Below are 113,682 nucleotides of genomic sequence, written 5' to 3'. Positions count from 1 at the left end.
GTGACCACAGGGACTTTATAGGAGAGCTAACCATGGAGGACTCTCCCAGCCTCTCTTCAGCCTGAGAAAAGCCACAGAGTGCTTCTTCCTACACCTACCGATCAACTGGAAGAGCAACTTTGGTCTGGGAGACAAGCAGTTGGGGAAGGTACAGGAAGAGACATCACAAAGGTTCTCAATAATTTCTGTGAACACATTGAATTAGAAATACCTGCTCACCACTTAAAACAATACAGCAGCTCTTGAGGGTCTCCCAGAGACAGAAAGGCCTCCAGCATCACCAGGAACACCCAAAGTCTTGTAGCTACACAATGTTGTGCCAATTCTACACTTGCCTTCCTCTCTCTCCTAAGAATTAACCTCGTAGAGTTCCTGTGGGTGTTCAGCCTAAAGCCCTCCCCAAAAGCATGTTTCATCTCCTACATCAGTACACTAACATATGTAAATAGGAGCAGACACATGCAAAGTCAGAGGATACTGATACCTTTTTTGGGTTATTACTGAAAAAGGAAACAGGGAAACCCTATAGAATATGCCTTCTCCATCTTCTTTAAAAAAAAAAAACAACTCAAGTACAAATAATGTTTTAATGTTTTCCTTGAGACAAACTCTTCTGATAAATATTTACGGAGTTAAAAAGAAATTCCCTGCTTTGTGAGTAGCTGGATGTTTAGACAGTTTGATAGCTCTCCAAGGGAAGCATCATGCCAGAACAGAGGCCATGGCACAGTGCAAGAAGTGCCATTCACAGAGCACCAGTTTACAGAGCTTTTTTTTTTTTCGCCCCACAGGGAAAAGCGTGGAGACAGGTTTTGGTTGTTTGGTTTTGTTTTTAAATGAGACAACACAAAGACTAGACGTACAGACCTCAAATCCTTCCACTTGTGGCAGAACAGTTGTTAATACCTCTCAGGCCTTCACCCAGAACGCGAATCTACTGTAGGAGGAATACTACAAGCAATGCCATCCTTTACCTTTTTACAGGATTCACCTTTTCCTACTTACCTGGTGAAACTGTCCACATGTTACTGTTTTGCAGTCCAAATCCCAAGGTCTGCAGGAGAAATCTAGTGCTTTCTCCACTGCTGCAGGTGTCCCAGGCCTTCATGCAAGTTCTCTTCAAGACCCTGACCAACCAAGTATTACACTGGCTAGTGTTGCCAATAAACATAGCAATTTTATTAAGACAGAAATCCCTTTGTGATAATATAAAACAAGGCTTTGCCATCTTCATTTTTACTTGCAGTTCGATCAGTCTCAGCTCCGGTGGCTCCATGGAAACAAGTATGAGCAGCAGCAGCCATTTACTGCTGGCGGTGGTGCCAGGTAACGTTCAGCCACAACCCAAACAGGAAACAAAACAAGTATTTTATTTTGAAGTAGCATTTTATTTTCCATTGGCTTTGTATACTGAGTTTTGGCCTGGTTAACACAAACTGTGCACTGCAGGTAGCTCTAGGGACACAAACATTTGCATGATATGCCTTTGCAATGTCACTGGCTTTACAAAGCACAACTTTACATAATTTTCAAGACACCAGACTAATGAAGTAGTAATTGCACAAGAACATTGCATTATAATGGCCAAAAACAAAACCAACAAAAATACCACATGTGTAAACCTTTCCAGCATTACTCATAAATACAGCATTTACTGTGAAATGTTAGGTCATACCCATACTAGCTAACTTGTGTTAGGGGGGAGCTCTCTGGCCATGGGCTTGCGCTTGCTGTGCTCGTAAACTAAGGTCTGCTCCCAAATCCCCCAGTGCCTTCTATAAAACTTCAACTCGGCCTTTAAGCCAGGCGCTGGTTCTGCTTCAACCAGCACGATCCAGATTTTCTGCGAGCAAATTGTGCTGAAAGAATTTGCCCAAACCAAACCACAGATTATCTTCTGGCCTTGTACAATACGCTCTTGATGTTGTTCTCCAACAATTCCACGTGGTCTCTGCATGCGATTGCCTGATTTAGTACCAGGAATCAGGTTTTCTCTAGGACAACACAGATAACTCCTGTTGAAATTAGGAAGAGGGAGCAGGAAGCTCACTGCTGTTGAAATCGGACAGCAAGAGACAGGTTCTTAGACCACTGAGAAATCCACATTCGAATTTTTAATTTAAAACCTTATGGTTTAAAAACATTACCCTAGAGCTTTAAATTGCTGGATCCTCCATTAGAGCATAGTCCATAAGACAAAACTTACTTTTTTGGACGGCTGTGACCGCACGCACACTGCACATGATCGGTCACAATGCTGAAAGCCCTTCATCACTTGCTGTTTCATGGCCTCTTCAAGCATATTACCTTAAGACTTGCTTGCAAATCAGAGGTTAAATGTGGTCCAGATGAGGTCAGATGATCAATTCATATTGTATTCTTGTAGGAGTTTAAGTTGTTTTCAGGCTTTTTTTCTTTAATTAATTTCTATTTTAAATAAATTAATTGAGCCTGTATATATTATATGTACATTTAAATACCCCTTAGGAGTTTGCTGTGTTAGAACAGGGTTTCAGGTATCATTTCTCTCAGTGGCAAAATAGTCACAAAGAAGGGTGAGCCACCCATTTGATATTATCTGGGAAAGTAAAAAACAGGCTTAATAAGCACTGCCTTGCTGTTAGTCCACCCTCCACAGCTGCCTACGTGACAGCAGCAAAGTGTGCAACATGTCTCCTTGCAGCACTCATCCGCCTGTATATAATGGCTTTTATACACTTTGTAATGTCAGATCCTGACGATTTATGGCTGAATTTTATACACACGCACAGGTATTTGGTCTTCCCATCGCAGCTGGGTTTCTGGCACAGCTTTAATAAGCCATCGAACTACTTATCTTGAAAGCAAGAGAAGGAGGAGGACAAGAGAAGTATGAACTTGTAAACAGGGAAAGCGAAGAGGCCACAATCCTGTCCAACCAAGCCTACAATCCTCCTCAAGAAACTGTTCAAAGCATGAATGCCATTCACTGGAGGACCTCACTACACTGTTTACATTTTGTTTCCACGCACAGAAAGTCTCTCATATATACTTATTCCATTCACAAAAAAGATAATTTCAGGCACTTAAAAGAAAAAGAAGCACAGGAAGTTTTCTTCATTACAAAGTGTTTTTCCATCAGTCAATTACTTATAAGAACTTCTGTTAACACTGGAGTTGAGGCTCTGGAACGAAGTGGATATATTGTTTACCAGTTTTGCCAGTCAATCTTCTCTTACAAAACTTCTCCCTTCCCCCTCCTTTTCTCAGCCAACTCAGGCCCTTGAATTACTCAGGAGTTTCCTTTATCATTAAGATCCCCTTTCCCACAAATCGTCCCTTGAATAATACCATCTTCAATGTACTGCCCTGTGGTGTCCGTGCTCCTGCCAAGCACGGTGGAGGGAATCCGTGACGAGCGTCTCTCCTGGCTCTTATCATCAGACGAGCAGCAAAGCATCTTCTTCATCGTGCTCCACATCTCATCATCTTTGTATGAATAAATTACAGGATTCATGACAGAGTTCATCAGGGCCAGGAGAAGAAACCACCTTTTCACATTCTGAACCCCACAGTAGGTGCAATTTAGACCATCAAGCAGTAAGACGACCAGTCCAGGAGTCCAGCAGACAACAAAGGCACCTGGAAACAAAGGAGAAAGAGAAAAGAAAGGAAAAAAAGATTTCAGACTTCTAGCTTTGTTGTTTTTTAAACATCTTACTAGTTTGTTCATCAAAAAATTGCTCAAAAATTAAGAAAGCCGGAGCGGACAAAATACTAGTGACAGTAGCAAAATGGCGTCTGCTATAGCTTCTCTGCCAGGCCCGGAGCACGAGGCCCTCAGAAGCAGGCAGGGTGTGAGAATCCAGCTGCTGTCAGCATCAGCTCAAACGCAAGTCGGGAAAGGACCTCACAACAGCAATTTGTCCACTCTGGTAAATAAACAGGATCTCTGGAGCACACAGCTAGCACTTTGAACAGAGAAGATGTCCTCTCTTCATGTATCTCGTATGCTGGAGGGGAAGATGCCCAGTGTCTCACTGCTACCGCTTGTAAAGGAGAACAGAGAAAGAAAAAGATGAGTCAGTGAAGATGAAACAAGGCTGTAGCAGTCAGGGCAAAGAAATGCAGCAAAGTGCATGATTAAAAAAAAAAAAAAAGGCAAAAAAGATGAGGAAGTAGGAAAGTAGTGGTGTGGGGAACAAAAAAACAAAGGACTAGCCCTAGAGCCACAGGGTTCTCCTCGTCTCCTCGAATGTGTGCAAAGTTGTCGGGGGGACGACATCGGGGTGTTTGGTCTCAGCCTCAGGCTTGGGAGGTGCCCGGCCCCAGCTGCCCCCCGCGGCACCGCCAGCCTGGGAGCCCACGGGGAAAGCAGCCCAGTGCACGATAATGCTAACTTAGCACAAGCCACAATTGCAGCCTGACGTACTGAAATAGAAAATTACAACTCTGCGCAGCAGTCACATTTCAAACAACGTACTGAGCAAATTCCAATCACTTACAGAGGCATAGCTCCCCTTTTTGGGGCGTGAAAAATAATCAAACACGTAAGGATGGCAGCAGCTACATGCTATAAAGCTCTCCTGGGAGTCTTGGTATCTGTTCAACAGTTTTGGTCACGCTCCTTTTCTCGAGGCCACTGATTTTCCCATGTCCAAGCCGTGCCCAGCCCGGCGGGGGAGCCCGGCTAGCAGCAGGACACCAGCTGGGCAGCACCACAGGCATGCCCTCCGCTGCGAGCACCCGGCCTGGGTTCATGGGCATGCACACTTACCCCCTGCTAAGGAGCTCAGGGGTCATGGTGCCCACCTACACCAGGCCATAACGGTATGCAAAACAAATCAACGTGACAACACCCCACAGACCTTGTTGCAGAACGACCCCTCTTTTATAAAGAGCATCGTAAGGAGTCCAGAAAAAATCCAACTGATGCCTTTACTGCGTTCCAGGAAGAATTACACAGAATGGAAAGGTGAGAGACCACCTCCTTCAGGAAATGCATTTTCTACTCTGCTGTACCAAGATGTATGTGATGCTAAGTACCAATTTCATGGTGTTAGTTTTGAGCTAATGGTCAACATCAGTGACATTCCTCCAATACCCACTGGCACCAGGAGCGGCAAGCTGCGACCACAGCACGTGCTCTCCCCGGCCAGCCTCTGCACTACGCTGCACGCTGGTTTGGCTCCACCACGCTGAGTAAGCAGTCGTGACACCAGCTCCCTCTTACAGGCTGCAAGGGAGAAAACATCCTACTGATTTATGGCCCTGGAGTTCAAGGGCAAATCCCACCCACTGTAACAAGCGCTGGAACCAGACCACCCAGACATGGCTGTGTCTACACGAGTGCCTCAGCAAGTATTTGGACAGGATGCTTTTGCTGGCCACCAAAGGTCACTGGCAAAGTTGTCAACACACCACCTCCATGCAGAAATTAATATGGTAGCGAACCCTCCTCAGAACAAGCACAGAAAGCATTCTGATCACCTGCCTTTTTTTTTTTAATATTATTATTTTTTCATTCTACCAAAACATGCAAGGTCCAACCCTGCTTTCATGGAGGTCAGCAGGACAGGAAATGGACCCCACAGCCACATTTAACAAAATCAGAGAGAAATCCCTCCTGCAAACAAAACCCTGAGCTCACAAGCAGGATTAGTCCACGAACTCTCAAGAGACATTGTGGGAGCCCTATCAAGGTTGCAAAGGGAAAAGTACGGAGGGATAACATCTGCAGGCCTCTCTCTGGCACCCAGAACCTTTCAGTTTCCCCTGCTGGGAGGCTGCACCCACTCCATGGGCAGTGATGAGGAGGGGGCAACGCAGTGGCAGCACTGCAGTTCCTGGGAAGTGCTCTCACAGGGCTGCTCCTTCAACTCCATCCAAAACACATTTTACTGTCACCAAGCAATTCACACCCTACTCACAGCGTGGCACTGATGAAAGCAAGGCATGGCTCAGACTCACAGCCTTTCTAGGATTTTGCTATTTTTACCACAGAACTTTGAGAGGGACCCATGGTTAAACATAAATATAAGCCTTTGTGTCGGCCCTTCGGCAATCTTCTTTGCGGACTTTTTATCCCGTAGGAGCTCCTCTCTTTGAGAAAGTGCCACGCTTTGAAAATAATTTCATTTCTGGGACTCTAAAATTCAGCGAGTGACAAGAAATAAAGCCTGGCTGCAACATGAATCGGGAGAACAGCTCTGAGACTTCACACCGGATTATGGGAGATCAGGAATCACAGAGCCTCAAGGTCAATTTGAGGATTTTCCAGGAGTTTCAAACATGGATTTTCTTGTAGATTACATCATCTCTACTTAAAAATTAATGCTTCCTGCGTACCTGGACGTACTACTGATGCTTTGGTGGCACCATGCCTTAAAAATCCACATCAAAGCTGTCTCTCAGCATGCCGACACTAAGAAGGGGCGGGGAGGGAAACAACAACAGAAAAAATACGATGCGGTAGCTTCCACTTGCCTTTGCCACAGAAGTGCCCGTGTTAAAACAGCAAGTTACCAATTAAACTATAAATTCACTAAAACTGGAAGTCACGTGCCTTAAGGTTGCCATTTCAGCGGGAATCTCCCTGCCAAGTTCAGACGAGCTGCCACACACACACACACCACCCAAACATCACACACCCCGGCACCACCAACTGCCCTGCGTCACAGGGACAGTCGCATGCTTTGCCAGGACTGTGCCACAAGGTCAGCCCAAGAGGATTTTAGCCCCTTTTGCTAGGTTTCCCAGTTCCAAGCAGATAACTTCCTACAGTTGAGCATGCCAAAGGGAAAGCCACTTCCACTGCTCCTATCCTGTGATGGATCATCTGAGGGCCTATGGCAGAAAGAGAGAGCTTACAGGGACATGGTCGAGAAGACGGGGACCTGAATCCCAGGCTCTGGAAGGAGCCATGCAAGCCCAGCAAAGGGTGGTGCAAAAAAGCCATCTGCAGCTGAGATGACCACGCAGCCATGAAGTTAAACAAACCCAGACTCCCCCAGCTCTCATCTGCAGGACCACAGGAGAATACCCAGAGAGGACAGCGATGTGTCGAAAGCAATGTATTGTCTGTGCCTCTTTTCCTGGGGAAGACGGAAGGATGAGCATGCCAACAGCACCCTGCAGCATGCAGCCTCCTCCCATGCAGCAGAATTTTGTCCTGAACCTGCCATGACACCAAGACAGCAAGTTAACAAGCACTCTCATTCTCATCATGCTTCCTCCAGCGACAGCGCTTCCTGTAATTGCTTTTAGTTGAGACCATACCAGCCATTTACTGCAAAGCATCTTCAGATGGTTAGGAAGAAGCCACTAAAAGTAACTGCCTTGAGCTGAAAACCCCATGCCCACTTGCTGCATATAGGTATAGGCCGTTGTATAAGTGGACGTAAGAGCAGTTTGTAAGTATCAGAGTGGTCACTTGGGGGTTCCTTTTGTAATCAAAAAGGCCATAAAACATGGCAATCCAGTTTCTAATGCTTTTTGCATGGTGTGCTTGAATGACTAAGCCAGGAATACACATTGCAAGCTGTTCTAAGAAATAAATTCTCATTCCTATAAACAAATATTTACAAAAAGCCTCACAGAGCCAAAATCTGTAAAATTAATAAGAAGGAACAGGCCAAGAGACAAGTCATCTGACATGGGAGTTTGGGGTACATCTTGCACCCATTGACATATGCACTCATTCGACTTCTATGAAAGCAGGCTCTGTTCTCATTTTGTTTCTGACTGGAAAAGTAAAAATACAAAATTATGACCTCCAAAGCAGCACCCAGACTAAGTTAAACTTGTCTGACCCATGAAGTAATATCATCATATGCTTTGTCTGAATTATAGTTTAATCTGGTGGCTAAAAACCCAGACTCTGCAAGTAAGAGGAAGCTAACGCTGGTCTTTAAATTGACCCAAAGGCCCCTCTCCCCACCAAAAGAAAGAAATAATTTGAAAGGAAGGACATGAAATTTGAAATCTGGTTTCTTTTCTGAATGCCTAAGGAGGAACAGGAACAGATTCATGCTGCCTCAAGAAACAAGTGTAAGTAACTACACCTGGAGGAGGGCTTTGTTCTGGTCCTTGAACTTTATGCTACAGGTGCTCACTACTCCACTAGGAGATGCTCACTGCCCATTCTGCCTGAAAATTCACCACCACAGCTAGTGTTTTCTTCCAGCTATCAACCATCCACTCTGCACCTCTATTTAATAAGCAGCTACATCACAACTAGCTGAAGTGATCTGAGCTGCTCAGATAACCAGAGTGTCTCTAGGGTGAAATCTAGGTCACATCTCATTTTCTGATCTAGAGATCTAAGGCTGTACTGTATCACCATCTGAAAGTACTTTGCACTATGCAATCTTTACAAAACAGAGGCAAATTCTCCCCCTACAAAGCAAATAGCTGCCAGGAAAACGTTACAGATCCACCAGGCATCCTCTCCTTTCCCCAGTGAAGGTGAATTTTCAGTAAATTCAGGAAACGGACAAGAGGAAGAAGTACAGACAAAGCTACCCACATACAGCCACAGGATTCAGGGCCCTGTGCACATATTAAAGAACATTATTTTGAAAGTGTTTTACTAGGTAGCAGTGAACCTTCATAAGCCTTCCTCCACAGCTGTTCTGTAACTCCCTGTCCCCTGCAACAAACGAGGGACAGCTCACATTTTTAAAAAGCTGCCTACAAACAAGCCCTGTGAGCATTTACCAAACAGAGACGCGTCTCTTCCACGTGCCGCCAACTGGCCCTCTGCTTTGCATTTCTATTTCGTGCAACATTGATTTCACTGTTTAAGCTGGACAGAAGGCTAAATAACTTCACCACTTGTAAGTTTAGTGGGTTTTGTTTTTTAATAAACACTGGTTGGCATTGCCAGCCTTGCTCCAGCCTCTTACCTAAGAGAGTCATGACGGTCTTCATGAGCTTCACAGGGGTTCTCCTGCGGCTAATGGATCCACTAGTGTGCGATGATAAGACGTTAGTTTTCCGCTGGACGTACATGTAGATTCTTATGTAAACCACCACCATAATGAAGAAAACAACAAGGTTTAGGACGCTCCAGAACACCAAGTAACTTCTGCTGTAAATAGGTGCCAGGGAAGAGCAGGCGGTAATGTCACAGAGGCAGTTCCAACCCAGGGAAGGAACAGCGCCCATAAAAATAGCAATGGCCCAAATTGATATAATTAAAAAGGTGACTCTCTTCTTTGTGAGATTACTGTGGATCTTCATCCGCATGATTGACATGTGCCGCTCAACAGCTATGACGAGGAGATTCACCAGGGAAGCTGTCAGGCTGGTATCCAGAAGACCCTGACGCAGAAACCAGCGATTTACAGTTAATGTCTTAGACACTGGGCCAGTGTTGAACATCAAGAAGACATAGGCAATTCCAGCAAAAAAGTCTGCAGCTGCTAAATTGGCCAGCAGATAATAAAAGGGAAAATGAAACCTCTTGTTCTTGACCACAGCTGCTATGACCAATGAGTTTGAAATGAAAATGAAGAGACAGAAGAACGTCCCAAAACACAGAACAACAATAAGCGTTGGCCCTGTCCACTCATCTGCTGTGTCAGTGTTTGTCCTGTTATAAAAAAAGTCCATGCGCTTATCATAGTAGCATTCGTTCATCCTGGATTACAGCCCCTGCATCCTAGGAAGAGTGGAAGGGGAAAGAGAAAGAATTAAAGTTAACTATTGGTCCTTGCTCGAATTACCACACTTAACATGTTGGGGTAATTTTTTTTTTCCTTTGGGGGGCAGGGGGGCATGTATTTGGAAACCTCAAGTAAAAATTCATATTGTACAATTTATTAGTGCAGAAGGAGATATTCTGTCCTCTAAAGGACTGCAATTAGTGATGCTTCCATGAATGAGGACTTTTTTGCAAGTCTTACCCGCTTACAAACAGCCAGCAGTCCCCTTGCACTAGCAGTCACGCTGTGCAGGCAACAATGTGGAAGTTAAGAGGTTAAAAGTGGAGGTCAAAAAGAAAACCTGAGCTACAGCCAGGCCTTTCTTACTGTGAAATCCCATGTTTGAGCCACAGCCCCATCATTATTTCCATTTCTCAGTGCATCCAGTCAGGACAGCAAAGCATAAATCATAAATCTTCCATTTTACTGACTAAGCAATAAAAAGCCTATTACTGGAAAAAAAAAAACTTTTTTTGAATTATATATTAATGAATGCAATAACGTATGTATATAAAATGCTAAGGGCATATATGTTCTGAACACATGCCCGTTACTGCTACGGGATTCAAGTAAATGTGCTGAAAAGTGAAAAAAAAACACTGTACATATTTGTCTGTGCTAAAGCCACAGATTATTTTATTGGGCTGTCACCCCAGAGCGCTGTGAGCAGCAAACACACACCAATTATCTTCAAAACCAAAACGCAGCTCTGTACCCAACCACAGGATAAAGAACGGCCCAGCAGGAGCAGCAGCGCAGGGCTGTTTTCTGACATCTGCTCCACACTGCTGTGGACACGGGGCTATTAGACGTGACGGAGGGGCAGCTCTGGCTACCAGATGACAGCGCACTTCGGCTTCTCCAGCGAGGTCAATGTCGGCAATCTCTGACAGCAACTGCTCACGGAGAGCAGGCCCTGTGCAGGGTCTCACAGCCTGGTAGCGGGCGTTTGTGTCTGATCACCACGAGCCCTCACATTCACTGCCAGGACCTGAGTAAGTGTTTTAACCTTGACTTTGCTAACGAATACCATATAATTTTTGCCAAACCCAGGATCCCAGCCATGGCACAAGGCCCTAGGCACGGCAGACACCACACAGAGCAGCAAACCCGTGCCTGACTGAGGACAGGAGGCGGTGTGGGGATGCAGGGCTGCTGGAGGAACAAGGCTGCCAGCTTTGTCAGCTTCCTCACAGGCCTCAGGGCGCTGTGAGTGCCAGAGCGGCGGGCTGAGTGGGGCTGAAAGGATGGAAAGAGCAGATGCAATGGGCACAGGCAGAAAGATGCAAGAAATGGCCTAAGCTTCTCACCTCTGCAGCTAAGACTGATCACAGATAAAGATCAGGTACACTTAGGTAACCACAGGCTAATAATGGACTAGCAATGGTATCTCATCTCTCTGGAGAGTGAGAAGAAAATTAAGCAACCCCCAGCAGGCTGGCTAACAATCCACATTTATGTTAAAGATTCTTTCTGAGCTTTACGGTAAAAGGTTTGTCTTCTGTGATTTAAGTTATGCTACTGTTGTTATTTTCTCACACAGCATTTGTATCATCTGACTTTAGATCAACTCATACTATTCTGTGATTAATATTTGCAGCTAAGTGAAAATTTGTTGAATACTTCATTTTTCTGAACTGGCTTCTTAGCCTTTCCTGGTTTCCACCCTGTATCTAGTAGTCAGCATGAAGGCAGGCCACTTGATGTTGATGTCCATTTTTTTTTTTACCCTCAAGAACCTAGGCAACTGCTTCTTTTATACAAGAATCTCTTATTTAAAGCATCAAATTCAAGTATATAGCCAGAAGTAAGAACAGCTGTTTAAGGATAAGAAGTGGAAGGAAACAAGTAAATCATCCCTTGCACTGAAATATTACAGAGCATCCCTTCATCTAAAAATAAAGAACCCTCAGTAACTCAGAACCACCATCAGGAGTCAACTAGAGCTTGGTACCTACCTCTCCCAGCTCAAAGCAGCACAGTGAAGTTGGGCAGTCAGTAAATTCCCCGTTTTCACTTAGAAAGTATTCAGAAGAACATGATGCAATTAAATCTGTAAGCAACCAGAAGTCCCTAAGCAGCTGCAAACAACAGCTACTCAAGCTGGGAACCCTGCCCAGCCCAGGCAGTTCTGGTCTTACCCACCAAGGCAGTAAAGGACTTGCTGAGCTTGGCAGGAAGCTTTTAAAGAACAACCCAAGTGCCTGCATATAGAAGTAGCATTTTGGGCAAGAGTAGCAGGAGAAAAAGAAAAAAATCTGTGAAAATTACAGGGAAGGTTTTCTGAACATGTATCTTACTGTGTAATCATCTCAAGAGATGAATCTCTTGCTTGCAGTGACAAGAGAGCAAAGAGATCTGCAGACACATCATTACATCTTAATCTGGGCAACAAGCTTAAAGAAATCAATGATATCAACTGTGAACTTACTCTGAATACTTCCGCTTATTGAAATGCCATACTCATTTGAAATAGTACCCCCAAAGAGAATAAAAATCACCTATCAGTAATTCTCCTCCAAAATAACCACAGTACACTCACTGTCACTCAGCAGAGCTCAAACGGCAAATGACTTCGAAAGTGATGTCTTGTGATGCTGAGATAAGGCACGAAGGGAGTAGGAAAGCATTCAGCTAAGGTCTGAAGGTCACAGGGCCAACTCTGGAGATGTCCAGACAGAGGCTGCATCCAAGCAGTAGCTGAACTGGGGCTAGCTTGCATCCCAGTACTGCAGAGCGCAGGGCTGCCTGTACCAGCCTATACACAGAGAGCACTGCTCCTCACTCCAGGGCCCATCCAGAGCGTGGATATCTCACACCTTCATTTTATGTCTGTGTCCTTACAGCAGAACTGGCCCAGCCTCAGGGCAGCTGTATCCTCGATGGCCCTGCACCAATCTGCACCAGGCACAATGAATGTGCGAGAGGAGATCCCATATTTCCTGGCGTGGCACAGGTTAACGCATTGCAGGACTTTATTCTCCAGGTCTTCGCTTCCGCAGTCAAATTGAAGATCTTTTTCCTTACAGCAGGTTTAAACTTAAGAAGAAAAACAAACTTCTTAAGTATTAGATATTTCAGATTTGTTTATTACGTATTTTTAAACAAATATTTGAAAAATCAGGCATAACATAGTCTGCCAAAGTTATAAAATTAATAGAAACTGAAGTAGTAGAAAAATAGCTAGACCTTTTATTGTTGAAGTGGCTCTCACCAGCTTGATACTTCTAGCTTTTATGGGAGAGGACAGCAAACAACCTCTATTCACCACCTCTGTGCCACTCGTGGCTTTATAGAGCTCCACATAGATCTCCAAAAACTCAGTGACAGTAACCATCTTTTCTATGTTATACAGATAGGTTACACTATTTGCTTGTTCCAAGTCAGTCGCGAGTGAAGACATCAAAACTTTGCCAATCCCAGTGCCTTTTTGCCCTTGTCAAAAAGGTTCTTTTCCTCGTGTCAGTCTATTTAGTTAGTTCAGTTCAACTAATTGTGGCTACAAATATCAGGAGCTGATGGACCATTTCTTCCTATTCTTACTCAGAGTGCTAGAGGTATTGAGGGAGAGAAGTCATCTGCTCCAAAATCTCAAAGGATTTGGTTCAGTTAAACTGCTTGCAAATGAGAAAACATGTATTAAAAATGCTTCTCATTCCAGTGCATTTTCAGCCCTCTTATCTTCAAGACAGCTTGCGTATTTGAATTGATTTTACTTTTCTCCATGTGAGCACAACTTGTATCATGTCAAAGAATGGTTTGGGTGGGAAGGGACCCTTAAGGACCACTTAGTTCCAACCCCCCTGCCAGGGGCAGGGACACCCTGAGCCAGAAAATATCCTTCACCATTCTCAAGAATTTGCCTGAGTCTCTACTATTATAGTATGCTAGCTACTTAAACAAAAGGTTACTAAAATAAACCATCACGTGGAAGCTTCAGACAAAAGCTTCAGCTGGTTGCCAGTCAACACACTGTAAGAGTTGTTATCCAATTAGAAAAGGGTTTGCCTCAAGAAAGTTACAAAATCACATATATTTACACAAAAACTGGTATCAGTTATTTAAGTCAATGATTTTGCTGATTCAAACTGTGATTAAAATCACCTTTTAAATCACTTTGACTCAAAATTAGCTCGGCCTGTAGGTCACTCCCAAGGGGAGATTCTCACCATTAATGCAGCCTGCTCTGAAGGGAAAACTCAGATAGCATTTTATTGAGAGATTTTAATGAGAGGGTCATTATAACATTTAGCCTGCAAGCCACAGTGTGATTCACGGCACACACCACTGCCTCACTGCCTTTCCTGTCCATTAAAAGCTGAGTTGTTTCAACGCGTTTGCCACAACCTTATTGCAAAGCTGGCATCAGTTTGGAGGATTCAGGGCGGCTGCTGGCCTGCTGCTGCAGGAAGGCACCAGGGTGGGAGCGTGTGAGCTGCGGGGAGAGGACAGGAGCCCAGCTTCAGCTTCAGGCCGGGGCTGGGTGGGCAGTGAGGGCTGTGCACACCAGGCAGGGCAGCCCGGCCCCAAACCCAGCCCCAGCAGCGGGCAGACCTCTGCCAGGCATCTCGGGCCTGTCACACGGCACCTCTGAGGCACGCAGGGGTTGTACAGCCGACTTGTCACAGGCACCTGTGGTGGAGCAAGGAGGCAAGCTGCTTGAAATCCCCCACTCCAGGTCCTGCACCCGGTCTGTTACTGCAGAGAAACACTCTACGGTAGATCCGGCTGAGGACAAGTTAAAACACAAGTCCCACCGGCAGCAGGTGGCTGTGCAGCAGCACGAGCCCAGGAAGGCCAGGACACTCACAGATGGCCCCATTAGCTGCACTCCTGCCTGCCCCATGGGCCCATGAGGGCACCCCCGGCCCCCTCCTCTGTTTTGGACAGCCAGTGCCCCTGCCATCTTGTTTTCCAAGTCACCGAGAAGCTCCTTCTCACCTGGATCCACAGAGGCAGCGATGGCAGCAGAAGGCAGCCAGCATTCAGCAGCCAGGCTACGTGTACCAGTAGTACCAGTTTACCAGTCCAGAAAGGGAATCGGTTCCTTGTTCCCCTCCACACCCTGAACACATGCATGGCCACGGAGGAAAACAACACAGCCAAATGATTGCGCAGTAACCCAAGAAACCCATTCAGGTTGCCTCAGCTTAAAAAGAAAGAAATACCAATGCTGAAAAGGGTGTGTAACAGAGTCGAAGCCAAAAATGTTAATATGTAACTGTAAGAAGGAATTTGGTGAGGTAAGCTCTTAGGTTTACTTTGAATTGTCTTTAGTAGTTAATTAGTATTATACAAAAGTCAGTTCAGAGAAACAGACAAAAAGGAAGTTTTTCCCTAAATCCACATTCTTAGTCGTCAGTTTCTGATGCATAAAGAACAATGTTATTCCTTAGTCCTCAGATTCTAAACCAAAGACTTTATCTGATACCATTAGAGGATGCAATGGAAGTCAACATTCATTTGGCAGGTTTAACGGAGAAAAATTATCTCAGAAGTAACTGTTTTACATTTGGTTTATTAGGGAAATTCTGTGGGCACTGCCTGTACTTGGAACAGCTGCTACATGGTCTGCTTTTCCAGGCACTAAGAATGTACTTTTTAAAAGCCATTCTTTTTAATTCAGTGTTAAAAGTATAATAAAAAAGGATTATAAATAAAACTATAAGGCTTAATGAGTAAGCTCTTGAATCCAGAGAATTTATTACTACGGAAATCCATTTCTGTCTGTGGTTGGCCATGTTTATTTTTCTTCATAACTTAAGTATCCCCCATTCTAGATAATTGACTGTGAACTCAAATCAAGCATGCACAAGCAGCATTATCTTGTTATCTTGGTCTTCAACTCTTTTTAGAATAAGAACAGAGTGCCACATCCATTTCCACTCCAAGCCAGCTTCATCCACATAACGTTAACTTGATAGAAATGCTCAGGCTTCCACCAGGGTTCCAGCCGCTTCCAGTAACGGTCCATTTTAGTGGCAGCATAGGTTGGAATAAAACAGGCAGGGACCGGGAGGAGGGTAGTCAAGATGATTCTGTAAGCATGTTATATTTCTGAGAAGCATAAATCATATCTCTTTGAATTACTTCTATATTTGTCAACTCCTATGTATTGGTGGTGGAAACATCTAAGGCTTCATTACTTATCAGATTGCCTTGGTACTGTACACAGGATAGGGGGGTACAAAGGGTCTTAAAGCATTAAACCTTCCAAAATTTTAGGAGCCCAAAACTAAATATTTAAATTGCAAGGTCAGGAAGCAGTACCACCAGCCACGGACCCACAGCGCCTTGTACACACAGACTGATAAAAGGCTTAAAAATCGTTATGGGGGCACCCTGTGCAAGTCTGTGACAGCGCTGGCCCCCAGCGAGCCGTGGCAGGCTGGTGCGGGCAGCTTGGCTGTTAAGCACAGGGTCACCTACACCAAGTCCTGAAAAGGCTCAGGCTCCAGCTCCCGGCATCCCTTTAATGCACAGCTACCCCACTGCACCAGAGGTCTTTTTAAAGCTCTGATCCACTACAAGAAGTTGTTCAGGGCAGCTACTAAGTAACTCACTAGTTACCACAAGTTTAGACTTCAGACTTTGGTAATTTAAGACTTTCTGAAATTATGGTTTACTAAATCTATATATGGAGTCCAAACTAAAAACTTCACTGCAAAGCTTTCATTTAGAGCCTCCTTTAAGTGTGGTTCTGGAAGGAGCTGGCAGGTCATCCTATAATGCGGAAACAGACACAGTATTTAAAGTATTTCAAAGCCATTCAAGCAGCCTTTACATTGTGAAACATGCCTAGAAGAAAATACCTGTTCTGCTTATAAACTAAGCTTGTCGTTTCTCCAGAACCCTGCCATCAGCTCATTGATCACCAACAGATGCATTTCTACAGCCCAACACATCGTCAGTCTTTCACGAAACTCGTAAGCTGGAAGTACAGAACCCTTCAGCACATTCACAAGCAAGTGGACTTTCATTTGTAATTTTCAGCACAGTGCTCATTAGGAAAAGCCACCTGCCCACATCTGATTTATTAACAGATTCAGAGCTGTGGTTTGCAAGCATTCACTTCAGTGGAAGTGGTAAGAAATGGTGGGCTCCAAGAAACACTTAGCTAGGCACATGAAAGTGGACTTAATTGCTTTAAAAAAAGAATCCAGGCATGAGAATCTTGAAGACCAACTACCTGAGAAATTGCTTTTGTGGAATATATTCTCTATGCTGTTTTACACTTCAGAGACCTTATTTCATTCCCTGATAGCATAAGGAGTGTGCCGGAGGGGGCTTTGAAGTGGTCATAGCAGGAGATGAGGATACAGCCAGTTCAGCTCGTCCGAAGCTGTACTCTGGCATTCTGCAAAGAGCCAAACGCATCCTTCAGCTTTTCTTGCTGATAAAAGCCACGTCCTTTCTGATCGTGCAAGTTAGCTTCTTTTCTTTCCAGCAAACAGATAAACGTAGCGAATTCAAACGTTTCCCCACATAACTGGATTTGAGTTGTGCTTTCTGCTAAACCTCTTACAAGGCTTTAAGAGCACGGAAGAAACCACAAGCTGTACGTAGGCTGGCGAAGCGAGCTACAGCAGTGCACGTTACCAGCCTGTAACAAAAAGCGCTGGCTTCCAGACCGGCACCGCGGGCGGGAGCACAGACCTCCCTGCACGACACGGAGGTACAAACGCGCTCGTTCTTTTTCCTTGAGGAAAAAACGATCAGAGCATATCGCGCAAAGTCGCATCTCTGCGTTTCTCAGAGCGGCACGCGGATTCGGACCCTACCTTACGAGCAAGGTGCCAAGGGGCCACCCGCACGGCGTGCCGGCTGCCGGCGGCTCGGGGCAGAGGCGCAGACCCAGCGGGAGGCGCACGGACACGACGCCACGCGTGTGCCTGCCGAAAGGAGCCGCGGGCGCTGCCTTCGGCCCCGGCCGCTTCACCGGCGGTAACCCGGGGGGACCGCGGCGCCCCCCGGCTCCTGCCCGGCGGCACGGGGCAGGCGCTCGCAAACGGGGGGAGGGGGCTGCGGCATAAGCGCGAGTTCAACAGAGCTGCAGACGGGGCGGTTCTGACCGAATAAATGAAAAATAAAAAGTTCGTAAATCACGAAGTCGGTCCAGCCTGCGACGGAGCCATCCCGCCGCTGCCCCCCCTACGCCGCCGGTGCCCGCGGGCCCTGCCCCGTGCCCGCAGCCCCGCCGAAACTCACCCACCGGCAGCCTCCGGAGCGCCGCGCCCGCCGCCCGCCGCCCCGAGCCGGCCCGCCCGCTGCCCGCCGCCCGCCCCGCGCCGCCTTAACCCGTACGGCGCTGCCCGCACGGCCCGGCCCGGCCCGGCCCGGCCCCCCCTTCTGGAGGGGCCCTTCTGAGGCGCGGACAGCGAGGGGCGGCCGGGGGCGGCCTGCCAAGAAGCCGGCTGAGGGGCGCCGAGCCCCAAGAGCCCGCTGTGGGGGCGCTGAGACAGGCCCTGGCCGCGGGGAGCTAGAAGAAAGCCCATGGAAAGCAACCCAGAGTAGGCCCGGACAGGTGCACAGCTGCCACCCCCTGCCTCACCTGTACCCGTGTTTATGCCTGGTTTAGGAGAACAAGCAAACAGAAGCACCCCGTACCTGTACAGCAATACAGAAAGCGTGAGGCTCAGTCAGCTCCCACGGGCAGGACCTGGCCCACACAGCTTTGCCACGAAGGACAAACCAAGTTCAAGTGTGGAAGGCAAAGACAAAATTTACCTAAGGACTGTGTTCTGCTGGGTCTGTCCAGTGCTGCCTACCTGGACAGGTTACCAAGAACAAGCCTGTGTAGAAGCTGTGCGGAGCTACTTGTGTGGCTGCTCACAGCTGGAGGAGAACTGGCAGAAGAAAATCTCGGCAGAAAGTCTCTGCCCCACTCCACAGAAAACCCAGTCGCAAGTACGACATCAATCCTACTGTTCAAGGCTGGGTGGAGCCTCGCACATTAACTTTACATGCAGAACAGCACACAACGTCTGCTGCAGCCGCTTTTCCCCCATTTTATCCATGAATGGAAGGCCCCAAACTAAGAGCCCTGAGTCTTATCCCACACCATACTCCCTCCCCTGAATGCTCACCTTGAAGACGGCTCAAGAAGTTATCTTCTGCTCCTTCCTGCCCTTTTCCTTTAGCGCAGCCTTCGCGCTGCCTTCCCACCCATTTCTCTCCTGTTGAGTCTTACATGGGATTAGCTTTTTATTCCCAGCGAACAAGACAAGCAAAAGTAAGAGCTTGCTTTCAGGACACTTTGCAAAAGCTTATATTCAGGTCTTGCTTCCATTACAGTGCATCACCTCCTTAACAGCTGGGGAGGGACCATCTATCAATCAGCAACTGCATTCAAGCCCATACTAATGCACAGAAGTAAGGGTCACCGTATGCCAGAGCTCCTGTTAAGTTCAACCTCGGTGGAACAGAAAGCTAATGAGGAGCTCCAGCAACTGGCTCTTATCTTTCTTCCAAGAGAAAAACTAAAAACAAAAAACCACCAAACAGCTGGTGAAGACACAAATTGGTTTCTAAAATACATTAGTGACCTGTTCTAATAAGGCAGGGCTGAAGCAGCGGTCCAGCTAGCAAGCAGCTCATATGATTAAAAAAGACATCAATACAGGACAAGAAAGCTTTGTGATTCCATTATAGAAATTAAATCTGAACAGCAGTAAGAACAATAAGCATTTTCTATATTCCTGCAGTTGATAATACGTACCCTCATTCCCCTAGGATTCCCTCACAAACAACTATTTACCTGGGCCGTGGCTCCAGCAGGCCACGCTCAATGCCCAACCAAGTCAGTGAGAAGCAGCCCGAGTGAGAGCACTGGGGCTCCTGCGCTGCAGCTCAGGCACTAGACATGGCTGGTAGAGACCCAGCACTGGCCGAGACCCAGCACAGCTATAAGCTTGGAGACAGGCAACGTCCATCCCCAACAAGGCTTTATAAACACAAAAAATGCTTCTTGTTTTTCTCTCAGTACTGATGCACAGAAGCAGGATAACATGACCAAAGCAATAGGTACCACTACCAAGCACTACCAAAGGTATCAGAGAAATGTTACTGAACTTTTCACGCCTTTGCTCAAGGGTAGCAAGTCAGGCTTTTCTATCTATGAATTACTTTAGGTAAACAAGTAGTGCTGTTAACAAGAGCAGGAGCTTTGGACAACACTGTTAGCAAGCCTTTACCTTTTTAAAAGGTTGAACTTTTTTTTCTCCTGACCCCCAGGCAATACTGGAGCATGAATTTGCCAGGTTCTAGTTTTTAACCATAATTTTTCTACGTTATAGTTATCTGTTACCAGCAATTCCTGGTCCTCTCTGAAACTCTTCCTGCCAGATTGTAGTGGGAAGTATATGCAGTATTGTGAGGATGAGTCTTCTGTAAGAACAGCTGTCAGTAAGTCAGGATCTTGTACAAGTTTTACCAGCATCATTTCCTTTTTACCCCAAACTAAGCTGCCACCCACCTTACACATACAAGGACAGGATTTTTTTCCTCTCTTACAGGCAATTTGAAAAGTCTTTTCATCATCCCTTACATTATGCTTGCCACAGAAGTTTCTAACTGTGCAAAAAAAGTGTTTACCTATAGGTGAAGCAGTAAGTTTAATTTGGTCACAATATATGCATCAAATACTGTAAGCATAATAGAGAAGACTCACAACCAAAAAAGGATAACAAATTGCTTTTGTTTTTAGTAAAGCTATTAAACAGAAAAATGATCTAAAAATGGTTTATGTTAAAACTGATATACAAGAAGGAGAACAGCAATTCTTTTGCACTTTTTTGCAGCTCTGTAGTTTTACAGAAATTTATTCCAAGGAAATGAATTGTGCCAAGTAGAAGTTAGTTTCAATGCTAAATGCATCACTTGAAGTGAAATGAAAGCCTCCTCCCTTGCCAATAGTTGTAATACTCTACTTTTTATTTATTTTTGTGCGCATGTGTTTTTGTTTTTACTGTGGAATTATTTTTAAGTGTCATCCATGTATGTCTTACTAAGAAGAACTGCTGGTTCAGCACCACTTTTCTTCCTCCTGGAGGTGATTAGCAAACAGAGCTCTCATAGACACTTCTCAAGGATCAGCCTTCTTTAATGTGACAAAACTTGGGGCAAGAATGTAGAGTTCTTCACAGGTCTCCTCCAGACCAGCTGGGCTCTTTTCCTGATCAGCCAGCTGAGGTCACATTAGCAGCTTTTCTTCCCCAACACCTTAATTAGGTCCAATTAGTCTGTTCACAACGAGGCAGGTCCAGATAGTGGGTTTCGTTGCAATTTGGAGAATTATTATTCTCCATACAACTATGCTTTCTTTGCATACATTAGTGGTGAATTTCAATGCAGAATCGTCAATTAATGAGTATTAAGTTGTCATCACTTTGTCGCCTGCAAAAGAAAAGTTGACAATTTTTCATTCAGTAAGGAATAGGAAGCAATACAAAACTATGATGAATTTTGATCATTCTGCCCTGTGCTCTCCCATTTCAGGATACAGCTCTCAACACCTGCACTGAGACAATCAAGCAGAAATTGTTTTAGTAAAAAAGCCCTATAGATTTGCACTCCAGCTACCAAGCTTCTGTCCTCACCACACTCTGCAGCATATTACAGTAAAATATATTTATTATGCTCAAGCAGACAAGAATCTCTTAGCTTGCATGATAACTCAGATGTGAAACCTGAAGCTGTACCTGGCTGGCTTTCTCATGAACTAGTCAACTTTCAAGTGCCCACAGCAACTGCTGGGATACCTGCCCATCATCATCTCACTTGCTCCTTTTTGGCTAAGAGGTTTCTTTCTGCCAGAGTACATCAAAAGTATAAGGTTGCATTTCACAAAAGCCTCAGTATATAAGAAGGATTCGTTACGCCAGTTGGGACTGAAAAAGAATTCACATTCAGCACTATTCCTTCTCCCATAGCCTTGGCTTCCTTGCCCTGTGCCCACAATCATTCTGTGCACAAGCACAAATACTCCTAGACTGTCTAGTGACAGCGACAAGAAGTCTCCTACCTTTTCAGTCACGCACTCAGAGGTGTATTAGGTTTCCTCAGAAACAGAATTCTATTCTTAGAATTCCAAACCAGATCAGCACCAAATGAGATCTCGATACCTCACCAAGACCAGCTTAAGAAGGACCACAGCTTAGATCTCCAAAGGTTTGAATTTAGCGGCAACCAGACATTTAGAAATGTTTCTGGTATTGTGACAGATTACATTGGACTGGTTTGCCTCACAGATACAACATAGCTGTGGAATTAAGTACAGGTCCCTTGCTGAATCACATCCTCTTGCTGTCTACTACTTCCCACAGCCTAGTGGAAAAACTATTTAGAAACAGAAGACTTAAACCCTAAGCTGAGGAGACGTAATTTTCTCTTGACTTCTTGGCAGCTCCACATTATACTTTGCCATCCTTCTGTCAACTTCCACCAGTTTCTGCATGGTAGCTTTTACATGAGTAAAACACTTAAGGTGTGTTTAAACTTAGAAAAGCTCCCCTTCACCACAAGCAGACTAAAGATCTAACACCCAGTAAAACACGGGAGGGATAATAGAGCCCAAGTACTCCATGGGCAGAACTCTGGGTGCTCCAACATTTGCGAAGCTCCACTTTGTAGTGAGAAGCTAACTGGTGTACTTCTGAGAATAACTCTCATCAGAAACACCCTACTAACCTTCTACAGCAACAGATGGATGGCATGGAAGCCTGTTCTTTTCTGTAACAAACATTGCCACAATCTTTTAGAAATTCATGTAGATCTGTTACTGGAAACCCACTTTGCTGGTATTTCTGAAAAATAAAGCATGTTATTACAACACATCAGAAATTACCGGGCATTAAGTGTTTTCAAGTCTCCTCTAGAGTACAAAAGAGAAAAAATGATTTAATGATTTGTTTCATTCATTCAGTATTTCTATAAGAAAAAAAAAATACAATCCCATCCCAGAAACACTATATATGTAGTGGGATCAGAGCAAACTAAAAGTGACAAAATTCACATTGTCCAGTTTCTTTTACATCTAGTTCACTGACTGCAAGAACAAGCAAGCAGTCTTGAATCATGCTTGCATTGATCCTCCCTTGTTCCAGCTAGCTGCTGTGCTCACTGCGATTGCCCTGGGTTCATTTTCATTAGCAACAGCAATTCTGGATTCCAGAGGCCCCAGCGTGGACATTCAGCATTGCCATGCAGAGGAAATGCTCTCCAAAACACCAGTTCAGCATACAAGATTCTAATATTCTAATCAGTCATCATAATTAGCGCCAGATATTCTGGTGTTGAGTGATGAACAAGGATAAATACAGAACTAGTTAGAAGTGCAATGGAAGACTAATGCTTTACCTTTATGGTGTCGTAGGAGTCAGTGATGAGTGCAATAAAAAGGCTGAGGATCATGTATATGAACAGACTAATGAAGGAATACAGATACAACCGACTGAACAGCCACACCAGCGTGCTTTTCTGCTGGATTTGAGCAAATGTTGCAAACATATCATCACCGTTGACCAAAGAAAACAGACACTCGGCCACCGTGTTCAGATCTTCAAACTAGAAAATGAGTACAAATACTATTAGAATTTCAATCACTCATCCAGATTAAAGGGAAGGTGAAAAATGAAACAAGACACAAGTATTTCCTCCCTTTAGAGCTTTACTCTTAGCAGAAAAAAAGCCAACCGAAGCACTACCATCCTTCGTTTCTTTTCTGAACATTTAAACTGAAACATACCTATCAGTAGTAGCTATGCTTATATTTCTACACAGTTCTGAGCATTTTGCATTGGCTCTTTTGCCCGTTGAGCATCACAGGTCTATTTTGTGATAATAAATCTCCTTACATTTCTGTTGTCAGTAAGTGACCACCGCAGAAAATTTAAGTTCTTAAATTTTAAGCTATTCTAAACCTGCAGGAAAATAAAAAATAAATGAAAAACAGCATAGTTATGTTTTCCAACTAAGGTTTTTCAAAGTATTTGAGAATAAGGACCTCTCTCCTCTGTACCTGCCCAGCAGGGAAGGCTCTTCCCTCTCCCAGCGCAGGGAGCAGGCTGCCAGCCCAGCACCGGGCTCTACACGCTCTGCACAGCGCCACATCGCCTTCCAGTGGGGCACAGGGGAAGTGTTCAGCAATAGCAACGGTGACAAAACCCCCCACAGAACTACAGTTGTTTCCCCGATATCGATCTGTAATATTAGCACGAATTAACATGGAAATAGATAAGCACGTTGTTGACTACATTTCCTTCTGCTCAGATCGTTAGTGCGCTTTCTACAAGGACAGCAGGGAAGATTTCAGGGAACAGTATTCATGTCGTGCTTCTTATAAAGAACTTAGCTGCTATTACAATAGAAGATCTCACAGCATATAGCATCCCGGAGAAATGCATTGTCCTCGATTTAAGACATATGCAGACTGAACACCTACACTTCAGAGGAGAGAGTTATGAGTTTGATGAATCCAAACCCTGGGGGTAACAAAAGCTAAAGCAAGCACTGCAGCATGCATCTTTTTTACTGTATATAGGGTGTGTAATCAGAAATCAAGCACAAGAAGTCGTTTGTTATTTATGAATGGATGTTTAAAATCAGGAACCTGCTTCCCCCTCTCTCCCCCCCCCCCCAAACAGTCAGATACAGCATCCATTATGAAAAGAAACCAAAATTTAGAGGTTTTTTTGTGTGCATTTTGCAATGTATAAAGCTTTACTTCTGTACACAGGTTTCTGAGAAGATGAACACACCAGGCAAACATTTTGATATCAAGCTTACACAAACAACACAGAATAAAAGAAACCACAACATACCCAGACAAAGCAAAGTAAACAGAGAAGAAAACCACTCATCCACCCATCTGAGTCAAGATTTAGTGGCTGAAGTTACATGGCATGGAAAAGATTTGGAAAACAAGGTCAGTGGATGTGATACCCAGAAATGCTAAGTGAACTTCATTCCAGTTGCACCGAGATTGCCAGGAGAGGGCGACAGAGAACAGAGCAATGCACCTCTAGCCCCAGCCAAACAATACAGACACTCAGATTACAGGTCAGTACAGTTCAGACAGAGAACGCAAGAACAGAGTTATTTTGTTAGAAGAAGTAGGTGACAAGAAGCGTATGTGGAAGGAGAAACGCTTCCATGTTCTTTTGTGTTGGAGCTTTTAAACAAAAAGAAATACCAGAAACAAGTCCTAAATTCATAACCGGGAGCTTCACGCAGACATTTACACAGTTGACCAGAAAAGGAGTAACACTGCTGACATACCTTTTCATGGTACGGTCCCAATACAATCCAGCCACAGAAAGTATAGCCAAGATAAATCATCCCAGCACAACAACAAAACCTTAGCACTTTGGGCAATGATGCTTGCATAGTTAAAATGAGCACCTACAAAAAAAGCATGGAGGAAAGGAAAAGAGGTCACACATTAAACAAAGACCTGAATAGGAGTGACAGATGTAAATATATAGTTGTTGAATATTTGATTCCAGCCTTACATTGTAGGTTTGAAAATATCCCAGGTATCTGATGACTCCGACCCACACAAATAAAGTTGATGTTCCAAGTAAAATGCTGCAGACATCGTAACTTGTAAGATTCTGAGGGATCCAAAGAGAGCAAGTGGTCAGGTTACTAAGCAAGAAGTATGTCAGCTTGAGAGCTGATCAAGTTTCAGCAGGTCAAACAAACAAAGCAGGACAGTCTGATATCCAAAGGATATTGCTACATCACAAAAGTCAGACCACAGTGTGCTGCACTTATTTAGCAAGATGACCCAAACGCACTAGTGCTGCAAATGAAAGTACATCTACACTGACATTCTTGAGGTTTTTCACAAAGCCTGGAAAAACTAAAGCCCTTACTCTAGTTACTGCATAGTTCTAGGATCAGATTGAATATATCTCCAAGTTCATTTATTTTTTAATGAAAAAGTTAACATATGCCGTTGTTAGGCCAACAAGCTTTCCTTCACTATTTAGTATAATGTGAGCCATCATTTAAACAACAAGTTAGCCTCAGGACCACAGCTCTGTCTGTGCTACAAGCATTAACAGCTTTGAGGAGGTTGCCAGCTGTTTGAAGTGGAACACAATTTTCACTACCAGGGACATTTGTAACCAATTCTACTCGCATTCTGCTTGAGCAGATGGCTAGAACTGGTGACAGTAAGTGTGAGATACTCATTTAGTTCACGATTTCCCACCCTCGCCGTACAACTGGACATTGGCAAGTGCTTCCTCTGAAAGCCACTCTGGGCATTTGCCCTTTGAGCATTAGTACACATGAAGCAGCAGCAGCACACCACCTATTCTGCTTTTCCCAGAATACAAAGTTTTGTGAACATACAAATTGTTGACACACAGCTCTATTGAAATTAAAAAAAAAAAAACATACCACACACCACTTAGAGCTGCCAGCTGGACAAAACACATTGATTTCAGCAAGCCCAGACGAGGAGGTCAAGGACTAGCAGTTGACACTGGTTGTGCCTGTAGTTTGGGCAGGCTGGGACAGCAAGCTGTACTAGCTATTCTTCCAGCCCCTGGAGCCATTCAGGCCCCTGTTTTATCCAAGGCGGATGACTCCTGACTTCCCTGTGCAACATGCACTACCGCTACTTACACGAATAACATAACCCAGGGATTTTAGTTAGGAACCGTCTACCCACAGGTTCTAAACCAGGGATTAGGGGACTTCGCACTGTGGAAATGAGACGTTTAAACAGCTTACAAGGTCTTATTGAATGACACTGGGGAAAGGGGACTGAAAGCAATTATTAGTAAGAATAGCCCAGCACAGCCTTCATTTTAACAGATGATGCATGCATGTCCTTTTTGCTGGATGCAAGAATCCCACCACCAACCATAAGAGCAGTGCTCAGAAAGAAGAGCAAGCCCAAGAGTTTGATGTGATATACAACATAATCCTCAAGGGGGAACAAATGCCCAATATCTCAAGCAGCTGCCTGTGTTACAGTACAGAGGACAACGACATAGGAGAAATAAGAACTAGCAAGAAGCAAACAAGATAACTATTAACTATTGTAGCTCACTTTCATTTGTCGTCAAGTTAAAACACATTACACCTGATTGTAACAAGACTAGTACTTCACCTGAAGCATTGAACTCTCACCTTGGCTTTTATTTCCATTTTTAGGATTGACCCAATGATTGTCATCACATCACTGATAATGACTAGGACATACCATCCATTTATGAACTCCAGGCGATCAGCATGACAGACATGACGCTTGTATTTCTCCAAGAAGAAGTTCACAAATCTCTATTGACAAGCATTTAGATGTTTAGTTACAGGTCACCTTAGATGAAAAATATGTACAGATGCCCCAGTACTGTAGTAATGCTCAAGATTCACATACCCACTTTTTCCCATTGTATGTGCTGGAATAATAGCCTGAAAGTCATTGGCAATAGCAAGAGAAATAAACGGAAAGAAAAACAATTTAGACCGGTGAAAACCAACTTTCCATAGAACAGCTGACTTCCTAACTGATCCCCACTAACCTAGCCATGGCTTGTTATCCCCTTGTCAACTGCCTTCACAAGAGGTTTCTATCCACCCCCCAGCAGGAATGAGACAAGAATAATTGATACCTACAACTCAAACATGGCTGTAAGGCTCACTTCTGACAGAGCCAACAATACCACCTCCTGCACCCCACCTGGCCTATCTGCTCTCACTTGTTCTTTTTGCTCACACACAAATGACAGTGTCCATACTCCTGGCAGCAGTTTGATAACACCTTTGCTGAATTCTGTAAACCACACAAGGGTGAGGACAAGAAGGATATACTGAATAAGATAAACAAGCATCTGTGCTTTCATATCATACATATCCTGCACTTATTTTCCACCTACTATAAGCTTACAAAGTCTGCGCCAATTAATTGTTACAGACTATTACACCTCAGGGCCCAGCTCGTGTCTCTGCATCAGCCTTTGGCCCAGAAGAGCCAAGTCTGCCTACACAAGGCTCTACAAGCAGCTTGAGATGAAGTCAGTCTCAGAGTCTGCAAAGGAAGGTAAGCAAGAGGAATCTGACAGCGGGCTGACCAGGGACAGTAGAGGGAGAAGGAAGAACTGAAAAGATCTGTTCCAGTCTCAGAAAGACCAACAAACCGACAGAATTAAAATATATGCTATGCTTTCTGTTCTCCAGTTATTGTTGGCTTTGAGGGATGTTCATTAAAGTATTAATTTACAATATGACCCGTATCGGATTTCTGCTCTGAAGTCAGTGAAGGAGAATTCATACTTTTAAGGTGTAAGATGTGTTGGCTGTTAGCAGCACAAAGACTCAGAAGTATTATTTTGTTTGTTTGTGAAGGTCTTGATGGTTTTGTTTGTTTTTATTTTGTATAAGATCCTGAACAACATTAAGTCCTGGACACACACCCAAAAAGTGCCCTCCTAGCACCCTCAAGAGATAAAATGAAATGCTTCATATTACAGTAGAATTCAACCAGAAGTAAAACCCCCTTCTGCAAGCAACTGTTCATCACAGACACTTACACATCCTTTCTAGCAATAGAGATATAGCAAGAGAGCAACATCCTCACAAGTGATTTGCCAGCCAATATTTCAAAAACATCCCACTTCACAAAACTAGCAAACATGATAGAGACAAAATAAACACTGAGATTATGAGTACTGTGCTTACTTTTTGTAGCCTCAATGCAAGAACAATGGATCGTGTGCAGAGGATAAGAGATGCTAAGCAACTTAAGATGACAAATCCATCAAAAACTAGAATATACTGACTGTTTTTCTGGAGAACTGTAAAAAGCCAAGGAAAGGAAAGAGTTAGTCTTCACATCTTTTTGAGCACATATTGTTACAAAATGGTCAGATATATTGCATTTAAACTCTTACCCCATGAAGAAAGGAGGTATGAAACTACTCATTTTTGAACAAGTATGTCTTGAGTACAATTGACCAGAGAATTACATGGGTATCAAGAATTATAAGCATGCTTGAGTTTTTCAAAATTAAAACAAAACTGGGAATATTAATACAGGTGTCCCCTTTCTCCACTAAGTTCATCTCTCCATCTACATCTGTGCTCCAACAGTGTTACAACTACACAGGGTAAAAGAAGTGATGTTGATATGAGTCAACATCTGTATTAACTTTAAAACCAAACAACAAAAAAAATCCCACCTTGTTTCTCATTCCCTGACCTGCAATCAAACTTGTTTGACTTTTGCATTGTATTCTTTTCATGCACAGATTTAGAAGCCATCATGTAAACCCAGAACAGATGTTTTATCATCAATTGTCCCTATCACATGTATTTTTTAACTATATGAAATACAGTAAAACACTCTTTACCATTGTAAACAGCACTTCAGGTTTATTGCAAAATTACACATGGTCCCTCAGCTGGTTATTACATGTAAACAAACTACTCAAGAACAGCTAGCTGAAAGACAGCCACCAAGAAATTTTGTAAATAGATGCAAGCCAGAACACTTTGTGGTTATTCAGAACACACTATAAGATATCTCTTTAATATCAGTACCACATGCTATTATCAGAGAAAAGTTGGCTTTGGCCAAAGGCAGGCTATTTAACATCATCATTAATTGAGATCCTGTATAGGACACACAACTATTACTCTGCCATAGTCCTTTACAGCAAGTCGACATACAGAAGTAGTCACATACTGTTCAGTACAGTGACTATTCCTGCGAAGGAGTCTTTAGTACACAATCCTCAACCATTAGATAAAGCCTTCACAATTGAAAAAAAAGGTAGATACCATCCCTTGCTCATGCACATCATGAAATTTATCAGTGGAAAAAACAATTAAAGAAAAAAGACAACTCTAAACTCTTTCAGAAATAGCATGCTTCAACTGCTCATAAAGAAACGCTTTTGAAAGTTGTAAAAAGGATTGAGTTGGGAGTTTACCATTGTTAGTACATGAACTGGAATCGTTTGAGCAATCTCAGATCAGTAGAACAATTAAAATCTCTAAGAGAAACATCCACCCTCCTTCCAGATAGAGCCTACTGCTAACACACACCACTGTATAGAGATGCCCATGTTATCTCAATCTCTTCTGTAAAAGGGGATTATTTCCCAAACACCTGATTACAAAGAGGTAATGAGTTGCATCAGGCAAAGCTTTTTGTTGCAAGGGCAGGGAGTGTGGAGGATGAACAGGATAGGGAAAGTCTTGTTAGACAGACTTACAGAGCAGGTGAAATGACAGGAGGAGATGTGTAACAATGCCATTGTGCAAAAGTGTGTGCTATACTCACCAGAACCAAGTATGTGCCAGTCTTTGCATTCTTGAATATCAGTATCACTATCAAAATAGATTTTGATTTTTCCACTGTGAGCTCTATTATTGAAAGTGATCTGGAAGCACAAGAGTATATCAGAAGCAAGACCAACAAAAATGTATTTATAAAACAAATTTTGGTAACTGTTCTGACATAATATATATCAGTATTTGTTATTCAGGTAAGTTTTAAGAAAGCTGTCACCATAAACAGTGGTGTAGAAATAGTTTGAGAACATGTATCTTATAGCATAAAAGGCAGTATTCCAAGAAGCCAAACTTCAAGTTTAGCCTTCAGTAGACTAGCAATTACTTACCTCCTTCTCAGGCTATGAAGTTAGCAGCTGGAAACAACATTGGCCCATGGAAACAATTCCAGGAACCTTTGGTAAGAAGGGGTAAGGGCCAGGACTCAACTGCTTTTCCCTTCCAGTCTAGATACAAGGATGATGCCTGTGGGCCCTTAAACTCTTGTTATATGTATAGTGTTGGAAGTGCCATACCCCACAGTCACTTACAGTATTTTGAAATGCATAGCAGTCAGGCAATTCACGGGCATGGATTGTTTGTAGGGCAATGCCTTTCAGCTTGAAGGAGATTTCAACCTGTATAAGCCTGAATGTTTTAAAAAGTATATAAATATACACACAAATACATGCATACACAAAGCACAGAAACTGTACAAATCCAAATCCATCATATCCATATGAAAGTGAAAAAAATTGCAAAACCAAATCCCACACTACTTTACCTATAAAATTCAAGATTGAAGAATGAAGAGTTCAACTTCAGTTCAGCATTTTTACTGGCCAGCTCCTGTGGCTTTAAAACGATACATTCTGCAAAGAGAAGACAAAAAGATAAAATGCTAAAAATTTCACATATAAAGCACCATAAAATTCACCTAATTGGGTTCAATCATAAGTCCTAATCAAGCAAATATTCACAGAGTCCCAGCTAGGGGATTATGTAAGCAGCTGTGGAGAAGCTGCAGCCAGGTCTCTGCTCTGAGAGGTGGTAAGGACACCCACCTACAGAAGTTACAGCCTTATCAGCACTCAGAAACCTGCATTTGAACTTTCTGCATGGAATGGAGATGAAAAAACAAACAGGAAAAAAGAAAAAAAATAAAAATAAGACCACAACCAGCTAATGACAGCAGCTGAATAGCTTCCTATAGTCTACACAGTTGTCACTTTTAGGTAGATAAGCAAGAGGGAAAGAGGCAAAAAAAACACATGAGCACCACAGAAAAAAAAGCCATTAGTTTTAAATTTTACTGATTTAGCATTAGAATTTAAATACTCTACAGTTCAAGATACTTTTTAGTGCAACAGTACCATACCTGTTTCAGTAGAAACGTCTATGTTCAGTGTGTCATTGGAAGGAAGCATTGCACCTTTCTTGTACTGCTGTTTACAAATTTTTAAACCTGATCCATCATGTTCATAACCAAGCGTCCCCAAGGATATGTTCTTTAATTGTTTGTACTAGTTTAAAAGCAAAACAGAACTAGAAGTTAACAGAGATTCTCCTCTTTCTGCCAGAGACAGTAACTTGCTGTCTCAGTTACATGCATCAATACAACTTTTGCATAAAGAAAAGAAAACCCCTCAACTTGCAGACTATGTGAAAGTAAAGATTTTGGGGCATCTCATAGGAAGCTAAGCCGGCTGCTGGCCACTAATGAGTAGTGCTTGACATCCTGGTTACACAGTGACTAGTTGCCCCATACCTACTGGGCTGCCGGCAAATGATTACCCGTGTGCTGTTCAGCAAGCCAGCAGACAAGCTTTAATGAGATGCGTGGCAGGGACTTCAGTGCAGTCCTGCTACTAACCACACACACTCCAGGGATATCTTATGTATTTAACTCATGAAGGTGCTAGTTTTCAAACCACTTGAAACTTTAAGATCTTTGGTTTAAAATTCAGCACAATTTTAAAAAAATCCTGGGCTGTATAAGTTAAACTCTTCTATCTTGAGCTCAGATGCTGGTTAAAACAGTTAAAAGCACAATACTAAGCAAGCTTAGGACTTACATGAGCTATTATGGGTTTAGTGTTAAGGCCTGGAAAGACTAGTAAGTGATTTGCAAATTTCTGCTCTTTTTCTACAGCAATCCCTTCCCTAAAGTAGTCATCTCACGAAGATAAGTGTACCCAAATTATTACTGCCTCCATGAAGAGGCTTAGGTTGAAAGTACTTACAGTCCAAGTCACAGTTGTATCTTTGTCTGTAAAACCTACCCCAAGAGCAAAATCAAAGCTGCTCCCTGTAACTACAGGAGAGTGAAGCCACGTATCTGCTGTACAGCTAGCAACCAAGGAGCACACACACAGCTTGGGCAGCATCCAAAAGTAATTTAACCTGTCTGCTTTACACAAGCACAGAGGCAACTCAAAGTACGCCTGTGAAGAAGGCACTTTAGTTTCCACTTACTTTACACACAGTGCAAGTCACCTGGAAAGCGTCACTGTGCTAGCTTCTTCGTATGTGCTTAAAAACAAGGGCTAGAAATGCAAGCCAATAAGGAATGTCAAGTCAAGCATTCTCCACGCATGGATCCACTGAAAAACTCCGTTTCAAGGCTGATCCTATCCTGACCTGCCTCCTACACAGCCCCAGGGCTGGATGCCAGGTATATGCTCTGACCGTGGAGTCTCACCTTGCAGGTGATGCTGGCACCTGGGGCACAGCTCCTGCCGTGCCTCTCGGCTGCCCAGCAGCAGAGCAGCTCAGCGACAAGCCCATGTGCCAGCCCAGCTCAGCACCAGCACCCAGACTACACAATTTTATCCTTCTTGAACAATATGTCTACATTTATACAACATAGACATTTTATGAAGAGACCTTTTCCTGATGCCTGTATCACACATTGGCTCATTCTTGAGGATATAAGCTATTATTTCTCTACTGTCTTCTATCTGGACTTCACCTCAGCATTAGTGCCTACAAAAGAAGGAAAAGAGAGAAAGCAAGCAAGCAAGAAAGAAAAAAAAAAGAACATTTTGGAGCAGAAATAGTAGCAATATTGAGAACTCGGAAGATGGAGAAAACTACCTCAGCACTCATTTTAACAGCCAGACCCTTGACCTTGCGCTGCACAGTAGAAATGTGTTTGATCTGCTGAGGGCTCTGCTGTAGTGTAGAGATGTCTGAGAAGCAGCAAGCCCCAGCACAAGCACACATTTAAAGAGGAGGCATGGCCTCGCACCACAGCATCCCCAGGTGCTGCCAGGCACAGCTGGCAGTGGGCAGCACTGCTCTGACTGCGTCAGAGCTAACGTCCTGAGGTCCGGGAAGGGAGAGGTGGTTCAAAGCCAGTTGCTGTTCCTCACACCTGAACTGTTCCTGAGCCTATCACCATTCCTGAACACAAACAACATGTCCCATTTTACACACACACACACAACCTCTTTCATCTCATGACTTCCGAATGTATTAAATATAAAAATACATACTGAATTTTCATTCTAGATTTATTCACCCTCCTCCCTCAATTATAAAGGGGAGGTTCCTTAAAATGCCATCCCTAGCCAGGGCCAGTGCCCCTACATTCCTGGGAGTACCGTATTCCCCATTTTGAGGCCTCTGGCACTCACTACAAAGCTGCAATTCAGTATAGCTGTAAGCACAAAATTTTTTGAATACCACACATAGGTATACTCAGGCCCATGGCTCTTCAAAGCAAGACCTAAACAAAGGTTCCAGTTCATGCGAGATGACTGATTTTTCAGGTTTTCTGGATTTCAGTACTATCCACTAACCAAATAAAATTTGTCTTAGATTTATCTCCAGGAGACAAAAATGCAGACATCTACACACAAGCTTCAGAACATCCCACCTAAGTGGATTCACTAAAATATCAAAGTTGAAATTCAAATAGAGACAGAAAAATAGAGGCTTAGCAGAGGTCTATTAGCTCTACATTCAGCTTCAACACTCTTCATTATAAACAAATGCACTTACCTGATTAACAACATAAAAAATACTATCGTAAGCATCCTGCTGTGTATATATGCTGCAGCTGTAGTCATCTTCATCAAGACCAGAATAGCCTTTCAGGAATAGGTGTTTAAAAGCGACAGTGTTTTCCTCTTTGAATGAAACCACCAGCTGGTTACTCAAACCGAAGAAGATAAGCTGACAAGAGAAACAGAGTTTTGAGTACTGTTCAAGCAGCAACATTTTGGGAACAGCTTTAAAGGACAATAAATACAAAATAGAAAGGTGCCAATTACTGTGATCCTGCTACAATAGGAGCAGAGTATCTGCCTGTTTACAATGCTAATGAACACCACACCACTACTAAAGTCAAGGTCACCACATGCATGGCAAAAGAAACAGAAAACCAAAGTTTTCTGCAAAACTTACAGTGCAACAACTACACAAAGAGCTAGGTCACTGCTGCCTTTTACACACCCACAACCAGCAGCTCTAACTGAAGCTTGCCAAAAATTTTGTGGAGGGTGCAAGGGGCAGAAGAGCTCACCTAACAGCACAGACTGCTACCCCAAAAATGCCCTGCTTTGCTATGGGACAAATTCCAGCAGGTCCTTGGCACGGCACAAGGCTACAGCAAAGCTATGTGGGACCCCAGGGCAACAAAAAGCATCACCTGGGGCCCCAGGTGCTGCTTAAGGAGGCTATAACAAGCAGCAGCAGAAGACAGCAGAGTCACTTCTCAGGATTTGTGCTGACCACCTGTATGGATGCCCCTAAATGCTGAAATGAAGCGGCAAGAGTTTCTTCATGAACATCATAGCTGGAGCATATCCCAGGCCCCAGATAGCTAACCCTTCATCCCAGGATTCAATTGTTCACTAACGGTAAATGTGAAACTGGCTCATTACTGCATCAAGTTTCCAAGCCCTGCGAGAAACTGGTAGAAGCAGGAGGGAGAAACTGCAAGGGAACCACAGACTTAGAAGTCCCCCAAAGCAAACAGGCAGGCTCCACTAACATTCAGGTGCCTTCACTGAAAACAATGGAAGCTGGAAAGCACACCTATTTTTTCCCCTTCGCTGGCACACTTCATCATTTGTCCGAGGCAGTAATTGCTTAGCTCTGGGCCAGGCTAAAAGGATACATGCAGCAGTACTATTTAGAGAAAGACTTTTTGGTTGCACAGCGAAACTACAGCCAGAACAAAGAAAAAGGAGGTGCCAGCTGTGCCTGTTAGGCACAGTCTTTAGATTAAAGATATTCATGCTTCTAGCCAAGTTTTAAATCAATTACATTTTCAGTTGGCTACAAAATTGTTAACTGTGCTACAAATGAGTCCACAGCACTAGTGGTGCAGTTTTAACTAGTTAGGATCTCTGGAAAAACAAAACCAAACAAAACCAACAACAACAGTCCACAGGGGTCTTCCAGCCACAATACAGAGAAATCAAACAGCAGAATTTCCTCAGGGGACTCCCTAGGGGATTTCTGCACAGAGTTGGAGTAAAACTTATTCCCCACGCTGGGACAGATGCCTCTTCTGCTTTTCACTAAGGCACAGATGTCCAGCTGCTACACCACACCTAAGGAGCTGCAACAGGAGCCTGGTAATAGGCTGACATGAGGCAGAAGCAGCTACAAGAAGGCTTAAACAACTTCCAGGACATTATCTGGGATCTGTGAAATATACAGACACTTACGAGAATCTGTCTACCTGATATTAGCTCCTATTCAAGACTGCCTTGAGCCTTCACAGTTTGTTTTCCTTCTCTTGCTGACTACCTGGCAGGTGTCAGAGCAAGGCCCAAGGTCAGCCTGAAAGAAGCCTTAGGAACTGATCCAGGAAATCTTGTGTCCTTTGAAAGCAAAGCTCACAGAGGGCTATGAAGGGACCTGCCAGTCAGCATTTGCCAGTGGATAGTAAGATAACCAACTGCACCATGACAGCGGTGTGTTTAACAGCCTCCTCTTCTCTGCCCCTACCTGTCCAGCTCTCCGCAGACTGTTTGAAATGCATCACTCGGTGACAGAAGCAAGGGGCACGCCTGATTCCCACAGCCTGGTCATTCCCTGCATCAGCAGACAGACTGCCGAGCATTTTCACACTGAACACGTACATTTGAAGTCACTGACTAGATTCTGAGGACCACCACCTTTGACGTGACCCAGTGAAACAGTGATATATGAGTGCAGCAGGAAGCAGAACATGCAGCAGCACTGTGACACAAGCACTTCTTAAGATGGTGTTGGATTTAGAGGAAGGGATGAGTAATTTCTTTAAAGTGCTATCTTAGAAACAGCAAATGATTTGGTCAAATGCTGCCGCAAAACCTCTAGGAGGCTTTTGTAATTTAATTTGTTATTCTTCCCCTTCAACATACAGCTTTCATAGTATTTTTTTTTTCTTTCTGGACTGAATCAGAAAGTCAAAGCCAATGAAGAATACTCAGAGATGGCAGAGACAAAGACCACAGACCTCCTTCTCCTGCATATCATTGCTTTTCTGGGAGTAAAAACAGAGGAAAGATTACCTGTGTAGTCACCATAAGGATCTTCAAAATCTGCAAAGCCAGTTTCCATGGTATCTGACGTCTTGCTCTGTATTTTTCACATGGGTTCATGAAGTAAAATTTCAAATCCTCTTTTAGAGCCGTCTCTTTTAGGTCTAAATCTGACTGAGCCATCATATTTCTGCCATACAAACAATGTTAATTAGAACCCAACAGAACACTTCAGCAAATTATTCCCTCATTTTGCATTTTCACCTCACATCTCCACATGACATAAAGGGTGTGTAATTTCTTTATAAACAGTAGAATTTAAGAAATATTAACGTATGATCACATAATTAAAATCACTCAACCATAACATAATTAAACAGCTATTTCTCAGGAAACAGTTGTTAAATAGGACCTGTAATGGCAATAACAAGTCTAGTTTTATCCCGCTCTTAAAACTGAAGCTTTGAAGCAAGAAGAGGCCACTGTTAACACTTCACTGAACAACCCACATTCCACCACCAGAAAAAGATGCCTTTAAGACTAAACAACCCAAGCAGGCTTCAGAGCGCACTGCCATCATGAACACACCTCTTTAAGGGCTAAAGTCATAGACGTTTAAATATTTGAGGAAAAAAAGAAATCAAATAGGTTAAAAAAAAAAAAGAACAAGCACAGAGGACTGCTGTTGTAGATGTCTTAAACCACTGGAAGCTTCTCCCTCTCAGCTGAACACGGCATTGAAAGCTTTCCCCTTCTCTCACAGTCTTTCTACCCTTGTTCTCCAGTGCTGCAGTTGTCCGGGTTTCCCTGCCTCAGACAAAGGTCAGAACCAAGCATGTAACCTCTCTCCCCCCTCCAGTTGTCAAGGCAGAGCAAGCACACCTGAAACGGCTACACCAGCTGATTATCAGTCCCGTTAACCATCCACAGAACTGCTCCCACCTTCCGAATTTTAAAAAGGAAATTTTCTCTCAAGGTCAAAACCAAAACGACCAATTCCAAGTTTTCAGACACAGTCTTACTTCTTCTGCCCCCACCTGTCCGAGGAGTACAGGTATTTCTGCCCGAACAGTAGACCATGAGGTGCATTTGGCTTGCTAGAGCAGGCAAACACGAGAAGCGAGAGCTAACCGCAAAGGCAGCGCGGTGCCATTCCTCCATAAGAGGAAGTGAAAATCTATTTTAGCATCAGAATCTCAAAGGTTATCTTTATTACACATTAAATCAATCATTCACAAAGGGGGGGGGGGGGAGGTTGCTTTTGGTTTTGAGACAGGGAAAACACAGGAATGGTTTTAAAAGGAAAACTTGTAAAATACAATTGTACTTGGATTTTTAAGAAAAAACAAATGTGATTAAAGTCAGTCCAGTATAAGATATAAACTTGGAAAAACAAACAACCAAATCTAACAGAAAAATATAATAATAACTGAGTAGTCCCTAAGGAAGGAGATATGTGTGCTTTTCAACCCAGCACTGACACCCCAGGAAAGAGCTTCTCCTGTCCCGGCTGCTCGTGAACAGGCAGAAGCACTTGTGTGGTACGCAATGAACAAGACCTGCACCAGACTAAAACGAATAGGAGCAGGGAAAGGAGGAGGAAACGGAGCAGGTTTAAGCTGGATCTGATTGATATCTAAAGCATAGAAGTATGACGTAAAAAGCACCCCAAGATATAAGCAAAATCCTCCCTTAAACTTCAAGTAAATCATATCTGAAATGGCAGATGTTAAAGCAAACAGCAAGCTTTCCGAGAAAGACTGTTTCCTTAGATATTCGAGTACATACCATGGAAATCACGGTGGTTTTTTCCAAAGTCGCCTCTCAAGCCCCTACAGCTACTCTAGCAGCTACAAGGTGACTAATAACAGTACTTTCACTTCTACACAACCCTCGCTTATCTGCGCTGCGAGGGATCATCTTCACTGATGCCTTCAGCTTCCTTCAGTAACCAGCTGCAGAAACTCTTGGCAGGAAGTTCAGCCACGGAAAGCAGCGCACATTTTGATTTACAAAAGAAGAGGTGAGACTCAAGCCTGCATCGCTGTTGGGTTTCTGCTTCCAGCAACCAACAGGCGGGAGTGCTCTGGGGTGGTATTTAAGGAATAATACCCTCAACAACAGGCGATACACAGCAATTGCTTTCTAAGCCGTTAATATCTAGAATAAATGCAAAGTACCATTCAAATAAATTGCATTAAACTGCAGAGCTGCAACTTCTAACCAAAATATTAGGAAATAAGCGTGAAAAGCGGTGGTTAGAGCACTCTGAGCGGTCAGCGGGGGGCCGCACGTTGTGAGCATCGCCCAGCTCCGAGCCCCCAGCTCGGGGCACGGCGGTGGGGGGGCTGCATCCCGGCACGGTCCCGGCCCCGGGGGCACCGACACGAGCGAGCTGTGCCCAGGGGAGCCGACACCGCAGCGTTACCTGCCCGCTACCTGCCCGCTACCTGCCGCCCCGCGGCGGGGGCCGACCTCCCGCAGCCCAGCTCGGGGGAACACCGGGGGCTGCCACCCCCACCCCAGCCCCGCCGCCTCCCCGCCCCGCTCACCCGCTGGCGGCGGCCCGGCCGCCGGGCAGGTACTTGAGGGAGATCTCCATGGGCGGCCCGCGGCGGGGAGGGAGCCAGCGCCGCCTCCCGAGCGGCCGGGGCTGCGCAGCGCCGTCCCTCCGGGCCCCGGCCCCGCTGGCTTTAAGGGGCGCGGGCGGAGGAGGGCGGACCCGTGCCCCGGGAGCGGTGGGACGGGACGGCACCGGATGGGACCCCAGGCCGAGGCCCAGCGGTGGCAGCCCCCGCGGGTACCGCGGTGCCCCCCCGGCGGAGTCAGGGGCAGAGGGTGGCCCGGCCCAAGGCGGCCCGGCGGCACCTCAGCGCTGGAGAAGCGGCGTTTTGTGCCCCCTGCAAACGGGGAGGGTTGGCGGGGGCTTCACCAGGGCACCCGCGAGCCCCTCACCTGCCTACACGACTTATGCACTTGTTGCTTTTAATTGCTTTAATTTTAAGTTGTGAGCAAAACGGGGGGTTGATTTCCCCCTCTTTGCATGCGTACTGTACTCGTTCCCTCAGGGATATGCGGCGTGGGCAGCGGTGCTCAGAAGGCCCTATTCCCCTCAGTCTGACTTATTCTGTTAATACATAGGAGGTGTGCTAAAAACAAGAAGTTTTCACTGCCGAGCCATATGCAAAACCACAGTACTGAGACAAGCTTCGGTGTCAGCAGTGCTGTGACCCACGTTTAGCACCCTGCTGCTTGTTTTCATGAGGGAATACTGACTGAAAAAACCTCCATAAAGCAACTCTTACCCCTCCACACCTTCATGGACAGTGCTTAGAGCCCCATTTTCTTTCAGAGGGCATTTTTGAGCACAGTAATTTCATCTGGTGCTTAATTTGCTTATTTGCTCTCCCCACCTACACTTTACAGTGCTATCTGTGCCTGCCTGGTGGTTGTATCGGCACGAAGATAGTGATGTCTCCAGGATGCAGCTTTACATGTGTCGCTAGCATTGCTGATGTTGAGGTCACTGATACTGAGGTCAAGACTTTTTTTTTTTTTAACAGAGATCATTGTCTCTACAAGGCTATAGTCAGCACATCATATGTTGACAAGAAATAAGAGTAAAAAGCCTCATCCCATGCAACGGCAGCAGCTGTGAGGCTCCTGGCAGAGCTGCCCTTTGTCTCAGTCGCAGCCAGCAGACCAGAAAGCACAGACCCGCCTGGCTGCTTCTCAGGTGAGCCAAGTGCTCCGGCAGAGAAGGGTCCTGAACACCAGGAACTGAGCAGGTTGTAAATCTGGACAGCAAGCACTTGGATTGGCAGCACGACTACCACAGAGAAAAATAAATGTTTGAGCATCTCTTTCTCTTAGTAAATAAATAAATAGGTATGTAATACAAAGAGCATTTGTTTGTAGCCACAACTGGACAACCTGAGCAGGTGTCAGCCAGTAATCTTTCAAAGTACGGATCTTTCCCTCATATGCTAGCCTGCATCCATAGCCAGAAATGTGTAAGTGTTGCTCTGCTAACTTTCTGAGCAGTATGTCCCTCCTTTTCCTCCCACCCCAGCCTATCCGCTGCTTCACATAGCCATCTCCTAATTTCAGATAACCCTTCCTTTCTGGCTTCACACTGTGGCCTTTCCCATCATTGTCTAAATGCAAGTTGCGTTGTGTCTCGCCTCCCCCAAACCACACAGCTATCAGCAATGCTAGATTAGGAGGAGCACTAACACAGCCTGGTGTTCCAGCAGTGCTCTGTGTTTCAGTTGATTGCCATTTAGCTGCAGCACAAGTACAGGGCCGTACTTAAAGGCTCTAACTGGAATCTTGCTGCAGAAAAAACTTCACCATGAGGTTTACTCCTTAGGCAACAAAAACCACAGAGGTTTACTCTTTAGGCAACAGAAACTACTCCTGAGTAGATTTCTCCTCCTAGGAATTAAAAGAAGCTGTATACAATATCTTGTCCTGCTTTTGTGTCATCCACTATAGTTTTCTATGCCTTATTTTCATGCTGCAGGCTTCTATTAACATGATTTCTCCCTACTTCTATGAAACTTTGTAAGAATTTGATATTTCAAAGCTGTCAAATTCTGCTGAAAGCTGTTGGCAATTTTGCAAATTAACAGAGATGAGGTACTCGGCCTTGCTTCTAAATGAAATTAGACTTCTACTTCCCTTATAAATGTATTGGAAAACAAAGTATTCCACAACTGTTTACAAAATGCATCTGCATTTTGAGCAAGTTATTAATTCAGGGAAAAAAGAATGAACTATTGGGTCAGCTTTGTTTTGAGAACAACACTCATTCAAGGTTTGTACCCAATGCAAGCCTCGGATTTTCTATTAAAATTTAGCTTTCTTAACTTGGTATGAAAAAGCCTTGCTAAGAGGCCAGCCTTCTGCAGTTGAGTGGTTTTAAAATGCAGAATTCCTTGCATAAACTGCTTTACACAATAGCAATGTGCACATTACTATGTTGTGTGTTTTCAAAGATCCATAAGGAGTTTAATGTGTCACCAGAACACGCAGTTACTTAATATTTGCTTTTCAAGGCAAGGATGCCTTTAACTTCCTTAAACAGCTTCAAAAGTCTGCAATCTTAGGTGGCTGTTAGAGGACAAGTATCTCAGTACAAGAATCTTTTAGATACCTTGAATAATCTGTTCTGCCTCCACATGGCATTTGGTTTGCCTTTGCTGAATTTGAACTTCATGTAATACACAAAAGCATTCTTAGTATAAGGTTTAACAGTTGCTTGTTTTTATGACAAACATGCAAAGCTGTTATCAGGATCAAACTGAGACCAGCTGCTCACCATGATCCACAAGAACTAGCCTGACTGCAGGAAATACAATTTTGCACACACTATATATTGCTGCATGCCAGAAGTTACATATTGTTATTAAAAAAAAAAATAAGCAAAAAAGCTCCTATGCTATCCTGGAAAAATATTAAATTTTCACTCTTGAAATGAATAGTAACACACCCAATACTTACTGCAACCACAAGTGTTTATTGTAGCGCATTTACAATATGTAAACATTGAGACAAAATAAGTTTAGTGTCCTTCATATTGGTGCACAGCATACAGAATTTCATTACATATTTGCACACACACCTACTAAATTGTTGCTTACAAATGCAAGTTATCTAAAATATGCTTCCCTTTGTTTTCCTCCTCTGCTCCCAGAGTGAATAGACTATAGAAAATAAGGCATCCATTAAATGGTATCACAATGAGCAAAGTATATCATCCAAGTTGCCAGAATTGAAATTCTGTAAGATCTAATGTTTCAGACAGCCACAGACAGTACCAGGTTATTAGGTTGGTAGGAAACATCAGTTTCTATAGTGTGGTGAGATGACTCTCAGAGTCTGTGTGTTCACCTTAGTTTATACTCCAGGCTTACAGACTAGTGTACCAAGGGAAGTTCTCATCTTAAGAAAATAGATACTTTGAAAGTGCTTCTGTCTGACTTTTCCTTTAAAAACATAAGGTGAGCAGACTGCTAAGCTGAAGACCGCAGCTGACCCTTACTGGAGCTGGATGTAGAAGGTCTACATCTCTCCTCTCCCCTTGCCCCCTGACTTCAGCCGTGTCCTCCCTGAGAAGAGGCTGCCACTTATATCGCATGGCGCTTCTCTTTATACAAGTATTTAGTTTATGCTCAGAGCCGTATTTGAATGGCTTGTGCACCAATTGTGCACTGTAACATCTCCAGAAAAAAGTTCCACCAAATTTCATAGGTTTAGTTTATTTTTACTATGACTGCAGATAAACAAAAATGCTGAGAGCACTAGAGTCTGCCTTAGTTCATTCAGTGAGCGAGAGAGAATGCCTGCAGTACTGAGGGCCAGCTCGGTGTTCAAAGTCGCAGTTGTCCGGCACCATTTTTTGTAGTTGAAAGTTCCTGCCTTCCTAGTCCCTTGTACAATCTAGCCAAGCCTCTGAACAGACAGCTTGTTAATGCCCTTTGCAGTCCAGCACAATTTAACTACGGAAACAAATAGAACAAAGCTAACAAACAAACAAACAAACCTGACCTAGAAGTGAGAGTGCCTAATGAGAAAGTCTGTAAGTTTACCACAAGCTTCTGCCACAGGCTTATGCTGTTTATGGAGAAAAGCATTCAGACTTAAGGTGTAACATTTTCTGCTGACTCCACTATCCAGTTCTTGCAACATGTGCTGCTTCAAAGCCTCCAAGATATGCTCCCACAAACCATCAAATACGTTCACTAGGACCTGTACAGGGGAGGGGAATAAAATGTTGTCAGGTGCAGGCATCAAAATTATAGTTTCATTGTACAAGGAGCCTTAAAATTGCATCGGAACTAGCTAATTAGTTATTTGACATATACTGATGAGAAACTACCATCAACCACAACAAAAACATTTTGAACATGTGAAAGGATTAAGAGGAGCCTCGTGTGTTGTGTAGGACCACATGACTATTTAAGGAACAGAAGCTATATAACCTTTACCACCTGAGATACTTGTTTATTCCTACGGACCATTTGTTTCCAAGTAAAACCAGAAGGCCACAGTACTGAGCTAAAGGAGCAATGTCCGTTTGGAGCAATGACATTTGTCTTCCCAAGATACCGTTACACGTGATGAGCCCTGCTTTCCTGGGAGTGGCTGACACCTGCCTGCCGATAGGAAGTAGTGAAGGAATTCCTGGGTTTGCTTGGCTTGTGTGCAAAGCTTTTGCTTTGTCTAGTAAACTGCCCTTATCTCAACCCATCAGTTCTCACACTTTTACCTTTCTGATTCTCTCCCATATACCAGCTGGGGAGAGTGAGCAAGTGGCTGGGTGGTGCTGAGCTGCCCGCCAGGGTTAAACCACAACACCTCTAGATAAAAAATGGTTTGGAACACTAACATGCATAGCATGAGGAGCACATGTGGATCACGACATTTGCCACGATGATAAATAATTAAAGAATCAGTTTAGGAAACAGGGCTGCAAAACCAGGCACTTCAATGGCCACAGCTCCATTCACATCCAGGGCTCTGCGGACTGCCCAATACTCCTGAAGAACAAGTTGCTTGAGAGCAACCAGTTCTTCATTTTCAAATGCTCTTCTAGAGTCCTCTAAGTCAGTGGGAAAAAGTACCATGTCCCCACCCTGTCCTGCCTCATATTGGGTTTCTTGCCTGATTAAACTGAGAGGTGTGTGCAGAAAAGGAAACATTACCACCAGCACCCTTTACCCAGGAGCAAGATGGCCTGCTCTGCTCCATCCCACACTTTCATCTCAAGTCAGGCAATGGGTCGGAACAAGGGCTCTCAGCTCTGGACAGCCTCACTGCGGGCTCTGTTCTCTCCTGGCTCCAAATTTGCTCCCATCTCCTCTCCTTCATATATACGTGACATTTAACGATATATTGCACCAGAAAAGCCCATATCAAGGAGCTTCAAATTTCTTTGATCTTTTTAGCGAGCTGCAAGTATTTAAGGCTCCTGCACCAAGGGACCCTACAGCAAGCAAGACACAGAGCTGCTGCCAGCCAGGTTAAATATAAACCGCATATCCTGCAGTCTGTACTCCTAAAGAAACAAAACTTTAACTGAAGCATTATGCTCTCCATAGAAGTTAGGCAACCCTTTTCCTAGAGCTGTGATAGTACCTTAAAGTGCATGCTATCTTAAAACCTTTGCAAGCTGATTTTTTCAGTTTCAGAACTGCTAACATTTAAATTAAGACACCTTGCTGCATAAGGTATCATTAAAAAGTGGATAGGAAAACAGGGAATGACTTCAGTAAGTCCCAACTATTGCAGTGGGTACAGGAAGAGTTAATGCTTGCACATGATACATACACACAGTAACTTGGGAACCCTGTATTATCTAACTTTTTGTACTATTTTTCGTATGTTAAGAGATTCTTAATTTAAAATTTTCCTCACCTCTCCTGAGGAAGTTTGGTGGATGCAGACATTTCATTCAAATGTTCCATACAGCATAACAAATGGTTTCTGATTTTTGTGTTTGTTTTTTCCCCTTGCCCCCCAGAAATTAAGTACACTTCATGAACATTATATCAGGGATCTTTTGTGGTGTGCTGCTTTTGCACATACAGTAATGTATAATTTTAAGTTAGGTACTTACCCTTGCAACAACAAAATAGAGACACAGAACTCTCCTCTTCTAACCTGTACCTGCCAGAGTTTGGTAAGTCTTTGCACTGCGATATAAAACACTGAAGTTCTGTCTCTGGAAAGCCATCTTGTTGGTAGTGCTAAAAATCGATATTTAGTTAATACTTTAACAAGGCTAAAACATACAATAGCCTAAAGCAAAACAACAAAAACATACAATGAAACATGCAACAGCTTCCCCAGACAGTGGTCAGATATTCAGATACTGCTCAGGCCTGAAATCTGAGAATGGAATATGAAATTACTGCTTTTTAGTTGATACTTAACTTCCATTGGGACAGGAAATCAGATAGGCTCGTAAGAAAACCAGAGTACAGAAAAATAAAAGTCTCTTGTAATCAACCTATGACAAAATTAGCTATTATATTCATTCTTTAAAATGGCATGCACTGCAAGTCTAAATATCAAGGGAAATGAGAGCCTGCATAACACCAATCTTGCCTTTGTATTCCAAACAAAGAGTAGGAGTTCGTGCTTACCTTGATAGTTTCATACGTATCTGTAATGAGCGCAATGAAAAGACTCAGAACCATGTAGATGAACAGACTGATGAAGGAATAGAGGTAGATCCTACTGAATAACCAAACCAAGTAGCTTTTCTGCTGCATTTTTGCGAAGGTGGCAAACATGTCATCTCCATTTATCAATGAAAAAAGGCATTCAGAAACTGTGTTCAGAGAACGGAACTAGAGAGGAGAGAAAAAGACAAGGACATCCGTTGCCACTTTATTTGGGGCCAAAGCCTGTACATAACATGAAGGAGATATATAACTGTTGACTGGCTCCTCCGATCTCTTTGTATGCCAACAGTATGACAACATGCAGAGCTAACAGTAAAACATTTCAGGAATGAGCAAAGTTTGTCACCTCCTATACCCATGCAGACTCAATTTATTCTCCTGTGAACGCTTTCTAGAGTTGATAAGGCAATTTCCCTTTTAAAAGGGATAAGGATAACATCTCCAAAGCTTTAATCTGACACCAGAGTTCTGCAAGATGAAGATTGTTTCTCAGAACACCAAGCAGGACTCCCAGAACGTGACTGGGAGTCACAGCAACTTCCAATCCTGACTCAGAGCTTTCACAACCAGAGGAAAGTCTGACCGTGTCATGACAGTCAGGCTCCTCGAGCAGAGCAGCATCATGTTGAAGATGCACTATTCTTATATTAGAAAAGCCTTGACATGGAAACTTAGAAGACAACAGTAGTAAACTGTCATTTATTTGGAATCCATTCTATTACTCAAGTTGTCTTTTTCACGTCGAGTATGTTACCTTCACGTGGTACGGTCCCAGTACAATCCATCCACAGAAACAATAGCCCAGATAGATCATAGCAGCACAACAGCAGAACCTCATTACATTGGGTAATGCTGCTCGCAGTGTTAGAATGAGAAGCTGCAGAAGGCAATACAAACAGTAAGAATTCAACCAGGTATTTCTCCCAGTTGTCTTATAGCAACAAACAGAATAAATACCAACAGCACGAAGATCTCAGGAGATCCTTACATTATACTTCTGAAAGAAACCTAGGTAGCGAATGACTCCAAGCCACACAAGCATAGTGGATGTTCCTAGGAGTATGCTACAGACATCGTAACTTGTCAGACTCTAAAGGAAAAAAAACAACAAAAGAAATCAAATATTATAACAACTGACAGGCTCTAAATTGTGACTCTCATTACTACAAAGATCTGATAAGGAGCATTGTTTTCCTTGGAAATCTCTCTCATTAGAAGTTTGTTTGGGGCAATATACATCAGAGAGCAGAAGTGCCACCAAAGAGCAAGGGAACTTTCAAGTGTTACTCATTTCACATGCCTTTACATATGACTGTTTATAAAACAAATTCTGACAATGAGCTAAGTTTGTTTTGCAAGGCCAGCCGCACAGCTGGACTGCAGATGCAGAGACCCCCTCGCCAATGCCCAGCACTCCAATGCCGACTGCACTGGCAGATTCCCTGCACCAGCTTGGGAATCTCTCAGCCACATCCCAACATACAGCGCAGACCTGATTTTAGAACTGCAGAGCAAAAATAGTTCTTCCAGCATGCTGGCAAAGCGTTTTTTAAAAAGATATCATGACTTGTCAGCAGAGTTGAGATAAATAATAAGGAGGATCTTGATATATAGCAAGGACCTGCAAGGCGTAGAAAGTCACAGTGAGAAGAATAATTAGCTTCACATTAATTCTAACCAGAGCTTCATTTATATTTTATTGACACTTGGCTGTTTTTTTTCCACCTATAAATACTGGCTCACTTTCATCCAAGTGAGCTGATACTCTGTTCCCTGAACTGCAGCTCTTCTCTGGAATGCTCACATCTGGAAAGCTTACTTGAATAAGAAGCTTCCACTATTTTCTGTTTTTATTCCTCTAACAGCTGGCTAATCTTGCGTATTTGCATAACTCATTTACAGCTTGATAAAAAGCAAATATGGACTACTTTAATGTAAACTTGATACTTATTCAGCCATTAACTTTCACACAGTAACATGGAAAAAGACCTTGCTATCGTGACCCACAAGGCTTGTAAAAAGAAGTGATATGTACCTGTAGATAAGAGTTTAAGTAAAATACTGCCTTAGAAAAGATATATATATATATATATATATATATGTATTTATACTTATGAGATACAGGAATGCTAAACACAGGATCTTGTTTCAGTCTTGTTCCTGTCTTCGCTTCTCCCCAAGCAGGATAGACCTCTCTTTTTTATCGTAACTAACTTCCTCTTAGCTTCTTTCTACTTCTAAAAACTAAGTTTACATCTCCAAAGGTAAGATAGAGCAATTTGTGCAGGGTGTTTATGACAGTCAAGCTGTCACCAGATGGATTTCAGCACTGTGCTTTTATCGCTACTGTCCAAAGTCTGTTGTGTTGCAATGTTATGCTTCAAAGTCTGCTGCTGATTCAGTGAAGAACAACATTATCTGAATATTAGAGTGTTTCAGGACAGCATATTGCAATTTTTGTTCCCCAATGTTAAAAAAAATATATATCAAATATATATTTTTTTTCTACAGCAAGTTTATTTTAGAAATTGAAGGCCTAAAACCAGGCTGTGACTGTTATGTACATGCTGGAAAGCAGAAGATGGGAAAGCAGCAATGTGATGCTCAAGGAGAGTCCTTACACCAGTTAAGCACTCGTTAAATGGGGAACAGAAAGTTAAATGCTAAACCTAAAACAACAACAACAACAAAGTATAACTGGTCCTAAATGGTGAAGAGAGGAAGTCAACAGCCTTAAGCTTTCAGAGGTGAAATTAACTTTATTCCTTGGAGACAACCAAGAGGAGCAAAGAGAAATAGAATTATAATATCTAGTGATATTTGGAAACAACACACCTCAGTTATAAATGTAGAAGAGAAGACAAAGTTTTAAAAGTCCATACCAGTCAGAACTAATAACCAGCCTAGAGTCCTCAGAGATTTAAACCTAGTTGGGATAGAAATAACAAGCATTGCTTCCACCTAACTATCTTACCTTGGCTTGTATCTCCATCTTGAGGGTTGATCCAACGATAGTTAGGACATCACTAACTATAATCAGGATGTACCACCCATTGACAAATTCCATCTGAGCACTGAAAGATACTTCTTTTTTATAATAATATTGGAAAAAGCTTACGAATTCCTAGGGGAACAGAAAAAGATAATTAGACTTACTCAAGACGTGAATATTTTCCAAAGGAAGAGTTATACCCACCCTTTGGAGTCGAATTCCTTTAACCACCGATCGCGTGCAAAGGATCAATGAGGCGAGGCAAGTCAATATGACAAAAGCATCGAAGATCATCATGTAATGAGTATTCTTTTGTACTGCAGGAACAAAAATGCATGTGTTTATCATCATATGCATTTCATCTTGAATACTGAAGTAAGAATCAAGTTTTGATGTTTGCGTTTATATAATTGAATTACGAAAAATCTTAGCATTTTCCCCACAGAAGCTTGTCTAACATTTTCAAGAGAGACACAAGTATATCTGCACTGCTGATAGCACTTCAGTTAAGAAAGTTGATGCCACATCAAAAATATCATATATCAGAGTGTGAATGCATCTTACAATGCTGCAAAATTGGGGGTGAGGGTTGTCCATTTTACAAGCACTGGAGACACAATATTTGACTAAAAAAATATCTTAGGAATTTTACAAAATATTTACCTTCTCTTCCAGAACAGTATTTGACTGTTAGATGGGTTTTCTGTCCTAGAGCCATGTAGATAATTTGCACTGTTGCTCAGATAGCTAAGACCAACATTGAGCTGGACGTGAGAGCTCCATCTCTTTTATTACTAAAAATCTCATTCTTTATCAATTAAGGTCAAATTTTGCACCAAAACTACAATTAGGCATCTTTTTCCTTTTTATCCTTATCACACAGAAGAAAATAGCTCAAGTTAGTATAAGGATTAGATTTTTAATGCTAAAAGTATTACTGTTTGAAGAAGAAAAAAAAAGCAGCAAATTAATGCTAACGCTTTGAGAATAGGCAGCAAGTCTCCAAAATGGGATGATGAATTTCTAGTTGGCTTCACAAAGATACCTGCAGAACTGCCCAGAAAAAGCCCACCTACTTCTTGTTTATACAAAAGCCACTAACACACGTGCTGGTGCCATTTAAGTTGGTTTTACAGTCTAGTCCAGAGCAGCAGCAGCAGCTTGTTATTATCCATTTGCCATCAGTGCCTTTGTATTTTTCCTTGACTATCAAAAATTAACACAGGGTACTTCCAGAGACAGTTTTGAGAACTGTAACACAGGCAATCTACATAAATGTGAAATATGGATTATTATAGAAGCCTGGTATCGAAACCTTCTTCTACTGCTGCACAGGCAATCTGTTTGAGGTAGTATGCCATCTGGTGTGCATTTATAACATGGCATCTAGCAAAGCCAGTTGATAAAGACTGTTTAGCAGAATATGTAAATATAGAATATACCGCTTGTGCGGTATGTCTTGCCCTCTGTGATGCATTTCAGTAAATTTGCAAAATTAATTCCAGTCTGGATCTTAAAAAGAAAGCAAACAAATAAAACACTCATTTCTTACTATCAGCTGTTCACAAGGGAATTTCCAAATGTAGGCACAGAATAAAAGAAAACAGCCAAATATAAAAATGGACCTCTTTCATTGTATTGCTTACATCAGCAAAAAATTGAAAACCAAGTGGAATTTGGAGTCCTGGAAAGCTTCTGGCATTCAAAGAGATTACTTTCTCTAATCTTAAAAGATCTCAGGCAAAGTTTGGACTGGAGACAGTAGGTGACAACAAAGGGTGTTCCTGTCAGTAACTACCTAAAATAGATATTTAACCATACCATGCATCTCAGTTACACTCAAATACACACCAAAGATCATTTAAACAGCAATCAGAAGTGTTTCTAGCCATTGCACTCTAGCAGCCCTTAGCAACAATGCTTCCTTATCTGGCTGGTGTTAAGTCCTGCAATAAGAGTGAATCAGTTTCAACTTTCCACTGCTATCACATGTCCTTCTGTTGCCCAGTGCTACAGCAATGCTGCAAAGCCCTGCCTTAACCAGTGAGCGGCTTAAGCTCAGTAGCCAAAACAAGAAGGATGGAAAAAGTTTGGTTTAACAGCATCAGTGGTACAAGGTTTCAGAGCTGATAAGAAAAGTAATGATGTGGCTAGGTTCCAAGATTTCAATTCAAGAGTTTAAGAACAACAATTCTTTAGGAAAAAAATCAAGATTTAGAGTGTACCCCCTAGGTAATGTATGTCAATAGTGCATCATCTTTAAATAAAGGAAAAGGTTAACGAACATTATGTTAGCATGATGAAAGTTTAGCACAAAAATTAGATCACATTTATGTCACTTACTTGATCCAGAAACATGCCAGTCTTTACATTCCCTGATCTCTATGTCGTTGTCTAGACTTATTTTAATTCTTCCACTATGTGCTTTATTATCGAACAATATCTGTATTAATAAAAATTAAAAAAGTGCATGTCTTTTTAAAGTTAAACCATAATATATACAGTATATTGTACTGCTAAGATTGCATAATGATTCAGAATAATTCTGCTAGGGCAGAAGTTATGAAACTTGTTTAAGCTTAAAGTAATTTTTGTTTATTCAAATAAACAGTCAAAATGAAAGACATCTAGCTAAGCAAGTATCTGCCACAAATTGCTTGATCAACTAGATACTGAAATATAGGTGAATTTCTTTTAAACTACAGCCCCCTATCTCCACGATAGGAAAAAAAACCACCCACATTCCTAGAAGCACCTCTCTAAATGTGCTTTCCTCATAAGCCAGACGGGTTAGAGTACAAAAAAGCAGTAAACTGAACAAGTGTGTGAGGACTGTTTCAGGAGCACTCAAAGCTTAACCTTCTATAATCACACCTGATGGTGGTTTACAGGGTACCAATACAAGGCAGAGTAATCCAGACACCATTGGGGACCACTGAATGGTACCCAACACACCTCAGAAAACATCTGTGCTGACTGCGTATAGTAAATCAACAAGAGTGGGTTCTCATTTCAACTGAAAGATGCATGGCAGGCTCCCACGTACCGTCAGAGTGAAATCATAACAGTCAGGGAGCTCGTGGTGACGAACAGTCTGGAGGTTGATTGCCTTCAGATTGAACATGAGCTGCACTGCTACTAGCCTGGAATAGAGTCTCACATTAGCTTTTTGCAGGGGAAACACACAAATACACCGATGTGGGAAGTACTTACTCCTCCTCACCTGTGGAAATCCAGAGTGAAATTCAAATTGTGCTTTCCCACTGTTCTGTTGTCTAAAGGCGTCATCGGCTCAATGTACAAGCAGTCTGCAATGGATAAGTACTCACAAAAACATCTCATGGGTTATCACGCCCTTTAGCTGTAATCTGCCTTTCCCACTCCGAAGGCTGTAAAGAGCAGTTGGCTACAGTAGCCAAGATAGCATGCTTAAATGATGAGTTGTTTTGGAGGCTAGGTTACAAATACGTTGGCTTGCTGAACGCTAGCCAAGACATTCATCATGAATTCACTGGGAAGGCTCCTGAAATTAGCCTCAAATACTTGTATTAAAGGGTTATCATGCTAACAGATCCCTTTTTTGTGGCAGCAGTTAAAAAGGACAGTTTTTCTGGAAGTGAAATTAGCTACACAGTACTTTTCTTGTGGGTTTTGGCTGGTACTAAGTTTAGTACACCGCATTTGAATACACAATATAGTGCTGGATGTTAATTAAGAATTAAGCATAAATGTAGGGTCCCTCACCCCAAAGAAACAATACAATAGACTAGATCCATTACCAGTCACAATCTCTGGGTCTATATCAAAGGTGTCATTTCCAGGACAGATGGTTCCTCGCTTGTAGAACTGCTGACATACAGCCAGGGCTGTCTCTTCTGCTCCTCTCTTCTCATAAGCGTGGTTTCCAACAGAAATGTTGGGCAGCTGTAAGTACTAAAGTTCAGAACAGACAAACCAAGTCAGATTGCACCAAAACTATTGGTCTCTTAAAAAAAAAAAAACAAACAAACAACAAAACAAAAACAAACAAACAAACCAACAAAACAAGCAAAAAACACAAGTGTTTGAATCTGTGCCATAACTCATCTTTGTTTTTAAAAGGTCCCACCCAATAAAAAATCTTTGATATTCAACAATTAAAATTTGTTACCTCATCATAAAGTGCCTGTTAACAACAGAGGAAGAGCAGTGTTTGGGTCCTCATCTTTCCATGAGGAGTAGGTTTCCAGGACAATAACTCAAAACACTTTACCACGTGTATGTCACATTTTAATCTGCATTTGATAGATGGGACATAAACCTTCCCCAATATCAAAAATACCCTTAACAAGTCAATATTCGAGTGTTAAGTAACAGGTGCACATGTGCAATCTCAGACATCAGGGAAGGAAGAGGAAGAAAAGGCACATAAGTAAGGAGCATGTATATTGTATACATTGCAGAGACAACCCTTACCTGGTTAATTGCAAAGAATATCTGGTCATAGACATCTGTCTGTGTGTAAACAGCATAGGTGTCATCCGTTCTGTCCATGTACCCTTTCAAGAAGAGATGTTTGAATGCAACAGTATTCTCTTCTTTGAAGGCAACCACCATTTGATTGCTCAATCCAAAAAGCACAAGCTGAAAAGACATTTATATTTCCTGTTCAAAGGCAAATTTGGCTTCTGGAATAGCAGATAAATCCTGTCCTACAAACAGCTACTCCCATCGTGCTGGTACACACAGCACTTACATGCAGGCTACTCCATTTTGCAGCTGGTCAAGTTTGACTTTAAGGAAACAATGGCTTTCAAGAGTGTTCCTTTAATGTGGTTACCAGTGTCTTGGCTAAGGACTCACATTTTCACAAAGAAAAGTATACCAACCCAAATTCAAGCTATCCAGATACTGTTACATTATTTTTTAGTTTAGCCCGACATTAATATAACTTGCCTTGAGGAATATCAGTGTTCCTCGGCTAAATAGGCAAGACAAGACATAACCAGACCCCACTTGGAAGCCTGGACTCCAGCGCAGAAAATGCAAATTGAGGACAACTCAAAAGAAAACAAACATCTCTCCCTCAGGTTTGGGTAAAAGGTGCTTTGACAGTAACTGATGAAAACTGTGCTTGTAACAGGATAACCTTCAAAGCTGTTAAAAAATAATACTGCAACAGTTCATGAAGAGTTAGCATAAAATGCTGCTAGCTATCATCCAGGGTGGGAAAGGTTTCCGAAAAAAAATGTGCTCTATTGTTTGCAGGAGCTCATAATTCTCTTTAGTGACTATTGTTTCATACCTAGTGTTGGGATTATTGTGAAGAAACTCATCAGAGCTAAGTCTGAATCAACAGTCTATAGATTAGCTTTATGGCCATGATGCAAACTGTATATATACTTTTTGATAAGGATAACTCAGTTACAGAGATACTAAGATAGTCTGTGAGCAAACCCGGTATTCAAGGCACAGACGAATACATTGGCTAATCAACAGCACTAAGATTTAATTACCTATTGGCAGATTTTCTCTGCAAAGGCTAGGGTAAATTACCATTAGTTTCTTTCTTATTTAGGTTCTCGAACCATCAAATTTTATTTCTAATTGAAAAATGGGACAGATGACAATCAGAGGATGATGATGTATTTGAAACTAAAGCATGAAGTGGGGAATACAAACATACTTCTAGATATATAGCAAGAGAACTACTATTCCTATAGTTTTACCCATCTTTCAGGTAACTGTGGAAAAAAAAATCTTCTCCATACTTTTATTTTCATAGCACTAACACCACCATGAGTGTAAATCACATGGGCAACTCTGAAGGACAATCACCCAAGGCATTAGAAACGTTAAATCGAAAACTTCCTAACTCTCTACTCACATTGCTCTGAGGCAAACCTTGCAGCTCAGGCAGCAGATGAATTTTTTACAAGAAATCCATGGTGTAAGGCTGGGTGAGAGGAAGAGTGGGGCAGAATTTTTGCTTTTTTGGATACAAGTGGTTGTATACCATATGCAAGGCACAAGCTACGGACACAAAACAGGTATCAATTTCAGTTCCTATCACTATTGTAATGCATGCCACTGTTCCTTCCCCTAGCCACACACACACCGTTAGAGAGAAAACGGTACTGGGGGTAATAGACATGTAAGAATGCCATCTTTCAAAAAAGGAGAGGAAGCGGAAAAGGGGAAAAAGAAGAAAGCCCTTGAAGATGGTTCCTTTCATATCCACTCTCAGTAAAGCTTTTTCAGTCAACAGTTTTAGAGAAAACTCTGCCTCATGAGATCCTGAGACGTAAGCTACATATATGCAACTAAGCTGGTTCTGTAGTCCATCCTCTCCCACTCTCCACACCAGACCAAGAACAGCATTTCTAATCTACACCCTTCATTTGAATTCCCCTGGACTAAGAAGAGTTCCTGCTTCCATACTTACTCACCTGAATAGTAACCATTGCTATTTTGAGTAGCTGAATCCCAAGTTTCCAAGGTTTCCTGCCCCGGGCCCAGAATTTTTCACACGGGTTCATGAAGAAGAACTTTAACTTCCTTCTGAGCTGGTCTTCCACCAGCAGCTCCTGTGATGCTGATGGGTGTTGTTTGTAGCTGCAGAGCCCTTCATCATCGTAAGCACTGCGGCTGCTTACAGCCACTTCAGGATTTTCCATTTCTGAAATGAAAAAGGTGCACAGCAGTTGGAAAACGTGCAAGCACGCATACAGCAGCAGCAGGTCGGTCTGCACCGACAACCTGGATCCCAAGGGCGTTTGTCTTCTGTGAAGGTACCCGCACGTCACACCGAACGGGGGACCCGACCTGTAACGTTGCAGTGTTCTGCAGAGCCCATATTGGCAGCCTCACAGCCAGGAGGTCAGAACGTTTATTTAGTAATGGAATTTCTGCCCCTGTGGAATTATAAAGTCGCTTGTGGAAAACCTCTTCCCCTCTCACTGCCCAGCACCAACACCACACATGCAGGGCGCCCTGACTCATTTCCTTCTGCTCAGCAGAGCACCAAAGCCTCCAGCAGCATTCACCGGAGGCTGATCTGCCCCGCGAGGGCTCCCCCCCCGGCCCCAAGCCTGCCGCTGTCGGACGCGGGCAGCAGGGGACCTCCGGGCGGCGGTGAGCGCCGTCAGGGGCGGAGGGGGCACGGCTTGGGTGAGCGCTGAGACAGGCGGGCAGGGCCCCTCGCAAGCACAGCTCGGGATGTTGCCCTGCACCATCAGCGCGTTTAGACCGTAACCCGTTACCGCATTCACCGCGTCCCAAACGCGTTACAAACGCTACCACCGATACCAACAGGCAGCCAGGGCCGCGTAGCTGAGAGGACGGCTGCTGGCATTAAGAACAGCGCAGGCAGCCTAGGTCACGAATAAGTTTACAGGTGTGCCGGATTAGGCTTATTTTTTTTAATTTGCTTAATGAAAGTTTCCTACGTAACTCAAACAGAAATCACCACCCGGTAAACCCCCCGAGGCACAGCTGCCCCCGCTGTCCCCGAGCCCGGTCACGGCACACACGGGTCCCCCCGGCCCGCCCCGAGAGCCTCCCGGCCGCTCGGCACCCCGGAGGGGCACGCAGGTCGGTACAGCCGGCCCCGAGCACAGCCGGCCCCGCTCCCGTCTCCGTCCCCCCCCCCGCCCAGCGATGCGGCCCGGGGGCTCCCCGTCACCTTGCTGCACGCAGCCGGTCCCAGCGCTGCAGCGCCGTAATGGCGGCGGGCAGCCGGGCGCCCCGGTACGGACGCCCCTCGGCGGCACGGACAGCGGGGACCGGCACGGGAGCGCCTTGTCCGTGGAGCCAGGAGTGCGGAGCGGCCGCCTACTACAGCCCCCATGATGCCCTACTCCCCGCTCTCCCAGCCGGCAGCAAGCCGTTACGCGCACGGCATGCTGGGATGCGTAGTTTTTCTGCCCGGCCGCGCGGAATAACCAATAGCGACTTCCGCCCGCGGGGGCGGAGCGCTGATTGGCCGCCGGGCGCGTCAATCCTGGCCCGCCCCGTTGCCGTGACAACCGCCGGGCGCCAGGGACGCGGCGGGGCCGGGCCGCGCAGGTAGCGGCGGGCGGGGCGGGGCGGGGCCGGGGGGGCTGAGGCGCCCCGTGAGGGGGCGCGGGGCGGCGTGAGACCCCGCTGCCCGCGCGTAGAGGAGGTAAACTAAACCAGGGGCCGAAACGGCAGCTTTGCTCCCCACAACACCTATATAGAAGTCGTGTCCGAATATGTACGAGCGCTAGTTGTAACGCAAGCTTGAGGCGTTTAGTCAATCTCGTGTTAGCGCTGTAGAGCGAAGTAGAGTATCGTGTGCTTCCTGACAGACCCCTCCTGGCAGCCGGCCCAGCACGCGGGCGTTAACGTACCGCACTGGTGTGCTGCGCTGTGGGTGTGTTAATAGAGTATCAGCGTATGTAGGGGCCAGGTTGCATGTGTATTTTGTACATTGTATTTTTGTGCCTTAGAGACTAGGTCAAAAGATGGTATTTTTAATGATTTTTTTTTTTAATGAGTTCCCAAATGTTTACAGACAGATGGGTGGTTTTTAGCTTGACACTCAGACAACCTAAAGAGCCCCCAACAAAACCACAAAAATAGAGCACGTTTTTTTTTAATAATTTCCTCACAGTGCTTTTGTTAAATGGACTCACGTTTTGTCCTTTCCAAACCAGAGCAAATTACAGGCCTAAATTAGTAATGCACACAAGCTTGATCTTAAATCATTCAATTAGGCAAGCAATGAATCACGCTGACCTCAATTCTGACAGCATCTTTTGTGTTACCGATAGCTAATTAACTTTCCCCTTTCGCAGTACCTAGCAACTTTGTGGATTTGTTTTGTAACTGTAAATGTCTCAGCCCATTACCGGACCGGAGAACATTGTGATCTGTTCCTCTTGACTCTGCAGATCTGAGTATGAAATCCGTCTAAAAATAAATGAGGCTACAAAACGTCAAAGGATGTTGTCAAACATTTGCAGCTTTAATTGGGCCTTACCAATTAAAGTGTGACATCGCGTTCCGCTGAAAATTTGCTGAAAAATTAGTCTGAACATATTTAATGAAGAATTTTAATAAAATGCTACTTTAAAAAATAAAATATAGGGTAGTGTATATGACAACTGATTTTCAAGTGTTGTTTTTTTTATTTTTATTTTTTGCACTTTGAAATTTTTCAAATTATGTTAATGTAAATGCTGTTTCCAAGCTCACTTCTCAATCACAGCATCACAGATTTATATAAGCATTAATGGAAAAGTATAATGCATTTTTGCCTGTTTGTGGACAAATATTTGTATTATAGAGTTCTTTCTAAATAAGCAATACAGAAATATCCCCAACAGGGTAGGAGCTAACCACAGATTAAAAAAAAATTCTCTTCAAATTTAAGACTTTATACTGTATGAAATCTTTGGGTTGCAAGATTTCCACCAGCCAAACAACTGATTTTCTTGTGGCTCACAGTCTAAACACTTAACAAGAGGTACCTCAGCACATTGTATGCAAGTTGTTTTTTTCCAAGCACTTTTTTTCCCATGAAGTAAAACACAACATTGAATAGGAGCAACGGTGCCAGTGCCTGGCATGCTGATGCGAGGAATTACCGAGCCCCAGCCCTGCCTGGCAGCATGGTCCGCTGTAGCTCTTGGCCACAGGTTGCCCACGTGCGCACTCTTTTTGGAAGAGCTGGGGAGTGGAAGATTGCTGTTCGTATTTTACAGTTCTCAGCTGGTGCCAGTTTCCCACAGGGAGCACCTAGGGATTAGTAGCATAATTCTTGGTTTTGTCTGTTTGTTTTTTAAACTTTAAAAAAAAAAAGTTTAAAAATGTGCCTATACAGTCTGTAAATGGATATAGGCTGGATCATCTTTCAGAGAAGTTTTTCAAAGTTCTGCCTTTGCTTTCATTGGAGACTGTAAATGTTTCCAAACCACAATCATACGCCCACAGGATGACAAACAGGCAGATGCAATATGTTATTAGGGATATTGTAAAAAGAGATAATTACTTTGTATTTTACTTACTTGTATTTTTCTAACTGCTTTGGATATATCTGCTTTCCAGTTGGTGAGGTTCTGTCACCAAGGATGGGACCATAAGCAGTCCTTATTGATTGCTGTATTCGTTTGCAGCCGTTAACATATTGGATAGATACACGCTCACCCTCCCTGCTTTCACCAACGGTCCCAATATCTCTATAACACAGCTGATTCTTTCAGTTAAAGGAGGAAGAACTTCATTACTTGGAGACAACTTCCAAAAATTTTAACTGTTTTTCTAGGTATAATATTCTTGAAGTAATTCAAAGGAAAAGAGGTTTTTTTTACTTGCAAGTTATTCTACTAAAAATAGCCATGTGATTTATCTCTGCCCTTTCAGTGTTTCCTCCATGCATGTGACTTAGGGTTTAGGTTACTCAGAAGAACTCAAATTTTCCAAACTGGCTTGGTTTCAGAGTATAATCAGGAAACAGTAAAGTAAGACAATGTAGCTGTAATACATATGAGATATAATTTCTCATTATTATATTTTCCATTATATATTATATATATTATAATTCAATATATATTATATATAATTCAATTATAATTCAATTCTATACATATTATATATATATTATATAATTTCAAATAATTTCTAAAACAACTGTCCTCTCTTTCTATCCTGGAGGCCACTGTATCTTTTATTCAGAAGTATCAAGGTTGGTTTCACGTTAGAATAGACACAGAATCCCTCTGTAAAATGTGTCACAGATTTTATTTAAAATATATGAAGAGATGGATAGAAAATACCCCCCCCCTTTCTTTTTGGTAAATGAGAAAATTAGCCTCTCTTAACCATCTGAAGTAGCACGCCCTCTAAGTTAGGTAGCCCCAAGTGTTTCAGAACAGTAAACCAGGCATTGTCCAGTGTAGAGGCACCTTTAAAAGGTTGTAACTGGGAAAATATATTGAATGTTGAACATAACAAATATATTGTCAATGTTTGTAATCCTGTACTTGACAAAAAGACTGTAAGAATGAGGGCAGAAAAAACCTCCTAAGTTTCTCCTTACAGTACATAATTTACTTTTTTTTTTTAAATCTTCCAAAACCATCAGCTACTGCAAGTAGAAAGTTTCAGAATTCTAAGGCATTAATTTGTTGGGTTGTTATTATCATTGCTTTTTTGGCAAAAACAGAAGATTAAATTGCTACAGGTCTTCAGATGGAGTAAGCAAGGAGATTGTATTTGGCATAATCAATGCACAACAGAGAAATGCCCGCAGCTTATCACCTGTGATCTGCAAGATCCAGTCTGATAGAGAAAGGAGCGCAGGGATTTTGAGAGTATTTTTCTATTTTAATTGGAGTAGGATAAAAATGCATAACTGTAATAAGAGTTTAAATCTTGCTGCCATTAAAGTCAATAGCAAAACTTATCCTGAATTCATGTGAAGTTAACATAGGTCCCAAATACAGGCTATACCACCAGGCTATAACCTGTGGCCTCTATCTATATTGCCAGCTTCCAAAGTATTTGAGAACTGTGTTACAAAACAGATAAACACCATGTTTCACAGCCTGGGAGCAAATGACCAACCCAAAATGATAGTAGCACCCAAATACTGTAGGTGCTTTGTATAATATTAAGAAACAATTTCTCTGCCTGTCAGTTTACAGTCCTAAGAAAAAGTGGGGAGATGGAAGTGGGGAGAGGGAGCGGGTTCAAGTTTCTTTCCTGTCACTAGGGGCACTCGGAGCACAAAAACTGGGAGTCCCATTGTCCTTATCCCAGCTGAATACCTCCAGCTGTTCAATAACAATATCAATTTTCAATACTTTTCGTAACAAATTTTGGAGCGTGCTGGTGTAGCTTTACCAGATGCTACATGTACATCTTCCACATGATGGTGCTGGAGCTCTATTTTTTGGTGGTGCTGTCCACTCTGTACAGCGTGGGCAGGCTGTTTCGTTTTCTTCTTTGCAATGGAACGGAGTCTCTTCTACACTGTTGTTCTTATGCTTATTCTAGATACTAGGAAGAAGGGGAGTAAATGAAATAAAAGTAGCTTTCTATGCAGTATAGTCTCCAGCTGTGTGATTGCTGCATGTACTCATGCATACAATTTCTTTCCAAGTTTGCCTTCCACAGATTTACACTGAAAAATGAAATGGAAATGCAAAAGCAGAAAAATAGTTTGTGCAGCTGTGTAGTGATTTTATACTTGAGGACACTGGGACAAATATGTACAGCTATAGAATTTTCACCTATACTTTTCACACTGTGGCTCAGGTTCTTTAGCTTTCTATAAGGGTAATGCCTATTCTAATTTAACATTCTACTGTTTTGGAAAATCAGTTTCCATACTTAATGACCCTGGACAGAAGGAGTATTTCCAACTATCACATATCATATAAAAATACAGTTTATGATTTAAAATTCTGGAGCATACCTTTGACTGTGGCTGAAATTTAAACTGTAATAATAAACTACATAAAGGGCCAAATTTTCACTCATGCACAGTGCATTCCACTGCCTGTTTACTCTTTATTGATGATATGTATTCTTCTCTCGAGAATCTGAAAACATGTCAGAAAATCTCAGATCCAGCAAGACCACCTCGAAAAGTCCAAAATCTTCAGCAAAGAAACAGAAAGGTGACAAAGCTAAGCAATCCTCAAAAGGAAAACGAAAACAGCTTGGTACGTAAGATACTACAGATATGAAGACAGCAGTTATCTGGTTTTGCATAACAGCTACCTTAATTATTTTGGGCCCAGGCATTTAAGTAAACATGAGATAAATTAGAATATACTATTTTCATAAACAACTGAGTGATCTATGATTACAGATAATGTTTTTGTAACCAAAATGTGGAACATAAAGCTACATTGCAATATTGGCACTTTGTCTTAGTAGTTTAGATGTAATAGTTTGTTGTATCATAAAACCAGTATTGAATGGGAAATTAGGAGACTTCATACATTTAAGCGGGGAGATTTACAAGAGCTAACTTAGTCCAAGTACAGAACACCAGGCAGAGAAAGGTGCCCCCACAGCTGGAGTTTAGATGCTCAGGATCATACTCTAAAGGTACAACAACAGACTTTAAAAATATACCAAAGTCTCACAATTTAATTGCAGTGCATTTTATTGCATTTTTCTGAGATGTCATGAGAGACTACACCACTTGTGTCATTTACAGTGCACAGCTAAGGAAGCATAAGGCTAAAAAAAAAGGCCTTGCTAAATACAAATTTGTTGTTGGTAGGGTGGTTTTTTTGGCCATGACAGCCAACTTCCATAAGTTGGTTTTCCCTTTTAATCACCTTTTTGTCCCCATTTGATTAATAGCTATCGTGCTGCAGAGAATATTCTGCTCATCAGTGGTAATCTCCTCCTATCCTACCCCTCCGTGGAGTTTGTAGGTTCTCTCTCAGGAACTGACGAATGCCCAACTCCTGCAGCACCCTGCCACTCAGAGCAAGCCTGACTTCTCCGCTGTTAGGAGGAGTAACATCTGCTCCTACCCGCACACCTGCCAGTTCTGCTACTGTACCATGTTAGCCAGCCTTGTCTGTTTGTCACCTCCTCACATGACATGATTTGCATGATGATTGCCCCACAATTTTAAGATTTTAAGTATTGCCCCAACAAGGAAAAGAAAATTCATGGGTATTTTTTAAGGAAGAAAAATTACTGATAACATCATGTTGTTGTTTTTCAGATAAAAAAGATGAAGTTGATCTTTCTATGGAAAGAATAGGTAAGTGCTATGATGACTGGGCTTTAAAGTAATAGTTTTGGAATATTTTCAACATTTTGAAGCTTCAGTGTTACTAATGCCATGGAATGAAAAGAAAAAAAATATGAATGGGAAAAAATAGAAACTGGGAAGAAGTACGTCTATTACAATAGTGATTACAAACAGTACCACTCTCTGAGTAGCACCAGTGCAGTGAGAAAAGAAGCAGATATGGGTTTGTAGATGATGTTTTTATCTTGGATTGAGAGGAGCTGTGATCAGGGGAAATAAAGAGCATTGCAACAGAATTATGGGATACAAAATGTTTGCATTTAATAATAGGTAGCAATTGTAAGAAAAAAATGAAATTTTAATCATTTTTTAATCTTTGATTTCGTCAAATCATTGTTAAATCTGATTATTTAATATTACGTGGCAAGCTAGGAATATACAAACCTGGTAATTTTTAAAGACTTCGTATATCACTTGCCTTCGTACACAATCCTATACAAACGTAGGTGAAAGTGAAAAGCGCACTCTGACTAGCTTCACCAAAATGGGTAATCTGCAATTAAAGAAAATGGACAAGTGATTCCTCAGATCATGAAAGTGTTACTTTTAAAATGAAAATCATGGTGTTCCTGGAGATTCTTAGTTTTGTCATTGAGAGAATTTTAGCTCCATCTGGTGGCAAATAAGGTTAGATCCATAATACCTAACCTGACAGTAGAGAGAGGAAAAAATGATGCTCTTTAGTCACTGTCTGTGCAGGATTCAAACTGTATCCACGGTATCTCCTTAGTGCAAGATCTGCAAATGTTCTTTACTTCTTGTAGAGTTTTGGCCCTTTGTGAAGTGCTGATAGCACGAAGAGCTATGGTCTTTTCAAAGTACATGAATACAATTTCCTATTAGAACAAAATATGAAGTATATATGCTACATACTTTTTACTGGAAAACACCATTCAATTAAAATGTTCATACTGGTAAGAATTCCAACAGCAGCTCCTTATGAATCTATAATATAGATCTACATATAGTTTCCAAGAATCTATAACACAGGCCCTACAGTATAGAATGCTGTAAGGTACAATTCTATAATACAGAATATTAGTACTTTTGACTAAAAGATGCACATATTTTAAATCTGATGACTGCTTTGTTTTTAACTTGAACCTACAGCAGTTGAGCAGTGAAAAAACACGACTTAGACTATCTGTCCTACTCTGTTCTCTCTCATAATGATGTCCATTGTATTTTGCTTAACTTTAATGCATGCTTGTATTGTTTCTATTGATATTGAAACCTACATCTCTTTGAGAAGATTTTTTTAACTTTAGTCTTTGTGGACAAGACTGCTTGCATCTGATTCAGCATTAAAAAAAAAAAAAGTTGTCATACAAGCTTCCTGAAAAAAAACTTATTTCTACTTAACTTTTTTGATGTATCAAAAATGTAATTGTTCAATTTTACTTTAATTTACTTTGAGCCACGAGAATAATCTTCTGCTAGAAATTCACATAACAGTCACCAAATTATGCTTCTAAATTTTTAATTTCTACTCCTCTAAATTGCACTAGCCACATAACCAACTCTGAAGACTGTGATACATACTAATCCACTGTTCCATTGCCTTTCCTGTCCATTCCATCCTGTGAGCCAGTTGTGTATAGCAGAGATTGAAATTACATTCTTTTTTGTAGGCAACTCTAAGTTTCTATCCTCTTGGCTTATGCCAAGAGCACAGTAAAGGGACAGTCATACCTTCTTAGTCATACTTTCAGATGGAAGGTTTCCCACTGTAAGCAAGAGGGGACCATCTCACCTCCCAGTATTGTTTTTCTGTTTCGTCTTTGTGTTATTTTTTTTCTGCACCCCTTTTTACTAATTTATCAGATATGCTTTAAGAAGTGCAGTTTGCAAAATGAGATTTAATTTATGGCTCCAATATATCAAAATGTAAAGTCTATCTGTTCTGTTGTGGTTTGTACTTCGGTTTCAGTCCATTTCCTTATGAGGTCTCATGTCTTTGGCTAGGGTGACCTGGGAGTCCTGCAGATCAACTTTTGCAGTTTCTTAAAAAGATTATATGTTTTAAATCAACATAGACTATGCACTTTTTCTGAGTCTGGTCCCATTGCCAAAATTGATAAGCAAAAGTAAAATCCAGATCTTGGCCTCGTCAGCTACAGAGAGTAGTATCAGAAAGACAAGAATATGGGCTCCAGAAGATAAACCAGAGCTGACTTGGTCTGGTGTTGCCTATAATGACAACCTTCAGAGATCTTTCCCAATCCTTTGCCTATAATATGTAATTTTTGGAAGCATCCACACAGAAATCCTGGAAATCTCCGAGATATCGAAAAAGAAAGCCATGTAATATTTACTACAATTGTGCTGAAAGTGAATTAATGGACTGTACATGCCTATTGTGTATGCTACAAAATAACCAGTGAATGCCAAATAAATCATACCTGGTATAGCGCAGGGTGTACCAGATGTGCCATACATTTCATTAATTTTCATGGATGACTGTAGCAGAATGGGTGCAGTGGAGGAGCAGCACTGAAAGAGTTTAAAGGATAAATGTCAGATTCATCAAACATTATATATTACGTGATAGGCTTATGCAGATTTAGTTTACCAGATGATAGATATTAAGAAGGATTTATTGTTCTGTCAGTCCTTGTTGGCTTAGGTCAGAGATAGCTTCTCAAAACGTGCTGAGCCAAAACTGGTCAATATCATTTTAGACAAATCAACTCTAATTTAAGGCACACACGAGAATAAAAATACCGCAAGTGCGAGGAATTAAGATAAAATATTTAATATCTCAAAGAAATGTTACAGAGACTGAAAGTATCAGCTCTTATCAAGCCCATTATAGTAGATGATAAACCCACATCAGCAGATAATAAAAATCCCACATATACATGTTGCTAAATCTTTACCATTTTCCAGTTTATCGAAAAATTGAATGTTCAAAATGAACACTTGCTAGCCTTCTCAGATGAAAGCACAGTGGCCTTCATGAAGAATACAGTTGTGTTTTGGTTTTTTTTTTATGGCAGGGCAGTATTGGTAAGAGTCTTTCAGTGAGGAAGGATTCATCTAGCTTGGTCTATATTGGTCTTAACTTTTATCCGTTATGTAAGGCAGAAGATGTAGTTTGTGCAAGACAATGTACATATGGCTGACATAAGTACTGTATATTATCTTCAGATTGTGAGTGTTTGCAAAGTGCAGTCCCCTGGTTACCTAACTGCACCCAGCCTCTCTAAAAATGCTGAAGATAACAATGTCAAGAGTTGGGATAAGAAACTGCTGTCTTGTTCTGAACGGACATGACTGAAACTAACAGAGGTCAACTATATATTCTCCAGCAAAGCTGAAAATAAACTCTTGTACCTGGTTTAAATCTTAGTGACCTCACTTCAGTCTCACCTACTAGTTCAAAAATAGACGCAACGACAGTCGGAACTGAATGAGAGGAAGGCCTAAGTCCAAAATCAGAGAAGCGTCCTTATTTGGGATGGTATTGAAGCTGTATTTAGATTGAACAGCGGCTTAACATGGTGTTGCTCTACAGGGAAGGACTAGAGTATATAATCAAGCGCTCTTGTATCCTTAATGTATATTCATAAAATTCATAACCACCTGTTGATCAAAAAAAAACCCACTCATACTAGGAATAACATATATTCATTACGTAGAAAACATTAGGTACAGTCATTTCCAAGATAAGCAAAATATAATATAATTTGTATTCCACACTTCCAAAAATACCACAAACTAAGCTGAAAGATTCAAAGGCAATCTGCTAGGAAACAGTACAGACCTGAAGTTATTAAGGGATATGTTTACATTTAAAGAACACTCTAAATTTGTTTATTGTGCAATTTTGCTTTCTTTCATAGGCCACCCAGAAATTTTTCCCTTGGTCTTCACTACAAAAACCCAAGAAATTTTTAATTGCCGAGTGGATGAGGATGTCACAGAAGAAAATTGTTTCAAACTTATTAAAAAAGAAGACATAATTCAGGACCTGAAAACAAGAGCTGCTATTTCTGATTTCTATCCTGTCAAAAGAGTTGTTCTAGTATGTAGCTTATTTCATTCTCACTTTAAATTGTATACTCTCAGAACATATATTCTTTTAATAAGTTCTGTCCTTGTTTGACTCTGTAAAAACATTAACACTGTAATACCCACAGGTCATGGACCACTGTCAACTCTAGAAGTTTGTCATGGCCCACCATGCACTTAAAAACAAACAAACAAAAAATAATAATTTTAGATTGAAAATATGCTAAAAGTAAAATAAATGGTACTAGTTTTGATTCTGTGAACAGACAGAGCTGAACAGATTTGGCTTTCTCTGATTCATAGGCTACTTACTGAGAATCATTGAAACAGTTTCTTGTTTAATTCTGCACATGAAATTCTCTGTTAAAATCATAAGATTAACCAAAGATTCTGAGTTTACACAATCTCATTAGTCTTATGTCTTTTTTGGATGCTATTTGTTTTCAGTTTTCCAATATTTGTTTTAATTAAAATAGGAATATCCAGGGGAAGAACTTCTGGTAGTTTTTGATGCAAATTTCCAGTATGGACAGAACTTCTACCTTGTTGCTTCTGAGGAAGCCAAGGAAAACTTTCTGAAGGTAAGGAAATATACCACAGCATTACTCTATCAATAATTCAGAATCTTGTCTGAAATATATACTTCAGGATTGGTATTGTGTTCATAAACATCTGATATGCTTGGTAAGCCAGAATGTTTCTCTGAAGGTTAATCTGATCATGAAAAAGAGATGTATCACTGTTAAAATACATTTTGCAGTGAGAAAGACTTTGTATTTTACTTCAGATGGCTAGTATAACTGAGTGCTGCATTTTTATCATGTGTTAATTTCCTCTGCCAAGATCCAGGTTTACAAGACATACAATTAAGAGATTATAATAATATATTGGATACCTTCAAGTAAGTATTCTATTTATTTTTCACAATACGCATATATAGTCTTCAAATAATACTTTGTTCTGTAGCTCTAAACAACAGCAGATATATAGATTTCCCCTTGTGCTTTGCATCACAGGAGAAGGTTTATGGTCAGATTATATCATTTTTCAACATGAGTTTCTCACCCACCATTAGAAGCAACAATTAATAGAAAAGCAAATTGCAATTCCAGACAGGAAGGCGTAATGTAGAAAATCACTATAAATTCTTTTTATATAACAGTGATTTGCTTTCAAGACAACTCTTGAATATAACATAACACTCTTTAGTATTTAAATATCAAATATGTAACATTTATTGGAAAATTCTCGTGCACAAATGGATAAATGGGACCTAACCCAATTGAATGCAGGGGCACAGCATAGCCAGATTTATTGCACTGAGACAAAAGAATGCGTAAATGAAAACTGAATTCCAGGTTTCTAGTTCATACTTATATTTCAGAAACACATTTTTGAAAAAACATTATTTTTCACTGTTTGATGTCACAGCCTCCAGACACTGCAGAAGAAAAAGAAGAAAAAAGTGAAGAAGAAAAAGAGGGAACTCTGGATGTCCATGCCTATAAGCGTTCTGTCCGCAAACCATGGGTTTCTCTTGGCAGCGAAAAGGAAGTTGAAGAAGAATCTGTTAAAGGCTATGTTACAAAGGTCAGAAATAACAGATGTAACTTAATCAAATATCACAAAAACAAATTTATTTTAATTTCCTTAAAAAGCAAAAGTCAGAAATTGAAGCTTGCAATCCTAGTTTTTGCTTGGGGTCTTTAAAAAAAAAAAAAAACGAACACATAGAACTATCAACTGTTACCAAAAACAAAGTGCTGCAGAAACTATTTTTTATGACTCCTTTCCTTTTAAGGGTCTCATCTAACCTGGTCTTGAACACCTCCAGGGACAGAGGCACTTGTACATAGCTGATTTATATGAACACTTCGGAATTTCACAATGCAGAAATATAAGTAAATTCAGTACAGAAACCATCAATAGAACTCATTCTACTGTTATAAGAATAATGCCATTTTACAAAATGGATCTTCCAAGAACTCTCTCCTTTGCTAACTTCAGAAATGCTTTTTGCAGATTAAGTACATGTTTTCTCAAGCACGCAGGAAGTTTGGCGCACCAATTAGATTTACTGATAGGAATGCTTCACATGTGAAAGACAGTTATGTTGAATGCACTTCCTACCAAGACACAACTTTCAGCATTAAACTGCTTGAAAGAGATGTGGGTGTACAAATGGTTCCAAAAGTAAAAGAAGCTAGTACTCAGACAAAATGGTAAGTGTGAGAAATATTTATCAGCTTGTTTACTAAGCTATGAACCGTTTCTGATCTCACCTAATGTTATGCAGATTAACTCAACTCCTCTGGACACGCTCTGTTACAAATTGATTAAGAGAACAAAATTGGATGCTCTGTCTGTATCTTCTTTCACTCTTTTCCAAAGAGATTCTAGAAAAAACAAATATACTTAGCTTTTAGTTTTACATATTACATGGCTTTTTGCATTTGAAGTTGTTTATATGCATACTCATGTTTATATTTATTTCAATTGGTTAGGACCTATCCAAAAAATGCAGCCACGCAGTATTCTCCTAGACAGTTGTCAAATGAAGAGATGGAAGAGAGTCTGTCATCTGAGAAACTGAAAGAATTTCTCACATCAGTACATTTAAGGTAAAGTTACTGCAGCCATATACTTTAAAGGCTGCATGAAATGATATAGAATCAAAGTGAATGGAGTCAGAACTCTTGGCTGAGTGGACCATCAATCTGGTCAAATACTGAAGTTTTTTTTTCTCTTGCTTGTTCTTTCTTATCCTCTTGCTTTTATTCTTTCTCTTGCTTATTATTTTAATATTAACAAATATTAATCTGATATTTGTGCCTAATTAAAACGAACATGAAAACTATACTGCATTAATTTGAATAATAGCTTAAATCGGAATTACGCCTGTTACAGTTGGTAGCAATACATCTTTTCAAACCAGCTGCAGAGCTCATCTTTCAAACACTGCTCACTCAAGCAGAGAGTTATGCAGAAGAGCCAAGGTGCTGTTCTACAGGCCCAAGTCATGGGACAAGTCCCACTTACTGACACTTTTTGCACAAGAATGGGACAACTGCACAGTACTTGATGCACACACAACTGGAGTCAAATTCTTGGTATAATTATTTTTTTAAATGGGAATAGTCTCCTTACAGTTGTGATATATCACTGAGGAATTTTTCTTTTTAATAATATGGTCATAATTTTATGTAAAACAAAAGCTGTCTCTTCACAGACATATTTGTGATTCTACTACTGAGTAGTCATATCTGGATTCTTCAAAGTATTAATTGTTCTTTTCACAAAACAGAATGGAAATTGCATTGCAGCAGAATGAAATTATGAATGCCTTTTTTGATGACTGGAAGGCCCTAGCAGAAGATGAAACCAGTTCTGGTGACAAGTCAGATGTCTATCTTAAAGCATACCAATCATTCACAGATCCGCAGTATCTCAAGGACAGAAGTATTAGCTGCGTCCGTTGGCATCCGACCATCTATGGTAATGATCTTAATCTTGAGTGACATGTATTACATGACTGCTATAAACTGTGCATCTTTCATAGTCATTGACCTTTAAATTTTAAAAAAATAATAAACACAATTTTGTATGTCTAAATAGCCAATTTGAGATAAAGTGAAAAATAATACAGACATTGTTTATGTAGTTCAGAAAGGTCATGCAAAGCCTATCACACAAGCATAGAACTGGAGCTTATAGGAGGGGGAAATTTCTCCCTTATGAGGCTCATTTAAGCAGGGCTGCAACTGGGCCAGGTACTTGTGGTTCTATATACGTTGTTCTCCCCATGGCTGGGTCTTGTAGCACACCTAATATTTTTGAGGAACGTTACAGCTACCCTGGCATGTGGCTCTACTGAGTAATATTAAATGTCTCCTTCTGCTCCCTACTTGGTATTACTACTCTAAAAAGCCGTGCTTGAAAGCACAATTAAGTTTCATATGAATGTCTTAATTGCACAGCATACTAACAGCCAACATTGCTGCCTGCATAGGATATTAATTAAACTACGAAAGATTTGATTTCATGATGGATGGCCAGGTCTACATGCTTGTCTTATCATTTCAGGTTCAGTATTACATGATTACAGATTAGTAGCAGAAAAGTTGAGTTTTATCCTGATCCTGAGCTTCCACAACACATTGATAGATAATTCTAACAGAAGTAATTCCTTCAAAGTCGATCTATAAAAAGAAAAATATAAATATATGCACTTTTTTTTTACCACTGTACTGGCAAGGGCTAAATATAAGTCACTTAGCATAATTAATAGAATGTTGAAATTTGATTTTTCTCTTCTGAGAAAATTTCTTTTCTCTCTCAATCAGGGATAATAGCAGAGTCAGCAACACAGCAGCATTCTGATGAAGAAAGAATTAACCTTTCTGACAAATTATTGTTGCAGGACTCAGTCATTATTTTTTGGAGCTTTTCTGACCCTATCCACCCTCAGGTATTTAATCAGGATTTTCAAAAATTCCAAGTGTTCATATAACAAGAGATCAATAAATGTGAATGTATTTCTCGACTACTGTTTTCTTCTTTTTTTTTAGTTAATATTACAATGTCCTCATGACATTTACTGCTTTCAGTTCAGTCCAAGTGATCCAAATATCATTGCTGGTGGCTGCTTCAATGGACAGGTATTAATTCTCTGTTTCAGAATAAAGTTAGATATCTCTGTATTTTCTCACAGTATGAAAATACTGTAAGCCAAAATTCTATGGCATAGAATTTGTATTTCTTTGTATTTTCACTGTGGAATGAATTAAAGAAATTCTCTAATCCTGTACTGAATTCTGCTAAATTTTCTGATTATTCCAAAGTTCAGCCATTACTTCAAAATTGTTCTTTGCAGTTCATCAGTAAAATAGGATAAAAATCAGGTAAATAGGTCAAACTGTGAAGACTCTTTTTGTGATGTAAGTTTGGCCTTTCAACATTGAAGAGGCAATACTTCTGAAGACTTAAATTCTAGTACACAGTAAATTTCTCATCCCCCCCCCCAAAAAAAAAGAATTGTATTTGAAAAATGCATATTAATAAAAAGAATGAAAGAAATCATAATATACTTATTTCTCATTGTAGGTTGTACTGTGGGATATTTCTAAACATGAAGAAAGACTGCAAAATGCAAAAAGCATTACTGTTGGAGTCAAAAAGTCGGTTGTTAATATGGACAGTGCTTCCGTTCTAAATCTATTGGAGAGCAATGATACATCTGAGGTGAAGACAAGGAAAGTTAGAATACAAGTTAGTGGGAAAAATGGGTGAAGGTATCCTGGCTCAAGACAGAGGAGTAGATAATCTTTGCAATGGGATACTAAGCAGGGTAAGAAACCTGATGGGTTCACGAAATAAACCCATTATCACAATATCATTTCTACCTGATTAGTGCAGCTTAATAGCTTTACTGTATTTTGTGCAGGCTTTGGCTTCACTAAGACTGCTCTTTATTGGGCATCAACATATACTCAACCCTTATCATATGAAGTCCATCAAATATGTATAGCATTTGTTGCTAAATATAATACTGAAAGCGACTCAGCATTTCACTGAAAATGAAAATATATGGACAGAAAAAAAAAGGTAGCTTGGAAGACAACAAACAGATTTCAGTGGAAGGAAACTATAAAGGGGAGAGACCTAAAAGCAGAGGAGAAACTCATACCTTACTGGATGTGTGCCTGTAGAGGCACATTGGAATTCTCTTCAGAGCTTCATATCCAAATGCCTGTTTCAAGGCTGTCCATTTTCAGAAGGTTCTATATTAGACCCCAAGAAAGTTTTACAGATAATATGAAATATGCGAAGAAGCATTTATCAGTATGTAAAGTAAGCTTTTTCTCTGACAGGTTTACAATTTTATTTTGGAAATACGCTAACTCTTTTTAAAACATTTCTAGCCATCATATATGGAAGACGATGAGAGTGTTACAGAACCACCTTTAGTGAGATACTGCGCAACCTCTTCCACAGAGGGTAGCCATAAAACAGTGATTACAGATATACATTGGCTGCCAGATCATTTTGAGGTGAGTTTAAATACTTATTTTTCCACTTTTTACTGTTTTCCTACTTACTTCAGAAATCATAGTGTAAGCTCAAGATAAAATATTAAAGGTTCAATTATTTGTAACAGCTCTCATTACTTCTGACCACATTTTAAAATGCTAAATAATCTGGTGCTGCTTGTCCCGTTCATTGTGTTTTACAACTGTGCTGTATTCTCACCCTAATATGATTCTGTCATTACTGGAAAAAAACATGTAGTTTTACACAAAATACAATTCGGAATTACAAGTCTAACTGTAAGCTTTCTGTATCTAAAATGTGTTGAATTTCTACTATGGGTAATCCCAGTCTGCCACTAAGAATTCAGAAAAGTAATTTCAATTACCTAAGGACCTAGGCACCTAAAAAGACTGCTATAGTAGTTAACTTAGTTTTTCTAGCTGCTGTGTACTCAACTCTTGTATTTTCGGTGATGTTTTTAAAGCTCCATGGTACACAGGCTCAATGTAGTTAAAGGGTCCAAGTCTATTACAGGAGTATCAGATGTTCATTTCTTATCAAAGTTCTGCAATTTGTTGTACAAATTAACTTGAAAAGCAAAAGTAATCAAATGCAAAATGGCCGTGGAAAAGCAGGTCAAGAGGAAGAAAACTGACACCTTTGAATGGTTTATACAAATTAATCTATCAACATTGTTTGTGACCAAATGTTTAAGACTTAATAGATACTACAGTCCTTCACAGCAGTACCCATGGATTCTAAATGGTACCAGATGTAAAACACGAAGAAAGGGATTGGATATCAGAATGCTAGTTTTATTTTACATTTGTTTGTTTTGCCAAAGTTTAGGCTCAGAAAGCTGTTTTCATGTTCATATGGGATAACAGATGCAGGAAAATGGGGCTTTATAAATAATAGTGATAAAGAAATCACTTTCTTTGTCAATATCTAAGAGTATGTACTGGAACATACTTGTTACATAAACAAATTTGAGATGTATGTCAGCCTTTCCACAGCACTGCAGTTTCTAAGATCTGCAGTTCGTTATTACATATCAATGAAAAAACTTTCAAAATTATATGCAGAACCTAATCCAGCTTTGCATGGTTGAGAGACTACCACTTAAACTCCAGGTTGGCCCTAATGAATGAAAACAACAGTAGAAATAGGCCTAAAACCAACCAAGCAAACAAAAAAGCATAGCTGAAACTTTGCTGCACAGTTGATAAGTAGCGTTTAAGCCAGAAATAAATGTTTTTTTGCCTACACTGGGGATCGTGTTTAATTAGAGCATAGCCTGTCATCAGATGTTCCCTCTCCAACCCATCTTCTGGATAAAACAATGACTACTCAGTACATAATTACTATAAAACCTGCAGCATCCCACATACACAGTGATAATTTAAGATAGATGACCATGGTGTGAACTGGGTTCCCACCACTTGAGATAAATTTGTCAATAATTTGCTCTTTGGTTAAGCTGGATGAAAAGTTACAAACACGGTAATCTAAGGAGGGCCTGACTCACAATGTTTGCAGCAAGTTTTTATCCTGTTGATTTCTTAGAAGTTTAGGTGTCTAGGAGGCAAAGCTGACATCATTTCACTTGAAGTACATTTGTAAAAATACTTGACTATTATTTTAAAACTACAGGTTACTGAGCCCTGATTTCCAAACTTAACCAAGCTGAAACAGTGTCTTAATTCCTAGAAGACCATTTTATGTATTGAACCGTATCCTTAGCAGAGTATGACTTTCATTGCTCACTTTCCTTTTCCCTGTAATTATTATTATTGTTTTTAGGTCAACCGAACGGGCACCACTTTTGAAAACAGAGCTGAAATTTGCATCCAGCTCGTGACCTGCTCCCCTGATTGGTATATGCAATGCCTACTTACTTTACAAGATGTCTTCCAGCTTCCTTTGGAAAGCTTTATGGAACATACTCAATGATACTAGCACAATTCTGGATTCCTGTCAGCCTGTCCTAAATAGTTGAAACGTAGTTGTACACAGAAGACAAACACACCAAGTTTAAGCCCTTTGCAGTGATGGTATTAAGGGTTCATTAATTGAACAAGCTCACATGTACACCTGTATATTATGTGCTTACCAAGTGCTGGTCACACATACATTGGCCCGGAGAGCCAAATCACCACATTTGGCTCATTTATACATTTTGCATGTATGAGTCACATAAGATTGTGAGAATCTTGCACAAAAAACTGTTAAAGATTTTGAGGCCATATAAATAGTGTAAACTATATTTAAAGATGGAAATTCAACTGGCAAAATTATTTGGTATGAAACTCCTCTTTTGTGGACTTCATAATCATGAAGGTTATGAGCAAATATTATCTTATGTGAAAGACAGGCAGGGGGACAGAAAGCAAGAAGTGGAAATACGTGTTTAGCTTTCATAATGGCAAAAGGCTTATGGCTAGGCTCAATCAAGTATTTGCTAGTTATATCAAAAGGAGGATCAGTAAAAAGACAGCAAAATTTGTTAATAATAGAAGTTATTTTTCCTAATCAAAATCAGAAAAGACTTCAAAGAATTAAGTTGGAAGAATGATTGCAAATACAATTGTCCGTAAATTTGCACTGTAATGCTGGTAGTGTACATAGAAGAAATAATTTTAAACTACTCACATACCAGGGCTCCACATTAATAGTATGCACCTAAAGAGCAGGGGAGTCGCTGTAACGTGGTCCTTGAAGAGCATGGGTCCCTGGGCAACTTCTGTAAGCAAAGCAAAGGAAGGTATCAGTGATGAGGCAAATTATCATCATCTATGCCAATTCAGTGAATCAATGCCCAGAGAAGAGCAACGGGAACAATTACAGGGCTGAAAACTCCAATGGTATGGTACATTCAAGCAAGTAGGGCCATTTGTCTTAAAAGTCAGCAAATAAACTGGCACATATAAGAATTGGTGATGAGGTTTGATCTGCATTACTGTATTACCTGCTAGAGGGTTCTGTCCATTTCTCTGAGCCTCCAGTACTGGCCCAGTCAGAGACAGAATATTGACTTCGATCAGCTAAGATGACATCTATATTTTTAGGCTGTATTAGCATGTTCCTGCTCTTACAGCAAACTGGGCCCATCACAGTTGCATAACAGCCTCATGATCTGGTCCAGGCGTGGATTTCAGCTCCCTAACCACTCTTTTAACTAACTGTGGAGAGCCCAAGTAATCACACTGGTCAACAGATAAGGGAGTTTCACCCAGTACTGCCATTAACTTCACCCAGTAACTTTCCATAAGCAAACTGTATGAATGCCATTTGGCTGCCTTGGTAGAGTTACAACTGATAAAATGTTGAATAAATGAATATAATTACTTCTTTCATAAATGATGGCTTAAGTACTTAGCATTTGCCTGCATTTCAGGGTCTCTATTGCTAAGTTTGAAGATGAAAGCGTAAAAAAAACATTTTTAAAATGCATTGAAAATTGCCCCGACTTTAAAACAGAAACAGAAGATAATACTATACAGTCATTTTGCAGCTTAATATTGTTTTGGGATATTCGAGTCACCAAACTTCCCGGCAAGCTTTCATTTGAGAAAGAGAAGAACATTTTTGATATGCCCCCTGGAGTTCCAGATACCTTTAAGCACCTAGCTCTCAGCTGGAAACCTCTCATAAAGGTACTGTACACTAATACAGAACAGTAGGACCAAACCAAACTGTAGATATGGCCAGAAATCCATAGGAATGTATTCTTTCGCTTCCCAACCCTTTAGTTTTTCCACAACATTGCAAGGTTCCTGTGGATTTCCTTCTAATGATGAAAGGCTTCAAAGTTCCTCTGAAACTTCAATAAAATGTGTTCTGTAAAGTTAGCACAGAAGCAGCAGCATGATGATGTCTTAAAAACTGCACTAATGCAAAAGCAGTTGTAGTAACAGCAGATGTTGCTGTCAGCACTTTCAGCCACTATGCTGTCTATCTCAGGGGGTCACAAACTGTGAAACATGTCATGATCAACAGGACCTTAATTACTGGCAACCCAACAATCAAAGTCTGATGAAAATGGTCATAGCAGTTTGTGTGGGACAGTAAACAAATGAAGGCTGAAAATAATAATGTTAAAAAAAAAGGAAAAAAGAGAAACTGATGACCTGTTCTGCTCAGAATAGCTTCAGCTAGTACAGTCACTGAAAAAGCAGGACCACTAGAACCACTTTTTGTTTGTTTCTTAGAAACATAGCAAAAGTCTTATAAGGAAAAGCTAACACAGGAGAAACTGCAAATTTGCAATTGTATACACTTGCACGTGAGGCAATAAATGCTGGTTGTGCAATATTACAAACCACAGACTAAAACAACCTCTTTCATTACGGCAGAAAGTAATTTAAGTCTTGTAGGTACAAAACATCTGACAAAACAAATTATCAAATGCTTTTTTTCTGAACAGATAAACCTGTGCAAGAGTGATACCGAAATGGAATACAGTCCCATCAAAATTTGTCTACTGGAACAGCATCATCATTACAAAATCTTAGGTAATATTTTTATTACACGTTATTGGAAAAAATGTTTTTAATAAGCTTGTATTTCAGTATGTATATAATGAAAGCTAAACAATAAAATGTTCTACAGCATCTGGAGAAAAAAGGTTTCTGAAATATACTGGTATTCAAAGTGGAATATACTTATATTGAATATGAAAACACATACACATATTGAATACATAAGAGCAGTTCTGTATCCACGGTAACTGCTGCATTTTGCTCAATAGCCCATGCAAGTCTCCCAGTCTCTTAACTCTTGAAATAGTACATCCTTTTCAGTCCACGCAGAAAAGTATCTTTAGAAAACAAATTCCTGGAGTAACAGCATATATTGTATGCATTTGGATAGAGGTATCCTAGCACTTCACATTCTGTAGTAGATCAGTTCTCACTAACAGTGCAAAGGAACTCAGAGACAATCTGCTCCTGCCCAATGTGTGTCTAACCTACTGCTGGAAATTGTCACTGCAGAAAGGGTCACACCTAAAGTACCAGCATGGTAGGATTAGACCACAAGTCCTGCTCTGACAGAGAGAACTGAGCTATTCTAGCATTCCCATCAGCTGCAGCCCCAGTATCAGGGAAAGATTTTCCAGGGAAGCAGCTAGCCTGCAGGACTGCTGCTTTACTTGGCAGTCGTTCTTTCTCTCTGCTCCTGTAACTCCCCTTATCTATAAACTACCTTTATAAGACAAAGGAATTGTTTGATCTGGTAACTTTTCCGGTATAATAAATAAATGTATCTATATTGTTTCCCAGATAAGGCACAATCTCTGAACAAACCACAAGCACTTGCCAAAGAGAACCCATACGCAAAGATGAGTGTTCCTTCAAACAAACCTCTGAAAGCGCTAGAGAGTATCTCCAACAACTTTTTTGTTGGAACTAAAGTAAGTGAAAGTAGTAAATTACTAAGAAAATGTTAATAAAAGATCTCTGTTGTTTAGTTTTTCAGTCTTTCAGGGCTTCCACAAATGTACACGCCTACATGTTTTCTTCAGGTGTTAACTAAAAAGATCGTTCTGGACATGCCATATTTTACTCTCACTTTAATGCATTTAGGGACATGATTAAAACAATAATAAAAGCCTGTATTTGCTAGACTATGAACCCTTACTTCAAGGGCAGAGTTAGAAGACATTTCCAAAGTGCATTGAATTTAACTAGCTGACATCAGAAACCAAACAGTACTTCCTTATTCCAAAACCCAGATTGGTAATATTTTTTCCAGTGTTTCCTCAAATGTCTGATAGAAACAATACTACAATTTCCCCCAGAACTTAATTTTATTCTAGGAAGTCCCAGCTACTCATAGCTCTCTACCTACCCTACCTATCTAAAATTCCAAAAATCTATCCCACTTTTAAGTTCACGTGGAAACAAACATTCATCTTTCACCTACCCTTCTTGCTTCCACCATTTCCCCAAATACTTGGGTGCCCAGTTGTGCAGGAAGGACTGCCTACGTACATCATAAGTAAAGCTGTTTTGGCAACGCAAAACTGTAAAATGGTGATCCAAAAGTTTAGCGTTTTTTCAGTCATTGGCTGCAGACTTTTGTTTTAACTTACCAAGAACATATTTAATAATGGCTATAATTAAGTCACAGCTTAAAAACAAACCACTTTGTTCTATGTCCTCAAGCTCTAAATTTAGTATTTACTTGATTTTTCTGGCGTTACAGGATGGAGAAATTATCTATTCTGACTGGAAAATAAAGATTGATAGCGACTCAGGAAAACCAGTTAGTAAGTTTCTCAACACCTGTTTAAACCTTAATATACTGCTAACTTTAAAGTCTTTGCCACTACACTCTGTCTTCTTAAGGTTCTTGCTCATTCTTCTGTTTTAGTAAGTTGGTCTCACTGATGACACCAGAGTTTTCAGCAGGACATGCTCAAGACTGCATGCAGTTTAGCTGTCACAACAGAATAGCGAAAACTCTGGTGTATCGCTATGTACCTGTTGGCACAAATCATGGAAGTCATACTTCACAGTAACTAGATTTACAGCAATTCCAATTCCTATACCATGTAAACAAAAGAAACAAGGCTAGTATCTTTGAGGCCTGTGCTGGATCCTTCATCTCCACTTCCCCCCACTTAACTCCCATTGTTAAGACAATCATGGAAATCACTAGTTATAAGCAACTGTCTTTTTCATTCTGTTAGGTAAGAAGCCCTCTCATAAATACATCATCCATGATGAAGCTGTGAACACTGTCCAGATATCTCCCTTTTTTAAAGACATCGTTCTAAGTGTTGGAGGCTGGAATTTTGCCATTTGGAAAGAAGGTGTCACAGTAAGTTACTTTAAAACATCTGTAACATAATTGATGGAGATACAAAAGATATCTATAATAACAGCCTCACAGACCATTTTCAGAACTGTTTGTATATCACAAAGCTTGATAGCTTAGAAATAAATTGAGTATAAGAAAAGCTTTTCCCTTTTCTTCACATCAGAAAAGCTGTTTTAGAAATAGCTTTGTAATCTTGACATTTACAGAAAGAATGGGGTGACCTTCTTTAATATCAACTTCATAAAAGCCGTAGCTTCTTGACAAGTTATTTCTGCTGCTATAAACTCAAACAATAAAGGCAAGGTGTGCTAAACAAGTCTGAAGAGCTCTTATTTAGGATGCAGTCTCTTCGTCAGCTGAAAGCATAAAAACATGGGCTTTTTTTTGTTTGTTTTTGTTGTGTAGGGGAGCCAGGTTAGCTGCACTTAGCAAAATCTCAAGACCACAGCTTTTAACAGCAGATAGACAAATTACCTTAATAGACAAAGCGAGATACCAGCTTTTTTTAATCCCCCATATATGTCCTAATCACAGGTGATACAGATTTTGCCATCTGTATTATTCTGTAATAGGATCATTTAAATTATGAATGTTCTCAAATGATAGGAAATTTAAGGTAGTGAATGGACAGCATTGTTTGATTGTTGGGTCTTGTCTTTGTTTTGAAAAAAAATAAGGATGGACCTATTCTCGAGTCAAGCTGCACGGCACAAAGATACACTACGGGACACTGGTCCTTAACAAGACCAGGCGTTTTCTTCATTGGCAGAGATGATGGAAATATAGATATTTGGGACTTACTGAAGAAAACTCATGAGCCATCTCATTTCCAGAACATCTCCAAATCAACGATAACTTGCATCAGCCCCTGGATTGCCTCACGTATGTTGGTGTTGATCATACTTATGCTTTATGTATGTAAAATGGCCCATTACTCCAAAGCACACTAATCTTGCTACATCCTATATAGCAGATAAGTATATACTTCCACTAGTTGAACGCTGCACTGTACACAGAAGTGCATACATCACATTCTAAGCATATTAAGTGTATTAGGAAGGCATATAGCAACTAAAAATTTTAAGTAAAAAAAAAAATTTTTGAAAAAGTACAAACTTTAAATGGAATTTCATTTGTTAAGAAAATAAGAGCAATAAAGCTGTGTTTTTGCCTCAGTAAACAATAAACCAAAAAGACCACAGTACAACTCTTAGTAGCTCTTTGCACTATCCATAGTAAGAGACATCAGTTCTCGTATTAGAAACCAGACATTTCATGGTTAGGTGGAGATATGTATTACTGTTGGAATTTAGATTATGTTTTTGTTAAATATCTTTCAGCAAAGCAGCAATTTCTCGCTGTTTCTGATGATTCTGGAGTACTGCATGTTTTAGAAATCTGTCCAATATTAAGCCAGTCTTCCAGCAATGAGGTTGGTAATGGTTTTTATTTATCTCTGCGACAACTTATCCTGAAAACTCTAAAACAGAAACAGGGCTAGCTGAAAAATCTTGCCTTCAAACATGTCGTGATTAATTTGAGATAAGTAGGCCATATTCTCCAAAGATCACTCATAGCAAAGCTGACTGCACAGCTCCTGTAAGAGGCACCTAAAGGAAACCCAGGTGACAGCTGGCAGAATTCCACTGCTCCAACCTGCCTACATGAAAACACAGTGAAGAGCGCTTCGTGCATAAAATGACACCTGCTTTCATACATTAAAGTAATGTTATGTGGTGCATAGTAATGAAAATATACTGAGTTTCTCTTTCTTTATTCTTCCCAGCCCAAGAGCAAGCTAGGATCTTCGTATTACCTAGTCTATCAGTCTTACCTGCTACATAGTCTGTTATTTTTATAAACAAAACTTTCACCTCATCTTATCCCAGTTCTAAATCTTCCATGTATATGTTGAAGTAGTTTATAAACAGCCCACAAATGGTTTGCTGTGTGCAGAGCTACAGTATGTCACAATGTAACACCAGGTAAGCCACCAAATTTTAGTAAAACCTTTCCAAAGTAAAGTAGGAGTGGGCTACGTGCAATAACTGAGGAAAAACATTGCTTCTGCCCAAATTATGAGTGTTGTGGATCTATGCAACTTAGACCACAGAATTATTAATTCTGTGTAATAAAATTCAGTGTAAATAAAGTTATAATATTCAATATAATAAAAATCACTTAACCCTATGCATATTTGTATCCAAAATTAACTGGTTTCTATCCGTATCTTTGCATTATTTTGCAGCAAATCATTTGGATGAATAGAGATCTATATTCTTAAAATAGCCAATTTGTTAATACCATGCAGATCCATCAGCAATAATTCCAAGTCTTTAGGTTTGTAACAAGACTTGCTTGTCATTGTGTTAATAGCAGGCCAATGTACTTGATTATTTTGAGAGAGAAGTCAAATACCTGAAGAATTACGAGAAATACCAAGAGTTTCAAGCCAAAGAAAGAACAGAAAAGGAGCTGGAGACGCAGATGGAGAAAACAGTATGTTATATTTGGAATTAAGCAAACTTCCTTTGTTTCCTTAGATCTTTAAAATGCACCTATTTTTGCTAGGCTGAATTTCCCATAGTATTTTCAAAAATCAGGATGTGTATTTTCAGAATGACTTAGCAGCTCCTTATTTCTTATTTGCCATGGTTAGGATTAGAATAGATGGTCTTGGTTCATTGGTTTCTTTCTTCACATAATGATTTTGCCTATCTTTGGTAGATGGTTTAATAGTACCAGCTAACAAACCAAGAAAATAACAATTCAGTTAACATAGCTCTGTCTACTCATTTCTGATTGCACTTAATACTATCCACTGGAAGGCAATGGAGTCTTTGTTTTTGTGTTTCAAACCTTACCAGTGAATTATTGCCTTGTTTCTGTTCTTCCTTCAGAGTGCAGCTACTAAACAGAAAACTAAGAGAGATGGAGGAGCAAGAAAATGCAGATTATGAGGTGTTTCTGGAGCTGGAGAAGCAGGTACTAATGGATTTAGGACTAGTAAAGGAACTAGAAATGCCTTACTCATCAGATGCTTAATGCCCATTATCAATTTGAAAAATAGTGAGCTTTTTATTTCAGGGCCTCTTTGTTTCAGTAGAACGTCTTTAGCTTCAGAAATAAAGCACCTCGCACTTGGAGGTTATTGTTTCATTCATTTTATCTAGTTTATTCAAAAAGGGTTAGAGAACAACTGCTCTGGGCACAATTCCTTCACTACCTTCATTAACACAGTTGTTATCATTATTCTATCTGTTTAAGTAGTAGGGGTTTTTTTTTGTTTTGTTTGTTTTTAAGTTCTGTGCCCGTCAGGACTCTATAAACTATAGAAATCTTAAACAAGTTAACTGACCAAATCAACATGCCAGTATTCACCCTGCAATCCACATCTGTGGATTCTGTTCCCGTAGTTATGTACACATAGGCCATCTAAAGTCTGCTACTCTGCTCCACCAAGGATCTCCTCCCTCATCCTCAAAGTACTCATCTTGAAAAATTACAGACAAGCAGTAGTTTTTTGAGGTATCCAGGACATTACCTGCTGTGGAGATACAGTGACAGAACAGACTCTGGATTGAAGAAACACCCTCCTGAGTCTCATGCAGCCCCGCATCCCCGAGTTGCTGCTGAAGGCAGAAGAGGAGGCATGCAGGCACATGGGTACCTCAGATGACGAGATCAATCACAGTAACACACAAAAAGGAAGGAACAATTCCTCATGAAACAGCTTCACTCTCACCCTGTCTGTCAAAAACAAAAAACAGACCCTAAATTGCTCTTATAAATCAATGAGCCACTGCAGTTCACGAAGCATAGGAACAAAAGCAGTTTTTCCACAAAAAGGTGATTTCATTATTAGGTAGTTTTACGCACTGCAACTTCCATAAACAATTGTTTCCTCAGATACCATGTGCACTCACCTGGACTACAGCAGGGAAGATCTTCTCTGTATCAGAGAAGAATATCTTCTCTGAAGATACTCAAAACCCACCTGGATGCCATCCTGCACAATGTGCTCTAGGTGATGCTGCTCGGCAGGGGAGTTGGACTGGATGATCTCCAGAGGTCCCTGCCAACCTCAACCGTTCTGTGATTCTGTGATCTGAACATGCTGTCATAAGCACGACAAATTTTGCAGCCTGAACCACTTTTACTCACTATCATTGAATTAGAAAATGAAAGTTATTTAAGCCTGGGTAATACTTCAAAAACAGAAAACCAAAACTATAAAATACATTGTTCTGTGACAGGAATCAGTACTGTTTAGAACGGCTTTTACTAAGCACGCTGCAGCTGTTGTGTGCTTGTACTTCTGTCAAAAGAATTATTCTTGAGGGAGACTGAACTGTGTTACAGAGCAGTTCTGTTACTTACCAGTGTAAATGAGTAACAGCTCGTTAATATTGATGTTCGTCCACCATCCACAGATGACTCTTTCCATACGCAGTGCTCTGGTTGCTGCTTGGTATCCAATAGCCAGGTCAGACAGCATGTAACTGAGTACAGCCTGTCAAGTGGAAATTAAATCCATCAGAGGAGGACAGATTAAACTCTATATGAGCGAATTCACTCTTTCCATGACTCACCCAACTGTCTGAGGGTCAAAGACTCCTGTCAAACAAACATCCATATGGTCACAGCAGAAACCAAAGCGCAAAAGAAGACTGACACACGGGGGATTTGCAGAGAGGAACTGCAGCTGACAAGCAGTCACCAGATCCAATGCTGTGCTTCATCAGAGCAAAACGTGGCCAGTCAGAGCACAGGATCACTGTGAGCCTCCTGTGTCCCAAAATAAACGCTGCAGATTGGTTTTAGGTAATGTTAAAAACGTCCCCACTGAGTTTCCTAGGGCCAGGATCTATCTCCCTCTCACAATACTTTTATCACTTTGAAACTCAGTCAGATTTAAGATAGGTTTGGTGCCAATGGATCAGATTTGGTTTGAAAAATAGTCTTTCGTTAATTTGATGTTTAAATGTTATAATAATATATCTTGCCCCTCATATTAAACTACCTGTAAATTAAAACCAAAGAAAACTCAACAAGCCTGTCCCTACCACCTGCAACAGTGTTTGCAGTTGGAGTTCAAACAGGAAGAGAACACAGTTCCCCTGCTAAACCAATATTTAACTAACAATCTGATTCATACGGACATGTAAATATCCCACAGCTGACTAATCACAAAGCTCTGCTCTTGGTTATCAGGCCAGGATTTCTCTAGAACACCTCCGCAGATCATCTTTCACAGGTTTCTGATTAACAGGGCTGCCAACTGCATATACATTAAAGTCAGCCATATGGCCTTGACTTGCCTGGAAAGCCCCAGTTGTCTCCACTCCTTCACAGCTCTGTAACTGCCACTTAGGGACAGCAGCCTCAGCGTGTCCCTATTTCCCCCGGTGCAAGAAGAGCAAAACCTGCCTTCCCCATCACCTGAGCTGGCCCCTCCACTGCCCTGTTATCAGCACAGACCAGCCAGGGCCAGCACGTTGCACCCAGTCCTCCGGGATTTCAGGAGAGGCTGCTGTAAATGCATTTATTTTCCCATGTTTCCAGACGAGATATCCCAAACCTGCTCACACCAACGGAGAGTGCAATCCCAATTAGCCTCTGTGGGAGCTGGGCAGGAACAGCCACGTCTCGCTGCTCTTCACACATTTTAGGTTAAAAAAAAATGGTGCAAAAAGAGGTACTTACTTTGTTAAACAGCACCACAGCATTAACTTGGCACAGCTGCCCTCTTTAGAATCTCGATTATCAGGTACACCTAAATATTAAGAATCTTGCAGTTATCCTAAAAGCACCCAAGACCCACAGGCCCTGTTCTGGGCACGCAATCCTGAGGTGGTCAAGCGAGGCTCAGGCTTACTCCCTTCATGACTAAATCCAGGCACTGGCTGGCAGTCCGGACGGCTCCCTCGCTCCCGGCATTAACTGCACTGCCTGTGGACAACCTGAAGCACTACCGTGGCCAGCCAGATTTCAGTGCAAAACCCAGCAAAAATTAAACGAACGCTGCAAAATAAAGCCTTGCTTTGCAAGTTGGAAGACAGCCAGATTTCAGCTGAGTTTTCCTAACAATGAGATAAAGGAGGCAGTGAAAAGGAGGTAGCAGATCAACCCTGGAAATGGAGCAGCTTCCCAGAGAGGCATTTTCCTCCTAATCTATGCTAGCAAATAATACCAGAGACATGAGATTAAACATCCCGTCGTGATCTTTGAACATCCAGGATTACATTAGAGAGGATAAGAGGATAAAAATACCTGTAGGGTTTGCTTTGCATTATCTTGTGGCAGGCTGTTACACAAATTCTGCCTAGCCAATGTTGTTGTTGTGACAACATACAGGGTTTCTTGCATGGCTCTGAGAAAATCAAAACAGTGAAAACAGTTAAAATGTCATTCTGCACAACGCAGTAAAACCAATACATTCTAGTTACAATTAAACATAAGATGTCCCATACACCAAATAACCACCTTTCAACTGTTCCTAGCTCCATGGATCTAGAAGAAGACTTCTTATTTCAAAAGACGGTTTCACTGTTAAGAAAAACCCTGTACCGTGAAACTGGGAAGAAGGTGAAGGGGTTAAGGTCTGGCAGCAGAAATAGCAGATGCGTCTCTGGCTTATCAGATTTATAGATTTATTCTGTAAAATCCCTGAATACCCACTTCTGCTGGGGATGTTCCCCTTTATTTTTAGAACATCTGAATAACTGCAGCTACATTTCTTGCCTGTGCATTAAGAAAAAAAAAAACATATACATTATGCATCTGGGAAAAACAGATCGAAGACCTGAAGTTTCTCTCTGCGAACACAGGTCCCCAGCAGCTTAAGCCAACCCCAGGCCACACTGCCACCCCCTCTACATCCCACACAACCCGTACCCATCCCTTGCCCACTCCTGTAAGAAGCCAGTTTGGGAAGCCTGGAAAGGGTGGAGAAGCGATTCGGCGCCAGCCGGAGCAGCCACACAGCCCTGCACACCCGTAACAGCACAGGCACACGGGACTCGGCCGCACCACAGGGCCAGGGCTGCTGCAGCCCAGCCCAGCACCACGGAGATCGGCACGTTAGAGACCTACCAGGGAGGCTAAACCAGATAATCAATTACAAACCAATTCCTGGGCGTTACAACAAGTCCTGATGACCACATGCAGTCACGAAGGTCCATCTAGCTTACCAACAGCTCCCCAGGAGCAGCCAGTAACTGTGGCTGGAGGGAAATAGTAAAGAGCAGGTAGGCCCAGCAAGTCCTTTTCCTGTTACAGCGTCACAGCCTTCTCCAGTCACAGATGTGAAGTCTTCCCTAACTGACAAGCAGCATTTGGACAATCCTGTTCAAACAAACAGCAATGGATTAAAATACCATGAATTACCCTAGTATATTTCTGAACCCGTGTTCAGTGTATTATATCCTTAACATTTGGCAACAAAGAGTTGCACAGACCTACACAACTCATTTTCTCTTTTCCCTGGGGAAACCTTACAAACTCATTATCTTATCCAAATCTTACAAACTAAGATTCTTGGCTGCCACCCAGGCCAGCATATGTACATCATTGGCCAGGCCCAAAAACACCAGAAAAAACACTACCTGTGTATAACAATTTGCCTCTGTGATTTTGGTGCAAATCTTGGAACTGTTTCTGTGAGAGCACCTGCGTTCATCCTCTTCACCTGGGAGCTTGCACCTGCAGGAAGTCCAAGCACCCCAAGGACATCAGCTCTGAACTCAGCTGCAGGCTCTGCCCACTGCATTTAACCGCTTCCAGTCACGGTAGCAACCCCTGCAGAACAGAAGCTGCTCTATAAAGTCAGGCCAAGTTACACCAAAGAGTCAACAATAACCATTAGTACTCTATGAAAAGCTTCTGGCCATGCCCACAGGGTTCAGTAGGAGCTTTGCCCTGCAAAGCCCAACAGCCCAAGGCTGTCCTTTTGAATACACAGTGCTCGTTACTATCTTGGTAGAAGCACATTATTTTAATTTCCTCACTTGGTGTTTGTAGATCAGGGTAATTCCCACACCAATCCTGTTCCTTAAGAATCTGCAATAATCCGAAAAAGGACGCAACTTGACTTATATAAGATTATATAAGTAACTATATAAATATAATAGTATCTAAGAGTGCATGTATGTATGCCTCATATGAAGTACAACATAAAACAAAAATACCACTCAGGAAATATTAAAAGAGGGATTTCTAAGATACAAAGTGTGTTGTACAGGTTGCTATAACTAGAATAAAAAACAAATCAAATGTTTCATTTGAATAATACCAATACTAAATTGTCTTTGCTTTACTATATTTTAATTATCTAATTAGATTAACATTAATACAGTTTTATCAGGTCATTATTTCCCATTGCAAGATTACAGTATTAAAAGTTGACAGAACAGCACAGTGCTGTACTGAGTGATGTCTTCCTGCAGGAAAAGCTCCGACGTATTCAAAGGCACTCATTTGCATCATCTTGATTACTAAAAACAACTAAAAATGAATATACCGTTTATCAAATAGCTTTAAAAAACACAAACACCTTTTAACTAGTGCTAGTAAATTCACATACCCAGTGCAAGACAGGCTACGATCAAAAGCATCAGCATCCTGCAATAAAATAAATAAATAAAGACAGAACTGCTGCCAAAACACTAGTTTGATGACTTCTTGAGAATATTATTCCTTTTGGATTTGAGGACATTTTCTCGTTTTTTTTTTTTTTTTTTAAATTGTGTAACTGAAATGCTGATCAATCTAGAGAAGATGCAGGTTCAAATAATCAGTAACCATGCTTAGTCGTATTTTGTTCTTAATTCAAATTTTATTTAGAATTAAAATTTATAGTTTAAAATGTATGCACATTCTGTAGGTATAAAAGTTTAAAAAAATACATTGATTTATTGATAAATGCTTCAGGTTAAATTTACATTTTCATACATTATCATTATATTGCAATAATTGTTTTGCATCTTTTAACACTTACAAAAAATAAATTAATGAGATTGAATAAACAATTTGAAACCATTTAAAAATAATTCCTTAGAAAAGAGGGATGAAGTTTGTCATAACAATTCTTAATTCCTTGCTATTGTAAATAAATAACTCTTCAACTAAGCAATACAAGGAAGTCTGGGTTGGCAGAAAAGCACTTACCCACGCGGAGACTAGAAAGCCATGGTGGGATGCCAACATCGTACCGAAAACATGGAAATAATTCTAACCTGCCAGTTGACAAAGACTTGACATCTCAGAACAAATAACCACCTCACCACCTCTCCCCCAACTCCCCGGCTCCTCACCAAGGGTGACCTGTAAAGGTAACTGTATGTAATTTGGTAATTATTCTTAATTAAACAAAGATTGTGTTTTGTTACCATCAAATGTTTAATTACTCACCACACACCAATGACTAAAGATAAAAGTTGATCTGACAGCATGCTGACAGCTGAATCTAACGGAGCCGCAGCAAACTGCGATCCCACTGCGGCTCCCCAGGGGTAACACCACTCTGCCCACTCGGCCCCGTGGGACAGCCCAGGTGTCCATTTTGGGGCGATTAACTAAAGGCTCCGAAAAATTAACTGCTGCTGTGCAGAATCTGAGCTCACATCTCCAGAGGGCTCAAACACTGCTACCAGCAGCCAGACAGTGCTAGTTCAACACAAACACAGGAAACTCTGGAGCAAAAAGAAGTGTCAAAGCATCGAGAATATGGGAAGAGGTTACAGGGACAAACCAAAAGCCTTTAAAATAGAAAGTAAGCACCGTTCAGACCTTCTTTACATGAAAAAAAAACATATAGAAAAATCTGAAGAACAAAAAATAAAGAATCACGCCTTAATCTTCTTGCTGTGCATGCTGGTCACCCTTAAAGACAGCAGAAAAGTTCACTGCCAGAAATCCTAGAAAATCCTTACAATTGATCTGAAAGGGTTGTAGGGTTTTGATTTGGGGGGGAGGGTTAACAGTCAACACCTGCAAACCAATGACCTGCAACACGAAGTCATTTATATTAATCATTCACCGTGCCTTCTCTCTGAACACGTTTCTGTGCATAAATCAAATGCTGTGCTACTCCAGGGGTAGCTTCATCTTGGCTTCACCGAACGAGTCCTTTCAGAAATGGGGCTGTTTCAAAATTCAGAGACCCTTCCTTTCCAAAGGCTGCTACAGAGACATGCACATTTATACACAGATGTATACAAGGTTAGAAAAATATTTAATTTTAGCTTGTTTAAATAATTATTCAAAAGTGTTAATACATGAATACGTTAATATTTGTACAATTAAAACTTTATATATAAATATTTTATATATATATAAAGCATTTTTCATAGCAGCCATTGCATATATAGTAAAATGAGTCTATCTAAAGTTCATGCCGCAAAACTCAAGCCAAGCAGCATAAATCCTCTTCCAAGAAGAACTTCTGTACCAGAGCTAAAGTTTCAGGAACAAGGATTCCTGCTGTTAGACAGCAGAGATGTTGATTTCTCCTCTGTCAGATATTGCCCAAACCGCCTAGGTGCGTAGCATTTTCAGGGAGAAATGCCACTACATGGAATCACTTTATGGTTTCCAAGCTTCAGCCTTAAACACCAGAATCAGGCCAACACGTTCTTCTACTGAGAACGCAGAAATATAACGGAATGCCTTGAAACAGACTCGTTAACAGACTGTGGGCCACGGTCTCATGGCAGCTCGTCCAAGGGCACCGGCACCCCTCACAGCACTGCGGGGGAAGCCCGGCAAGGGGCAGAGGCACTGCAAGGAGGCATCGTGCAGACCAGGGCTTAGCAACTCATGTTTAGTTTGTTTTTGTTGAGTTCCCTTTCCAGGTTTCCTATCAGGGTATCGATACTTTCCTGTAGGTCTTTGAGGTTTGCTCTTTGGTCCACCGCCGAATCTATCGCTTGCATTGTCAGGTAGCTCTGGAACGCGTGCTCTCCGGGGACAGGCTGCGGACGCGTCGGGAGGCCGTCCGAGTCATCCACCCTGCCGCCGTCATCTCCGCTCTCTGCATCCTCCGAGGGGACGTAATCGTAGTCTGCTTCGCTCAGGCAGTCTTTGGGGTCTGAGAAGTAGTTCTCCCCACAACCGCTCCAGTCACCAGCGTAGCGGTTGCTCGATGGGCTGTCAAGGCCGGCCGGCCTCGGCCTGAGCACCCCAGCCATGTCAGCGCCGCTCAGATTCAGCATTTGAGGCCTTGGCCTCCTGGGCCTCAGGTAGTTCAGGGATGACGGGTGCTCTGGAAGCGTGTTCGGATGCGCCGGTTCTTGGGCAGCTGAGTGATGTACTAGAAAAAAGGAGAAATTAAACCAAATGTGGCTGAATCCACGCTGCAACGCGGAGTCCATCGCAGAGTGCCCACTGACCCCCCTGCAGTGCAGGCTGACAGCATGCAGGGACACGTGCACACTTACAGCCAACACCGTCAGGTCTTCTGCCACTCTTTGATACAAAATACTATAGGAAAACTACTGTAAAAGCTGTTTTGAAGGGTCATGCCAGATTCAAACTGCAACAGAGAAATCCTCTTTAGGAGGAGAAACCCCCCGGAGCACTGATTAAATTCACTGCATTAGTCAAACACCATCCAGCTACAGGTCAAAGAAAAGCAGACAGCTCGGCTCACACGCTTCATCCAGGCTAAAAGAAGTAACAGAAAGCAGGCACAGCAAAAGAGGTTAAAACACAACAAAAATACCAACACTGAGAAACACCTAGAGAAGCTAAAGATGCACCAGAGCTGAACTCTCGTGTTTCTCTTTTGCCCTAATGTTCTGCACTATTAATAGAAGCTCATTTGCGTTAATTTTTCTAAGCAGCCACAACCAGAGGTACACTCAGGCAGGTTTGCTGGCAGCGTTACCTGAGCCCACGATTACACAGCACAAGTTACTAACAGTCTCCTCCACTGTTACCGGCCTCCTACAGTAAACAGCACAAATATTTTTACTGGCCTGTGCCTATTAAATGTCTGAACTGCAAAACTTTTTTTTCGGTTTTAAACAGACCATTACCTCCCGTAATTAGACGCAGAGGCTTTCTACGTGCGCTCACTGCTGAAAGCACGGCGTGCACCAACACACCTCATTCAGCATCTGACCCATTTTCCCTCAGACTCCTCACAGGCACAGGCTCAGCCTCGAGCCCTGCCAAACATTGCTCTCACACTACAGGTCTCCCCGGGGGACTTTAGCCTCGCTTTACGTCTTGCATGGTAACGTGCAATAACTACCACTGCTTTTTTTTTTTTTTGCCTGCCTCTCCTGTAACAAAAGCCCTTCTGTTTAGACTATGCTCCATTAAGACGAAGGGGCATGGGTTAACAATAACTTGCCAGTATTGCATGTTCTAACCAAACAAGGACTTACTTGTCTTCAGTTGGAAAAATACGGAAATCGAAGTATTGCACAACATGTTGGTTATCAAGCTGTCCCCAGCTCCTGGAGATTAAATGGAAGAGACCAGACTGCGATCCCTCCCTCAGGTCCAGCTGCTCTGTTCACACCACACCAAGTGTTTGCTCGCTCACATCTCTGCACTCGTATTTACCTCAATTTTAGCAGCGTCCTGCACACCTTTTTCTTTCAAGCCGAGGGATTCAGACTTTTCTTCAAGGTGAAGAAGAGCTCTACTACTTACCTTACTCTCACCTCCTCGACAGTAATGCATACTCCTATGGACAAAGCTGCATCTACCTGCCTTTGTTCCCCACAGCACTCACGCCATGAACTATCCCCAAAGTGTCACGATGAGCTTCTGTGCAGTATTGTTTCTGTGCAGTATTTGCTGCCCACGCAGCTCTTTATCCCTTTTTCCACCCACCTTTCCCACCTCTCTCGCACTGCCTCATGGAAGTGACTGAAAACTTAACTTCTGGTGCCCGGTGGCTCTGGGGCTGCCCAGTTAGTGCTGACAAGGGCACACACATCAAGCCAGCTTCTCTGGCTCTTCTTTTCAGCCAGAGGCAGGTTTCCGTGGGGCTGCACTGAGCAGACCGGTCACCAGGCAGCTTCCCAGAGGTTTTGACCCAGAACGTGGTTGGTGCGTGCTTGTCACAGCCGCCCAGTGAGCTGTCACCCAAGGCAACTCCAGGGCAAGGGCACGGTCAGGTCAGCAGAGTGTGAAAAAAGAAGTCTAAAAAGCACTGCCATTTACTTTGTCTACAGGCTGCTTTCTAATGGAAGCAGTCCATTAGGAAATCAGACTTCCAGGGGGAGGAAGAAAAAAACAACACACAACGGAGACAATATTTGTTCTTCCCTCAGGACATTTACTGTCCACGCTGACTTTTTTGCCAAACTCATCTCTCCCATTGCTAAGAAGTGGAGGCAGAAGCAGGTGCTTGCAGCCAGCCAACTGCTGCAGGCACTCTTGCCAAGGAGGTTTTCAGCAGAGGATGGAGCCCTGGGGTGCACCCAGCGTGCTGACTGTTTGTACTAGGAACAAAGATCGTGACGGCTGCGCTCACTGTCTCACCCAGAATGTTCTGAAAAGCAGACCTCCTCCTCCTCATGTAAAAATAAGTTTAAGAACACAGCATCAGACACATTATTCCTTTAGATTAACTGTAATTGTTTCATTGGTGCAGAAAATTAGCAGTTTCCCAAGAGCAATTACTATGCTCTAAAAGGGAACAATTAAGAAGCTGCTAAGATGAGCTGCATCTTCTCTTTGTCTCAAGAACTTAAGGGTTTACACTGTTCATGTTTGGGAAACAAATGTTAAAATACTCAGGGTACCAAAAAAAAACCCAAACCACCAGTTCTCCACACCATCAGTGAAACCACTGTGAAAAAGGAAGGTACTACAGCACAGAACAACAGATCCACCATCTGTACAGAAAGGAAACTTTCAGCAACTATTTGGCCAAAGAGTATCTGAAAACAAAATTAAGCCCGTTGGATCTAATGTTGAGTTGTTTCACAGCGTTATCCTCAAACTTAACTGAAAAGCTCCAATCCCTTCGTCTGCTCTTGATTTACGGCAGTGCTTAGTGCGATTCAACAGCAGAAGAAATGCAAAGGAATTCACTGTGGGCTGAAATCCAAGGCTCACTGATGCCATTGTATTTCCACTTATGTCTCCCCTAATCGCCAAGGAAATTTGAACACTGTATAGGCATCGTCCATTTGAAAGGAAGATCTTAGCAGAAATAATTGCCTTCACTTGTACTTCAGTAGTTAATTAAGACTGGAATTTGATTTCCTTTCTTATTGGGAACTGACTGCAAATTGGGCAAAACCATACAACCTCTTAAGTTTGAAGGGGGAGATAAAAGGTACTTACCTTTTTTTTTAAAAAAAAAAAAGTCAAAAAAAGCAAACAAAACAAAACAATCTACAGAAATCACCACACACGCAACATTTTTCCTTATGCAAAGCTCTGGAGAAACTACCAGAACCTGCATAGCTCCTACTGTAAGGAGCAACTCTGCCAAATTACAAACGTAGAAATAAAGTAAACCATTGAATCCCATACACTCAGAATCCTGAATGGTAGAAGCATAAAAGCAAGGGAAAAAAAAGAAGAAAAACACTGTAATTCAGATGTGGAGACATTATTATTACTGGGTCTGCTTTCTCTGGTGCCTTTACTTATATAAAGCACTTTTCACTGCTTCTTATGTTACACTCAAACACTGCCATTTGGTGAGGAAGTAACTAAAACAACAAACTTCCCATTAAGCGAAGTGACTGAGCACAAAGAGTAGGTTATATACTTGTCATGATTTCTTTACGTTTATAGGTGATGCCACAGTACCTCATATTTTAAGAATCCTGATGCCGCCTAATTATCCCGTGACTTAATCTACACTGACACACAGTAAAAACATACAGCAGTGGCTTGACATTTTCCTCTGATCAGGCTCATGAAACAGTACCTGGCCATAGCTGGAGTAAATAGTGAAGAACTTCTATGTGTTTTTTGAAGTCCAGGGCACTAGCAAGCTCCTCTGAGTCTGTGAAGACTCTGTTGTTATGGTTGGTGGTCTCCTGCTTCTGGCTCAGTAACACTGGCCCAAAACACACAGCTAAGTTCTGGCACGTCATCTTATTTACTTCGTGGTAAGAAGCCACCAGTTTCAGGTGATCCAACAGCATCCTCAGGGTAGCCTGAAAGAACAAAATATTAGATGAGGCAGTGCTGACATCCTAACATCGTTGCTCTAGAGGGATAAGACCAAGATTCATAGCTTCCAGAAGTCAACTTGCTTTACTAAAAAAGGACTTGTTGCTAACTGTCTGCCAACCCACTCCTGCTTTAAATGGGAATGACTTACCTGAAATCCATAAAGCAGTGTAATTTTAACTGCTTAGCTTGCAGGGACAATGCACAAAGGTACATTTTAATTAAAGTTATGTCCAGGTACCTTCACTTTCAGCTGTAAAGCTCTCCTGTATCTTTACCATAGGAAGTATTTTCAAAGACTTGGAGCATCAAAAATCCACGTGGACTAAGTCAGAAAACTGATGTACACGTTTTGACATGTTCTAAATACAGTGTGAAAATGCTACTTTATTTTCTGGAGCAAGCAATTTACCATCACTTGACCTTGTTAACACCACTCACCTTCTCAACATCTGGCAGGCAATCCAGAAGCGCCACTGTGTGCTCAGAGTCACTTGGGTCATTTTCACAACCACTCGCTGCCATTTTCAGGGGATTTTTCACCATGGCATCCACCACTGCCTCATAGAGCTGCTTAGTTATGAGGGGAGAGGGTAGCTCTCGCAGGTAATCCTTTAGGACACCTTCAGAAAGGACACAAGGATAGCTGCTGTTAGCAAGCCACAGGTTCACTGATCAGAATTGGTTGGGAGCACTAAGGCACACAAAATTCACCCATCTCATGAGAAAATCCTCCATGCCCGTGACAAATCTGGGAGAAAGGGGAACTGCTGTGAGGGACTAGTTCAGGCACTGGCCACAGCTAGGAGGCTGCTGAGAACTGAATGTTTGCACTTCTGTAAGTTGGTTTTAAAGGCTGGCTGGTACTTCAGTGTGAGCGGGGTTTCAGCAACTGTAAGAAGAAAACCCAACACAAGACTCCAACCAGCAGCAGGCACGTGAACATAACGCCGTCAGGGGCAGCAAATACTACCACAGTCTGCTGTTTAACAAAGCACAAGTTTGTATGAACTCAGTCTTTATAACTTAGTTGCTAACAACTGTATCGCAGCGGGCTTTCTTACAAGGCTGTTTCTAAAAAAGAAATATGGGGAATGGAGTTAACATTTTCCCCTTCACAGCCATGTTTACATGCAGAATACAAGTAAAAGTTGGCTTCTCTCTGTATAAATGTTTTTACCCCTCAAAAAGGCTGCATCTCTATCAACACAGACATCCACGTCGCACTGCATGAGCAGTGCTAACTGGGCAGCACCACGCACTGGAGCGGTCGGACCATCAGTTTGAGAAGTGGGGCAGCCAAACAAAACTTGGGTCCGTGCAGAGCAACACCCAGCACACAGCAGCCCGCCCCGAGCTTAAAATGGGCACATTCCAGCAGGAACGTAAAATCCCAAAACAACCATCTGTGTATTTTCCTGAAAACATATTCCCCTGGGCCTTTCTGTTTGCTTTGTTGTTGTTGGTGGTGGTGTTTTAATGCAGAGCAGTTACAGAAGTGGCAGATTCTTAAGTTTTTGTTCAGTAACTTACATTCCCTCACCAAATTTTATTTCTTCCTCTCATTTTAGAGGCTCATGTCCCACGCGTGGATTAACTGGTCAAAATATGTCTGAGACAAATGTGGCAGGAGCTGGAGCAGCATATGACAGGTCGGGGTGCTTTTCCCTTTTCCATAGGCAGAACACTAGCAAGAGACGCTGACTTTATCAGGATTTGGCGGGGGAGGCTGAGGAGGCTGACATCAGAATCAGCTTACAGCAGGAAATGAGTAAAAAGGTATGGCTTAATCACATCAGCTTACACAGTTGCAACATTCGTAGCCGTCTGTTACCAATAACCTGAGAGGAATTCCTGCGGCAGCATCCACAACCACAGGACTTCTACCTGCCAAAAGACTTTCTCCCGTTTAACCCCGGACAGGAGGCTCGTTTGGGAGCCACAAATGCCCTCTGACCTTTCTAAATCTTTCTGCTATTCACTCTGCCAAATTAGCCCCGTAGGAGGCTGCTGTTATTTTCCAGGAACCTATGCTTCCCACTGCTGGCTGCCAACCCCCTAACACGTTCTCCTTGACACAACCCCTCACCCCACAGAACAAATTTAGACGGCAAGCTGAAATTGCCATCCACTTCATTAATTCCTCATTTTTCTGACCCACTGAGCTGTTAACAGTAATACACGCTTTACTCAGAGGTATGAATTCACACGGATGAGAACAGACATGATGCAACAACACTGCTACCGGTCAGTTCCTAAAATTGGCAGCGTGCTTGATTTTGGGCCACGAGCACACTTAATTGTGTGTAAGCCTCTGCCAATCCCAGGAGCAGTTCTCAGTCGAGATTTAATCATTAAATGTTCATTCTTTGGTCTTTGGATAGCTGTCAAAAAAATATCTTTATAATCTTCTAAAAAAAACAGTGCTACTCAAATTTCAAACAGGACACAAGAAAGCACTCCTCTTCAAACCTGCCAAGAGTTACACTGAGAATTCGTACTGCACGGAACACATGTTTTGGCTTAGAGGAGTATGAATCATGTGCACCAGCCTCAGCACTGCAAGTGCAGCAGCAAAGCACCAGGGCGAACACCCCCCATCAGCCAGCCTCCCCAGGCATACGCGGGATTTTGTACTGTGGGCATTTTCATTCCTAGTGCTAAGCACAGCGGGTTCCTCGGGTCTGCCAGCAGCAGTCGCAGGCTCACCTTTACGTCCAGCCCCCAGAGCTCGCAGCTAACCAGAGGACAGCTTACATTTTGGCCCTGCCCTGCCTGCTCCCTGCGACACGCACGCTATCACCGCATCGAGGCTTCTCAGCGCAACGCCAACACGGGCGCCGCTGGCCATTACGTGGCACAGATGCAGGGCTTCCAGGGGGAGACATTTCTTTTAAGTCATTTCTTAAAACAATTTCTCTTATAGGTAAAGCAGCAGGTAAGTACATTCTTGCAATATAGCATACAAAAAGCATAGCCAGCAGGCTTTGTGTAAGAAAGGCATCAAGGCTTTTCACTCCTATGACCCTAATTCTGGATATAAAAACAAAATTTACACTACAGCAGGATGTAGCAAAAGGAGGACTAAGAGCCCAGGATGTTCTGCACGGTCACAAGTTCACCAGCATCAACGAGGCTTACAGCAGTGGTACTGTGACACTAAAGCACGCTGCAATTTAACCATCGCATCCTAGACCCATGACAAAAAGATCAGTCAGACCAGTGCTGCTGCCCTTCCAGGGCTTTTTATCTGTACTGAGCACTCCTGCAGTACAAACTTCAGTTTCAACCAATTATGGTGGGTTTTGAGTGCACCATGTGCTCAGGGATACTAAACGCTCACAAAGTATTTCAAGTTCTTTTGTATACAGATAGGAGGAAACTCCTATAACCTTTCCCAGAATACTTCTGAAGCATTTCTGCAAACAGTTTTATTGTAGATGATTTCCTGGACCATGGGAGCGCAATGACATTTTTATAGTTGCAAAATTAAATGTCAAATACGTCAAATTTTACATCAGCCAAAAATTTGCATCAACCAAATATCTGCCTGACATTGGTCTGCTTACAAGTCAACATCAGACTGCTTCTTCTGTTTGGCAGAGATTTTTTTTTTCCCCCTTCTGAGTTCATTTATTAAAATTGGGAAGAGGTTTTCAATAATAACAACGTGATTTTAGAAATCATTGCTGCCCTTTTTCATGAACTTACATGTAAAGAGAAGAAAAATATTAAGTTATAAGACTGTCTGTATTATTTACTTCTACTATTCACCTTCTCTTAAAAAAGGATGCCTCGTACCAGAGTGAAGCATAAACACAAGATTCTGCTGCTGCGAATGCTCGTGCTCGAGAGCAATACCGAATCCAACAGCAAAGCCAGCCAAGGCGAGTCAGGTGAACAGACTAGCTGGATGTTCTTTACCAAAAGGTCTATTTAACTAAGTAAATGTCACCAGGTAATATCTCCTGACACTACTTTGCATAATTATGAAATGTACTGAACACAAAATGAATTCCCAACATGCTGGAATGAAATTAACAGTCAAACAGGACAGAACTGTCCAATACCTCTGAATGTCCCAAAGTGTTCAGGCACAGAAAATTTATACCCACTGCTGTTACGTGACATTTTTCCATCACTGGATGCATAGGAAATGAATGTTATTGCCTGATAGCCTGCAGTAATTAATGTACTCTGTGATCCCTTAAATTAGATCAACTTTGGTTTACGTAACAAATATCATCAACAGTTTTAGAATTGTTCCACCTTTAAGCAACGACAAAAAAACACCTCAACAACTTCAGTTGTACTGTGCCGCTCCTGTGAAAATGCTCACTTAAAAAACTGATGCAAACGAAGACAAGCCTTGTAAAACATTCTGCTCCTCCGCTCCCAGTCCTTCTTACCCTTGCCAGGATCTTGCTGTGAGAGCCCCCAGCCTTGCGCACCATTACCTTCCTGCACCAAATGCCATGTTAGCAAAATTCCACGTCCTCCTCCCTCCCAACCCCAGCTATCTGACATTTGTACATCTCCTAGGTTTGTATATCTCCAATACTCATTTTCATTTAACTTTTAGCAATACAGGGAAGTAATTAACAGCTTGTTAAATGACAACAGAAAACTAGTTCAGAGCCCAACTGCACCTTTTTGAAAATACGTTGTGCACATGTCCGGATTATGTATTACAAGTAAAGTAAACGTCTTACCTGTTATCACATTAATATCTGGGTACTGGCTTTCAGAGAGAGTAACTGCCTTGCTGTCCCTCTCAAATGCCTCTCGAAGCTCCTTCTTAACCGCTGCTGAGCCACACAACCGATACAGACCTACAACCTAGAGGCAAAAACAGTAGCCCCACATCAGTTTGCAAGCATTAGACAAGGGACTGTTGATCTGTGAGCGAATAACATCACAGTTTTGCATAACAGCAGACATCCTGAGCAGTACTTTACTGACAGAAGCCAAGTTTTAAGTCACAAGCACACCATTAAGTAATTCAAGATCATTTAGCACTTTTACATAAAACTTAGCAATACGGATGAAACATTGATTTTCCCTTTATCCTACTCATTCAGGTCACCACTGTTTTTCCTAGTGTAACTGTTTAGTTATACAACATGAAACTGGACCTTCAGCAGAAATAAATGAGGACAGACAGCATTTTGAACGTTAAGTATACCAAAGTACAGTATCCCAAAATAGTTATTAATCATTAGTAGAAAAAAGTAGCCACACTACTGACTACCTGCTAACACCAAGAAATGCTATAAATCCTCTTTTAAAAATCCTTAACATTTTTCGTGCATGAATAAGCTAGACATAACTGAAACTAAACTATATTTGATGTCAGTAAAAAGAATTTCAAGAGAATTATGAATACTCCATTATGACATCCACAAGATGCTTTTCGAAAGATGGCAAGATGCTGACTTGCATGTTTCAAATTATATGGTAAGTTTTATGCAAAGCAGGGGTTACTTCACATGTTCAAGGTGATAGGACTGAAGCCCACAACACACCTGGACTGTTACTAATTTAATGTGCTTTCACACACAAATTTTGCATTTTATCATTACTGTACTTTTCATCAACTTCATTTGTACAAAGCACTTCTGTGAGTGAAAGGAAATAAATCTTAAATATATTATTTTTATGGACTTTACAGGCAGCTGTACTGAGCTGTAAATGGCTAGTCCAGAACTGCTGTGGACTTTGGCAAACAAAAAGCCCCCAAACCTAATGCAGACCGTACTGACTTAGAACACGTATATCCAGGTTTGCAAAGAAGAGTATTTGTCTGGCCATATATTAATTCCTGTTTAAAGAAGTGGAAAGTTACTCAATGGAATTTGTACTCCATCTTTTCCAAGACTGAATGACCTAGTATTTGCCTAAGAGAATTTCTTTTAACTCCGAAGTTTTCTAATGCCATGTCTGAAATTCAGGTGGAAATGACGTACCATGACAGTAGTCTGCAGCCTATAAGAAAATAAAAAACCTCAGACAGGCACATGGTTAAAACAAGAAGTTAACAGTATATTTTGCATTTTTGATTCTCCTTGTGCAAATGCACAAATCAGATTTCATGCTCAAAAGCACCAGGTGCACGCAGACAGCTCAGATCCCAGTCGCCTCATTACCAGTGATGCCTTGATTACCCAATATCATTTGCATGACTAGGTTCTAATAAGCCCAGAATAAAATGCTGAAACCATGGGACACATATACTGTAAAGAATACAACTTCTTTTTTTCCACTGATTTGCATGTCAGGAGAAGCACTCACAATGAAAATCACAGTTATTATCAGTAATGACTTTCAATAAGTAATTACATAGAAATACTATTGCTGTCTGTATTATATGACCTAGGTTATAAGTAGCCACGTTAATCTCATAACACCTGGACTTACAGCCAAACTGCCAGCAATTTAAAATAGCAACAGTGGTAGGTGTGATCACTTCTCAATTTCACCTGAGCAGGAACACCTGTAAAAGAAACCAAGGGCTCACACATGCTAACGAGCAGTGCAGAAGTCCTCTCACCAATTTCAGGTGAGTTGCCAGGGGGAATCATCCATCCTTAGGACTGTGCATCTTCCTTTTTATTTATTTGTTTATTAACAAGGCTGTGCCTTATAAATAAAGGCTTATTTATTAATAAGGTTGTGCCTTATTTTGATGGTGACTCTACACGCTAGGGGCTGCAGGTTCATTTAACTACACCTAGTCCTAGAACACTACTGTGAGCAAGCGTACTTCTTTATGAAGGCCAAGTTGGAAACATTGATATCACAGTCCTGTTATTTTTGCCATAATACAATGACAAGTGTTCAACAAACAACAGGAGCAGCAAAAAAAATTAAAATTTAAACATGGAAAGTTTTTTTTAATTACCCCTTTTCCACTCACTGCTTATGCTCCGTAAGTAACAGTGCAAAGATCTGTAACAGCAGAGATCCTGGCACAGCAATATTAACAACACAAAACAGATTCAAATACGCACAGTACCTGACAGCCTCTCTTTTCAATCTCCATAATGCATTTCTGAATTAGAAGGGGTACCATCAAGCCTGTATTTTCTTTCTCTACAACTTTTCGAGCGTCTACACCGAACATCACTGGCTCCCGATCTGCATCCAGACCATCGAGGGAGTTCTCCCACTGATCCATAAGCGACAGCTTGACGTAAATAAGTCCCCTTGGCTCCAGTCTGACAGCCAGCTGATGTGTCTTTGTCACTCGAAAGAGAGTAGGAAGAGCCACAGTGCCGTGACAACACACGCGGTTTTTCCGCGGGGTGGGTTCCCAGCTGAACACCACTAGCTTTAAGTGCTGAGCATTTTCAATTTCTATGTTGAACGTGTGGTCCATATCCAGAAACGTTGTCCTGCATGTAAGCAGGGCTGTTCTTGCTTTGTTTACCGAATCAACCTGTATTGCACAAAAGACATCTTTAGAGTCTATTCTTGGTGGTTTCAAGTCTTCGGCACCATAAAAGTGAATGCTCATGAGTCCAGAGATGTACTGAGAACACTTGGGTTGATCAGAAAAGTTGTAGTGCCTGAAAGCATCAATATCTATCTCAGTTTTACCACTGTTACTAGGAAGGCTCTCCTTTCCTTTCCCACACTTGGTTTCATGTCCATGTTTACCTGATTTTGTTATGAGTTCAGGAGAGTCACCATCACTGAGGTAACCACCTTTGCTGGAGGATTTGGAACTCCTCGAGCTTTTCTTTTTGTAGGTGTGCTGCGACGACACGCTGCTGTCGAGATGGTAACGACTTATCACGTTCCTGCTGGCAGCTGCAGTCGAGTTTCCAGAAGATGGCAAAGACATTGTATGGCTTGTATCCCGACAGTTCCCTTTCAACAGGGAAGAAGGATTATCTGAACTATTATGGCTTGAAGTTCCCTTGACACTCAGCTTCCTGCTGAGCTCTGGCAGCTTTTTCATTTTCATTGAAAGTTTCCTCACAGTTCTGGGAGATTTAATTCTATCAGGGAAGGGCCAGTTGATGGATCCGCTTTTTTTCAAGGGACTGGGACTTGGAGGAGAAACTTCTGTTGATGGTATATCTGCCTTGTGGGCAAGTGTAACTCCAGACCCTTTAGGAAAAAAAATAAAAATAAAAATAAGTATTGTTTGAACCATTTGGTAACTGCAGTTTGCAGCTATGAAAATAAAACAATGAACTAGGGGAAAATCCGTTGATTTGTCCTAACTTTATAAACGCAACTCAGACAATTGTCAGTCAGATGGTCAAATGTTCACAAGCATGCAGAAAGCTGTATTCTGCTGACTTGTTCAGCCAAATTTGGCAGTTCATAGTCAGAACCCTGATCTGTTCTGCTTTATGGAGATGAAAGAGCCAGAAACTACAGATAAACAAATGAGCTATTTCACCACTGCATTCAGCTCAGTCCATTTGTGTTATATCCCCCTTCATCCAAGCAGACACAACTGCATTCCTGGGGCACAGGTGCAACGAAGCCAGTATCAAAGGGGAAAACACTGCATTATGACGTGCACTCCTGCCTGCGAAGCAGTTAGCTATGAAGATAACATGTCAGCATTGCCCTCTCAAGCCTAAAGGAAACAGGCTCATCCCTGGTGAAAAACACTGCTTCTTTTGCAAGGCCCTCTGTTACCCCAAAGTGTAACAAATCCTTCCCCGTGTAGATGCAGGTAGTGTCTCAGACCTCTTCTTCCATTTCTTTCAGCTCCCCTTTTCTGCTGCAGGAAGGAGGAAGAGGAACACAACAAGGATTTCTTTCTTCTGAAAGCTGCATCGTGCACTGCCACATGCCAGCAATTTTCCCTTTCCTGGCACAACCATCCCACAACAGGGCTTAGTTATACAGTTCCCAAGTGACATCCTTGTGGCAAATCACTCATTTTTCCAAGGAAATACAAAAACTAAGTTACAGTTCAAGCCCTTCTCACTGTCACCAGCATGAGGCAGTGATGACTGCAGGACAGGCAATGGATTTACATGAGTTGCTGAAGCGTGCAAGAGGGGGATTGAGGCCAGAATGATAGATACACATAAAATTTCGTAAGTACATTCATTTAGAGCTACTTTTCTGTCCATCAAGAAACTGATAGTGGTTCTTGGTAGCAATAACCACCCCATCCACTCATCCCTTGGCAAACTCGAGCAGCTCCCAGCAGGACTTGTGTAGCCTTGCACACTCAGCTGTGCCAGCACGGAGCCCCCAGGCAGGCTAATCCCTGCTTGTGCAGCTGGAGACCACATGCCTGTACCATCAGTTATCCATCCCCTCGCTAACCAGGGGAAGGCAGAATCTATTCACGGCATGTAGAAGGAAAGAAAGAAGAGACTTCCTCGAGATACTCAGGAAATCATACTTTACAGCAGCTGCTTCTACAGATTTTCCTAACATTTACTGTATAAAGCCTAATAACTAAGTCCAAATCACCATACTACTAGTGATTTTTACAATTCTCCTGCTCATCCAAATTATTTTGTCACCATTTAAGTACAACTTTTTAATGCTTCGCTTAGCTTAATAATATAATAGGCAATCTAGTCCTTGATCAAACTGATGTGATGCCTTTTTTTTCCTTCAGAAAACCTACAAAGACTAGTTTTAGTCCCAACAGAAGTTTGGCTTTAATAACTTTTGCAGGTAATTGCTTAAAAGAGCACCTTTGTAACAGACAGTTTCATTTATGAAGAATAACACGTTAGAATTGGTTCTCCAGTGCAACAGAGTAAGACGCGCCTTGCCCTGCGTCTCACCGAAGGTGTGCCCTCGGAGGGCGCGGGCCATTTCTAGCACGCCTGCTGTGCTTTTCTGGCAAGCAGCTGGTTAGGAACGTGCTGTTTGATAAAGTTGGACAAAGCCCCGCTTGTGCTGCGACTCGCGCCCTGGCCGTGCTGGTGGGCTGGCCTGAGGCACCCCGTAGCAGTTGGTGGCATACTCCAGCCCGCTGGCATTCATCTTCCCCTTCTGCCATGTCTCTGGCACAGGCTTAGGAAAGCAGGCCAGCGAGTTAAACTTCCCTCCATCTCATTAAAGCTGAATAGCCAATTGACACCGTGACTTCTTTGGGTCCAACTTCCGCTGCCCGCAGCGCCGAACAGCTGAAATGAAACACAGGGCTGAGAGTCACGTGCCGAGTGGGTCAGCAATACCACCAGGGTCACGCCACACGCTGGCCCACTAAGGCCAGCAATGTGCTGAGGTACACACTGAGGTACTCCTTTAACCTGCAAAAAAAAATCTTCTTTTTTTTAAAACTCTATGAAAACTACTGTTTTGACCAATTCAGTCCCTGTGTGCAAACCCACAGAATGCTTCAAGGTCAAAGAATGGAGAAATTATTAAAAGGGTAGAAAAAAAATCTCTAAGAACTCTGTAATGGTAGCTTATTTTCTTCCAATACACCGTCAAATGTACACTGTTGTTAACTAAGCTGTGACAAACCCATCAATTCTGGGATCACGTTTTCTGGAGCAGAAGCGACGAACTACTTTAAACAGGCCACTAATTGCAGCAGGACGTGACTACGAAGCAGCAGAGGCTGACGGGCCGACCGCCGCCTGCTCTGCGCCACAGCGATCCTCAGAGCATCCTCTGCAGGGCCACCCCATCCCCGGGGAGAACAAGCACGTTTAACAGCACTCTGGATCACCAACCAGGCTTAAGAGTTCAGTATCTGCAAACAAGAATGAATTCCTTGCAAATATTTTAAATGTTAATGATTCTCCACGTCACACAGACCACAGCAGGCTTCGTTTGAACGCTGGCGTTGGCCCAAACTCCACTGGCCCCAATGCCAGGCACAGCTCATTCGGGCTACTTGCACCAAGTTCTCCTCCTCTTGAGGTTTCTTTCATTGCACAAAAAGCAGCTTTGCCTCCATTTCCCCAGTAAGAGGATAAAAACAGTTATTCTGTACAAATTGGAGGCTGAAAAGGGCAATAACTACTTTAAAAAGTGCTTTTAGTCCTCAGTTGCTACATCCCCTTGCCTCTTTCACCAGCAGGTCCTTATGGTACCTCTGCTAGACAGACCGAAGGCATGCCCGTGAGGAGGCCCTCAGCCCGAGGCGTGCGTGTGGTGCCCTACAGGCCCGCTGCAGCCCCACAGAAGCAGCCGGAGCCCCCCCGGCCTGCGGCAGCCGGAGCCCCCCCGGCCTGCGGCAGCCGGCCTCGCGCAGCCCTCGCCCGCCCTGCCTGAGGCTCCAGCACCAGCCCAGCCACAGCTCAGGATGCTCTGCCCCGTGACCTCGCATGGCTCGGAGGCAGCTTCGTTGCACTTTGGTGACATTTTGTCACTGACATTTCGTCACTGACCTCTCCTCCACATACCACATCATTTTTGTACCACAGACGTGACACAAATATTTCGCGTGAATGCTTTTTTGCCTTATGAAACCGCAGCTCCTTGCACTTGAAAAATAGTAAAAATCACAAAACGCATTCATCTCAAAAAAGTTAAGCAAAGAGATTTACAACATGTGGAAGTCAGCAAACGTGATCTGCTGCCCCGTATGATCTATGTATACTGCTGGAAGCTCATTTGCAACATGCAAGCACGAGAAATATTTGCCCTCACTGGCCCCAAAAGATGCATTTATAAGGCAGGATAGCAGTCATGGCATAAGTGAAAAAAAGAGCACAGTAGTTTTATTTTGATTTAAATCAACCCCAATACATGCCAACTGTAGTTTTAGTGCACAGTACCAACCTTTGGTTCCTGCCAAGGTCCTCACAAGCTACGATGAACAAGTCCTACTACAACGTCTCTGAGACACAGATGCACATGAAATGATCCCCCTGATTAGTTGGACACCAATCCCAACAATAAACCTTCCCAAAAACTAAAACATTACAAATGCTCCAAGAAGTCCTATTTGGAGCTCCACAATGTAAACCTGTCGCCAGAGCAGACACTACAAAGGGGTGCTATTCTTCAACATTTTGCAAGGAACACACACATCTAGCAAAACATACAGAGTACAATCTTAAACAGTTGTAAAGAAAATTTACTTTAAAATTTTGTATATGTGAAAAACTCTAACTGCAATATGAAAAGTTCACTACGTAACAAAATGCCCTTTATACTTCCAATCACAACCATTTTGCCTGTGCAAGGACACATTGAACTATAAACGTGCTCCATGGTCCACTTAAATTTCCAGCTAAATTCTTCTCACAGAGACCTAAAAGCATGAGCTGATGCTATGTTTCTACACTACTGACTCAGAATTAAATTAGCTTCTTACTGCTACCCTTTGTGTTTGTCATAAACAAAATACATTAAGTGTTTTCTCAAGCTCTGCTACAGGGTCAATTTATTTTTAGTCAGTTTCCTTTCTAAAAACCAGCACAGCTAAAATTATTAAATGAGAAATTACCTGACAAATCCTATTAACATAAATGGCATTTACTGAAGAAAGTAACCTGAATAACACCAGGAACTAATGATGTAAGTTAAGACTATGGGCAAATTAGCAATCCTACGATTATGTCTCATTTAAAAATAACATTTACAGGACGTATCTGTTTGCTACTTTTTTTGGGAAGACTCCCAATAAATTAATTCTATCTTTTAGATTTTTTTCTTTATATTTCAATATAAACTTTTCCAAAAAATAGTAAAAAGAAAATCCATGACCACATTCTCTGTACAAAAGTTTGAAATCCAAATGAGGCAGCATTGTTTAAAGTTGTACAGGTTAAACCAATTGCAGCAAACGATAAAACGAACAAGATATAGATTTTGTTGGCTTTAAGAGTATACCACTTTTTCCTGCCATTGCTTCTCAAAATCTTTCTTAGATTCTAGCACTAACCAAAACTGACATATATGAAGTTCTGTTAGTAAGAAAGATAAGCAGACTCTTCCCCAAAGCAGTAACTGTGTATTTCTCAGGAGTTACTGCTTGATGTATGCAGCTCTCTACGAATATAGACATCTATTTCGTAGCAATTGTGTGTGTAATTCAAACGAGGTTCTAACACAACTGAAGTTAAATTGGCCATGTTGCCCTTCATGCGGTAATTGTGTATGGATAAGCTGTCATTTTAAATTTGACTGAAAATAACTGCAGACACCTTAACTGGACTGAAAAGAAGAACTAAACCACTTCTCCATGATAAAGCCAATTACTGAGCAGCAGGGATCCACTTCACCAATTAATCTATTCAGCCTGATCACTGTTCAAAACATGCAAAAGGATAGCTGCATTTAAAATAGCTTAATTAACTCAGTGTGCACCAAACCAGTCAGGGGAAATTCGTAACGCTTTTTTCCTGGTTTAATGAAAGACTCTTTAACGGGGCAATTGAGCTCTCATGAATAAATGTTTCTTCAGCATGAAAAAAAAAATTTCCTTCTTGCATAAAGAGTTTTATTTTTTAAAAAGAGTCATACATCAAGAGATTAATCACCAAATTAATCAAAGGGGGTCAAACAGCCTGTAGGACGTGCTCATGCCTTTCCTCAATAACCATGCTTAATAATGACCACTCCAAAGTGCCTTGAACTTCAACCGTGAAAAAATATCATATTTCACCTATCTTGCAAGCAAATATAATTGGTCTAAGTATTCAATGCAGACTATAAAGTGAACTATTTCTAAATAAATGTTCTCAGTATACTTTGTGACTAAAAGTACATTCAGATCTGCAGTATTTCCACAAAAAGAACAAAATGTGAGCTCCCAGGAGAGAGGACAGAGTGCTTTTTCTTCCACTGTTTACAGAAGTTGCTTTGGTGCCTCTGAAAACATCTCCCATTCCCAGAAGCCATCTCTGCGCTGGAAATCCATGCAAAATAACTTCTGGCATTTACAGATTTGGGGCAAATTTTCCAGGACTGAGCACCACGGGGACAGGGCTCCTCCAGAGGGCAATGCAGAACAGGAGCCTGGTACCCAAGATTCAGGTCCTCTGCTAGCTCAGAAAGACACCAGTGCTTCCAAGTCAGTGCCCTGCCTCTCAGTGCAAGGAGGCATTTAAACCAACCCCAAAATACACGAAGCAGCTCATCGCACCTCTCTCCACTGCCTGCAAAGCAAGCCAAGGGGAACAGTCTTCAAAACTCAGGCATCCAGATGTCTACATGGTGTAACACGAACCCTCTCAGCTTTTGATTGTAAAAATATTGTATATCCACACGAAGCAGATGATTACTAATGCATCTGCTTTGTACATGAAATACGGGGTGTGCTGGCAGACGAGCTGTTCTGTCGAGAAACCACATCGGTGCCAAGAGTGGAGTCTGGAGCTGCTTGTCTCCTGACTTTTATGCTAAAATTGTAACTCTCTCAACAGGATACTGGAGTTAAGGTCAAGATATAACAAAAATCAGTAATTAAAAAAAGAACTTTTTGGATTTTCTTTTTGCTTACTTTTGTTCAGTTATTTCTGTTTGGGTTTTGTTTGTTTTTCTTTTTTTTAAATAGACTGGGAAAAAATCTTTAATAAGATGCTGAACTCGTATACTAATGGAATTATTAAAATGAGACTATCAAACACTCAGCCAAAAGTAACAAGCCAGTTAAAACCATCCCTCTCCAGTCTATTAGATTAACCTGAGAGAGTCAACAAGACAGCAATTACAGAAAGCGACATGATGAATGGCATTTATAGTCTTCCAAAAAGCCTTTATTAAAAATCCCAGGCAGCAACTTCTGAAGATATTAAGCAGTTTCAAGGCTGGAACCCAAGACCTGAATCAGACACTAGCTAACAGAAAGGAAACCAAGTGTGTCCTCTCATTAACAGGCTTAAGTAAGCTCACTTTATAAAACCTTTGTTTTCAGCCAGGTGGGAGCCAAAACGAACAAGGACTGTTTTGAGTTCAGAGCTGGTTCCAGAGGGCTGGCAAGCAGGGCAGAGGAAAACCACATCCGGGCATACCAGGTGAACAAATTGACTGAAAAATCACTGTGCAGCTCTACATTTAGCAGGTATCAATATCACTGCTTGAGTCTTTTTTTTTCCTTCAAATGAACTTAACATGCACTTCCACTGGAAATTTGCTCAATGCAGACAAAAGGAGGAAAAAGAGAAAAGAGACGTAAGAAAGCCTTATTATTCCTTTAAAATATGAGAGAAGATTTTTGTCTTCCTGAACGCTCTTACCTGTTGAAGGGCACCTGAACGCAGGATTGTCTTCTGCTGCCGGCACACCCTGGATCTTGCAGGCAAACCTCTGCCGCTGCTGCTGCAGATGCTCCCCAGGGTGCACGGCATCAGCTGGACCCAGCTCGCCGGGCTGAGCGTCCCCTGCCCGCTCTGGGGAGCCTGGGGGGCCAGCGTGGGGCCCCAGCTCCCGCCCCAAGTCCCTGCTGGGCACGCTTTTGCAGCAGCCCGCGGGGCAGTCCGTGGTGACAGGGTTATTCGCAGCAGGACGGAAGACCCGCAGGACGTCTGGCTCGTCGTCTTCAGGAATGGGATTGTACCATATTTCTCCTTCATCGTCTGCGTCGTTATCCTCACCAAAGTCGAAGGCACAGCGTCTCAGCGCGGTGGAGCCCGCGGTGCTCGGAAGGGCGCTCACGGCACCGCAGCCAGGTACGGGGCACTCCTGCCCTCCCGGGGACTTGGCAGGAGCCCTCTGAGTTTTAGGTGTAGGCTGCGGGCTGGGAGACTTGGGTAGCTGGGTGACAGCCCCCTGCATTTTCTTACATGTGCTTTCTCCCTCCGGGCAAGGGGCTCTGTGGGTGCTCTGGTGCAGCCAGTTGCGTTTCTTGGAAACAGTAATGCTGTTCATCTGTGGCCGGTGCTCGGGGACCTCGCTTACCTTCGGAGACTTGGGCTCTTTTCTGCTTCGTGGAGCTATGTAAACATTTTCAATTAAATCTGCTGTCAGAAAGAAAGGCAGAGAGAAGGGAAGACTTAGAATACCATTTCGTTTTTAACAGGACAAAGACATATGCTGTCATGTTACATTTGCCTTAGACCCCATCCAAGAGGGCAAAAGACAAGTTGATACCATCATAAAATTATACTTCAGCCTGCCAAAACAGAACGCACGTATAATTAATAAAAAGTCAGACTTGTCGGGCTGTATTTTTAACACCATGTAATTTAGATAAATGGCAGAGAGACAGCTGTGTGGAAAGGTCACGCATACTTAGACAGAAACGGCTGCCTTTTGCTCTGGTAAGTTCAGGTACAGTGGGTTTGACAAGTTGCTACCTACTATTTCTACAGTCTGTTTCTGCCACTGAAGAGCAGCCCGTGCTTTTGGTATAACGTACTGCTCAACTAGCCACCAAAACCACATAGATTCACTTCTACATTTAAGTGCAAAACGAAGGTGAAGACCTCTGCTGTGCAGAAACCTCCAGAAAGGACTGTCCTTACCAGCTTTATCCTACACTTAAGATAGGGGCATCCCCTGATTTGTGGGGAATAAAATGAAGCACACAGTCATGAAAGGAACAAAGGTGGAAAGAGCAATCTAGAAAAGTTCTTAAATAAGCCATTTTACAAGTAAATTTTCATCTAATAACTGATCAAAGTCCATTCACAACTCCCAACTTGACACAGCTGCATTAAAACAACGGGTAAGCTTTTAATGGTGCACCACCGGGCAGGCTCCTCCCTGCCCCTGATGACTACCTCAAGGCCCTCACCTTCTCCAAAAAGCCTAAGGAACTCTGCAGGCAATATAAATAGGTGCAGCATGCAAGAACTGTGTTCCCACAAACAAAAATATCTGCCACTTCCTGCTTTTCCAGGGAAATACGGGCCCTCCTGCACGGGCTAAGCAAGCCAGCAATTCTAAACCAGAAAGCCTGCACTTATAGCACCCATAAAAAGTGCACGCGTGCCCAAGTACGCGCCGATGGCACACCTGGAGCCGCGGGCTGCCCCCGGTGCTACAAGCAGCAGGCGCGCAAAGCGAGCTCAGCAGCATGCTCCACCGCCGCTGTTCTCGATGCGAACCTGGGCATCTCGGTAAGAATCTACCTGCAGAAGCTCACCGCAGACGCGTTAATAACCCGGCAGCTTCGGCGCGCTCACATAACCTGCCTGCTTGCAGAGGCACGCTGCATATCGCGCCTGCACACAGCTACCCACTCGCAGTCTCCCAACCAGCCAGCGCGCTGCCAAGAGACATCGATTGCAAATGTTCGCTGAATCCCATCCAAATGATACACTTGCATTTAAGTCTTCCAAGCGCAGCTCTTGCAACCAATAGCTGCGTTTGCAAGTACTGCTTTCCCTTTATTCAAGCTTGGCCCCGATCCTGAAAGCCCTTGTGCCTGTTTATTTTAGTAACAAACCGTTTCGCGTGCAAGTATCTGCACAACCAGCGGTTCCACGGAACAGAGCGAGTTCTAAACATCGTGAGCTGTTATAGTAACGAGACAAATTCAAACAAATAGGAACCTTTCGGAGCTATGCAAGCGACGAACACGCTTTTTGCTCCAGAGCAAAGCTCCATTCGGAGGGACACCGCCTGCCCTGTGCTAGTGCTCTGCTCCCAGGACGTAGGGCATCCCCAAAAGCTGGCCAGGCCTCCACCGGGCAGACCCAGCACAAACAGAACAAGACGACAGCTCCTCCCCAACAGGCCTTGATACAGCACTGAAAGTACATAAATAAGTAGGAGTTGGAGGTTCAGTTCACCTTCCACTCTTTCTACAGAAGATTAAATAAATCGCTAGTTAAAGCTCAAACATTACGGTAACACCACAGACGCTTTCAGAACCAGCGCCTCAACGTTTCAGCTCAGCTGAGGTCAGGATAAATGTCCTGCCTATTACGCGCACACATGAAACATTTCAGCACGATGCTGGGCGCTGCTTTTCGGGCTGTAAGGCGCTGGGAGCGGCTCGTCCCAGCCTCCCCACGTACGGGTCAGGACGATCCGCAGCCCTCGGCTCGGAGCAACGGCCACGGGAACGCGCTCTCCTCCCCGAGGCTCTCGGTAAAACCATCGCACGTAGTTTTTATGTTTATTTTACGGATTTAAATGGCATTACGGATTTAAATGGCACAACAGCGAGGCTAAAGTTTGATCTGTTAGCTTTCAAATGCATTGTGTAATATAAAAAAAACGGAGACAACAAAAGCCAAGGAATGACAAACAGCCGCAAGCCAAAGAACAGCAAACGGTCATATGATAAGAAAGCGTGTGGGGACCCACACAGAACAGCGGTCTGCACTCAAGAACCAATTATTCCTAAGAAATTTTACTCCTGAGACGAAGAAGGACTGACGCGAAGATGCTGCCGCTGAGGGCTGGTTCAAGACCTAAACTTGGACGTGCCGAAGCGGACTGCCTCTGCTCTCACCAGAGCTGCAGGTTTCCCAAGGTCTGGACGCAAGGCAGACGCTTCCAGACCGCGGTAAATAACTCACTTCTTCAGCCACCTGGGTGCTGGCAGCTCCAGCTTAAACCCCCTCGGTTTTAGGGCTGTTTCTGTTCAGCTGTACCTCACAGGAGCCGCCACGGACCGGCGCACCTGAAGGCAGCTCTGGGGGCCGGGCGCGGGGCTGCCTTGCCCCGGCAGGGCGAGCCGGCGGCCGGAGCCTCCCCGGGCTCACCCGGCGGGCCGGCTGCTGCCAGCTCCGAGCCGCACGCGGTGCCCCCGCGGGGCGGCACAGAGGATCCGGGAGACCGAACCCCTCCTCTCGGCGGCTTCTCACTTACCCTGCGGGGCGCAGGTCCCGCCGTGCCGGTGCCCGCCGCCCGCCGCCCCGCGCTGGGACCTCCTGCCGCGGAGCTTGGAGAGGGTCCTGCGGAGCGGCTCGGCCATGCCTGCCCGCTCGCTGCCCGCCCTCAGCGCCCGCTGCCCGGCGGCGTGCGGCTGCCGGCGGCCCCCGGGAGGAGCGGCGGCGGCCCCCGGCCGCGCTGCCCCATGGCGGCGAAGCTCCGCGCCCCCGGCTGCCGCGGCGCTGCCGCCGCGCACATACTTGGCATAGCTGAGCGGGGTGAGAGGCCGCCCGCACTGCGCATGCCCCCGCCCCGCGCCCGCCCGCCCGCCCGCCCGCCCCGGGGCCGCTCCCCGCGGGGCGCTGGGGGCCGGGGCCCGCCTCAGCGCGCGGCCCCCTGAGGTGAGGGGGGGGGCCCGGGCCGCCCCCGGCCCCGAGCTTCGCCGTGCGCGGCCGGGGGCTCGCCGCGTGTTTTGAATACCTCTTGTCCCTTGATGTTAAATGTTTTCCTCGCCCCAAAGAGACAAAGCTGTGGGCTGCAAACGCGCCGTGCTCGCTCCCCGGCAAGTCTT

General features: G+C 42.2%; 6 protein-coding genes across 19 annotated transcripts; 1 reads left to right on the top strand and 5 right to left on the bottom strand.

Annotated features, from left to right (window-relative positions):
• Nucleotides 1-1,367: 1,367 nt before the first annotated feature.
• Nucleotides 1,368-17,969, bottom strand: LPAR3 (lysophosphatidic acid receptor 3). 8 transcript variants are annotated; one of them, XM_083847215.1, is made up of 5 exons: nucleotides 17,468-17,888; nucleotides 14,034-14,318; nucleotides 12,229-12,725; nucleotides 8,886-9,643; nucleotides 1,368-3,621 (listed from the first exon to the last, which is right to left on the bottom strand). In XM_083847215.1, the coding sequence occupies exons 4-5, from the start codon at nucleotides 9,619-9,621 to the stop codon at nucleotides 3,272-3,274; spliced, it is 1,086 nt and encodes a 361-aa protein (XP_083703341.1). In that variant the 5' UTR covers nucleotides 9,622-9,643; nucleotides 12,229-12,725; nucleotides 14,034-14,318; nucleotides 17,468-17,888; the 3' UTR covers nucleotides 1,368-3,271. The 8 variants fall into 8 exon arrangements, with proteins under 8 accessions (XP_083703341.1, XP_083703340.1, XP_083703343.1 ...); XM_083847214.1 differs by lacking the exon at nucleotides 17,468-17,888 and adding an exon at nucleotides 14,628-14,757; XM_083847217.1 differs by lacking the exon at nucleotides 14,034-14,318.
• A 2,314-nt stretch (nucleotides 17,970-20,283) lies between these two features.
• Nucleotides 20,284-39,440, bottom strand: MCOLN2 (mucolipin TRP cation channel 2). Of its 5 annotated transcripts, none has more exons than XM_083847202.1 (14): nucleotides 39,010-39,440; nucleotides 36,488-36,647; nucleotides 33,981-34,154; nucleotides 31,354-31,498; nucleotides 30,760-30,847; nucleotides 30,527-30,623; nucleotides 29,986-30,085; nucleotides 28,380-28,495; nucleotides 26,832-26,981; nucleotides 25,196-25,297; nucleotides 24,963-25,085; nucleotides 23,043-23,249; nucleotides 22,374-22,489; nucleotides 20,284-21,080 (listed from the first exon to the last, which is right to left on the bottom strand). In XM_083847202.1, the coding sequence occupies exons 1-14, from the start codon at nucleotides 39,057-39,059 to the stop codon at nucleotides 21,044-21,046; spliced, it is 1,665 nt and encodes a 554-aa protein (XP_083703328.1). In that variant the 5' UTR covers nucleotides 39,060-39,440; the 3' UTR covers nucleotides 20,284-21,043. The 5 variants fall into 5 exon arrangements, with proteins under 5 accessions (XP_083703328.1, XP_083703332.1, XP_083703329.1 ...); XM_083847206.1 differs by lacking the exon at nucleotides 39,010-39,440 and adding an exon at nucleotides 38,246-38,385; XM_083847203.1 differs by lacking the exon at nucleotides 39,010-39,440 and adding an exon at nucleotides 37,495-37,634.
• A 2,518-nt stretch (nucleotides 39,441-41,958) lies between these two features.
• Nucleotides 41,959-56,603, bottom strand: MCOLN3 (mucolipin TRP cation channel 3). 2 transcript variants are annotated; one of them, XM_083847201.1, is made up of 14 exons: nucleotides 56,307-56,603; nucleotides 55,072-55,301; nucleotides 53,099-53,266; nucleotides 52,423-52,576; nucleotides 51,867-51,951; nucleotides 51,690-51,786; nucleotides 50,987-51,086; nucleotides 48,848-48,960; nucleotides 48,626-48,775; nucleotides 46,640-46,741; nucleotides 46,406-46,528; nucleotides 45,610-45,816; nucleotides 45,081-45,210; nucleotides 41,959-43,210 (listed from the first exon to the last, which is right to left on the bottom strand). In XM_083847201.1, the coding sequence occupies exons 2-14, from the start codon at nucleotides 55,297-55,299 to the stop codon at nucleotides 43,191-43,193; spliced, it is 1,677 nt and encodes a 558-aa protein (XP_083703327.1). In that variant the 5' UTR covers nucleotides 55,300-55,301; nucleotides 56,307-56,603; the 3' UTR covers nucleotides 41,959-43,190. The 2 variants fall into 2 exon arrangements, with proteins under 2 accessions (XP_083703327.1, XP_083703326.1); XM_083847200.1 differs by lacking the exon at nucleotides 56,307-56,603 and adding an exon at nucleotides 55,885-56,260.
• On the top strand, nucleotides 56,346-89,147 carry DNAI3 (dynein axonemal intermediate chain 3; the record flags this gene model as incomplete). The annotated part of the gene is given in 25 exon segments (XM_083847171.1): nucleotides 56,346-56,689; nucleotides 61,187-61,314; nucleotides 62,340-62,378; nucleotides 66,275-66,456; nucleotides 66,920-67,024; nucleotides 67,875-68,033; nucleotides 68,466-68,665; nucleotides 68,948-69,064; nucleotides 69,748-69,938; nucleotides 70,787-70,911; nucleotides 71,012-71,101; nucleotides 71,547-71,684; nucleotides 72,365-72,493; nucleotides 74,277-74,350; nucleotides 75,871-76,129; nucleotides 76,900-76,987; nucleotides 77,756-77,886; nucleotides 78,681-78,744; nucleotides 79,168-79,298; nucleotides 79,976-80,180; nucleotides 80,639-80,730; nucleotides 81,675-81,752; nucleotides 81,754-81,797; nucleotides 82,199-82,283; nucleotides 85,802-89,147. Coding segments are annotated over 25 exon segments (3,270 nt in total). The 3' UTR covers nucleotides 85,874-89,147.
• LOC310903637 (uncharacterized protein) lies at nucleotides 62,398-86,610 on the bottom strand. The gene is made up of 9 exons (XM_083847243.1): nucleotides 86,492-86,610; nucleotides 85,572-85,671; nucleotides 83,679-83,811; nucleotides 83,296-83,406; nucleotides 75,130-75,216; nucleotides 72,130-72,223; nucleotides 68,726-68,839; nucleotides 64,832-64,922; nucleotides 62,398-62,922 (listed from the first exon to the last, which is right to left on the bottom strand). The coding sequence occupies exons 2-6, from the start codon at nucleotides 85,665-85,667 to the stop codon at nucleotides 72,198-72,200; spliced, it is 453 nt and encodes a 150-aa protein (XP_083703369.1). The 5' UTR covers nucleotides 85,668-85,671; nucleotides 86,492-86,610; the 3' UTR covers nucleotides 62,398-62,922; nucleotides 64,832-64,922; nucleotides 68,726-68,839; nucleotides 72,130-72,197.
• SYDE2 (synapse defective Rho GTPase homolog 2) lies at nucleotides 88,115-113,377 on the bottom strand. Of its 2 annotated transcripts, none has more exons than XM_083847173.1 (7): nucleotides 113,109-113,377; nucleotides 109,583-110,302; nucleotides 101,467-102,566; nucleotides 99,164-99,290; nucleotides 94,893-95,074; nucleotides 94,204-94,435; nucleotides 88,115-90,609 (listed from the first exon to the last, which is right to left on the bottom strand). In XM_083847173.1, the coding sequence occupies exons 1-7, from the start codon at nucleotides 113,212-113,214 to the stop codon at nucleotides 90,107-90,109; spliced, it is 2,970 nt and encodes a 989-aa protein (XP_083703299.1). In that variant the 5' UTR covers nucleotides 113,215-113,377; the 3' UTR covers nucleotides 88,115-90,106. The 2 variants fall into 2 exon arrangements, with proteins under 2 accessions (XP_083703299.1, XP_083703298.1); XM_083847172.1 differs by having other exon boundaries at nucleotides 109,583-110,305; nucleotides 113,109-113,376.
• Between the last annotated feature and the right edge of the window lie 305 nt (nucleotides 113,378-113,682).

This window comes from Anser anser, assembly GCF_964211835.1.
Source record: "Anser anser genome assembly, chromosome: 8".
Lineage (NCBI taxonomy): Eukaryota > Metazoa > Chordata > Aves > Anseriformes > Anatidae > Anser > Anser anser.
This window is presented reverse-complemented; position numbering and strand designations above follow the sequence as displayed.

Coding starts and splice junctions, on each gene's coding strand:
- LPAR3 (XM_083847220.1), bottom strand. CDS start 9,621: ATGAACGAATGCTACTATGATAAGCGCATGGACTTTTTTTATAACAGG. Junction 3,622..8,885: donor GACCGTCATGACTCTCTTAG/GTAAGAGGCTGG, acceptor CTTTGTTTCCAG/GTGCCTTTGTTGTCTGCTGG.
- MCOLN2 (XM_083847202.1), bottom strand. CDS start 39,059: ATGGAGATCTCCCTCAAGTACCTGCCCGGCGGCCGGGCCGCCGCCAGC. Junction 28,496..29,985: donor CTGGCACATACTTGGTTCTG/GTGAGTATAGCA, acceptor GGCTTTTTACAG/TTCTCCAGAAAAACAGTCAG. Junction 25,086..25,195: donor GATATTTTCAAACCTACAAT/GTAAGGCTGGAA, acceptor CTTTTTTTGTAG/GTGCTCATTTTAACTATGCA.
- MCOLN3 (XM_083847201.1), bottom strand. CDS start 55,299: ATGGAAAATCCTGAAGTGGCTGTAAGCAGCCGCAGTGCTTACGATGAT. Junction 51,952..52,422: donor AGACCCAGAGATTGTGACTG/GTAATGGATCTA, acceptor TATCCATTGCAG/ACTGCTTGTACATTGAGCCG. Junction 45,211..45,609: donor ATACGTATGAAACTATCAAG/GTAAGCACGAAC, acceptor ATCGATTTTTAG/CACTACCAACAAGATGGCTT.
- LOC310903637 (XM_083847243.1), bottom strand. CDS start 85,667: ATGCAAGAAACCCTGTATGTTGTCACAACAACAACATTGGCTAGGCAG. Junction 75,217..83,295: donor TTGTGCAGGATGGCATCCAG/GTGGGTTTTGAG, acceptor CTTTGCTTACAG/AAGTTGCCCAGGGACCCATG. Junction 72,224..75,129: donor ACTATTAATGTGGAGCCCTG/GTATGTGAGTAG, acceptor GGTCTAATATAG/AACCTTCTGAAAATGGACAG.
- SYDE2 (XM_083847172.1), bottom strand. CDS start 113,214: ATGGCCGAGCCGCTCCGCAGGACCCTCTCCAAGCTCCGCGGCAGGAGG. Junction 110,306..113,108: donor CGGGACCTGCGCCCCGCAGG/GTAAGTGAGAAG, acceptor TCTTTCTGACAG/CAGATTTAATTGAAAATGTT. Junction 99,291..101,466: donor TTGAAAAGAGAGGCTGTCAG/GTACTGTGCGTA, acceptor TTTTGCCTCTAG/GTTGTAGGTCTGTATCGGTT.